We start from the raw sequence: 144,179 nt of genomic DNA on the forward strand, positions 1-144,179 counted from the left end.
AAATAATGCAATCATGGTCAAAATGAAACACATGTGTTTTTAATCTTATGTCCCCAACTGATGAATTGGGTCATCTATTGGACTTTTATGTCTTCAAGCGAAGGTAATTTGTTCTTCAAACCAGTCTTATAATATGGCATTTAGCAAATCATTCACTTTTTAAAATAAATTGCTTTGTGAGTTTTCTTGGAATGATGAATTTACCCACTATACTTAGAACCTGACAAATTGGGTGGAAAGTTGAAATAAACAGCCCCCAATGGGCAAGAGGCCCAGACATGAGCTGAATCAACATTACTTCAGGACACTGCTATCTTTGTGGATTTCGAGTAGAGCCGTCTCCCAGGATCCTAACCCCACATCCCCTCAGCCTGTTGAACCCCACCCACACTGGTTCCACCCTCGGGGTCAGTGACTAGATTCTCTGCCATGATGGCCCAGAGGTTAAGAGCATCATCCCAGAAATCAGACGGACACAGGTTGGTAGTGCTGGCCTCACCACCTCCCAGACACAGGATCTTGAGTAATGTAATGTCGCTGTGCCTCAGTTTTCTCACCTGGAAAATGGAAATTAAAGCTCACATCTTATGTGAACATGTGGATTACATAGCTATATAAAACACTTAACTGTTGTGCCTGGCACATGGCAAATGGTGGCCACTAGTCCTTTATTATTGAACCCATGTCTCCATACTGGTCCTTTTTTGCTACAATGAGTCCCCTTTAGTAACCAGGGTTCTTTCTTTCTTTAGCCTTGTGTCTCTGTCTCTTAGTGACTGCATTTTTCTCCCTACTGAATCAGATCCTAGAGACTGCCTCCCAGGAGACCCTCCTCCTTTGTGCCACTTTTTCTGAGCTCTCACCCCACTCTTAGGTTCAACAGACTCCCCAGCTCTTGGGCACAGTTTGACTCAGAGAGGCTCTAATATCTAGTGGTTAAAGGGCCCTGGAGATTGGCTGTCTGGATTCTGATCTCGGAACCTCTACTCACTAGCTGAGTGGCTCTGGGTAAATTATTCACCCTTTCTGTGCCTCAGTTTCCTAACCTATCAAGTGAATCGTACCTGTTTCCTGTGGTGGTTGTAAAAACTCAGGAGATTATTATACATAAGGAGTCTGGAATTATAAGTACAACACAGCATTACCCAAGCTTGGCATTTACCCACTTATCTCTTTTCATCCTAGGGTAACCTCCCATTTGTAGAGCTACTTTTAGGATTTGTAAACCGAATCTCAGGTCCCTAGGATATCTGGACACTACTTACGCTTCCGTGCCAAGACCCCTGCTTTCTCCACATCCTGCCACCAATTTCCTGGCAGACACTGACTATGACAGTGAGGAATGAATAATATTTTGTGTCAACCTTTATGTGTGTCTGTGAGGAACAGTGCACTGGGCCCAGCTTGGTGGCCTTTTACCTCAACTGGGGTGACACCAAGGGAGCCAAGCAAAGTAGTAGTCTGATTCTTCCTTAATTCCCTCCTCTTCCCTCTCCCCATTTCCACTGGTAAGCAAAGATCATCCGTCTGGAAAAAGGGACAGCCCAAGATGCCTCCCCAGCGAGGCTGGCCGTGTGCCACAAAGGCCTCCTTAGATAAAAAGGAAAGGGTCAGGAGTACAACTCAGAGGATGAACTTCTATTGTAGCGGTGGGATAATTTGCTTAGCTGAATTGTTACCGTTTGAGTTCCACGCTGAGGTTACACGGCGAAGCTAAAGGCAACCTGAGAGAAGCAAACCAAAAGAAGATTGAATTCTGATTGAGAACTTGAAATAAAGCATGCACCGCTGGTCTGTGAACTAATCGGCGCCCTCAGGGGCTTCCGCAGAAGTCAGGAGTGTCCGGATGTTACTTCCCAGCCCTCCGTGCCTCGAATAGTACTTGGCTTGTGGCAGCATACTGTTTCTGCTCCGCAGTCCTGGCTTCAAGACTCCCACAGGGAGATTCCTTCTGATGCTCCAAATCCCTTCCAGGGCCACTGTCAATATTTTCAAAAGCAAGATGACAATTATGAGCTTCTTTTTAGCGCAAAATGTTTTACAAGTATTTACGTGGTCATTATTTTTCCAGTCATTTGGGTGGAGCATTATTTTGTGTGATTAATCAAACCACCCAAGGTCTTTAGTATTTGATCTTTTATTCCAGTTTGTTCATTCAGTTATCCCCCAGGCAATTAAACCTCTATAGTGCTATTAATTAGATAATTTAACTGGCCCTAAAGAAATAGATGAGAAGTCAATATAGAAACATACATAACAAAACACAAAGGATCAGTAATAAATTAGTTAATACATAGACTTCATGCAGCCAACCCTATCTGATTCGGATTTATTTCCTAGAAGTGCAAAATATTTCCAAAGATAATATAATTAAAAGCTACCGTATCACCAACTACATTCAACAATCTTCTAATACGTTGCACTCGATGCTATTTAATCTCCCCTTGAAGGAAACAACCAGCTCACAGCAAAAACACCGTAGCAAAATATTCAGGACGTGACGACTACACATTGATACAAAGCAGACGGCAGTTTTAAGTCCTGACATCCTTCGGTAAGTATTGTTTTAGTTCATTGATTTGCACTGGATCGTCCTCCATATCCTAAAAGCATTTGTTTGGCTCTCGAGAGTCAATCAACAAGCTTTTGGTAAAAATCTACCATGCAGAAAACTGTGACCCAAGTCAAGTAAGGTTATTCGGGTTAGTGCCATGTGTTGTTTTTACCATTTCCGAAGCTGCAAATCTTAGTGCCAAGTATTCTCCACAGGTCCACGGCGGCCCACTGGTCTCCACGCTAACATTTGATTCCTCCCTAAAGGATTCGGTGCCATGTGGTGATCAGGGGCACGGTGTTTGGGTTCAGGGTGGGATCTGGGTTTCAGCCTTTGCTTCACCACCTAGCAGTTGTATGACTTTGGGCAAGTCATTTAACCCACGATGTCTCAGTCTCCCCAGCTTTGAAGTAGGGATGACACTTAGCTTGAAGAATTATTATAGGATTTGGATGAAATAAAGTGCTTTGTATTCAATAAATGGTAGCTACTAGTTTTACAGGGACAATAATCTTCCTATCCAAGCAGGGACTCGGATTCTATTTCCACAGGCACAATCCATGAGCTGACTCACCAAGCGGGTTGTCAGCGCTTGCCTCTCCCTCCCCACTCCTGAATGGAGTCGCTGAAGCCGGCAAGGTTAGATTTCCCCCCTCCCTCAAAGACCTTCGGTGAAGATTCCACAGTCTCCTTCTGTCAAGACCTTACAAAGTTTGAGCTGTTCCTATACCTAACCTAAATCTTTCCACACTGTTCCACCCAGTTTCCTCCTCTTCTATCCTATCTAGAGACAGAAAAGAGCTGCTCTCTAGCCTCTGGGTAATATGCTCTCAGATTTAGGAGTTCACAGATATTTATTAGATACCCCCTGTGTACAACATCTGGTAAGATACCAAGGAAATAGGGGCACCCTGGTGGCTCTGTCGGTTAGGCATGTGACTTTGGCTCAAGTCATGATCTCACAGCTCGTGGATTCGAGCCCTGCGTTGGGCTCTGTGCTGACAGCTCAGAGCCTGGAGCCTGCTTCGGATTCTGTGTCTCCCTCTCTCTCTGCCCCTCCCCCACTCACCCTCTGTCTCTCTTTCAAAAATAAACAAACATCGGGGCGCCTGGGTGGCGCAGTCGGTTAAGCGTCCGACTTCAGCCAGGTCACGATCTCGCGGTCCGGGAGTTCGAGCCCCGCGTCAGGCTCTGGGCTGATGGCTCAGAGCCTGGAGCCTGTTTCCGATTCTGTGTTTCCCTCTCTCTCTGCCCCTCCCCCATTCATGCTCTGTCTCTCTCTGTCCCAAAAATAAATAAACGTTGAAAAAAAAAACAAAAAACAAAAAACAAAAATAAACAAACATCAAAAAAAAATTTTTTTTTAAAAGAAACCAAGGGAATAGATTTCGTTTTGTTCCACATTGTGGGAAGTTCTGGCCAATGAAGAACCATTTGAAATCAGGAGGCAGAACCATGTAGAAAAACCACATTAAATTTGATAGAAAAATCATACTAATCTAATACTAAGCTTTCAAATGCAATCACAGGAATATCTGGAGGTTTACAACTTACGGGGGAATACACCTCAAATGTAAATGCAGATGTTCAGTAATGTGTGACAAAAAAATCAAAGCAAAATATAGTTATGTGTAAGGGTTTATTGTACTCAGGGAAAGAGGCTGCTGGGAAAAAAAAAAAACAGCACTGCTTTGATTTGACTTGATGTTTGGATGAAGAAGTTACAGATGGTGATATGTTCAACTGGAGAAAAGGAAGCCGAGAGGGGCACCTGGGTGGCTCAGTCGGTTAAGCGTCCGACTTCGGCTCAGGTCACGATCTCACAGTTTGTGGGTTCGAGCCCCGCGTCGGGCTGCGTGCTGACAGCTCGGAGCCTGGAGCCTGCTTCGGATTCTGGGTCTCCCTCTCTCTCTGCCCCTCCCCGGCTTGTGCTCTGTCTCTTTCTCTCTTTCTCTCAAAAATGAATAAGCATTTTTAAATTTTTTTTTTTTTAAAAAAAGCCTAGAAAGAAGCACAAGTGCCTTTTGAAGCAGCTTCTTGAAAGAGAAATCCAACTCCCTCAGTTCTGGGCATGTGCATTCCAAGAGGACGAAGAAAAGACACAGAGGGGAGGAGGGCCAGGGAGACCACAGGGCTGGCACACAACCTGGAAAGGAAAGGGCAGCTGAGAGGAAGCAATTCAATCCCTTCTGGAAGCTCAGAATCTTCAGGAGCGTCTTCTTCCCTCCTCCCTTCTCTGCCCCCAACCCCTTCTACTCAGAGACCTTTCTAGGTGTGTGTTTGTCCTGAATGTTAAGGTTACTAAACCATGACTTTATGCTAGAAATTTTAGCCAGGAGGACCTGGCCTGGTCTTTCAGGGAAGATAAGTTTGCCCTTCAAAAATATTTTCGTTCCCTTCAGCTGTCTCTGCTTATGAGTAATGAACATTGGAGCTTGAAAAGCCAGTTTAGCGCCATATCATATGGGATTCCTTTGTGTGAATATCGTCAAGAGATTTGACCGCAGGAAGAAAAATTTAAGCGATTTAAATTCATCTTTGGTGACTCCTAGGCTCTGTAATTACCTTAACGTGCCTCTAGTGTCTAGTAAATTCCTTTACATTGTAGGTACACAAAATATTTTTGTTGAATGAATTAATGAATAACAAACATATCCACACTTGCCGAGCGATGTTTTACATTTTCTAAATTGGTACTAAATGTAATAAATAAACAAAGCTGAAAATTAAGTTTTTATGCATTCTGGGACATATAGACACAAGTTAATGGATTTGGCAGGACACTTCGGAAAGTCATTGCAAAAGGTAATGTTGCGTAACAGAAAACTAGTAAGTGTTATTAATCGGGTTTTTCATGATTACTATAACCTCTGCAGGTTGTAGCCAGGAAAATATAAAAGCCCTTGCAACTTGAAAACATTAAATTAAAACATTAATGTATTTCCACAAAGTCCTCTGCAGAAGTTCTTAGAAATGTAGAAATATTTTTAAGATAAATGGTAAAATGATAAATGATAATACCTGTTTCACAAGCTTACCTCTTCATTTTAAAAAGTTGTAAGGAGGGGGGAAATCTTCAAGGAGTCACTAAGAATATGTGAATGATGATATAGGCTAATTCTTACCTATCCAGAACGTTCCGTAAGTTGGAACTTTCCCATGAGTTCCATTCTCTTTTTTTTTAATTTTTTTTTTTACAGTTTATTTATTTGTTTTGAGAAGAAAAGAGAGAGAGAGAGAGAGAGAGAGAGAAGGATGGGGAGAGAAAGACGGAGAGAGAGAATCCCAAGCAGGCTCCACGCTGTCAGTGCAGAGCCCAATGTGGGTCTTGATCCCACAAACCATGAGATCGTGACCTGAGCCGATAAACAAGAGTTGGACACTTCATTGGCTGAGCCACCCAGGTGCCCTCCCCCACCCCCCAAACTCCATTCTCATCTGACAGAAGATTTGAGCAGAAAACGGCATTTGTTTGTCAGGATGATGAGACTGTTTTCGAGTAGAGGCCAGACCCTGTCCTTATCTGGCAGGAATGTGTAAATCCTCGGACAACTGTTCTACCTCAAGTTTGAACCTAACTTGGAAAAGATTGTGACAGCTTTTCTTTTACTGAAGAGAATACTATCTGCTACCAATACAATTTCAATAATAATAAACTCAGAAAACATAATCTTGTGTTTAATATTTTTAAATTTTTTTAAACATTTATTCATTTTTTTGAGAGACAGAGAAAGACAGTGCGAGCAAGGGAGGGGCAGAAAGAGAGAGAGACACAGGCTCCAAGCTCTGAGCATTAGCACAGAGCCTAACGCAGGGCTCGAACTCGCAAACTGTGAGATCATGACCTGAGCCGAAGTCAGACGCTTAACCGACTGAGCCACCAGGTGCCCCAATAATCTTATGTTTTAAAAGAGACATTATGAGCCAATGGCTGAGAGCAAGGACATCAGCTTCTGAAAAGCCTATCGCACTGTGTGACAAAGGGTAAGTCACTGTACCTCCCTGAGCCTCAGCTTCCAGATCTGCAAAATGGGAATAATAAGAGTGCTGGGTCATTGCAAGGGTTGAAAGATGTAATTTATAAAAACCGCAAAAATATAATAGTAATACTATTAGTTACTAATAATACTTATTATGATTACCGCCACCATCACATATATGTAGACGCCCTGGACCCACACCTACCCCTTACCCCAGCCTCCAATGCTTCTCACTGAGCCCACCTATCTCTGTACAAGGAGCCAGGAAAGAATCAAAATCCCCGAGAAGAGAGGGCTAAGCAGCCTGGAAGCCCATGTTTCCTGTGGTCACTGATGTCCTTCCCCAGATCCAAGTAAGGGGTAACAACCACCTGGGATATCTCGCCCATGTCAACGTCGTCACAACTCTTTTTGTTGTTTGTTTTATTTTTGAGAGAGAGACAGAGTATGAGACGGGGAGGGGCAGAGAGAGAGGGAGACACAGAATCCGAAGCAGGCCCCAGGCTCTGAGCTGTCAGCACAGAGCCGGACGCAGGGCTCCAACCTCTGAACTTCGAGTTCCTGACCTGAGCAGGAGTCGGGCTCTTAAACGACTGCACCACCCAGGCCCCTCCGTCGTCGCAACTCTTAGTAACCGCTGCCACAACACGACCACATGAACAACTAGCTAGCTCATTTCGTTGAAGGCCCCAGAAGACAAACCTGAATCTCCTACTGCCACCCAAACAAAGTATCCCAAAATAAGGGCAATGTTTACTCCGTTACACGTCCATAAAACCTATGGGGCGCCTGGGAGGCTCAGTGGGTTAAGCGGCCGACTTCGGCTCAGGTCACGATCTCACAGACTGTGAGTTCGAGCCCCGCGTCGGGCTCTGTGCTGACAGCTCAGAGCCTGGAGCCTGTTTCAGATTCTGTGTCTCCCTCTTTCTGACCCTCCCTCGTTCATGCTGTCTCTCTCTGTCTCAAAAATAAACAAACGTTAAAAAAATTAAAAAAAAAAACCTAATTAATGCATCTTAGACTTCTTATTTACTTCCTTCAACCCAAGAAAAAGAAAATTTTGATCTTACACCGATCTCACTCAACCAGAGGAAAAGAGAAAAAACACAGAAATAACTAAGTCCACTGCTTCTGGGCACTTCCATAATGGTCATCATTAGTTCGGTCACAAACAAAACATGCTATGATTTAAGTTGCCTGACGTCAGGCCAACCCCCCTCTTGATAAATGGCCTAAGCTCTTTGGTAAGTTCACCCTTTGCCACGTGACCTGGCGTTTTGGTGCTTTGTCGACAGTTGAGGGAAACTCCAGCCTGGATGCTTACTGAAATCTCACTTCCCTCAATCCGACTGTGGTGGGAGGATGTGGAATTCAAACAAACCCAATTAATGCATCCCTTGCTACACAAATATGCTTGCATGCATGCATATATACCTTGCGGTCCCTAGAATTTAGATTTAGATATTTAGAATTCAGATATTTTTAGATTTTCTTTAATGTCTATTTTTTTTTGAGAGAGAGGGAGAGAGAGCTAGAGAGACAAAGTGAGAGCAGGGGAGGGGCAGATAGAGGGAGACACAGAATCCAAAGCAGGCTCCAGGCTCCAAGCTGTCAGCACAGAGCCCAAAGGGGGGCTCAAACTCACGAACCGCGAGATCATGACCTGAGCCGACGTTGGAGGCTTAACCGACTGAGACACCCAGGCGCCTCCCAGACTTGGGTATGTCTAAGAAATAGTATAGATTGTTTATCTATAGTCATAAATTCAAATATATATAATACATGTATATATTATATATATATATCTGTATATATGTGGATGTATGTATATACATATGTAGATATATATGTCTGTATATATATATGTATATATATAATGTATCTACTAGTTAGACGTTTTATTTAAAGCAGGCCAGAGGTAAGAAATAATTGGCTCTCCTACTCTTATTTTGTTCTACTTTTGTTGGAGGCATGGATACCAGAGAAACACATTTTTTCCCATTTCCACCATGAAAGGAGAAAGTCTGCAGTGGACGTGTGAACATAGCTTGTGAAATGCCCCACTTGACTGGGGAACTTCACACGCAAGGGGGAACAGAGTGGGCAGGCCAGCTAGGGTGGCCTAACCCAACTCCAGTCACCGCTGCCAGCTGTGAACGTCAACTTGGTTGTCACATCTCTCTTTCTCCTCCCTTGCCCCTCTTCACCCAACATAATCTAAACATCTAGATTTGTATGTAAAAAGTCCTGATTTTTAAAATGTTGACAGCTGGTTCATATATTCAAAAATTACAATGCAGAACAAATAAATATGTCTATCTGCTTGCAAGATGAACCTACCAGAGGAGTCAACAGTTAGGGATCCTGACCCAAACTAAGATACCCCCGACAGCCTCACTAGATGTGGGACGTGGTGATCTGGAGTGGGTATGGAGGGTGGCTCTCTGGTTTTGGACTTGGACATGAGGCCACGTCATGCATTGGGATAGGTGATATATAGGAAGGAATAAACCGAGGAGAAGCATGAGTTTTGTTTGGGACGTGCTGATGTTGGACATGGGACATCCACTAAGAGAAACTTAGCCTGGAGACACAGATTTCAGACACAGGCACATCATAATGACGTAGTGGTAGAAAGAGTGGGAATAGTGGTGATGATCCAGGGAAAGCCAATGGAACACGATTTAGAAAACTGTGGGTAACACCCTGATAAACACTAATATTCGATGACGAGGATGTGTGGGAGAAAGTTCTTAAAGGAGGATGAAAAGAAACATGCAGAGAAGTGAGAGAAGAATAAGGACATTTTAGTATCAAGGAGTGTGAGGAAGAAACAAGGTTTAAGGAGAGAACTCATCTATGAGTTGACATATCAACTATGTCTCGTGTTGCAGAAATCTCAAGCCAGTCAAGGGCAGAACAGTACCCATGGGACTTAGTCATAACATGGAAACACTATAGTGCATAAAAGCCAATGGGATTTGGGAGTCAGACCTGAATTTGGAATCTGGTTTTGCCACTTAAAGCATCACCTTGGACAGCAAAAACCTCTCAAAATCTCAGTTTTCTCATCCATAAGATGGGGATCATAATACCTACATCACATGGCTTTTATGAGGATTTGTAGTAAGCAAAATAAAGCCCCCATCCTCATGTAGCTTATGTGGGAGAGGTCGTCAATAAAGAAGTATACAAATAAATACTTAATTACAGGTAGTAATGTTTTAAAGAGCGGAAAGAAGAAAGTGGTATAGAACATTAGAGAGTAATTGGAGGAGTGGGTAGTCTCCATTTTAACCTGGTAGAGATGTCACCCCCAAGAAGGTGACATTTGAGCTGAAACTTGAAGGAAAAGGGAGAAAGACATTTGATGGTCTGGGCGAAGTGTAAAGGTTCTGAGGTGGGAAGGGGTTTGGCATGTTCCAGAACATCAGGAAAATCTGTGTGGCTACCGTGGGGTGGGGAAGCATAAGGGTTGACTACAGAAGTTGAGCAGACCACACAAGGGGACTGGGATTTCGACTAAGAATAATAAGGAGCCATCGGAGAGTTCTGAGTATGGAGGTGATGTGCGACGAGTTATGTTGTGAGAGCTCCCTCTGGGTTCTGTGTAGAGAACAGAATGGGGGGGACAGCAGTAGAAGCTGTAACAGGATGCTACTACTGGGCTTGGAAGACATGAAAGGGGCTTGGACGAGGTTGCAGTTGGGGAGATTTAGGATGTATTTCCAATGTAGACTTAACAGGATTAGCTAAGGGACTGGATAGGAAGTTTGAAGATTTGACTTTTTAGATATTGGGCCTAAGCAATGGAGTGGATGGTGATGTCATTTCCTGAGATGGGGAAGAGCTGTTGAAGGGTGGTGTAGAATAAGAGTCCTGTTCTGGACAAATTAAGTTTGAGAGGCCTAATGGACACCCAGGTGGGAAGTTAAGTTAAGCTTTGGGGATCTGAGGGGAAAAGAGGCCAGAGATACAAATTTTGGAGTCATGAGCGCAGCGGGGCTGGATGTGATCGCTCAAGAAATGAATGTGTAGGGACTGTGACTGAGCTCTCCAAAGTTTAGAGGTGAGGAGGAGGGACAGCCAGCAAAGGTGACAAAGAGTAGCACCAGCAAAACCAGGAGACTGGAGCATGGTGACCCGGAGTCTAAGTGGACAAAGTCTTTTCAAAGGGAAGGAGTCAACAATTCTGTCAGGTGCTACAGAGAAGTTGAGTGTGATGAGTTTGGGGGCTGTATTTGACTTTCAAGATCATCGGATTTGACCTTCAAGAGGAAGGTCACTCACCATCTGGAAACGAACAGTTTCCTTGGATTCACGGAAACAGAAGCCTATTTGCAACGGGCGAAGGAGTAAACAGTAAGGGCAGCAGTAGGAGCAACGGGTCTAGTGTGCTTACCGTTAACATGTAGGAATAGCTGCTACGGGCGCCGTACTAGCCCCTAAAAATTTTATGCAGAGGTCTGCGTGTATGGGACAAGCTGTGCTCTCCAGAAAGAGAAGTGATCGCTTTCATCATGTATTCAAAGGAGTCTGTCACTGTCACTGGAAACCCTGCAGTAGGAGGCTCAGTGGCTGGCCCAGAGCGACAACACTCAGACTAAGCACCCTCCCTGTGCCAGTTCCCTGTTGTGGCCAAGGACACAGGGCTGCCAGCCTTATTCATTTTTTTTTTTTTTTTTAAGAACAGAAAAAGAAAAAAAAAATCAGTAGTTCCTGTTTTCCATGAGCAAAGCCCCTTTAAAACTTAACCTTCCATCGCTTCTCGGGCTTTTGGCTCAGATCAAATGCAGTGTGTGTTCTGGTCAGTTAAAATACCTGGTAAGTCCTCTACCTGAGGACAATACGTTAAGTGGATTTGGAGAGCAGGGAGATGGAATAGGAGCTCTCTCCGTCCACACATCGAGCTGGTATCGCAGTATCTCCAGGGATGGTGGACCCAAAATAAATAAATAAACGAAGATAAAAATAGAAATATATAAAACTTTAATCTTCCAGAGTCTGTTCTCAGTCTGGACTACAAGACCCCCCCCCGTGCGACCTCTGGTGGCTGTTTCAAAAAATGCAGCCCAAGCATTTCTATTTTATAGGAAGGATATTTGCAAAGATTGCTTAGAAAAATGAATTTTTTGTAAATCATATCATATTTCCTAATCACGTATATTGTCAAAAAAATCAATTGTAACCAATAACAATAATACAATACCTAGCTAGTATATACATTATAGAGTTATAAGCGCGTATATGAAATAACCCCAAAATAAAACAGTGTAAGACTTAAAAATTTTGTTAACCACTAGGGAAATTGTACATATAGGCAGAGTTCCAGAGAAGCAGTTTAGTAGAAGCATTCTGCATCCAGACTTTATATTTTCCTTCCAGACACAGTATCAGTAAAACTGGCCATTTTTTGCTGGTCTCTTCTTTAGTAAGAATGGGCAATAGAGGAGGCCTAAAATCTGTTTGTATGACTGGTTCTGTGATGGAAAGTGGGAAAAAAAAATGGAGAGTCTGAAAAAATGCACTTGTGGGCCTGCAGCATCAGCTCTTGGGAATCCTTAGAGAATTTGGGCCCCGCTGGGGATTCAACAATCCTCCTCAGAAAATGTCAAGTTCTCTGAGTATAGGAGTCACATCTTACAGTTCTTTTCTTTCCTCTAGGAATGCTGGCACCCAAGAGATTTGCAATAAAAACCTGATTGTTCGAAAAGCATGAAATGTGCACCCAGTAGTCACTGAGAAGGAATCACGAAAACGAGGGGCTCCAGTGGTTCCAAAATAACATCTGTGAGGGATTCTGGGCTTCTAGAGCTTATCTTTTCCCAAACCATCAATGAGAACTATCAATACCCAGACCATATAACCCATAAACTATGTGTATATACAATAAAATTCTTGGATGGTTTTTTGACCTGTTTATTTAAAAAATTTTTTTTAATGTTTATTTATCCTTGAGAGAGAGAGAGCATGTGCATGAGTAGGGGGGGGGCAGGGGGAGGGAGACACAGAATCTGAAGCAGGCTCCAGGCTCCCAGCTGTCAGCACAGAGCCTGACACGGGGCTTGAACTCATGAACCGCAGGATCATGACCCTAGCCAAAGTCAGACACTCAACCGACTGAGTCACCAGGCACCCCGATTTTTTGACCTGTTTAAATGACTTCGATTCTTCTGGGTCAGCGATTTTTCAAATTGGTCCCTGCGCCATCAGCCTCAACATCAACCGTGAACTCGGTAGAAATGCAAATTGTGCCCATTCCCCACCCACCCCCCAACTACTGAGCCAGTTACTGTAGGAATGAGTCCCAGCATTCTGCTTTTAACATGCTCTCCCAGGTAATTCTGATGAAATCGAAACTCTGGGAACCACTGTTATTGGTCATACCTATATTGATAAAGATTGAAGATGTTATTGTGCTTTTCTTGGCAAAAATTCTACTTCTCATTAAATTAAATAACTCCACCAAAAATGTGGGGCAGCAATGTAGATGCTGACGCCCAGCTCATTTTTTTCCTAGATACAAGCTTATTTGCACAGAGGTGAACTAATTGTAAAATTAGCTCAAGAATTTCCCAAGGATCCATTTTTCTTCTGATAGTCATGGTTTTGTAATCAATAAAATAATCACTCTCCCATCAAATAGGTAATTTCAGTTTCATTTCAGAACTACACTTCGTTTGTCACTGAGATTACCTGCAGGTGGGTTTTTAATGTGGCATTCATCTCTTTTAATATAAAGTTCTTCTTCCAGTACTTCCTTAATTCGCTTATGTGGTTCTGAATACAAGAATTTCTTCCCTATAAAGACATTAATCAAATTAGTTACTTATCATAAATTACGCCCAACTTGCTGGCCATTATACCCACTGAATAACTATTTTCTAAAAGGACACATCCTTCCATACAGAGAGCAGATGATTTCCCCCTGAGACTCTATTTTGGAAAAATCCCTTTCATTGTAATTTTTGGTTCTTTTGGGACTTTTTGCCGTCACATAATTCCTGAACTTTTGTGGTGAGTTTCAGATACCTCTTTTCAGGTATTATGAAGAAACAGATGGAGTTTCCTTCGTTAGCTTCAAGATAACTCATTTATTCAATAAATCCCTTTTTTTTTTTTAGTTTATTTTTTGAGAGAGAGAGAGCAGGGGAGAGGCAGAGAGAGAGGAAAGGAGAGAGAGCATCCTAAGCAGACTCCACACTGTCAGCACTGAGCCCGATGCAAGACTCAGGCTCATGAACCGTGAGATCATGATCCGAGCCGAAATCAGGAGTCAGACACTTAACCAACTGAGCCACCGAGAAGCCCCTATTCAATAAACCCTTAGTACAGACCTAGTCTGTGCCAGGCATTTGGCTAGGGGCAGAGGACCTAGCAATGAATAAGACACATGTGTGCATGAAGTTTATAATCCAGATACATGACACAGAACAGCCCCAGCATTATTTAATCATTACTTTTAGAGATCAACCTGAATTGTAGTAATGAACCACAGATGGACATATGACTTTTTCCTGGCCTCTAAGCCTGGCCCTGTAGGATATCACTGCTATTGTGGAGGACTGGATTATTTGTTCTAAGCACTTTAGCAATATTTCTTCTGCTCACCCCCCGCCCCGAGCTCTGTGCTGACACTGTCTTCCCCAGTCTCTCCTGTCAGCCCCACACTCTTGGTCTCTGAGCTTCATCATGGCCCTTCTGCCCATTCCCACCTCAAAGCCTTTGTACATTCTATTTTCGGCCTGAACTGCCTTTCTCCTAATATTTTCGCCTGGGTAACTTCGACTCAAATTTCAAGTGCAGGCTAAAACGTCAGTTCTTTGGGGAAACTTTCCCTGACTCTACAATCTTGAAATGTCCCTGGTTACTTTTTCTCATAATACTCTCTTTTCTTTTATTTCATTTATTACAATTTGTATATGGCTTCATTTGCTTTATTTGCCATTATCTATGTAACTACTAGTTGAATATATGCCTTCCTTACCAGACCATACATACTGTAGGGCAGGAACGTTGTCTGTTCAGTCCATCCGAGTCCTAGAACACAATCTGGCACAATAATAGACCAAATATGTGTTCAAGCAGAACTCAGCATGGTTAAATTAGATAGAGTTCAAAGACTATTCTTGTGCATGAATTCCAATGCAGCCTTGTCAATGTAAGGGAACAAGTAGTTCTAATCTTAATACTCAAAAGCTCAATCCAAGGAACCATGGAAAACCTAAACAACCAAATACTTTAGCTATTTTAAGATGTGACTTTAACTCACAATAGTATGTGCCTCATCTTTTCCAGACTAACCGATACACTGGTGAATAGATTTGACTTGTGTACAGACGGGTCCAAATGGGGTAATAGACCAGTTGCCTCTGGCTATGCGGGTCATTCCTGGTCATGAAAACTCAAACATGCCCTCAAACATGAACAAGGTAAAATTAGACACTTTCTGGGTCTCACACTTGTTTCCCAAAAGTTAGGAGTCCTATGAATGGGAGGTGGCAGTTAGCATTACTCAATCTTAACTTTGGTTTAAATGTTTTTGGCTAAATTAGGAGCTGAAGGAAGGAAAGGGTGTAGGAACCATGGCTAAGAAGGAAGAAAATCCTGTAACCGGTCAGTAGTACAGAAGAGATCACCTGCTCTAAGTTCAAGTCTCTTGACGAATTTCAGCTGTGCTGCTACAAGAGTTTCTGGAGGAAATCATTAAAGGTTTTGAGGAACTGTTAAAAATTATAGTGGGAAAGAGCTTAGTCTAGGCAAATATTCCCTGCTCCAAGAAGGAAGGAGGAAGGGAAGAAAGGAAGGAGGGAAGGAAGGAAAAGAAAGAAGGAAGGAAAAAAGGAAAAAGGAAAAAATTCTACAAACTCTGACATAGCAACTGGATGTTGATCTTCAACATTTTGAGTGGGTTAGTCAACAGATGGCTTGTGAGTCACAGACTTTGAAGAACAGTGATCACCAAGTTTTAAGGACCTACTTAAAACAATGTTATCCCAGACTAAATGGCTTTCTTTTGTTAAGAGCTAATTAACAATTGTTATAATTTATTGAATGCTACCATACATATACTATTAGCATCTTACATATATTATCTCTCTTTCTCAAAATCACTCTATGGGCAGGGATAATTATTCCTAATTTGATAGTTGAGAAAGCAACTCTCAGAAGTCACAAAACTAGTCATAAAAATTAAAAGCCAAGCCTACCTGATTCCCAAACCCCAGTTACTACACTAGCTAGATTAGGGGGATGTTGTAGCCATAATGTATCTGCATTTCAACAAAGGCATTTGATAAAGTGTATTTGTAGGAGGCAGAGCACTCATGGCAAAGATCAGGGTCTTCTAGAGGCTCTACTCGGAACTCTTGGAACCACCTCCTAATTTGGATATAGGAATTGCCAATAAATTCACCAATGTGAGAATGGCACAGACTTGCTGAATGGCAAACTCAGGACTCAAAGGGCTGCTTGCATACCAGGAACGAAATGCTAAATTTCATAAAATGGTATTGATGGAGATAAATACACTAACTTGTTTTTAGGACGAGACAATTAACTGCATAAATATAAGGTAGGAAAAGTTTCCAAATGTTTTCAATTGGACGAAAGAGGAAAGAAAAACTAAGGATGTCATAGACTGCATTTGTTATGTATATTAATAATACAATGTGCCGGCCAAAACAGCTAATGTGATCCTGGATCCGTTTAATAGAAGTATAAGGTTCGGCTCAAGGGAGGTTATCGTCCACCACACTAGCCTAATCTGATCACATCTGGAATACTGGATTCAGTGATTTAATAAACTGGAGAATGTTGGAAGAGGTTAGCCAGCATGGTGAGAGAGCTCCAAAGAATTTTAAAGATGACACTGAAGTCTATGAAAGATTTGGTGGCTGCTCAAATATCCACCTTCATACAATTTAAGGGTGTTTCATTGGAAAAGGACCTCATTTCATCTCTGTCTATTTCAGATCAGATCTGTGATGAGGGAGTAGAAGCTACAGAGAGATTGAAGACCTTTCCAAAAAACATTTGAAAATTGAATGGGTACTTCATGTGGGTGTGAATAGCCTGGCTCTACTTAGGCTGAGGCCCTCAGAGAAGATTCTCCGGAAGGCTGAAGCAAGAACTCCACATGCCCCACCCCCGACTTTGTGAGTTCCTGAAAGTTTGGACACATGCCTTAATTCGTTACTCACTTCTCTGCAGCTTGCCCAATGCCTGGCATGCAGTAAGGAAAATTCCCAGATGGAATTTTAGTCAGAATAAGGATGTACTTAAATATACTGTATATTTAAACATACTAGATTTCATTGCTCTAAGTAAGACCCCTGCATGCTGTTGATAATAATCCAAGGAATGTGGGGCTGATGCTGAGGGAAGAGGCCCTTTCATTAGGAGACACAGGTTCTGCGGATCCTTAATGAGATGTCCTGGGAGCAGAGTGTGTGGCCCCCTGAGACAGGGGAGCTGAGCCCACCCCTCCCTCCTGGGGTCTGCCTGGGCACCGAAGGAACTGCTAGAGCCTGAGGCCGGTCCCTAGAGAGGCAATCAAGGAGACAATGCAGAAGGGCTAGAAACTGCTGGTGTTCCTCTTTTGGCCTATGATATTCACCATCATCATTCCTCAGCACTCACTGAAAACCTGTAGAGCACAAGTGGGCTGTGAAACATCTGTAAATTCGTGAAACAACATGGATGAGTGCTGAGGTCTGGAGCAGACTCAGGTTTCAGCCAGGTTGGTTGTGACTGGACCAGAACTACCTTTACTCACTTGAATATTGTTTGTGTGTTCGGCAGGGCAAAGGAGGAAACCGTGTGTTGAAATGTGGCCCATAATTGTAAGATTCTAAAAGCCTCAGGTAGTAACAATTGATGAACTGAGAGTCCAACAGATGTGAGTTTAAGTGTTTTAAGTATTTCTCCAGCATTGACTGAACGACTGTAGGAAAGTCACTTCATTTCCTCTAATCTAGACCTCAGTTTCCTGGTCTGTAAAATGAAGGAATTGGCAAAAATGATCTATGTATTTCTGTGTGTGTGTGTGTGTGTGTGTGTGTGTATAATTTTTATATATACAGATTATAAATGTCTATACATTTTATTATATAGAAATTAATATATATTATTTAGATATAAATAATAATTCATATACAATATATAATACATAATTGTACATAACATATAGAATTATATAGCAATATATTAATATATAATATGTATTTTATATATAAATATATTTATATTATTTACATATACTTAGTATATAAAATAATTTGCATTATTTATATATATTTATTATATATAAATATATTCTTATATACTTATTATATACAATTTTAAATTTATATTATATATTACAGATTTTTATAATTATAATTTTATAATATTTTCTATGCAGATTTTATATTTACAATTTTATAATTTATACACACGTATATACACACACACACACACACACACACACACTTTTTTTTTCAATACTTTTCAGGCCAATGCCACTACCTATAGGTTGGAGGCTACTTGGGCTCAGGGAGCCTTTTGTGAAACAGGCTTTGGGGAAAGGGACCTGATCCTCTCGACCACAGTGCCATCAGCTCCCCTACCTTTGCCGAAACGGCAGCTCTGCCCCCTCCAAAACCCTCCTGGCCCCAGCCAGTCTCACTGGCGTTTCCCCCCAGTCCCCATTTCACGCGTTCTGCACGCCACACGTCCCTCCGGGCCGGGTGCGCGACTGGAGGGGAACTCACGCTGTTTGCAAGACTCCTGGGGTCCGCCGCCGCCGGGTTCCCCTCGCGCCCCGCACCCCAGTCCCGCCGGCGGCCGAGGCTGCTCCCCGTCGCGGCCCGGCTCCGGCGCCGCCACCGAGGTCACCGCCACCGCTTCCTCCCGCCTCATGCCGCGGGGATCTTCGCCGGCTGCCCCCGGCCTTCTCCGCTCCTCCGCGCGCTACCTAGGGAACGCCGGGCGTCTCCGGTTGCCATAGTGACTGCGGATCCTCGCGGCTGCAGAAGTTCTCAGCGTGCTTCTCCAAGGCCCTAGGTGTCCCGCGCGCCCAGGGCGGCCCTGAAGTTAGGGAGCATCGATTACCTACCCACCAAAACAAAGGACTTTCCATTAGGCTTTCGTTTGTTTCTCACTCCCACTTCGCAGGAGTAGCTTTACTATTCCCAGGTAGGGAAACTGAGATTCAGGAAAGCTAAGGAAATTGTCCGAGGTCACAGGCCCAAAGAATAGGTCACCCCCTGGAGCGGGTAGGAGTAGGAGCAGGTACTAGACAGGTGAGTTCAGGGTAAGGTCGCTAGTTTCACGTGCGTTGAGCTCATCCTGTCTCGCTCCCTGCTACACACGTGATCAAATAAATGCATGTGGAGGATCCCAAACATTTGGATTCTAAGTTGTTTTTAAACAACTCTTGTAGTTTTCAAGCACTTTTGTATTCACAGTCTATTTCAATCTATACATAGTAACTATTTTTACAGATGAGAATATCAAATTCAGAGACATTTGATTTGAGTAGCAAACGGGAAAACCTAGAGCTTTATTTGGAGCATGAGGTTGCTTTTGTTTTGCTTTTGCAGTCATTGAAAAATAAAATTACGATGTGGTGTTAATTTTATGAGGAGTAAATGTGCATTATTTTACAGAGTCGAATAGTTCTACACACTTATAACCAAATGCAGGGGACCCCACCTGCCTCCATTTCATCCCCAAAGCAACCACTTTCACGTCTCTTGGCTGACACTTTAGTATTTACAACCATGTAACCAAGTGTTTATTTTGATGCTTTTAGGTTTTTCAGTTTTAGGTATCATATGCTGATCTCCTACTTTGAAAGAATAAGGCTTTATCTTTCTTTCCTTTTCCTCACCTCCCATATATTCACTGCCCCCTCAAACCCCTAGTAAAGATAAATCAAAATCTTGGCCAGAGCATTTGTATTACTATGACTATGTTAACTCTAGTCACAGCTGATCTACATAATAATACTATGGTGACTTTTCCCTTCTGAATAGCGTTTTAACTTCCTGGAGTTGGTAACTGCCTTTGTTTTTAATTTTCTTGCTTTTTAATGTCCTTATCACTGATGGGTTCCTAAACTCTCTCTCTTAATATGTTCCAACTCATGAGCAATTTTGTCAATTTTATCTTTTTTAAAAAGGGTTGGACTGGTTGCTCTCTAGACCTCTAGTTGCACAGCTGCCGCCTAAGGATTTCCCTTTGGCTGTCTCTTGCATTCGATCCCTTGTTTTGTGTATCCCATCTTTTCTCATTCTTGTTTTACTCACTTATTTGGCGAAGTCTGGCCCCAATAGCATTTTGAGAAATGGTATATGGAAGATAAAATGTCCAAGTCCTATTAGTTTGAAAGTGTCTTTATTTTACTCTCTACTAACGTGGAAGTTTGGCTGGGTAAAGAACTTTAGATTGGAAATCATTTTTCCTCAGAATTTTAAAGTCATTGTCTTCCGGTATCTAATATTGCCATAGAGAATTCTGCTGCCATTCTATATCTTACCGCTGGTACAGGCCCAATTTTTTGTTTTTGTTTTTGTTTTTTTGTGTTTTCCTTCTAGAAACTTGGAGTATCTTCTCTTTGTTCTCATTATTCTCAAATTTCATGAGGATACATCTTGATATGGATAAATTTTCCACCCATTTTGCTGGGCACTCAACAGATCAATCTAGAAATTCATGTCCTTCATTTTAGGGAATTTTTGTTGAATTATTTTTTGCAATTTCTTTGTTTTCTCTGTTCTTCTGGAAGTCCTGTCATTTGTATGTTAGAGCTCCTGATTTGTCATCTACTATTCTGACCTATTTTTTCCTGTCTCTATGTCTATTTTTACACTATTTTCTAGGACAGTTCCTCAATATTATTTTCTAAATTCTATTTTTCACTTCTGCTGTCATGTTTTTAATTTCTCAGAGCCCTCTGAATGTTTGTTTTTACAAAACATCTTGGCCTTGTATCATGGTACAATATCTTATGTCTCTGAGGATATTAACGATATACTTCAGTTCCCATGTTAGTTTCTTCTTGTATAATTGCTGCTTCCTCCAAGATACCTATTCCTGTTTATTTTGGTTTCTGTCTTAGTAGGTGATCATCATCAATATTCAAGTGGTATTTGACTGTCTTGCCTTATCTAGCAGTGGAAAATATGAACGTGTGCATATAGTGGGACTTATTAACTAGGGGCTTTAGTGATAGGTGACTGCCTGGGATGTTCAGTTATGGAATAGTGTGATGTCAGTATTTTAAGTTCTTATCTCTTGAACTGCTCTGACTCTCCGTGGAGTGATTCCTCCAATCTCCCTGCTGGAGGGTGTCTGTCTGGTGTTGGTGCCCTGGGAAGTGAGTGGGAAAAGACAACCGAGGGCTCAACATGAAGTATGAAAATATTCACAAAATTTCCCTGTTTGGTATGGTGGTCCTGCCCTCAATTGTGTTTTGTACCTTCCAGTCCAGAAGGCCTCTCTTTAGCTTCCTCCACAGATTTACCTCCAGTCTTCTGCTCAGGTGGGAAGTCACTCATTTAGCTTCTCAGAATTGGGAAATCGGGGGTCTAACTGCTTTATTTTTATTGTGGTGAAATACACATAAAATTTAACCAATTTTAAGCATATAATTCAATGGAATTAAGTATATTCACAATGTTGTACAGCCGATACCACTCTCAAACAGAAACTGTGTCCCAAACAGAAACTCTGTACCCATTAAATGATAATTCCCAATTTCCCCCTCTCCTAGCCCCTGGGAACCTCTATTCTAGTTTCTGTCTCTATGAATTTGTCTTTAGGTACCTCATATAAGTGGAATCATACAATATTTTTCCTTTTGTTTCTGGCTGATTTCACTTAGCATAATGTTTTCAAAGTTCATGTATGTCATAGCATGTATAAGAACTGCATTCTCTTTTAAAGTTGAATAGTATTCCAATGTATGGATATACTACATTTTCTTATTCATCTGTTGATGGACGTTTGGGTTGTTTCCACCTTTGCTGGTTTCCAATAATGTTGCAATGAACACTGATACACAAGTTAGCTATTTGAGTTCTTTCAATTCTTTTGAGTACATATCTAACAATGGAATTGCTGGATCATATGGTAATTCCAAGTTTAACTTTTTAAGGAACCATCAAACTTTTTCAAGTGGCTGTACTATTTTACATTCCCAACCGCAACGTACAAGGGTTCCAGTTTCTCTACATCCTGACCAACGCTTCTTACTTTCCTTTTTAAAAGAAATAATAATAGTCTGCTGTCCTAATGAGTGTGAAGTGGTTATCTCTTTGTGGTTTTGATTTGCATTTCTCCAATGATTAGTGATGTTGAGCATCTTTTCATGTGCTTATAGCCTATCTGTATATCTTCTTTCTATTTATTTATTTTTTTTGAAAGAGAAGGAGTGTGCAAGGAGGGGAGAGGGGAGTGGGAGAGAGAAAGAGAGAGAGAGAATCTTAAGCAGGCTCCACACTCAGCCTGGAACCCGATGCAGGGCTCAAACCCACGAGCCTGAGATCATGACCTGAGCTGAAATGAAGGTTTGGACGTTCAACCGACTGAGCCACCCAGGCGCCCCTCTATATATCTTCCTTGAAGAGATAGCTATTCAAGTATTTTGCTTGTGGGATTCTTTGTTGTTGTTGAGTTGTAGGAGTTCTTTATATATTTTGAATATTAATATCTTATAGGATATATGATTTGTAAATATTTCCTCCTATTCCATGAGCTGCTTTCTCATTTTGTTGATAGTGTCCTTTGATTTTAAAAAGTTTTTATTTGGGGCACCTGGGTGGCTCAGTCAGCTAAGCGTTAGACTTCAGCTCAGGTCATGATCTCACGGTTCACGGGTTAGAGCCCCACGTTGGGCTCTGTGCTGATAGCTCAGAGCCTGGAGCCTGCTTCGGATTCTGGGTCTCCCTCTCTCTCTGCCCCTTCCTCCCTCCCTCTCTGCCCCTCCCCCGATCGCACTCTGTCTTTCTCTCTCTCTTTCTATCTTAAAAATAAATATTTTAAAAAGTTTTAGGGGCACCTGGGTGGCTCAGTCAGTTAGGCATCCGACTTCAGCTCAGGTCATGATCTCACAGTTTGTGGGTTCGAGGCCTGCATGGGCCTCTGTGCCCACAGCTCAGAGGCTGGAGCCCACTTCACATTCTGTGTCTCCCTCTCTCTCTGCCCCTCCCCTGCTTGTGCTATGCCTCTCTCTGTCTCTCAAAAATGAAAAAGTATTTTTTTAAGTTTTAATTTTGATGTAGTCACATTTATCTGTTTTTCCATTTGATGCCTTTGCTTTTGATGTCACATCCAAGAAACCACTGCCAAATTCAATATCGTGAAGACTTTTTCCCCTACATGCTTTCTCCTAAGAGTTTTATAGTTTTAGCTCTTACATTTAAGTCTTTGACCATTTTGAGTTAATTTTTTTATTAACATTACAGTGTGATGTAGGAGTCTTTTTTTTTTTACATTTATTTATTTTTGAGAAACAGTGAGACAAAGCATGAGCGGGGGAGGGGCAGAGAGAGAAGGAGACACAGAATCCGAAGCAGGCTCCAGGCTCTGAGCTGTCAGCACAGCTTGTGGGTTCAAGCCCCACAAACTGTGAGATCATGACCTGAGCTGAAGTTGGATGCTCAACAGACTGAGCCAGCCAGGTGCCCCAAGAGTCTAACTTTATTCTTTTGCATGTGGATATCCAGTTTTCCCAGCACCATTTGCTGAAAAGACTGCTTCTTCCACTACTGAATTGTCTTGACACCCTCTCAAAAGTCCATAAATGTGAGGGTTTATTTCTGGATTCTCAATTCTATTCCATTGATCTATGTATCTATCCTTATTCCAGTACCACATGTGTTGATGAAGATAATTTTCTAGTAAGTTTTGAAATCGAAAGCGTGCGGCCTCCCACTTTGTTCTTTTTCAAGATTGCTTCAGCTCGTCTGGGTTCCTTGCATTTCTATATGAATTTTAGGTTGAGCATGTCATTTTTTATAAAGGAGTTACCCAAAATTTTGAAAGAGATTGCACTAAATCCATAGATCAATGTGGAGAGTGTTGCCATCTCAACAATAAGTGTTTTGATTCATGAACACACGATGTCCATTTATTTAGTGCTTCTTTAATTTCTTTCAATAATTTTTGTAGTCACAGAGCAAAAGTTTTACATTTTTGTTTATTCCAAAGTATCTTATTGGTTTTGATGGTTTTGTACATAAAATTCAGTATTTTTTTAAATTTTAAAAAATTTTTAAATTTATTTTTGAGAGAGAGAGAGAGAGCATGAGTGGGGTAGGGGCAGAGAGAGAGAGGGAGACACAGAATCTGAAGCAGTCTCCAGGGTCTGAGCTGTCAGCACAGAGCCCGATGTGGGGCTTGAACTCATGAACCGCGAGATCATGACCTGAGCTGAAGTCAGACGCTTAACCAACTGAGCCACCCAGGAGTCCCTAAAATTCAGTATTTTAACTGAATTTTCAGTTTGCTCACTGATACCTTTTAGAAATACAGTCAATTTTTGTATTTTGATCTTGTATCCTGGATTGTTGCTGAACTCAATGAGATATAATAGTTTTTTCAGTGGATTCCTTATGATTTTCTCTATATAAGATCATATCGGAAAATATAGATAGATACTTTTACTTATTTTCCAATATGGATGCCCTTTATTTTATTTTCTTGCCTAACTACCCTGGCTAGAACCGCTGGTATAATGTTTAATAGAATTGGTGAGAGCAGACATCCTTGTCTTGTTCTTGATCTTACATGGAAAGTATTCAGTCTTTCACTACTATGTTAGTTTGGGGTTTTTATAGATGTCATTTTTATAGATGTCATTCAATCTTTATCCTGACTCCAATCTCACATCCCTAACTGCTCATTGAACATCACAGTCATAAAACTTTGGAGCAGGGAGAAGCTTATCGATAATCTAGTTCAATAGACTGCACACTGGAGGTGCCTGGGTGACTCAGTCGGTTAAGCATCCGACTTCGGCTCAGGTCATGATCTCGGGGTCTGTGAGTTTGAGCCCCGCATTGGGCTCTGCGCTGACAGATCAGAGCCTGGAGCCTGCTTCAGATTCTGTGTGTGTGTGTGTGTGTGTGCGCGCGTGTGTGTCTGCCCTTCCCTTGCTCACTCTCTGTCTCTCTCTCAAAAATAAATAAGCGTTAAAAGTTAAAAAAAAAATAGGCTTCAGACTGTTCCACAGTACCCAAGGGGTTTCCTGGAGACAGAGGAGGCCCTCCTTCACCTCAGGCAACTCTACTTTCTGCACTGTTTGCTCATTTCATACATTTATTGAATGATTCCCTAATGTCTTCCCAAAAGATAATAAGATATTATGAATAATTTCACGCTAGTAAATTTGACAACTTAGATGAAGCAGGCAAGTTACTTAAAATACACAACTTTCCAAAATGGACACAAGAAGAAATATGGCAGTTATAGATGCAGAATTATCAAAGATATTGAGTTCCAATTAAAACCTGTGCCACAAAGACAACCTAAAGTCTCACTACTGAATTCTTCCAACCATTTAAGAATGATATAATGTCAATTCTATCCAACTCTTCCAGGAACTAGAAAAAAATCTTTGCCCTTATCAACTCACCTTTATACCAAAATCTGAAAAAAAAAAACAAAGAAGTAAAAGTATAGGTCAACCTCCCTCATGAAGATTGATTAAAATATAAAAATATTAAATAAAGTAGTAGGGGGCATTTGGGTGGCTCAGTTGGGTAAGCAGCCGACTCTTGATTTTGGCTCAGGTCATGATCTCACAGTTGGTGAGTTCAAGCCCCATGTCAGACTCTGTGCTGACACTGCAGAGCCTGCTTGGGATTCTCTCTTTCTCCCTCTCTCTCTGCCCTTCTCCCCATCTCTCTCTCTCTCTCTCTCTCTCTCTATATATATATATATATATATATTAGCAAATAACACTCAGCATGTTAACAAAACAACAACAACAAAAAAGTTTAGCACATCATAATAAAGTTGTGATTGTTCCAGAAATGCAAGGTTGGGTTCACATTTGAAAATTAAGCAACATAATTTACTGCATTAAGAGAATAAAAGAAAAAGGAAGAAATTAAACTGCCATTATCTGTCAACATGGTTTACATACAGACAATTCAAATGAATGTACAGATAAACTGTTAGAATTAATAATTCTATTAAGGTCACTGGACACACAGTCAATAAAGAAAAATAAATTTACAAACGATATTTATATACAGCAACAAATAAATAAAAGGGATGTAAAAAACAATGCCACTTACAAGACCATCAAAAGCTACCAAATACCTAAGAATAAATCTAAGACAAAAACAAAAGAACTCTACCAGAATACTCTAAAACGTTTTTGAGAAAATCTAATGAATGCCTACATAAATGAAGGAAAACATTACATCGTTATATTCAAGAATCATATGGGGGGAATGGATGAAATAGGTGATGCGGATTAAAGAGTACATTTACTATGATAAGCACTGAGTAATGTATAGAATTGTTGACTCACTATATTGTACACTTGAAACGAATAGAACACTACATGTTAACCATACCAGAATTAAAATAAAAAACTTGACAAAAAATAAATTAAAAAAAAGAATTGTAATACCACATTATAATCACATTAATTCTCCTCAAACTGATGTACAATGTAACTCCAATGTAAATCTCAATTGTTTTAAAGATAGAAATCCACAAAGAGATTCTAAAATTGAAAAGTAGGTGCAAAGGGCCGAGAATGGCAAAACAACCGTGAAGAATAAAAACAAAGCTGGAACATTTACACTATCAGACAGCAAGACTTACTATCAAGCTACTGTATTAAAACTGTGGTGCTGAAGGAAAACTAGATCAATAGAACAAAATAGAGTCTAGAAATGGACCCAGTCATATATGGTCATCAGATATATGACAGGTGTGTGTGTGTGTGTGTGTGTGTGTGTGTGTGTGTGTGTTTGGGTGTGTGTTGAGGGAGGTGGGATCTTAAGTGGTATTGGATAAATTGGATATTCCTATGGGAAAAAATGAACCTTGACTCGTACCACACATCAAACACAAGTATCAACTCAAAATGGATTATAGCACGACAAGTAAAATATTAAATTATCTAGAGGATAACAAGGAAAAATTGGTTCATTATTTTGGGGGTAGACACATATTTCTTAAACAGGAAACAAAACAGAAGTAACCTAAAGAAAAACAATTGACAAATTAGAAGTTGTTAAAATGAAATGATTCTCTTCACTTAAAATCACCATTAAGAGAGTGAAAAGTGAAGCCACAAACTGAGAGAACATTTTTGCAATCTATATATACAAAAAAATGACTAGTATCCAGCATATATAAAGAACTCCTACATATCAATAAGAAAAGGACACACAACCCAGTAAGAAAACGGAGAAATATAAACAAGCACTTCACAAAAGGAGATGCAAATGGCCAATCAGCATATAAAACATTGCCCCAAATCAATAGTCATCAGGGTAATGCAAAGTAAAAGTACAATGAGGTATTACATTGACTATAATGTAATACACATTGACTAGAATGTCAATGTAATACACATTGACTAGAATGGCTATTTAAGCAACAATAAGAAACAAGGTGACAATAACAAGGGTTGGGAGGATACAGAGCAACTGGGACTCTAATTCCTTGTTGCTAAGAGTGTAAATTGGTGCGACCACTTTGGAAAGCTGTTTAGGCAATTTTTACGAAAGCTGAATATCAGTATACCCTAATGTCCAGCAGACCTAACACTAATACACAAGTATACAAAAGTGTGTAATGTGTACACCCAAACCATGTACTAGAATGTTTATGCCAGCACCATTCATAAAATCTCCAAACTGGAAACAATTCAAAGCCTCTTCAAAAGTCAACAATAAAATGTATATATACATTATATGTGTGTGCATATAAAGAACACTCTACGGCAGTGAAAAGAGACAAACCCCTGCTACATGCAAAAATATGAACGAATCTCACAGATGTTAAGGTTGGGTCCATGAAGCAAACACAAAGATATGCACAATAAATGATTCCATTTATGCAGGCAAAATGAAATGATGGTGATGGAGTGGCGGCTGCCTTTGAGGGAGCACTGACAGGGAGCACAAAGTAGGCTTTTGGGTGCTGATTATGTTCCATATCTTGATATGGGTCGTGCTTACATGGGTATGTTCACTTCGTAGAATTCACCAAGATTTCTGGACCTTATTCTGTTTTCTATACCTCTACAAGATTGTACAAATATTAAGCTTATTTTAGTTAGAAAAAATCAGGCTGGAAATATTTTTACTCTAAAAAAAGCAATGTTGATCACTTTGATCAAATAATAAAGATATGCGCAATTATTGTTTTTTTTTTCTTTTCAATATCAAAAATCTTGGGGGATAATTGTCAATTGCAGTAGCCATATTAATTAGTTTCTCTCCTTCCTTCAAAAAGGCTTTTGATTTTCTATTTCACATTATTATTTGTGTGTTTTCAATTACATACCACCTCAAATCTTCTTGGGAATAAATTATTGATGAAAATAAGTATAATTCATACCATTTTATCTGTGAATTGTGGTTACCATTTTTCTTCACTTTTTTTTATTCCAAAAAACTAAAAATGAACAATACCAGGACGGCTTATGCTTAATGCAATTAAATGTAAAAGACAAGTATGTCCACTAGATGGAGGCAAAACCCAAGACTAAACTTTTCTTGTAAAAAAATTAGAAACTATATTTAATGTAAAAACATAAAATCTTCAGCAAGGAAATAAAAATATATTACCAGAGTTAATATATTGCTTTGATTACTTGACGGTATTTTAGTAAAAACTAGATGGATTAAGTTCCACATTCTGTGTTTCATTTTACAGATTAAACATGTCCAGAAGTCACCACAGTCTTCTCCTTAGTAAACAGGGCAATTGAATAAAGCAATGGAGGTTTAATACTATTGCTTTTTCTCTAGACAAGTAGATGCTAAAACCATTTTGGTTTCCTATTCTAGATTCTAACAGTCCTGATCTAAATTATTTAAAAAGCCAACAAAGTCCTTCTTTGGTACTAAGACTTTTTTTTTTTCAAATTTGTTGAATGCTATCAAATGGACTAATAATTTAAGGGAATTATTTTGTTTCCTACTCTAACATTTAATGGAGGAAACTTTCCTTCCTGTTATAAAGGGCTTTTTGCTCGGGATTTTAAAATTCCAGTGAATTGGTGAAATCTTTTTTTTTTAATAACTCACAGGACTCTGCAGCCCCCAGAAAGATGTACCCCTAGAATTCAGTGAAGAGGTCCTAATAGGTCCCTGCTTGCTATGGAAAATAATGAAGGGATGAAACTAGTCATCTCCAGATACCTACTTTTAAAAATCAACATTATTGAAGTATAACCCCTACCTATGAAAACCTACAATCCATTTAAAGAATACGACTTAATACAACGTGGGCAGTTGTATACATCTGCAAGACTACCACACAACTAAGTCATAGAATATTTCTATCTCCTGCAAAAGATTCTTCCTGCCCTTTTGCAGTCCAACTTCTGTCTCTGTTGCCAGGCAACCACTGTTCTGCTGTCCCTAAATGTGTTAATTTTTTCCCCAAATAGATATTCAATTGGAACACAGCACTATTTCTTTTCTTTTCCTTTTTCTCTTTCTTCTTCTTCTTTTTTTTTTTTTTAACTTTAAGTAATCTCTACACACAACATGGGGCTCGAACTCACAACCTGGAGATCAAGAGTCTCATGCTTTTCCAACTGAGCTAGCAGGTGCTCCACAAAGCACTTTCTCTCTCTCTTTCTTTCTCTTTCTTTCTTTCTTTCTTATTGTTTTCTAATGTTTATTTTTGAGAGAGAGAAACGGAGACAGAGACAGAGAGAGCGTGAGCAGGGGAGGGGCAGAGAGAGAGGGAGACACAGAATTTGAAGCAGGCTCCAGGCTCTGAGCTGTCTGCACAGAGCCCAATGCAGGGCTCGAGCCCACGAACCGTGAGATCATGACCTGAACCAAAGTTGGATGCTTAACCAACTGAGCCACCTAGGCACTCCAGCACTATTTCTTTAAGAGAATTTTCCACTGGAATCCTTGACACCTTTGTAAAAAATCAATTGACCATTTATATCTGGATCTGTTTCTAGATTCTCTTTTGTTCTATTGATTTACATGTCTATTCAATATCACAGTCTTGATGTTGCCATTTCATAGATTGTATTAATCTGTTGTTCTTTTAAAAAATTGCTTTGGGGGCGCCTGGGTGGCTCGGTCGGTTAAGCGTCCGACTTCGGCTCAGGTCATGATCTCACGGTCCGTGAGTTCGAGCCCCACGTCGGGCTCTGTGCTGACCGCTCAGAGCCTGGAGCCTGTTTCAGATTCTGTGTCTCCCTCTCTCTCTGCCCCTCCCCTGTTCATGCTCTGTCTCTCTCTGTCTCAAAAATAAATAAACGTTAAAAAAAATTAAAAAAATTGCTTTGGCTCTTATGATTTAGGAACATTTGTTTATTTATGTTCTATGACATAAAATGCCATTTGCTCCTAATAAGGGTAATTTTTGTGTCCCCAAACGCTACCATAAATAAGCTCGTGAAATAATTTTAAATAAAATGGAATTTTTGTTATGATTATTTGATAGACAAATTGGTGGTACATGGATATTAACGTTCAAGGACCACATTAAAACTGTATTTGAACGTGAGCTTTGTGAAAATGTAGTTCATGACAATGGCTGATTTACTTAACCTCCATAAGCCCAATTTCTTCTCTTGTACAATGGCATCTATCTCAAAAGGTTATCATGGAACTTATGACATAAAGTTAATGAACATCTACATACAGCATATTAGCTATTAATATTATCACAATGGTCTAGTGTATCACATCTTGGACATTTAAGAACTTTTATAAACAAGACCAGATGAGACCATTTCACTTGTGCATTACATAAAAGATGATTGGGGAAGGATGATGATCAGATGTGGGGTTTCTTTTACATTGATTTTTTTTTTAATTTTTTTTTCAACGTTTATTTATTTTTGGGACAGAGAGAGACAGAGCATGAACGGGGGAGGGGCAGAGAGAGAGAGGGAGACACAGAATCGGAAACAGGCTCCAGGCTCCGAGCCATCAGCCCAGAGCCTGACGCGGGGCTCGAACTCACGGACCGCGAGATCGTGACCTGGCTGAAGTCGGACGCTTAACCGACTGCGCCACCCAGGCGCCCCTCTTTTACATTGATTTTGATATATTTCATCTTGGAATTAATTTTTAAGATGACAGGAATTGCCAAAAACTATACCATATTATTTTTAAATTTAAGTAACAAACACAATTTTTATTTTATTTAAAATTTTTTTTTTCAATGTTTATTTTTGAGAGAGAGAGAGAGAGACAGAGCATGAGCAGATGAGGGGCAGAGAGAGAGGGAGACACAGAATCCAAAACAGGCTGTAGGCTATGAGCTGTCAGCCCAGAGTCTGATGCGAGACTCAAACCCATGAACACTGAGATCATGACCCGATGTGAAGTCAGACATTGAACTGACTGAGCCACGCAGGTGCCCTAAACAAAAATTTTAGATCTCTAATGACATTAAGAGATTATCTGCTATTTCTCCAGTTGTTTACACTTGGAAGCTGGTAGCTCCCTCCTCATATTCTGACAGAGAGTGTCGACTTCTCTTATCCCTTCTAGAAGTGAAAAGCCTGTGTATCAACCAATAGCATTTTGTTCGGCAATGCAATAAAAAATTTACAGTTGTAATGGTGCAACCTATCAAAAATCAGGATTTGATTATTATATTCATTAATACCCAGAAGTTAGAATTTCCTTAAAATAGACTCATCTGAACTATGGAGTGTTTCTTAGAAGCCAAAGCTGGGAGTTGGATGTGGGCCGTTCTTACAAATGATACTCAGTATCGAAGAGTGTGTTCTGTATCTTACTGTATGTTTTATCCCAATATTTGAATGTGTTCAAATAATCTCATTGATAAAATACTAAAAATTTAAAATAGAATCAATGAGTATCTAATTTCTGAATGTATACTGATGAATGTTTACAGTATAAAGAAAACATGTACACCAAAGTAAAATTCAATTGTGTGCTAATAAAACAATTTTGAGGTGAGCCAAATTATGAAATCTTCTGCCTTAGAGATTTTTGATGACATACAGCAAGGAACATTTGGCAATGTCTGGACACGTTTCCAGTGGTCACAACTGGGAGGAGGGAGAGGGAGGTACCACTGAAATCTACTAAGTCAAGGCCAAGAATACTGCCTAACATCCTACAGTTCACAGGATGCCCCCCCCAAACAAAGAATTATTTGGGCCCAATGTCAATAGTGTGAGGAACACTGACATATAGTTACCTTTCTAGATGGACCCCCAAGCCCCCTCATTGTCCAAGGGTGCAGAATAAAATCAAAAGAATGGATGAAGACCCTAATACCTTTTCTCCCTTTTGATTTGTTTGATAAGCTTTGCCTATTTTCAAATTAAAAATATGCCAAAGCACATGAAAGCAAATCTGAACCCTAGTGCTTTTATTTGGTATGTGCCCTGAAGGATCTGATTTTTGTATCGGGTCTCAATACAATATCTTGGTCTTAGAGTTGGTCCCTTCAATCAGGATACGTTTATCTTCATGAGTTACTAAATTGAGATTTGAGAAAACCTTATAGGCACCTGCTTTTTAAAAGGAGGACAGGTTCATTTTCTTGGTTTCTTTATGTTTTGTTGATTCCTAAGAACTGCCTCCGTTTAAGGCAGCTGTGTCTAAAACCAGAACTCCAGTGACTGCTCAGGAGACAGTGCTCCTTATCAACTCACATTAACTCTCCAATGATGTCTTCCTCATTTTTAAACACCGTACGTCTAGTAGAAATGAGAGGCTGAACATATGGTAGAAAAAGAAGGGGGAAAAAAGCAAACTAGGTAGTCGTTTGCATGTAGATTTTCTATTTATTTAATTAAGCAGATTTTCTATCCTACAAATCCTGCTACTCTGAGACCCACTGGCAGACGGCACCATGTCATTAAATTAATAATGGCGAGTATTAGATGTACCCGAGTGCTGATTGGATAACTGATTACGAACCAAATATGGGTGTTTTTGTGTTTTTATTCCATTTGCTCAACATGAACAAGACCCATCCTGAAACGGGGGGGGGGGGGGAAACTAGGTTTGAATTTAAAGATTGACTCATTTGACAGGCATCAAGAAGCTGCGCGCAGAATGAAAAAAAAGTCACTCTAAACTTCTTAGCCCTTGGATACACTCTGGTAACACATTTTCTCTCAGAATCTCATTTCCTTTCAGTCTTTGCTCAAATCTGTTGTTTCTTTTCTTTTCTTATTCCTTGTGTTTTTTTTCTTTTGTTGGAGACCTCTCACGTCTGAAAGGAACCTTTGAAAACGGGGGTTTTTCAGGAAATGGAGGTGTTTTGATTTTTGTTATAATAGATGCCAACGAATAGAAATAACTGAATGCTTTTACATCCATAGTGTAAAGACTCTAAATCCCCTCACTGTGGCAGGTTGTGGGTCAGAAAGCTCCCTGGAGAAGCATATTTAAGATTTATAAAAGCAAAGCCAACAAATTTCACTGTGAGCACTGTGAAACCTCAGTGAATATATAACTGTGGCCCCATTGGTTTAGATTCCTTCCCATAGCGTGCCAGTTCTGGTGTTAAGTGAAGAGAAAACCCTTTGGGAACAGTCACAGAGGGGCTAGGTAGCCAACGAGAAGCTCCAGCTGGAAAGACTGAGAGAATAGTTATTAAATAAATGTATGCTGGGTGAATAAATATTTTATGGATCCAAGCCAAGAGATACACTGGTTAAAAAAAAAAAAAAGAAAAGAAATGGTGCCATTTTTGTTGCTCAAAATTTTTATTTTTTTTCTGAATATTTATATTTATGCTTTTGTCGCTATCCATGCTGTGGCTTTTTAAACCCTTAGCCACTTTGTGGTTCTAGCCCCAATATAATCATCATCCCTTCACTCTTAGAATTCTTCGTCCCTTGTCTCTTTGCCTTTGTAGGGCTTGTATAAAAGGAGGGCCTTGGAAAATCAATACTTCCTGTGAACTGGAGAGACCATCTGAGCAGTGCCCCAAACAGCAGGATTAGGCAGGTAAAACCAGTTGGAGAGCAGATATATTATGATCTCTTGGACCAAGGTAGAGTTGTGTGCATGTCTGAAAGGTCATGCTGACTCACCAATGGAATAAGGATCGTGTAGGTTGACCAGGGTGAGGTAGGACTGTCCACAGGATTGTGTGAGCTGTGGTAGCGGAGGCAGTATATATAACATTCATGGACTAAACACTTAGCTAACTATTTTCCTGAAAATGGTCTATGCTCTAAAAGACGAAGATCTAAGCTTTTCTCCTGCTTTGTTTGTTTTTTTTTTTTAAACTTCTGACGATTCAAGTCACTGCTAAGTCAGTTCTTATGATTTAAAATGAAAGCAAATGGCTATGGTGATGTCGAGAAGACAGCTGACCTGCACCAGTATATTTCAGATTTTTAAATTCTGAGTTAGCTCACCTTATAAAAATACATGTCAATATACTAAATACTCAACAAAGATCCGGGAGGGGGGGGTATTTAAAAATACACTTCTCTTGGATCAGCACCAAAAATATCATTAGTTTTCTGTACAACCCGTTACAAGTTTTTAAGTAGAAGTTAAAATTATTTCTGATAAAAATTACAAACTCCACATAAATCAGTAAAGATACATCCAAACAACTTTCAAACACATTTTGACATCAACGGTAGGCATTTTCACTCGGAAGGGCGTTCGAATGTGTACCACTGAATGTCTGCAGTGAAACTTTTTGATGTCAATTCTGTATCATGGGGATATTTCATATCTCACACAAAGGAGGCACTGGTACTTGGAAAATTATTAGAACCGTTATGACTGAGGTGAAGAATTTGTGCAGCCTTCCACAATTTCAAAGAGGTAGTGATAGACGCTTGTCCTCCGGGCGATATCAAATGCAGTCTCTTCCAAGTTGTTTTTCAGACCTGGTTTGATGTAGCGGTTCATCAGGAGGAGTTCTAGGGTATCTTTGCTGTCTCTGTTCCCGGCAGCAAGATGTAAGGGGGTCAAGAGGCCTTTTGTTTGGGCGTTAATATCTGCGTCATGCTGGAGTAAGAAAGAAGCTACTCTGGTGTTATTCCACTTACAAGCACTGTGCAGGGGTGTCCAGCCATCCACAGTCACCGCGTGGACATCTGCCCCTTGTGCAATCAGCTCACGCACAACATCTAAGTGTCCACTGTAGGCTGCTCGATGAAGAGGGGTATACTCATCTTCATCTCTAGTGTTCACGTGAGTGGACTTTTCAGAAAGTAGTCTCCGCACCGTGGTAAGCTGAGGAGGAAAAGACAACTTAAAAAACCCAGAACAGTCAATGGAGAAAATTAAGCTATCTCGTGGTGTTAGATTTGATGAAGTTCAACATAAACTTCCTTGTCAGCAGATGACTTTAAAATAAAAATGATTTAACATTTCTTTCAGGGGCAACAGATTTTTAAGAATGAACAGTTAGTGTTAGCCAGGCTCTTGCGTCTAAGAATGTGATTCTCTGAATATCAAAACATACATTTACTCCTGGTCCAATTAAGGCTCATTGCGTAAAAGCTTTAGTCCTAGATGAATAATACAGGCTATTGGGTTTAATCCTTTATATTTCATTAGTTAAGAAAACATAATAATTGATTGATTCTTTGACAGGATTACCACACCAATATACACAGTGCGTAAACTTTAAAAAATAAACTTCTTTATCAGAAGACAATGCTACAAGAAATCTAGAGATTAAAGAGCTCAAACTAAAACAACCTTAGAAATGTATTTTCAGGAAGCGATTTTCAGCTTGGTCTTTGGATCTCTGGTGGGATGCAGTGTGCTCTTGGGTTAAAAAGTTATCCAAAAATACAAGACCTTTTTGGTTAGTTTACTAACAGACATGGAGGAACTTAGTGAAATGTGGTAGAAGTGGATGAGTGGGAAGAATAGATTGGATAATATTGGGCAAATGAGTATTCCTGAAACTCATTTTCTTAAACTGTAAAAGGGAATATTATTATCTTGCAGAGATATAGGAGGATTAAATCAAATAATGTAGTAAAAGCACATGGTATATTTAGTATTCAAAACATGTTAATTCCCATCCTCCCTTTTCTAAACCATAGTTGTCTCCAGGATGATCTTAATGACTTAATAGAAATGATTTAAAAATATAGGTGACTTCTTGCCATCTTTATAATTACCCCTTAAACTTCCAAATAATACTGAATAGGATGCTTTCTGGCTTACTATGTACTTTCATGTACATTTCCTCATATGCTCCTCAAAATCCTATATAAAAGATACAGGTATTATGATGGCCACTTTTACAGGTAAGAAAATAGAGGTTCAGAAATGGTGGGATTTGCCCAAAGTTACAAACCAAATAGAGGTTCAGGGATAGGTCTTCTGGCTCCAAATCCAATACTTTTCCTACCATATTATGATTTCCTCTTTAACTGTTTTTTGTTTTGGTTTTTTTACCCGATTTCTTTCAGCAGCCCAAAGAAGCAATTTGCTTGGATCTTTTTCCATTTTTTTTTCTTGCAATTGATACCACTCTTCAGTTTTTTCATCTTGTTCCTCATCTTCGTCAGAATTCCCTACCCAGAGACTTTGGGTACCAGTGGGAATAAGGTGTCCATGCGTTTCCAACAATTCAAGTTGGTTAAAGTGTTCAGAAAAGTCCAAGGAATTTTCTGTATCTGGTTTTCCATCAACATTTACTTTCCCTTTTTCCATTTTTACTGTTATTCTAAATACAAAGCATTTCAAATGCCAGCGTATAATTAATCTTTCTAGTGATGAATTATGTCTGCTTTATTTTATCCATCAAGATCTGGAAACACAAACATAAAAATTATTAGAAAATAGCATAGATAAGTTTTGCAAACACATACCAATAAACTGTCTGAACTTTTTGGATTTATTGGTACTTTACATTCTCTAAATGCTGGAAATGAGATTTCAGTTATCTGTATCTTCAATGGTCTAAAACTTCTTATTTTTTAAGTCCATGGTTATATTTTTCTGAATCTATTGGTTTAGATACTATTGCACTATACTGAGTGATAAATGCTTAAAGCTTCTACATTATAATTTAAAAGAAAGGCACGTTCATGATTTTTATAGACTAGACAAATGATGCAAAGCAGAAACAAAAAAATTTAATTTCTAATAAACTACTTCAAAGACTTAGGCATTCTTAGAGATGGAATAGCCTCAAGGGCATCTGTTCAAATCTCTCATCAATGCAGGTATCTTTATCGTAACGTCTATAATAATTATCCTGTTTCTACTTTGGTAATTTCAGGCTTGGGAAAATTCACTGCTTTAAAAAGGAGTCCCATTCATTGATAGACAACTATAGTTCTCAGTTGGCTTCTTGTTTTGAACTGAATTTTGGCTGTCACTCAACAAATATGAATAGAATGCCTGGTATGTGCCAGTCTCTGGATATTGGGATTCACCAATGAACAAGACCCATGTCTTAACCTCATGAAGCTTATTGTCTAGTGGGGATGACCAGTAATAACAGCATGATCTGTGTTATAACAGGACCTTGTCCAAATACAATGAGTATACAAGAGGGTTATAATTAACCCAGTCCTACAGGATTAGAGAAGGCTTCTTGAAGGAAGTAACATTTATTCAGCTAGGCTGCCATATTAACTTATAAACCAGTATCAGCTTAAAGAGTTACACAGCTTATTAAATCTTAGCCAATTTTTAAAAATGTGACTAATAAATATCTTAAAAATACCATGTCTCTGCCTCCCAATTATATTTGCTGAAATCAGTCTATCAAGGCTCTTCTCAGATGTTATCTCTTTCATTAAATCTTTCCTGAACCTCAAAATGAGATCTCTCTCTGGTAGTTTTTTCTGTGCTACATATTGCTTTGTTTCAGCACTAATCTGTTCTTGTTTTAGTCCCTTAGAAGTTAATAAGCTTAAGGATAGGGTCTGTATTTAACTTATCTCTATGCCCTACTTATACAGAGGGCATTAAGAAGTATTTGTAGTATTAAATTTAATTAAAGCCCTATCACTTGATTTTGTGTGGAATGCAGAAGGGATTGACAGAAGTTCCCGAGTTAGTCATACCCTTAAGATACTAATTTCTTTCTAATTTCACCAGTTAAATAGTATTCAATCCTAATGTGGCATTGGATTTTATTACTAGGGCCAAGAGTACTAAATTCAAGTTTCAATCTATCACTCATAACTAATAACTTCTCTTGTCCTGTTACTTCATTGTAAAATGTAATGACTGTACTAAAGGATTTCCAAGTCCTGCCCAGCTTTTCAGTCTATTGAGAGGCCCCATCAGAACTGCTTTGTGTTTTACAAGTTCTTTTGGAATTTTCACTTTTTATTATTGACCTATTGTTGATACACAATGCTATATTAGCTTCAGGTATACGACACAGTGATTCGACAACTCTATACATTATTCAATGCTCACCACAGTATCCTTTATTACTGACTATATTCACTTATTGATTATACTCCTCACTATATTCCTTGACTATATTCTCTATGCTGTACTTTTCATTTCTGACTTATTTTTTCTATAACTGGTAGTTTGTACCTCCCAAACCTTTCACCTATTTTGTCTATCTGCCTTCCCCTCTCCCCTCTGGCAACCACCAGCTTGTTCTGTATTTATGAACTTTGTATTTAGGAACTCCCATCGGAGTTCTCATCTTTTTCTTTCCTCTCAAACTATTCTCTGAACCTTGCAACACAAAAATGATCATACATCAATTCATTAAACACTTAATAGATACCGAGAAATAATACAAAGTTCATTTAATTATAGCAAATATAGAAACAATAAAGCACATATTTTATCCTCCCCTTTCCTTTCTATAAAAATTCCCTCTCCCCTTTTTAAAGTAAATTCTGAATTTACTGCTTCAGACAGAATAAGTTACGTGTAAAATTTATTTTTAAATTTTAGGTAGATTAAGAGTCAAACCTAGAGTCAAAAAATCGATTAAGATTCTTACTTGACGACATTCCACCAGGAAGAAACATACCCCATGTTTCTTAACAGAACACATTTCGACAGAGATCTAAACCATGTCAACTCCTTACAAAAAACTCAGTGACAGATGGTATCATAAACCCCATTTTACAGGTGAAGGCGCTGAGTTTCGGGTAGATTAAAACAACCTGCCCTAGACTAAGGACCCTTTAATGGCACTGAAAGGTCAGATTTTCTAATTCAAAAGTTTCACTTTATATATATATATATATATAATATATACATATATTATATATATATATATATATATATATACACACACACACACATATACACACTATATTTTACTGCTACGAGCACAAAGTAGTACAGATGTGCTGAACCCAGGGTCCAGAGGCGAAAATAAAGGATGCGGGGAATAAATACAAGGGCCCGAATGCTCTAACTCTGGGGAGTGGGAGTGAGGGAGAAGCCCTCTGGCACCGATTGGTCATTTCACAGGCCCGGAGTCGCGCCTGCGGCCTTCCAAACAGCGAAGAGTGGAGAAGCCGCTCCAGCCCTATCCAGGACCCACGACGCAGCCCGTTCAGCAGGGCTCAGCAGGGGTCGACAGGTGACCCGCCCCTAAGGGCCCACTAGTTTTTAGGTGGCGCGAGGGGACCAAGGAGCGCGGGCCGGGACAAGCAAGAGCTACCCACCTTAAAGAAGGGAAAAATCTCCGCCGCGAACCTCGCTTCCGGGGTCGTCCCTCAGCTTCTCTGGATTGGCTCTCGCATGAGGGCGGGGCTTCGCCGCTACTTTCCCGGCTCCTCACGGCATTTGGTAGCCAATGAGAGCCGGAGAAGACCTGAGTGTCACGTCATCAGTGAGGTATCGCGAGAGAAAGAGCTGCTTTTTCTCTCCCGCCTAATTCAGGTAAGTGGCCCCGCGGGTTCTGAGACCGACGCTCGTGAGTTGCTGTTGCATTTCTCTTCGGGAAGCTCGCTCCTTCTTCCCGGGTAAAAGACACCCTGGGGGCCCGTTGAGGCTTTGGGAGAGTGAGGGTGTGGGATAATTTGGGAAACGTACTGCCTATTTCTGTGGGATCCGGGGAGGAAGCCCTGAGTGGATTGACTCTGGAAAAGAATGGGACGGGTCGGCTAAGTCCTGGAAGGTTCTGGTTCTGGTTTCAGAGTCCGGTGGTGTGTGTGTGTTGAGGCTTGGGATCTCGACCGAACCAGGAGGCCGGTCGTGGGAGGGGTGGTTTCACGGTGGCATACACTCTTGCCCGAATATTTTGGCCATTTCCACTTGCTTTGCAGGCGCCGGGCGTTTTTCTGCGGAGCACGTGTTTCTTTTTATTTACAGTCGTTTTAAAGGTGGGCCCTTCTCTTTTCATAAATTAGACCTTTTCTTTAAACAGCCTTGTGTTTCAGCAGAAAGTATGGGGTCACCTCCATGCTCCAGGGTAGGCTGCACATGTCGTTTAAACATTTCTGCACACCCAGAATTGTTTGTGTGCTAAACCAAAACTGCTGTATGTGACCCTTTTTGCCCATTCATTTGATAGACATTAGTTTCCCATAGTTTAATCATAATGGTGCAATTAGAATGGCACTGGGGATGTGCCATTTTCTATTGTTGGTTTCTTAAGTAAAAATGTAGTAGGTCCTTAGATGAAAATGAGATTCCAAAAATTGGTAGTTTGTTTTTAAAAGAATGTGCGTTTTATAATAATGTAATTTTGCTTTTAGTATTGGGATTTGAAATCGAGTGAGTTCTCTGACTTATTTGAGCACACGACCCAGGAGTACTTGGAGAAAAAACTGGTTCCAGAGGACCTAGACTGACGGTAGAAATGAGTCCTGCAGATGCCCTGTAAGCACTTGTCTTCTGGAATCTTTTTTGTTGCTTTGGATTTCTAAAGCCCGTCAACTAAGATCGCCGTAAAAGAAAACTTATTTAATAAATTGGCAGTAAATAAAGAGCTTACCTATGAACAGAAATGTTAGTGATCAAAAAACATTTAGAATGTTAAAAAAAAATTACTATTGTATGTTTACTAACTTAAAGATAATATTCACCTATAGGTTGAAGCCTTGCAGTAACTTGGTGTATTACTTTAGTATATAAGTTTATATTCTTAGGTTTTGTCTTAAAATAGTGAAGCTATAAATATTTTTGAGCTTTTGTGAGGAAGTCTTAACTAGTCAGTGCAAGCCTATTTAAACAGTAAATTGCTCTAGCATTGAATCAATTGGAAATGAATCTGAGTAAAATGAAAATCAATAAAAGAATCAGAAGTTGTGTGGGAAAAGCATTAGATTTGGTGTCTAATTTCAGTTCCTTGGTTAATACTGTGTGACCTGGGGCAAATTAGCAGTTCTCTGAACCTTGCCTCAATTTCCTTATCTTATATATATAATTGGAACAAAATTGCCTTTCTCAGATTAATTTAAATGTTTAAATGAGAGAATTCATTTGAAAATACTTCATAAAACGCTATGTATTTTGTAACATAAATTGCTAGGGTAATGTGATCTTGAAAATATTCTGATCAGCCTGTGTGTGTGGCAATTAAAACTGTGTGCGTATATATCACCTTTGAAGTTTCTGAAGAGAAACCTTTTTCTGGAAAAATCTTATATATAAAGATTTCAATTTTGGAGATATATGTGAAAGTTTTTTTAAGTTCCTTGTGGTTTAATGAAAATAGCCTGAGTGGTTAAATCCTGTTTCTTCCACTTAGTTGTGCAATAAATCATTTAATTTCTCTGTTTTGTGTTCTCATTTTTCAGAGACAGTAAATACCTACCTCTTTACATGTGGAAGTTGAGATGAGATCATAAATCCCTAAGTACTTTTTTAAAAAGAGTTAAAAGTTACGTTAAATTTAGGAAAGCCGTAATAACTACTACGTTGCTGCTTCACATGAAAGTACCTTTGAATACCACCAAATTCAAATGGACTTGTAAATAATTCTGTTTTGTTACTTGGCCAAATTTGTTAATGAAACACTAACTTTGTATAGAGAGTAGAGTCAAGCAAGTGTCTTCTGGGACTGCAGTGTAAGCTTATTAGCTTATGAGGATAAAAGAAGGGCTTTTTAAATGAACCGGTCAAGTATGATTTTCCTGGATGAGTACAAAATAGATAAACAGCGGGTTTAGATATGGGGTCAAATCCTCTTGGTTTTTTTGCTCTGGAATAGAATTCGAAAACAACCAGGCTCCCAGGTCCAAGGTAAAAAGGAGTATATAAAACTGATTGTAACAAGGTTATACTTTTTTGAAGGAGTCACAGAACCTTTTTAAAATTCATATGTTCTGTTTTGAATTAGTGGTAGGCAAACTATGTAATGTTAAAGATCTATTGGATGCTTTACATTTTCAGACCTATTTTGAGGCTAGAAAAGCGATTTTACTACATAACTGTTCTTATTTCACAAATTTAGGTTTTAATTGGTTTGAGCATACTCTTATTGTATTGAAATGTTTCTTTTTTAATACAGTGACGATGAAAATACATTTAAAATCTTAGTTGCAACAGATATTCATCTGGGATTTATGGAGAAAGATGCAGTCAGAGGAAATGACACATTTGTAACCTTTGATGAGATTTTAAGACTTGCCCAGGAAAATGAAGTGAGTTGGGTTTACATTTTTCAGTTTCTGCTATGTTCTTTTAGTCAATAGGCTCATTGCTTTCTTAAAGTTGGAGGTTGGTTTTACAGGCTCATGTGCCTACGTTGCTTGCTTAAATGTCAATATACGAAAAGCCTAAAGCAGATTTTGAGTGCCTTGTCACCTTAATTCAGGTAGGAGCTACTTTTGTCAGAGGTTTGTAAAAGTTTACAAATATTTATGGGGTGTTTACAGAGTGCTGGATCCTGTGGCAGTTTCTATTTGAAATGGAAAGATGACTGTCGTAGTTTCTGCTTTCTAAGAACATAAAGCGTAACAGGATGTAAGATTTAGACAAATGTCCATAATGCTCAGGTGCAAGGTCTTAATGTGGTAGGAACCGTAAGAAAATTATCAGCAGCCTTTCCTGGGAGTTTAGACATAGAAAAGATCACATAGAGGATAGCAAGATCAGTTTAATGAACGAGATGGCATTTAACTTGGGCTTTGAAGGATGGGTAGGCTTTTGATGGGTGAAGAGCATAGAGAATGTACATTTCCCAGGAAGAAGGGCACCGAGGTGAGACAATATGAGAGGTATGTTAAGGGCACAACAAGTCAGTTTTGCTCATTTGTAGGCCATTTATTAGAAAATATGCTGAAAGACTAAGACATGAGTTGAGCTGCGTCAAAGAAGGCTTCAAATGCCAGATTGAGGAGTTTGTGCCCAATTCATTGGAAAATCTTTGGGCAACCGGGTATAGCATGAATTGAATACCGGTTTGAGGCTTTTTTAAAGTAGTGGCATGGGATGGAAAAAAAGGAAGTGAATGCCAGAGGTATTTCAAAGATTGGATTTGAATACTTTGGGGGTGGGTTGTGGGAAAGGGAAGGGACAGTGACTGGAGTATGTTAAGTTTGGGCAGATGGTGGTACCAGTAATAGAAATAGGTTCTAAATAAGGATGAGGTACTTCTTTATGTGGGAAGGTAATGAATTCTGATTTAGATCGAGTTGGGAGATTCCAATAAGACATTCAGGTCAATATTCCAGTAGACAGTTGAGATGTCCTGCTGGACATTTCGGAAGAGAGCTGGGGAGAACATAAATGCTTATGATTTACAAATTAGTATCTCTAACCTTGACTTTTCTTCAGTGTTCAGTTTATCTGCAAGTCTTTTGGTTCTTCCTCCCGAATGTATATGGAAACTGTTGTTTTTGTGCCTATATATTTAGCCCCAAACTTCTATCATATTTTGCTGTAGTAGCTCCCCATGGGTCTTTCTGTTTGCATTCTTTTTCCCTACATCTGTTCAGCATAGCAGCCAAAATGAACTTTGAAAATCATAAATTAGATCGTACCACTCTGCTGCTTAAAATCTTCCAAGTGGCCTTCTAGTGAATCTAAAATAAAATTCAAATTACAAGGCTCAAGTTGGTCTGGCCTCTGCCGGGAGACTTCTACAACTGTCTGCCTTGTTCAGTGTGTTCCATCCACATTGGCATTTCTGCTCTGGGACCTTTGCACGTCAGGTCTCTCTGCTTGGAGCACATTTTACCTTTGGGAGAGGTCTTCCCGGATATCTCCAAACACTCTTATCAATTATTCTGTTTATTTTTTTCATCACACCATCTGAAATAATATATTGAATTGTTTACTTGTTGACTATTGACCTTCCTCCACTAGAAGGTAAACTCCATGAGAGGGAAAAATCTTTTCTGCTTATTCATGCTGTATCTTAATATCTAGGAAGGATCTAGCAAGCAGTAGGTAGCTTTTAACAAATTTGTTAATGAGGGGCACCTCAGTTGGTTAAGCATCCGACTTCAGCTCAGGTCATGATCTCACGGTTTGTGAGTTCAAGCCCCACGTCAGGCTCTGCTGACAGCTCAGACCCTGGAGCCTGCTTCAGATTCTGTGTCTCCCTCTGTCTCTTTCCCTCCCCCACTCATGCTCTCTCCGTCTCTCTCTCAGAAATAAACATAAAAAAAAGTAATAAATTTGTTAATGAATGAAAGAATGTCTAGTAATATCTCTTTTTTTTTTTTTTAATTTTTTTAACGTTTATTTATTTCTGAGACAGAGAGACAGAGCATGAGCAGGGGAGGGGCAGAGAGAGACACACACACAGAATCTGAAACAGGCTTCAGGCTCTGAGCTGTCTGCACAGAGCCCGACACGGGGCTCGAACTCATGGACTGCAAGATCATGACCTGAGCCGAAGTCGGACATTTAACCGACTGAGCCACCCAGGTGCCCCAGTGATATCTCCTTTTAAGATGACTTCCTCTTTCCCTGAGGTCAGGGAAACTTATAGCCAAAGGATGTCTGTTTCCTGCCAGAAAAGCTTGTGTTTTTTCTTTTAGTACTAAAATACTTCTTTTCCTGGGCATAAGCTTCTTTCTTCTACTTTGTCTTTTGCTTCCCTTCTATTTTCTCAGTTCCCTTCCTGCATCCCTTAAGTTTAACACTCCCCTCCCACAGCCCCATGCTAGTATTTTATTTACTTTTTCCCTTAGTTTGTATTTAACAAAGTATTTACTATTGAAATCTAAATTTTTCCTAACTTTAAGTGCCCTACTTTGTGTGTCTGTGCCATCAAATTTGCCTTATTTCTACTCCTTAATTCCTTGGAGCCCTTTTTTTTTTTTTTTTTTTTTAACTTCTAACAGTATCAGTCTCAGAAATATTGCAAGCATAATACAAAGAATTCCTTACCTTTCACCCAGAATTTCCTACATCTTACCCCATTTGCTTTATTCTGTCTCTTTACACACACACACACACGCACACACACTTTTTCTGAACCATTTGAGAGTCATTGCATATGTAACCACAGTGCACTTATCAAAACCAGGAAATTAATACCGATTCGATACTTAGATAACTTCAAGATGTTGCTGATTGTCTCAGTAATGTCTGTTACAGCAATCTGGGGGCAGGGTGGCAGAGTCCAGGTCCTACCCAGGGTTACATTTTGCATTTAGTTGTCATGTCTCCTTAGTTTCTTGTAATCTGGTACATTTCCTCAGTCAGACTGTGTTTTTCATGACCCAGACATTTTTGAAAAGTACAGGCTAGTTACTTTGTAGAATGTTCCTCAGTTGGATTCGTCTGATATTGCCTCATGACTGGATTCACTTTGTGGCAGGAAGACCATAGAAACAAGGTGTGTCCTTTTTCAGTGTTGCCTGGAGTCACCAGCTTTTAAAAATATTAAAATTTTTTTTTTATTTGTGGTAAAATACACCTAACAAAATTTACCATCTTCAGTGTCTTTAAGTGTAGACTTTAACAGCATTAGGCACATTGACGTTGCTGTGTAACCAATCTCCAGAACTCTTCCTCTTGCAAAAGTGAAACTGTACCATTTAAACAACCACTCCACCTCCTGCCTGAAATGTTTTCTGTGTTCCTTTTGTTTTTCTCTATGCTGTTGATTGTGATGATTTTCTTCCTTTATTCAAATCGTGTTCATTTTTGAAGACCTAGCTTAAGTCCCACATTTTTATTGAAGCTCCTCTGACTACTCTAAGATGGAAAACTTTTCCCTTCTTTCCTTTTAGATTCTTTGGCCGGGCTAATAATTAAATTGACCTAAGACACATTAACAGGAGAAAACCAAATTTTGTATGTATAGGAGTCTCATAAAAATATGAGACTCCCCAGCAGTCAGGTAATCGAGCCTTATATACCAATCCTGAGCTAAAGAGAAAGGAGGTAGAGGTCTGGGGTTTCAAGGGAGGGAGATGATTCATGGGAAGATGGGAAGAGCAAATGTTGGTCATGCCACGTATAGAAGTCTTGTGTGTGGGTGCCTGGGTGGCCCAGTCTGTTGAGCATCTGGCTCTGGATTTTGGCCCAGGTCATGATCTCACAGTGACGTCCAGCCCCGCGCGTCAGGCTCTGCACTGAGCATGGAGCCTGCTTAAGATTCTCTCTCTGTCCCTTGGCCCCTCCCCACCGCTCAGGCTCTCTCTCTCTAAAATTAAAAAAAAAGAGAGAGAAGTCTTTCTGATATAAAAAGTTCTCTCTGATAATAGCTCTCTTCCTGGTATAGGCCCCAGTCAGTTCTTTGAGGTAGTTAGGGGAAGTTTAAAAAAAGCTATTCCTGAGTCTACTAAGTCATAATTGCCTTTAGCTCCAGTCCATGTGCCAAAGTGACACTTTCGGGAGTGGTGTATTCTCCCCCTCACTACTGTAGCCTAAGTGATCTGGGTTCTTTTGTATAATTAAGAACTTAATCAAGTTTCTTTAGGTAGATTATATACTTCTTGAAAGCATGCATGTTGGGCTTTTTTCTGTATAATTTCTTTATTCTCTTGTTTCTAGAATGCTCTTCCTTAAAGTCTCATTTATTCTTAATAGGGTAACCTAAATGCTACCATGTTGGCACTTTTTAAAAAAATTTTTTTAATGTTTTTTTACTTTTAAGAGAGAGAGAGAGAGACAGAAGCATGAGCAGGGGAAGGGCAGAGAGACACAGAATCTGAAGTGGGCTCCAGGCTCTGAGCTGTCAGCACAGAGCCCGATGTGGGGCTCGAACTCACAGACCATGAGATCGTGACCTGAGCTGAAGTCGGACACTTAACTGACTGAACCACCTAGGGGCCCCTTGGCACATTTCCTTCTGCACGCATTGTCCTCAGATGACTTCTTCCCTTCAGTTAGAATTAACTGTAGTGTCATTGCTGCTCCTGGTTTGTTTATATACTCCTTCTAGTGCGTGTCTGAGTCTGACTTACGTTCAGATGCATAGCCGTTTGTCTCTTCCACTAGATTCTGAACATACTTAGGAAAGGAATTGTATTTTATTCGTCATTGTATCCTCAGGGCCCAGTACAGGGAATTGTACATTGTCAGTCCTGGACATCATCTGTTCTGTAGATTGCAGTTTCCTTAGGTGGCAGTGCCTGTGTGAGCCCTAAATAATTGTTGAATGAATTGAATGAGTAATCTAAATTGAATTGGCTATCTTGTCCGTAGGTTCCATTAAAGTTCTAAATTTATGTTTAATTTGAATAACAAAAGATAGTGATTACTCTGGGTAGCATGAGTTAGAGGTTTGGTGTAATAATTTGAAGATGGCTTTTTTTTTTTAATGTTTATTTACTTTGATAGAGCCCATGTGCATGTGGGGGGGTGGGGGAGGTAAGGAGGGGCAGAGAGGGAGAGTAAGAATCCCAAGCAGGTTCCATGCTGTCAGTGCAGAGCTCCATGTGGAGTTCAGTCTCAGAAAACTGTGAGATCATGACCTGAGCCAAGATCAAGAGTTGGATGACCAACTGAGCTACCCAGGCACCCCAAAGATGGTTTTTTTTGAAGGTGGCCTAGGAACCTAAGTTGGAGTCAAAGTAATCAACAGACTGCAAGCTCTTTAAATAAATAAAATATAAAATTTTGAATCTCCATACACATCAGTATCTTTTATGAGATTTTTTTCTACTTCTTTAATCTATAGTTTTAACATCTTCCCCTATAAAACATACTAATTTTCACACTATTTTCTGTTGATTAGGTGGATTTTATTTTGTTAGGTGGTGATCTTTTTCATGAAAATAAGCCCTCAAGAAAAACATTACATACCTGCCTCGAGTTACTGAGAAAATATTGCATGGGTGATCGTCCTGTACAGTTTGAAATTCTCAGTGATCAGTCAGTCAACTTTGGTTTTAGTAAGTAAGTATATTTAAATGCTTAAGTGAATGTTTTCTTTTGTGTAATATTTTCTGTGAAAGACAAACACGTTAACAATTAGCTATTTGACCTTCACTATGAGCTATTTTCATAGTAAGTGTAATTCTTTGAATTTTCTGTATGTCATTGTGTTAATTTGTATTTCCCTAATTAATAGTGGGACTGAGAATTTTCTTAAATTTCTGTTGTACATTTTGGTATCCTGCTCTGTGCATACCCTTTGCCCATTTTAAAAATTGGGATTTTTGTCTTTTCCTATTCAATTTGCAGAAGTTATTCATATATTCTAGAGGCTAAGCCTTTGTTAAGCATGAATTTTTTTCTATCCAATCCGTGAATTGTCTTTTGACTTTTTTTATGGAGACTTTTGTTGACAAATACAGTACTTAATTTCGATGTAGTATCATTCTTTTTCCTTAATATTCATACTTTGGGGACTGACTGATGATAGTCACCTAGAACCCCATGTTGTAAAGATAGTCTCGTGGTTTTTCTTAAGCATTGCACAGGATACCGTACTATATGTGGTTGAAATGTTCTCTCAGTTTCCTCACACTGTGCCAGCTTTTCCGTCTTTTCTTACCTTTCATTTCCATGGTACTTCTGAAGTATACTGGTCAGTCATTTTGTAGATTGTCCCTCAATTTGGGTTTTTCTTGTGATTAGACCAGGATTAAGGGTTTTCAGGAAAGAATATTCCACAGAGGTGAAGTGCTCTCTCATAGCATATCTGGAGTACATGCTATCAAGTTGGCTAATTACTGGTGAGGATAACCTTAATCTCTTGGTTAAGGTGGTGCCTGCCAGGTTTCTCTGCTGTCAAGTTAGGATTTTTCCCTTTTCATCCACTCTTCATTAGAAGTGAGTTGCTAAGTCTAGCCCACACTCAGAGGGATTTAAGTGTCACTTCCTGTAGAGAGGAAAGAGTATCAAAGGAGATGGGCATATTAAAACTACTGTAGTCATTAGTAAGTATTTTGGGGGAGATATTTGAAGCTGTGTACCTATTTATTCTGTGTCGCCTTAAAGTTTGTCCACTAATTTTAACATTCGTCAGTGGCTCTTGCCTATAGCAATTTTAACTGTGGTGTTCTAATGCTGATTTTCCATTTCCCACATTTTTCTGCATTTATTAATTAAAATTCTTCTGTAAGGAAGATTTGTCCCTTGTCCCCCACTTGTTAATTTATTGACTCAGCTATCAGAAGGAACTTCTTCAATTGTCTATATCAATATGAACTCATTTTTTCCCTTTGTGTTGTAATTTAATGCAATTGTAATCTGTTTTGTTGCTCAGATGATTTGTATGAAGGTTAGCCATTGGGTACTTTTTCAGATTGGCTCCTCTCTCCTTTTGACTTACCCTCGTTTCCCCCTCCATTTCCTATTTTTTGGCATTAGAAGATGCTCCAGATGAATTGTTTTCCCTTCCCTAGCTTTAGACTCATCCATTTCTTCAAGGAGTCCTGGTTCCTTTGGAAAAGGTATTTGAAAGCCCAAACCTAGATGCTAGGCTTGCACATTGCTGTCACCTTGTCACTGCTTCTAGGGTCTCTCAGTGCCCAGAGCTAAGAAACAGATGCATGTATACTAATCTATTAAAATGGACCTATCTGGGTTTGTTTTTTATCTATTTAACTATCTGTATTTTTTCTTTCTCTTTTTATCATGTTTGTTTATTTTGAGAGAGTGTGTGTGTGTGCAAGCAAGTGGGGGAGGGGCAGAGAGAGAGGGAAACAGAATCCGAAGAAGGCTCCAGGCTCTGAGTTATCAGCGCGGAACCCGACACGGGGCTTGAACTTACGAGTCTGAAATCATGACCTGAGCCGAAGTTGGACGCTCAACCGACTGAGCCACCCAGGCACCCCTAACTATCTATAATTTTTTCAAATGAGTTCATGTTGGGAGGTAAATTTTTAGAGATTTTTGTATGTGAGAAAATGGCTGTATTTAACTTTGCTCTGGGTTGATAGTTTAGCAGAGTGTAGAATTGGATTTTAAAAGTACCTATGGTTTTTAACAACATATGTCGTTGTTTTTAAGAAATCTGTTCAGTATCTTTACCTGTCTCCTATTCAGATCCAGAACGTTAGCGTTTTCTTCTTTCTCTCATCTTATTTTTAAACTGCTCCCCTCACCTTTGCAGACCTGTTTACCTGTTTCTTTGCTCACTGTTGTTGCTTCTTGCATTTCATTTTTTCCCTCTGGATTCCGTTTTCTTCTTTCTAAAGTACTGTTTTCAGTAGTTTTTTCATTGAGTGCAGTGAGTAGTAAACTCTTATTTTTTGGTTGCTGTTGAGAAGTCTGCTATCACTGTAGTTGCTGGAAAAACAGTGTAATATAGTGATTAAAAGCATGGATTCTGGTACCAAACCATGTGAATTCATGTCTTGGCTCTACTTTACCTTACTTTTATATAGTGATGATGTTACAGAGTTGTTGTGAGGAGTAGTGGAGTTAATAAGAAAATTGCTTAGAATAGCAACTGGCAGAAAGAAAATTCTCAGGTAACTATTAAATTTTCTCATTGTCCTTAGCATTTCACAGTCTTACTAGGACATATTTAGTTGTGGATTTAGTTCTAATTGTTCTGCTTGGGTATCCTCATGCATTTCAATCTAAGGATTATTTTTTTCAGTAATTTTAGGAAGTTCTTAACCATTACATTTTCAAACATTGTTGCCTATTCTTTCTCTTTCTGAATATTATTTATATCTCTTACTGTTTTTGTTATATTGCGTATTACTTTATCTCTTCGTGCTGCATTCTGAATAATTTCCCCTTTTAGTTTACTAGTTCACATAGAAAAATAGACAAAAGAAAAGGTAGGAGAAGTCTGAAAGAGAAAACCGCTAAATAATGACTAGCCCTATTACATATTAAAGTATATTAAGCCACATTAACAAAATGAGGGATGAAAATTATATTATCATCTGAATAGATGCAGAAAAAGCATTTGACAAAATTTAGCATCCTTTTATGATTAAAAACTCCCCCAACAAAGTGGGCATAGAGGGAACATACCTCAATGTAATAAAAGCCGTATATGACCCAACCCACAGCTAACATCATACCCAGTGGTGAAAAGCTGAAAACTTTTCTTGTAAGATTCGGAATAAGGCAAAGATTCCCACTCTCACCATTCCTATTCAACATCATATTAGAAGTCTTAGCTTGAGCAGCTGGGCAAGAAAAAGAAATAAAAGATATCCAAATCAGAAAGAAGGAAGTGAAGTTGTCTCCAATTGCAGATGATAATGTTATATGTAGAAAATGTGAAAGACTCCCCCCAAAAACTATTAGAACTCATAAATGAATTCAATAAAGGCCCAGGATACAAAATCGGTAGACAGAAATCAATTGCATTTCTATATACTAACAATAAGCTATCAGAAAGAGAAACTAAGAAAAGAATAGGAAAAGAAAAAGTAAAATACTTAGGAATAAATTTAATCAAGGAGGCAGAAGAGCTATACACTGAACTATAAGACATTGGTGAAGGAAACTCAAGACACAAAAAATGGAGAGATATTCTGTGCTGGTGGATAAGAAGAATGAATATTGTTAAGCTGTCCCTATTACCCAAAGTGATCTATAGATTCAGTGTAACTCCTACCAAAATTCTAACGGTTTTTTTTCATAGAAATAGAAAAAACAATCCTAAAATTTGTATGGAACCACAAGACCCAAAATATCCAAAGCAGTCTTAAGAAGAAAGACAAAGGTGGAAGCATCACCCTTGCTGATTTCAAACTATGTTACAAAACTATAGTAATCAAAACAATGTGGTTTGGGCATAAAAATAAGACATCTAGGTTAGTAGAACAGAATAGAGAGTACAGAAATAAACCCATGCATGTTTGGTCAATTAATTTATGACAGAGGAGCCAAGAATATACAATGGGGGAAAGAAGAGTCTCTTCAATAAATGGTACTGGGAAAACTGGACAGCCACATACAAAAGAATGAAGCTGTCCCCTTTATACCATACACAAAAATCAACTCAAAATGGATTAAAGACTTGAATGTGAGACCTGAAATTGTATAACTTCTAGAAGAAAGCATGGGGAGTAAGCTCCTTGACATCATTCTTGGCAGTGATTTTTTTTTTTTTTTTGGATTTGAAAACAAAAGGAAAAATAAACAAGTGGAACTATGTCAAATTAAGCTGCTGCATAGTGAAGGCAACCATCAACAGAATAAAAAGGGAACCTGCGGGATGGGAGAAAATATTTCTAAGTCATAAATCTGATGAGATGTTAACATCTAAAATATGTAAAGAACTTCTATAACTCAATCGCAAAAACAAAAACAAAAGAAGACCAAAAATCCAATCCAATTAAAAATAAGCAAAGAAACCAAAGACATTTTTCTGAAGACATACAAATGACCCAACAGGTATATGAAAAGGTGCTCAAAGTCACTAGTCATCAGGGAAATGCAAATTAAAACCACAATGAGATATCACCTCACACATGGCTATCATCAAAAAATAAGAACAAAAAAATAAGAACAAATGTTGAGGAGGATGTGGAGAAAAGGGAACCCTTGTATACACTGCTGGTGGGAATGTAAATTGACTTAGCCACTATAGAAAGCAGTATAGAGGAGCCTCAAAAAGTTAAAAAAAAATAGAACTACCATCGATTAAGCAATCCTTCTGGATATGCATCGAAACGAAATGAAGAACAGGCTCTCAAAGAGGTAATCTGCATTCCCGAGTTCGTTGTAGCATTATTCACAACAGCCAAGATACAGAAACAACCTAAGTGCCTCTCCATGGATGAATGGGTAAAGATGGATTAAGATGATGTGGCGTGTAATATGAATATGAAATACTATTCAACCATGAACATCTTACCATTTGCAGCATGGATGGAGCTTGAGGGCATTACGCTATTAAATAAGTCAGACAAAGAAAAATACTGTGTAACATCACTTAGCATGTAGAATCTAACAAAACTGAACTTGGGAACAGTGTAAAATGGTAGTTATCCAGGGCCAGGACTTGAGGGAAGGGTAGATGTTGATCAGAGTATTAAGTTGTAGTTACAAGATGAGTAAGTTCTAAGGATCTGATGTACAGCATAGTGCTTATAGTTGGTAATATTTTATTTTATACTTGAAAGTTTCTGTGAGTACATTTCAAATAATCTTGTCACACACAAAAAAAATGGGTGTGATGCAAGTGTTAGCCAAGTTGTAGCGGTTATTTTGCAATATATGTCTTCAAATAATACATTGTATAGCTTAAAGTTCTACAATGCTCTATGTCAATTATTTCATAATAAAGTTAGAAAAAATATAATGCCTCAATAACTAAAAATGTAATATGACTTATGAATTGGTAAGCAGGTAAGTGAAAGAGTAAAGAGATCCAGAAATAGACTCCGTACATGTAGGAATTTAATATTTGGAGAAGGTGGTGTCATATCTCTAGGGAAAGTATGGATTATTCAATAAGTGTACTAGAAGAAACTATTAGACATTTTTTAAAAATGTAGATATGGGAAAGGCTTTTCTGTGTATGATACAAGCTGAGAAGCCATAAAAGTAAAATTGATGTTAGTCTTTGTAAAAGTAAATTTCTGCAGGGCAAATACCGCCTAGAACAGAGTCAAAAGTCAGAGTTAAGGTAGGGAGAATATTTGCAATGGATTGCAAATTAAGGTCTAATTTCCCCAATAGATAAATAGTTCTTTTGAGCCCATTAAAAAATCCAAGAGTTAATAAAAACATACATGAAAAATACATAGTTCACAGAAAAAGTGACACTTGGACATATTAAAAGAATATGAAAAATACAAAATGGAGTCCATAAGAAAGATACTAAGTTAAGCTCTACTGAGATATTTTTCTGTTGTCAGATTGGCATAGATCAGTGATTCTCAATTCCAGGGGCACATTGTAGTTACCTAGAAATCTTTCAAAAAAAAAAAAAAATGATGACAATCTGTAGGCCAGTTACTCTCTGTGTCATGGGCATTGATAGATCTTAAAAGATTCCTAGATAATTCTAACATACCGCTAGGGTTTAGAACCCTTGGCATAGGTTTATTTTCTTTTTAAGTTTATTTTAATTTTTGAGAGAGAGAGAGAGAGTGAGCAGCACAAGAAGGGGGGCGGGGGCAGAGAGAGAGGGAGACAAAATCCAAAGCCAGGCTCCAGGCTCTCAGTGTCCTCACAGAGCCCGATGCGGGCTCATACCCATGAGCCGCAAGATCATGACCTGAGCCAAAGTCGGACACAACCGACTGAGCCACCCAGGCACCCCAACTGCTGGCATAGATTTAAAAGCTTCATAGCTTATGTTGATGGAATAAAGGGAAAAGTTGTCTCTCATGCATTGCTGTTGTATTGTGTGTAAATTTGTCCAACTTCTTTAGACAGAAATTGGAAGTATTTCCAAATTTACAAATTCATTCTTGTCCTTTTTTTAAAAAAATTTTTTTTTTAATGTTTATTTATTTTTGAGACAGAGAGAGACAGAGCATGAATGGGGGAGGGGCAGAGAGAGAGGAAGACACAGAATCGGAAGCAGGCTCCAGGCTCTGAGCCATCAGCCCAGAGCCTGACGCGGGGCTCAAACTCATGAACCGTGAGATCGTGACCTGAGCTGAAGTCGGACGCTCAACCGACTGAGCCACCCAGGCGCCCCATATATATTCTTGTCCTTTAACTAAATACCCTTGTGGATATTTTCTTATATTTGCACAAGGGCAACTTGGTACAAGAGTACTCACTGTAGCATTATTTGTAAAGCAAAAACACTGGAAATGGTCTAAATGTCCATTGGTAGGTAACTACTTAAACACATTCTGATAGCCCATTCGATGGTGTACTGTCCCACCAGAGAATGCACAAGGAAGCTCTTTATGTACTGATGTAGAATGATTTCTAAAACATTAAATGAAAAAGCAGAGTGCAGAAATCTGTATTACACTACTATTTGTATAAGAAGGGAGAAGATGCCATTTATTTGCTATGAAGGTATAAGATATTTTTGCAGAGATACACTATGAAGTTTCTAATGGCATCTGCCTCTGAGAGGAGGAGCTGGCTGACTCCAGGGGCAGGAGTGGGTGGGAGACTTTGTTTTTTGGTTTTTGTTTTTTGAGAGCAGGGGAGGGGCAGAGAGAGAGAGAGAATCACAAATGGGCTCCACACTGTCAGAGCAGAGCCTGATGCGGGCTCAAAATCACAAACAGAGAGATCATGACCTGAGCCAAAACCAAGAGTCAGACACTCAACCAGCTGAGCCATCCAGGAGCCCCGTGGGTGGGAGACTTAAATTGCACAAGTAGTAAGTGATAGAGCTGGAATTTTGAATCTTGGATTCCAAAATGGATGTGTTTCCTCCCCTCTCTCTTCTTATACAAAGGCCTTTAAAAATTTGAAAGCCTCTTTACTTGCCATTAGTCAGATATCCTTCTCTTTCGTACAATTCACAAGCACCATATACTACAGTGTTTTCTTTAAAGTGTAGTACTTTGAAGCACTTCAAACTTGGAATGAATTGTTGCCTGTCATTGTATTTCTTTAAAGCTCCAAACTAGTGGTCTTCTGCCAACTTATCCAGTTTGCCCATAAATTGTATTAATTTTTTAAAGGAGGGTATTGTGGAAAATAGCTTTTGTCTTTTATGGAAACATTAACTTTGTGTTTTTGTTGTTGTTTTTTTTAAGGTTTCCGTGGGTGAACTACCAAGATGACAATCTCAACATTTCGATTCCAGTGTTCAGTATTCATGGCAATCATGATGATCCCACAGGGGTACTTACTGGGTTCTTCCAGTTTGTTGTCACTTTAGTTTGTGGAAGGCATTCTTGTCCTTTCCAGAAATTTTTCGTCAGTTGGCTCAGAAAGTCAAGTTGACTTTGTATCATTCACATAGTCTTTTATATTGCTTTTTAGATAATTTTTAAAAGTCTGTAATAATAGTTGGTGTATGAGGTGTGCTTTTATTTCATTAGTGCTGAGGTTGACAATAAGTAACTCGAAGTAAGGATAAATACCTAACATTTGTATGAAGCTTTACAGTTTACCTGGTGCTTTTGTGTCTCTCATTTCAAAATTTCACCTGTAGAAAACGATTTTTCATGGACAGTTCGAAATCTAAATTAGATCGTCTTATTACCTGTTTGATATGGAAGGACCTTATAAAGGTCCTACACTTGAAATATCTTTTTGTTTTATCTGATCATGAACACCATAAATCACTACTTACCTAGTTTTCTTCCCCCCATGGCTTAAGAGGTCAGCTTAATATTACAAAGCACTCATTTCATGGCTGGTTTTTATTTTTTGGTGGCCGGGACATCCTAAGTTTTGATGAAATGTTAACATGGCATTTAGCATGTGGTTCCAGGTGCAGTAGGTCATTTGTAATTGAAGAAACATAGCAAATACTTTCACTATTGTAATTTTATTTTGAGAAGACACTGTCCTGATCTATGTTTTAGTAAGTGGTATATGGAATATACTTTTAATAGGTAATATGATGGAGATTACTTATTTTTAGATATATACATTAATATTCTTTGAAAACATTCTACGTAGGCAGATGCCCTGTGTGCCCTGGACATACTAAGCTGTGCTGGATTTGTAAATCACTTTGGACGTTCAGTGTCTGTGGAGAAGATAGACATTAGTCCAGTTTTGCTCCAAAAAGGAAGCTCCAAAATTGCTTTATATGGCTTAGGTAAGATGGTTTTATTTTACTGTTTATGACAATACATAATTGTTTAAGCAACTGGGAAATCACATTCTGGAATGAACTTTCTTGCTGTTTGGGAAAGAGTGAGGCAAATCTAATTATTCCTTATGTGTGACCATAAAAAATGATAGAAGGTTTTAGTAGAATTTTTTAGTGTTTAGTAAGACCATTAGCCCATGATACTTCTTTCATTGGAGGTTTTGATTTAAAAAAATGTTTTCTTTTACTATCTATTGTTTATTTTTTCTTTCTTTTAGACTCAGATATAGAATCCTGAATGTTAGAATTGTAGAGTAATTAGAAAAACTGCATTTTAGGGGTGCCTGGGTAGCTCATTTGTTTAAGTGGCCGACTCTTGATTTTGGCTCAGGTCATGATCTCACAGTTCATGAATTCGAGCCCCACCAAAGCTGTGAGTGCAGAGCCTGCTTTGATCCTCGGTCTCCTTCTCTCTGCCTCTCTCCCCTCACGCTCATTCTCTGTCTCTCAAAAATAAACAAACATTAAGAAAAAGAAAAACTGCATTTTGGTATCTTGGAAGTCTTTGAAATGTCTGAAGCTTCGCTGTCTAGTACAGTAAGTACCAGCCTCAGGTAGATATGGAGCACTTGAAATGGGGCTGGTCTGCGTTGAGGTATGCTATAAATACAAAAATCACATCAGATTTCAAAGACTTAGAAAAAAAAGTAAAGTACCTTATTAATATACTAGGTTAAATAAAATACATTAAAATTAATTTTACCTGTCTCTTTTTACTTGTTTTAATGTGGTTACTAGAAAATTTTAAATTCTGTATTTGGCCTGCTTTAGTGGCTCACATTATGTTTTTGTTAGTGCTAGTTCAGATCTGTCATCTATAATGCTCAGAAAATTTGCTTTATCAACTTGACTGTCCTCAATTTATTTAGTGTCCAGTAGGTAAAAAAAAAAAAAAAAAAGCCTTTTTGCTAGGCTTGTAGCCATATGAACAAAAGATCAAAGAATATTTTTAGACTGCATTCAAAGTCTATTTGTTGAGTCTTCCTTGGATTAAGTTCAGGTTGATATTTTGTTTTATGAATGCAATAGCTTTAGTAGTTTTATTGTGTATAGAGTTATAAAAATTATATTCTATGTTAAATCAACCTTAAAGTAGTACCCTGAGAGAAATGAGAAATTTCACACTGTAACCTTTGCATAGTTTTTATTATTTTTTGAGTGATTTTAGTATAATAGAAGCCTTAGAAGACCTTATTTACTTAATTCTCTTCGAATATGTTTTAAAAAGTATAATTATGATGGATGGTTTATTTAAATACTTTCTCTAGGGCGCTTACAGTCTTTGTCCAGTTTTCATAATTTCTAAAAAGTAGAAAAGCATCATGGTTATCTGTAGAGAGATGGAAAATGAGATCAAAGTGTTATGTCTGATTTCCCAGGTGATAGAGCAGGAAGTGAAATACACTTTTTAAAAAGCTACTAACAGGTATTTTAATCACTGCAGTGTTAGGGGTCATATCTGCAGAAAATCATTGATCCTCCTACTTTCAGACTAAGATCCTGTTATGCCTCAGGCACCCCCTGGAATATCCCTCAGTCTCCATTTTCTCCCAGAGTCTCATTCCATCCTGTTCTCTTCTTAACTGGACTACACACACACACACACACACACACACACACCCACCCACCCACCCACCCACATTCTTCTCTCTACACACTAGAACTCTATAGTTAGCAAATTCCCTCCTATCATCAGTTTCTTCTCTGCATGTTACCTCCACTCCGACTTACAGGAAACTAGTCCCTAAGGCTCTGCTTCCCACTCACTTCTCACAGGCTTCTTACAGGTCTTAGGGTGGAGTGTGAGGGATCACTGTTCTCCCTTCTCCCTGCTTGCCATTTCTTTCCTATCTGCGGACACCCTGCCCCCTTGAAGCTAATTGCCAGCTGGCTAGACTGCCCTGTCCTTTCCCTCAAATTTTTCACCTACTTACCTTCAAATTGTGTCTGTGTTCTCAGAGCTTCACCACCTAAGTAGATCAGTCAACCTTCTGATGCCTTGGGCTTTCTATGCCTTGACTATTTTGTTTCCAGTTTATATGTTCTACATTGCACCATCTGTTCCATTGGTCACACTCTAGAAATTCTCTTTAAGAAGCTAGACTTCTAGTTCTTACATTTCTGCATTGTTGGATTTTCTTCCAAGGCCTTCCCTAATGACTGCATAAAGCAGCAACTTGTCCCCTCACTGATACTCGCCACTTAGCATCTTTTGTCCCTTTTACAGTATTTAAAAGTGTAATTTTGTGTGTTTACTTGGTTTTTTTTTGGCTGCTTCCATTAGACTAAGGTGATCCTTTAGGGTACAAGAAGAATTATTTAAAAGTCATTATATTATTAAAAAGCATAATATCTTTATTTAAAAACCATTTATAAGGGGGCTGGGTAAGGACTAGGCATCGGTGGCTCAGTCTGTTAAACGTCTAATTCTTGATTTTGGTTCAGATCATGATCTCACAGTTCATGAGTTTGAGCCCCGCATCAGGCTCTGCACCGACAGTGTGGATTCTGTCCCTGTTTTTCTCTGCCCCTCCCCTGCTCACTCTCTATCTCTCTGTCTCAAAACTAAACATTTTTTTTTTAAGGTTTAAAAAAACCCAATATATAAGATTATTTTTAAATACATTTATTTTTTTATTTCATCCTTTTTAATGTCTGTATTTTATAATGTGTATGTTAGGTCAAAAGTATGTATAATAAAGGGATAGTGGAAAACAATATTATTAGAAATTTTAATAAGAATTTAAGCATAGAAAACTCAAATTTTTATTCTGTATTTTCCAGATTTTGAAGGTATGTATGCCTGACATGGAAAAAAAAATTTTTTTTTCTCCAAAATGTTTGTTTATTGTTGAGAGAGAGAGAGAGCATGGGAGAAAGCGGGCTCTGTGCTGACAGCAGAGAGCCCGATGCGGGGCTGGAACTCATGAACCATGACCTGAGCCGAAACCAAGAGTCAGATGCCCCACTGACTGAGCCACCCAAGCGCCCTGGGAAACATGTTTTTAATACATGTATCTTCTTTTTTTATTTTTTTTTTTAAAAAAAATTTTTTTTTTCAACGTTTATTTTTTTTGGGACAGAGAGAGACAGAGCATGAATGGGGGAGGGGCAGAGAGAGAGGGAGACACAGAATCGGAAACAGGCTCCAGGCTCTGAGCCATCAGCCCAGAGCCTGACGCGGGGCTCGAACTCACGGACCGCGAGATCGTGACCTGGCTGAAGTCGGACGCTTAACCGACTGCGCCACCCAGGCGCCGCAATACATGTATCTTCTTAGCAGCTGTCATGTGAGAACCTGGAACATACTCATTTGTAAATAATGATACATTTCAAATGTATCTCTAATAAGAACATGAAATACTTAGAGAAGCACAAAATTTAGAAGTGAAACATTCTTTTTTGAAAACTAAGTAAGAAACCAGTTATTAAAATAACGTCTGTTTCAGGGTCCATTCCAGATGAAAGGCTCTATCGAATGTTTGTCAATAAAAAGGTAACAATGTTGAGACCAAAAGAAGATGAGAACTCTTGGTTTAACTTATTTGTGATTCATCAGAACAGGTAAACGAATTTTTTGAAAAAAACTTCTTTTTAAAATTTTGAGTCAAGTATGGAGGTCCCTTAAATCTCTGTTTCCAAGCTTCCCAGTTTCCATAAAATGTTCCTTATTCTTTGAAAGTTGTCATTAAAGGATCATGCAGAACTTAACTGTGCTTCGTATGACTGCATTGTGAAATCGGTTCCAATATATATTATCTGTAAAGAATATGACATGTGCAAGAACAACCATAAAATCAAATAATCTTAAATTCAAGTAGAACACTACCAGTGCATTATCCCATGCCCTTCTCTGACCCCGTATCTTTCCACATACTCCAAAAGGAAGCACTATTTTTAATTTGTATTTAATCAAATCCATTGCTTTTCCTTATTGTTTAATTGTGTGTATCTGTCCACAATGAGTATTTTATTTGGTTTGGTGTAACTGGAGCCCTGCTGTATATTTTGCAGCTGGCTTAGTGTGTTACACATTACATTACTAAGATTCATCCATTTTGATGCTTAAAAGTGTAATTAATTTTCACTGGTATGTACACTTCTACTTTTTCACGTGTTAGTGAATATTCTGTGTTACTTCCAGAGTCTTGCTTTCTTAAACCTTTTTGTTATGACTACTCTTACATGCATCTCCTGGTGCATGTATGCAAGTGTTTTTCTGGAATATATTAAATATAGCTAGATCAGTTTTCTTTTGCTAGTATTTTGAAGAAGTTTAATCTGTTGGTAGGGTGCAGGATTGATGGAAAGGAAGGAAGACTTGATGCAAGGCTTATTATGTGACCACAGATCAAATAGTGTAAAATGATGGTAGTGATGGGCGTGAAGACGATGTGGAAGGGACAGACCTGAGAAGTTATCAAGGAAGAATCCAAAGGGATTTGGGCCTGATTGTGTAATTTATTACTTACTGAACAGGTATTTATTGAGTGCAGGATCCCTGGCACTTGAACCCACTAAGTTCTCAGTGAAAGGAGGGCTTTAGGAGGCAGCCTTGCGTTGCCTTATGTACATTCTGAAAGAAACAGCTTTGAAGGAGGAGCAGGCCAGAGCTGTAGTAAGTGTGGTCTCCGTAGAACTTTGCACCACTTGGGAGTGTGCTCCTTCTCTTGCTTAGGGTTTCCCAGTTCTGCTACACTTTCTACTTTCCCAAAGTAGGGAAAAATCGGAAGGAGAAATCATAAGTGATTGATTCCAAGAGCTGCAATCAGAATGTGAGATGGAATGGCAGCGTTGGGATTGGTAATGGCCAGTTGCTGGTGATGTTCACAGTGATCATTTGATGAAGGTGGTCTGCTCCAGGTTTCACCATTGTCAAGGTCCCATTTTCCATTCTGTAATTAATAGTTTGGTAAAAATACTTTGAGGCTGTGTGAATATCCTGTTTTGCCTTAAAATTTTGCCCGCTAATTCTAGCATCCATTGGTGAATCTTGTTTCTAGCAATGCATACTATGATGTGTTATTTTTTAATTCCCCTCATTCTGTCTGCATTTATTCATTGTAAGTCTTCTGTAAGGAAAATTTGTTGCTTCTCGTTTATTCGTTTTTTTATTTATGTTGTTATGGACTCAAGGGTATTTATTTTATCCTTTGAGTTATAATCCAGTACTATCCAGTTTTTTTGTTGTTGCTCAAATTCTTCCAGCTTTGACCATTGGGAGTTTTTTTATATTAGCTTCTGTGTCCTTTCAGCATGCCTTCTTCTTTCTTTATGCATTTATGTATTATTTAATCTTCCTTAACTTCCTTAACTTTAAACTTCCTTAACTAATAAGTACATTTACTTATTTTTTACTACCACAAGATGCTTCTGCCTCATCTTGTGTTTTTCTGCCCTAGCCCTGGAATCAACCACTTCTCCAAGGAGCCCTGATTGCTTTTATTGGAGAAGAGTATTTAGAAACCCAGATATGGCCACTAGGTGTGCTTACTGCTACTGGGGCTGTCTTAGCCCTCAGTAATCAGAGTTAAGGAAATATGTGTATATGTCCTAACCCATGCATACACATCTATATTTGTGTATTGACATATGTGTTACACACACACACACACACACACACACACACAAACACAAGCATGAATTCATACTTACTCTAATCCAGCCCTATAGGGTTCATTTTTGTCTTCTCCCTTTTCTTTTTTTTTTCTTTTTCTTTTAGAGAGAGAGAGAGAGTTTGAACAGGGGAGAGGGGTAGAGGGAGAGAGAGAATCTTAAGCAGACTCCATGCCCAGCACAGACACCGAAATGGGGCTCAGTTCCACAACCCTGGGATCAAGACCTGAGCTGAAATCAAGAGTCAGATGATCAACTGACTGAGCCACCCAGGTGCCCCATTTTTTTAATTTTTCTTTTCTTTTCTTTTTTATTTTAGAGAGAGAGTGGGAGCAGGGCAGAGGGGCAGAGGGAGTGTCTTCTCCCTTTTCTTATTTGGGAGTTCTTTCTCTAACAGAAACCTGGATCATTTTATCTATAGTATATTTACTTATTTTTTCAATCTTGGTTGACATATAAGGTAATTTTTTAAAATTGCTGACCTGTACCCCTGTGAGAAACAAATTTACCAACTAGTATACAGTGTTTATGTAAGTGATTTTTGTTTTTAGCCTCACTATATCTAGTCAAAACACCACCTCTAGGGGCAACTGGGAGGCTTAGTCAGTTAAGTGTCTGACTTTGGCTCAGGTCACGATCTCCTGGTTTGTAAGTTTAAGCTCCACATCAGGCTCTCTGCTGACAGCACACAGCCCTCTTCGGATCCTCTGTCCCTCCCTTGCTAGTGTTCTTTCTCTCTGTCTCTCTTTCAAAATAAACTTTAGGGACACAAACAAAGAAAACACCACCTCCAAGGTTACTTAGGCCAGCTCCTTTTTCTCCCTCTCACTTTAACATAACTGTGCAATTCTTTTGTAGTACTGTTAGATGCATTTGTCACCCTCTGCATTCTTAAGTACTTCATTGTTTTCTAGAGAGCACTAGTCCACGTGCAAGCCAGGGAGGAATTGAGAGAGTATCTTAAGCAGGCTCCAAGCCCAGCATGAGGCCAGACGCAGGGCTTAATCTCACAACTGTGAGATCATGACTTTATTTCCCATTTGTTTCTATACTTGGGCCTGTTGGTTTTTCTGGCTGTGAAAGAAGGAAAGCAGAAGAGCACTTTGTCATGTAATATATTTCCACAAGGCTGTTTTGATCGACTTCTAAGTCAAAAGTCAGATGGAAGTCACAGAGTCAGCCCACAGGCATAATCTTCCCTCTGTATGCAAGAGTTGGTGCTCTGTGAAGGCACGATTGTATCATACAATATTTGAGTTATGCTTTGTTTCTTCAGTAACTGATAATGTTCCCTAGATGTGTGTTTTTTACACAAAAACATTCTTAGATATACAAGCCTGCTGCTGCTCTGATTTCCCTTCCTGCTTTTCATTCTGCTCAGCCACTCCCCCCTCCCTGCAGTCCTTAAACTCACTGAACACATTCCCACCTCGATACCTCTGTCATGTGCTCTGTGACTCTCTGCCCAGGACTCAGCCCTCTCCCGAGGGCTTTCTTCCCTCGCTTACAGTTTTGTTTTGTTTTTTTTTCGTTCCTCTTACACTTGATCCCTCATCACAGTTCTCTGCCCTTGTGTCACCTGGCTAAGTGGCCTGTCCTGACCACCTTGCACATAGTAGCATTCCTGTTGTGTGTCACTTTTCCCTTTTTCTTTACAGCACTTAGCACTACCTGACAAATTATACGTGCGTACGTAAGCACATACACATACATACTATGTTATTGCTTGTTTCACTAGCGCAAGGACTTTGTTCACTGCTGTTGTCTTCGGTATCTAGAAGAGATCTGGAACACTAGGCACGTAGTAGGCACACAGTAAATACTTGTTGAATGAGTGAGTTTTCGATTTGCCTTAAGCGAATGCTGGGTTGAAGTATTTGAACACTTTTACTTAAATTCCCAATGATGAAGTCAGTATTTGGGAAAACTTTCTTCTGGTCTTTCCTCTCTTTGGGTGTTTACATATCTCTTAATAAAGGCAACTAATCTAGGTATAAAACCAGAGTCTGCAAAAATCTTCATACAATATCATTTAATAATATTTATTATGAAATTTATTTATAAATTCATCTCTTAAGTAAGACAAACTTTCTTACATCCATTATTATGAGTGAACAAAACATGCTAAAAAATGACTGGACATTTTTAGAGATTTGTTTTTTATTTTACAAAGTTTAGATTTAATTCACTTTATTTTCTGATTACATATGTACATAATCAAACCAACTTACCGTTTTCATTATTGAGAGAGCTCATGCTTTTCTGACTTTCCCTCTGTAAAGCCTTTCGTGATCTGCCTCTCAGTGTGGAACTGACCCTCTCTCTTTTGTGGCGCCTACTTGTCTGTGCCCTGCAAGTTTGTAAACCTTTTGAGGGCAGGAATTAGGTATTATGTTTGCATCCCTAATCTCTTGAGTAGTTTTTGGCACATAGAAGAGACATAACAAGGCTTTGATGAATGGAGAAAGAAAGATCTGTGTAGATTTACTTAATGTGAAGTGTCTCTGTATCTCTGGACATTTATTTATTTTTAAAAATCTTGGTATAGGAGTAAACACGGAAATACTAACTTCATTCCAGAACAATTTTTGGATGACTTCATTGATCTTGTTATCTGGGGCCATGAACATGAGTGTAAAATAGCTCCAACCAAAAATGAACAACAGCTCTTTTATGTATCACAACCTGGAAGTTCAGTGGTTACTTCTCTTTCCCCAGGAGAGGCTGTAAAGAAGTAAGTAATGGTTATATTTTCCAAATCAATTCAAATAAAAAAAATACCTGCTATAATACTATCATCATTTAATAGTTCAAGATAGTGATGGTTATCTATATGATAGATTTCTTCACAAAGATTCACCATTCAGTGTAGTCTTACTGTTTTCCCAGCTCTTAAGCTGTGTTCAACAAGAGAGCCTCCCAATGGTGTTAATGATTTTGCAGCTTATTAGGCATATTCAGGGCTAATAGTTTTACTAATTAAATTTCAAGTTAAAGTGCTATGATGATGATTACTAATTTCCCAAAGTCCATTTATAAACAAATTTACCTAACACCATTTAATTAAGATTTTTTTGGTTATAAGTGGAATATTATAGCACATCTCATTTCTTTTAGTTCTTTAGTTATATGCTAAAGTAGTTAACACTGATTAAGCCCAATTTTTATGATGGATTCCACCACTTGAATCCACTCAGATTTTGATTGTTAAGATGGTAATAGTAGGTTTAAAGAATATGGTGGTAGGATATATGGGTTTTTTTCTTCATACTTCTGCTAGTTCATTTTATGTATGTATGTGTACTTATATACACAGATGTAATACATATATATACCACTATCATAATCCTGGTAACATTTTGTTTGATCTACTGTCTGTCTGTCTTCCCTCACTAAACTATATTTGTTCAGACAGGAGGGATGACTGGATTTTATTCTGGGGAAGAAGGATGTTTAGCATTTGTCCTGTGATAACAGCATTAAGTTGCTAAAAAAAATTTTTTTAAAAGTATGATTTTATAAAGAAATATTTTGGAGAAACTTAGAAATATGGTAGTTTTAATGTGCACATTTTCCTGAGAAAATTTACAGCGTGACAAGGCTTTCGATTCCCTCCTCATTTCAGGCATGTTGGTTTGCTGCGCGTTAAGGGAAGGAAGATGAATATGCAGAAAATTCCTCTCCACACGGTGCGGCAGTTTTTTATGGAAGATATTGTTCTGGCCGATCATCCAGACATTTTTAACCCAGATAATCCCAAAGTAACCCAGGCCATACAAAGCTTCTGTTTGGAGAAGGTAATTTCCCTGGATAAAGGTCAATGAGATGTGCTTTGGTTGAAGGTTATTGACAATTAATTAAATGCTTCAGTGGAGATGGGGAAGTCGCCATATTGGTAACATTCTCAGGAAGCCTGCAAGAGACGACTGTTGTTCCATGAATGAGTTTAGTTGTATCAAGGACTTTTTTTTTCTAGGCTCTGAGATGGAAGACTGTTACATGTAGGACAAACTCTGTTTAATTAAACCCCCTCCCAGTTCCATTCCTCCTTCTCAAAAACAAACACTTAATTTTTTCTTTTAATTCTGACTGGATAACTTGTGCATTTCATTTATGACAGGAGGCAGTGGCTTTGATTGGGGAATTGGGGGGGTGGGGCGGGGACCATGGAGGATGAAGAGAGCCTTAGCATCTCATCTCATCTCATTCTACCCTGAAAGCTACCCCAAATGAAATCTTGAAGTGTGTTTGCTCTGTGTCTTGTAGCTTCAGCAGAAGTACCATACCTCACCTACCAAGCAGATTGCCACCCCTGGACCTCTGAGACATTCTAGAGCCACTGCAGAAGTGGTTGGAATGCATTTAATAATCTGTAAATTGACAGCTTAATGACATTAATTGTGGGTACGAAGTTCTTACAATTATCACTGGTATCCATTGGCTGCTTATATATTCTGGGCACTGGTGACAGCATTTTCCGTTTAATCCACTCAACAATGCTGTAGGTGGGTAGATTGTGCCATCCGCATTTTATAGAAAGAGGAACTGAACTTTAGGTGGAATAACTTGCCCAGTGGCACAGCATTCCTGGCAGCATGTAACTGCCATAGCTGAAAAACTGCAGAGTATGCTGGATTCGGGAGGATTCAGTCTAAAAACTCCCATCAGGACTGCAGTTTCTGTCTGCTTCCGTGTTTGGTCCCACGACACCCCCTCTGTAGGTAGCTGTCTTACGCTTCACTCTGAAGAGGTGGGCGTGTCCATGCGGTGGCCCACAGACTCACAGTGTCCCTACAGCCGAAAGAGCCTGGTTTTCCCAGTGGTTCTGTTGGACTCGGGTCGTGGATGTGTCCCTGGGAGGTGGAAGACAGATTGATTGGTCAGGCCTACGTCAGGTCTGTCAGCCGAGACATCTTAGACTGAGTAATTCTCTGTTGTGGGAGGTTGCACTGTAGGGATTTCAGCAATATCTCTGACCTCGACCTGCTAGATGCCAGTAGTCCCTTTGCCCCAAGTCATGACTGTATTTTTATTTTGAGATTAAAGAAATGCTTGAAAATGCTGAGCGAGAACGTCTGGGAAACTCTCGACAGCCAGAGAAGCCTCTCATACGACTTCGAGTAAGTCCTACTTAGATAAATTAAACTTTATTTTAATTAGTAAGAAGGATATGTATAATAATAGCAATCACCAGCTTGCACCAGAAATAATAAAGGTACCAGGATTTGATTTAATCATAGTTTGATTCTGATAGGTTTGATACTTGTTTCCTTTTCTAAATAATCTGTTCTATTTAATAGGTTGGCTGAGATCTCTGCCTTTATCTTCTACTATCTCCCTCTTTATCCTCCATCCCAGACACCGCGGCCTCCCTGCTGTCCCCTACTCTAACATACTACCCTTCTCTACGTCTGCTCAGTGAGGCCCCCCCAAATGAGATGGCACCCCCATACCTTCTCACCAGCACTCCTGATTTCCCTTACTCTGGTCTCCTTGTCCTTTGTTTACCACAATACATCCTCCTAACCTACTGTATACAGTGTAATTATTTTGATTATTAACGTGTCCTCAGCCCTCAGCTACAAAGCTGTAAGCTCCATGAAAGCGTGCAACTTTGTGGATTTTGTTACCTCATGTGTCCAAAGATCTCCAAACAGTTCTGGCATACAGCAAGTGCTTGATAAATACGATGAAAGAATAAGTATTTGAAAGGATTAAACAATTCTAAGAAATTGAAATGCTTCCTATGCCTGTAAAGCTACTGCCGTTTTCTATCATATAAACAAAGTAACAACTCTTTTTTTTTTTTCTGTCCCTGTGCCTTTCCCTTCAGCTAGCTCTGCCTGTCTTTATTTTCTTCCAAACCCCTCCAAATACATAGCTCTTACTGTGCATCTAACATTCTGTTCCCCAGTCCACTGTAAGCAAGGCTCTCACCCCACCATCTCAGGTGGGAAAGATGACCTTCAGTTGTCAAAGCCAGTAGATTGTTTTCATCTGACTGAATCACTGTGGCATTCTCTCCGAGTTATGTTTGACCCATCCTCTCTCTGAGCTTCCATTTCAGCCTAGGCATGTGGCTTTAATGACCACCTATGGAGTGATGATTCCCAAATCTTTACCTCTAGCTTAAACCTCCTTGTTGAGGTCCGTGAGCCCCCCTAAACCCAGGTACTCAAGGAATAATCACAACAGCAGCACTACATCACCTGGGAAATTCTTAAAAATGCAGAATCTCAAGCCTTACATCAGACCCACTGAATTGCATTTTTTTTTTTAATTTTTTTTTTTTCAACGTTTATTTATTTTTGCGACAGAGAGAGACAGAGCATGAATGGGGGAGGGGCAGAGAGAGAGGGAGACACAGAATCGGAAACAGGCTCCAGGCTCTGAGCCATCAGCCCAGAGCCTGATGCGGGGCTCGAACTCACGGACCGCGAGATCGTGACCTGGCTGAAGTCGGACGCTTAACCGACTGCGCCACCCAGGCGCCCCCTGAATTGCATTTTTTAAAGATTTTATTTTTTTATGTGAATCTCTACCCCCAGTGTGGGGCTCGAACTCATGACCCCAAGATCAAGGGTCGCATGTTTTGCCAACTGATCCAGCCAGGTGCCGCTGAATTGCGTTTTAATAAGATCACCAAGAGATTTGTATGCACGTTAAAATTTGAGAAACTCTGGGATGTAGAGTGTGAAGGTAAAGAGAGAACAGTCGAAGCCAGAATGCCTGGGTTCAGGCATGTATGGGTTCAAACCAGTATATGACCTAGGTTTGTACCTCATAGATTCGCAAAATTTAAATGAATTACATATTGACCTTTGCACAGGAAGTAATCTGGTGCCTTCTATTCCATTGTCATTGCTGAGATCGAGCCTTCATCCTCTCTTATCTGGCCTGTAACTGCAGCCTCCTACCTGACTCTGCCATTAGTTTTCCCCCTCTCTCCACCTCTAGTCTATTCACACTAATGCCAAAATCATCCTTGTAAAACACAGTCTTGCATGTCTTTCCTGCTGAAAGGGACTTAATGGTCCCCTAGTGCTAACAGGAAGAAGTCTACACTCTTGCATGGCATTGAAGGGTTTATATGACCTGGTCAAAACCAGACTCTTTGGCTTCTTCCTCCCTTTTCTGCCAGAACCTTCTAAGCTCCAGCCATATTAGGTTAAAAGTTGCCGTTCCCTGGGTCCAGTAGAGTTTATTTTCCTCTTTCATACGTTTGTCCCTGCTGATCCTGCTGTGTGGAGTGTGCTGCTCTCCTTCCATAGCATTTCTTTCAACATCCACTTAAAGTTTCCCCTCTTCTAGGAGCCTTTCTTGACCTCCCTTCAGAAGCAATGCTTCTTCCTTTGTGTCTTCGGTCTGCTTTGTACGTACTTGTTCTAGTACCGTTCACATTCTGCTGGCAGTTATCTACATGTTTGTCTTGCCAGTCAGCTTGTGAATTTCTTGACAACCAAGATTATGCTTTTTTATGGTGATATAAAAATAGGCCCTTAGCAGAGTACCTAGCACACTGTGGACCCCTCAATAAAGTTTGCTTAGTGAACAAGTTTTGTGGCTCTTCAGAGCAGAAGATTACAAATCAGGTTAAGCTGGAGTATAATTGAGAAAGTGTGTGAAGAATTTTGGGGCGACCCTGTAGCATGAGCATTTAGCATTTTCTGCTATATAACATGGACGTGGTAGTGATATAATACATAGTTGCTTTGGGAGAACCACATCGTTCTCTTCGTCAGGTCAGAAGATCGCATGTTTCTCATCTATGTTTGCTGATACCATTAGAACCAGCCAGACTTAAATAGAAAGTTGGCATTCCTTTTCCTAAACGCAGTAAATTCATGAAACAAAATAACAAATATTTTTATGTATGTAATATTCCAAAGTATGTTATATCAACTAGGGGACCCATGTTAATTTTATGACTAAGTGAACAAACACTGGAAGTACATTCTGTTCTGCATGCTGAAGGACACAGTGATGGTAAAATAGAAGAGGTTTTTAATTTATGGGGCTTATGGGAGATGGAGGTATGAGGAGAGACATAAAAAATAGGTAGCAAATAAATGAACAGAATGCCAGCTAGTGCTAAGAGTGATGAAGAGTATAAATTGGGTGGAGGTTAGGGAATAGTTTGGATAGGCCAGCCTTGCAGCACAATGTTGGTTCCCAGAGCCTATTTTTAGAACAGCTAGTTTAGGGAAATGATTATTTCTCTTGGAAAAAGATGTATGTATTTCTCTTTGTGAAAGTATGACCATAAACTTGTTAACTTAGAGCCTGCCTGGAGAGTGACTGTTGTAAACAGATACTGTGTTTTAAAGGTAATCATTTCTCAAAGCTAACACATTTGATTCTGTTTCTGCATGGATCTTCCCGGCATTTATTCCTCAGTGTGAGAGTATATCCCTGAGATGATAGCAATTCACTAATGCATCTAGGGCCAGCCTTTTATTTCAGTGGAGAATTTTCTTTCTGTTTTGAAAGTTTAAATACTCCTGTTTAGGGGCGCCTGGGTGGCTCAGTCGGTTAAGCAGCCGACTTCGGCTCAGTTCATGATCTCGCAGTCCGTGAGTTTGAGCTCTGTGTCAGGCTCTGTGCTGATAGGTCAGAGCCTGGAGCCTGTTTCAGATTCTGTGTCCCTCTCTCTGCCCCTCCCCCGTTCATGCTCTGTCTCTCTCTGTCTCAAAAATAAATAAACGTTAAAAAAAAAAAAATTAAATATTCCTGTTTAGAAACTTCCCCTTCTTTCCAGATGGTACTCCTGGTGCCCAGGCTCTCAGTGTTATCCTGGGGAGAGTAACTCCTTCAGATCTTGTGGGAATTCTTGCTGTATCTTGATTCCGTCAAGCAAAGTGTCTTGTGTAAGCTTAGAAACCTTTGAAGCTTTATTTCCTCAGTAGAATAAAAGGTGTAACACCATCATGATCTTTTAACATGAATTATAGAACGTTAACTTACTATCTTAAAAGCAGCAACATAAATAATGGAATTGGTAAACTGTTTCCAGGCCTTCATAGCTTGCTTTGTATTTCCAGGTGGACTATAGTGGAGGTTTTGAACCTTTCAGTGTTCTTCGCTTTAGCCAGAAATTTGTGGATCGGGTAGCTAACCCAAAAGATGTTATCCATTTTTTCAGGCACAGAGAACAAAAGGAAAACACAGGTAAGCCAGTTACCTTTACAGATTAAAAAAATGCTTTTTATAGGATGTGTAAAAATCAGGTTTTAGTAAAAGAAATATAAACTAATGGAAATGTTTTTGTGATTATTTCTCATATCTTGGGCAAGCTGATACTGGAATAATTAAATCTCGTCTTCTAAACATTAGATAGCCATCATTTTTAAACCTGTGGATATTAATAAAGAAAGGGACATTTTCTCTGCAGACATAGTTTGTGAATATAGTGCTAACAGTACACACAGACTTTAGAGATTTATTGCTCAAAGTATACATTATTGACTATACATTGTTAATGTTTAGAGAATATACTCATTTTACGCAAGTATTTCAACTTTTGAGTATACAGGATTTAGGACAACTCGAGTCTTGGAATAAGAGGTGTTTGATGTCTCTGATGACCACATAATTAAGTTCCAATTAAATTTCATAAAAACTAATTGCATTTTTTTAAACGTTTTATTTATTTTGAGAGAGAGCGAGCACATGTGCGAACATGGGAGGGGTGGCGGGGGGGGGGGGGGGGGGGGGGGCGGGGCGGGGGAGAATCCCAAGCAGGCTCCATGCTGCCTGTCTTGAGGCTTGATCTCACGAACCCTGTGAGATCATGACCTGAGCCAAAACCAAGAGTCGGATGCTTAACTAACAAAGCTACCCAGGTGCCCCTAATTGTTCTTATTTTAAATGTATTTATAAAAAAGGCCATCCAACTGAAATAGTGCTTCTTCATTAGAAACACTGATCATGTTAAATATAGAGGTTCTTCTTAAAGCTATTGAGTCAGAGAATTTTTATAGAAAAATATGATCTTTTTTTTTATAGGTAAGCTGTTTAGGTTTTTATTAACCGAGCTTTAATGGAGCTTCTGTTTTCAATGTCAAATTGTGACCAAATTTTCCATGCTATTAATTCAACCTGAAACATTGGTTCAGATATTTATTTATTTTGAGAGAGAGGGGGAGAGAGAGAGTCCACACACACAAGCGGAGGAAGGGGCAGAGAGAGAGAATCCCAAGCAGGCTCTGTGCTGTTAGCACATAGCCCCACAATGTAGCCAGACTTTGGGCTCAAACTCATGAACCATGAGATCATGACCTGAGCCAAAATCGAGAGTTAGATGTTTAACCGAATAAGCCAGCCAAGTACCCCTCGTTCAGGTATTTAAGTGGAACTCATAAAACACTGTTTTAGGGAAAAATCTGTGTCAGATAATTACTTTCTTATGCTATGAATTTTAACTAGTTGTTTATTGATCATGGTTTTCTTTAATTGTCCATCCTCATCAGTCCCTTGAGATCATAATAATACAGAATATAGAAATAGTATGTTGTTACTTGAGTTTCATCCATAGTCAGTTTTATTCTAATGATTCCTTTTTGGTTTAAACATAAATTGCAAAACAGAAGGGGCACTTTGGTGCCTCAGTCAGTTAAGCATCCAGCTCTCGATTTCGGCTCAGGTCATGTTCTGTCGATTCGTGAGTTCGAGCCCTGCATGGTGGTCTATGCTGACAGTGTAGAGCCTGCTTGGCATTCTTCTCTCTCTCTCTCTCTCTCTCTCTCTGTCTCTCTCTCCCCCTGTCTCTCTCTCCCCCCCCCAAAATAAATAATAAACTTAAAAAAACAATAACGTTTTTGTTTTATTGAAAGCATTTCTTGTTATTTTGGTCAGCTCTGCTTCTTAACTACGTGTGTGACATTGTACAAAAGTACATAACCTATCTGATGGTTGATTTTCTTGTTTGTGAAATCAGGATAGTACGTGAGCCTGCCTCACAGAACTGTGGTTAAGGATTAGAAGACACACTGCATGTAAACGGTCTTAACACAGTGTCTGGCATGACTTCATACTTAGGAAGTCATGATGTTAATTCTGTCTTGAAATTTAGAAACGATTTCTGTTTACTTGTCTCCAGTACTTTGCAAGAGGCACACTGAACTTTGTGCCTCTTTACCCTCTGGGCCATTGCACGTATTTTTCCCTCTGCATCAAATTTTTTTCTTTTTCCTGTTTTGCCTTGTGAATCTTACTCATTCTGGAGGTCTTGATTCAAATGATATAGCTGCATTTGATATTTGCACGTTATTTTCAACCTTCTCTGAGAAGATTAATTCATTTCTTTCCTGTGTGTCGTATTCTCTGTTCTTCCCTCATGTGGCACTTCCCACCTTAATTTTAATCATTTGTTCTCACAGGCAGGGATCCTGTCTTATCATTGGGTTTTCATGGCCAGGGCCAGTATGTCAGACAGCTAATATTTGTTTCCCTGACAAGAGTTACCAGCAGAGTAGATACTGGACCCTATGCTTCTTGGCTTCCTACCCAATACTCTTTTTATTCTTCACCTGCTGTTTTTGCGACAACTATCCTGCTTCAGACAGCAGCAAAAGTGCTGTAAGCATACATCCCATTTGTCTCACAGACTATTAAAAAGGCACATATACCTCAGGGCTGAGATTTAATTAAATCAGTAATTTTTATAGTTTCATCTAAGACATTCATGAGTGAAACTGGCTGTCTTTTTGTTTTGTTTTGAGCTGTGCGTATGTGGTGGTGACTGTTGCAGAGTTCCAAGCCGCTGCCTTGGTTTGTAATGAGGAACTGGCGATTTTATCCAAAATTGCTTTTGTAATTGTCAGTATAGTGGGAAAGGTAAATAACATCTCGGTGTTATGAAAGTAGTTTTGTCCCTGAACATCCCTTGAAGTCGTTTTGGAGATCTCCAGAGGTCTGAAGACCACCCTGTGCTGTAGGAGACGTAGTACTTGGAGATGTGGAAAAATACAAGCTTTGAGGAGGAGACTACAGCTGTCAGTAGAAATGCCATGTTTTTGCCTCAGAATGCCCGAGCTGATTGTTGATACGGTTTGGCCATTCCGCCTCCACTGAGCCAGACTTGCCATAAGTTTGGGTACTTTAACACTGTAATGGAAGCTACTGTTTTTCCACGGACTTCTTTTTTCTAGGAGAAGAAATCAACTTTGGGAAGTTAATCACAAAACCTTCAGAAGGCACAACTCTAAGAGTAGAAGACCTTGTAAAACAGTATTTTCAAACTGCAGAAAAGGTAATTTCTTAATTACAGTCTACATTTTGAATAATGGCTGTCTTATGATAGCAGACTTGAATTTGGGTCATGTATAGTTGATACTTGAAACGAGGGGCGCCTGGTTGGCTCATTCGGTTAAGCATCCAACTACTGATTTCGGCTCAGGTCATGATCTCACGGTGGTTTGTGAGTTCGAGCCCTGCATTGGGCTCTGTGCTGCCAGCAGAGATACTGCTTGATACTCTGTCTCCCTCTCTGTCTGCCCCTCCCTTGCACACGCTCTCTCTCACTCTCCCTAAACAATAAACACTCAAAAATAAATAAATAAGTAAACGTAGAGGATCCTCACAAGGTCTCTATGAAGTAAGTAGGGTAAGAATGAATTATACTCATTTATAGTTACTCTACATTAAGAAAAATCAGTGCTTGATGGTATTATTATTGTGGCTATTGTTGTTGATGTTGTTCTGTTCTTCCTTCTTTTCTCTACCGAATGTTTCTGAATCCAGGATTTACTTTTCTCGCATCTGGATGTAGTTTCAGAACTCGAGGAATATAGCCACGGGACGGTGCAGCTACTTTTTGGTTGGCATGAGTATATGTCACTTTAAGATCTGGCTGTATTCGTTTCCTATTGCTGTTGAAACAAGTCTCCACAAACTTAATAATTTAAATTAACACAGATTTATTGTCTTAGAGTTCTGTAGGTCAAAAATCTGACACCAGTCTCACTGGCCTAAAACCGAGGTATTAGTGGGGTTGTGTGTTCCTTTTTGGAGACTCTAGGGGAGACTCCATTTCCTTATCTTCTCCAACTTCTAAAGGTGTCCACATTTGTTGGTTCACATCCTGCTTCTTCCACCTCCAAAGCCAGCAATGTTCTATTTCCCTGGCCATTTCCTGCCAGTTCGATCTCCCTCTCACCCCCTGTTGTGATTACACTGGGCCCACTTGCATAGTCCCTGTAACCTCCCAATTGTACGGCCAGCTGATTAGTAATCTGTAAGCTCAATTATCCTTTGCCTTATAATGTACTCACAGGTCCCAGAGATTAGGATGTGGACATGTGTAGGGGCCATCATTCTGCCTGCTGCACTGGTTAACCTAGTCTCTTAGTCATTGGCTACCATTTCAGGACCATTTATCCCAACCACTAGGGCCTCTGCATTTCTTCCTGTCTTTTACACTACTCCTGTATCTGGTTTTTACTTGGCTTTTTCTAGCCCTGAATATTTGTTAGTAGGCTTAATTACTGCCCATTGTTTTGTTTTGTTTTCCCTTCAATAACTAGATAACTTTTTTGTCTTTTTCCCCTGGTAACATTAGACTATAATTTTTCTTGCTCGTATAGAATTATTTGGTAAGGAATAGATCCTGATTTCTGCATCCAGTGGCAGTGGTTTGTACCTCTTTTATAGAATGTGCAGCTCTCACTTCTAACCGAAAGGGGAATGGGCGAAGCAGTACAAGAATTTGTGGACAAGGAAGAAAAAGATGCCATAGAGGAATTAGTGAAATACCAATTGGAAAAAACACAGCGATTTCTTAAAGAACGTCATATTGATGCCTTAGAAGATAAAATCGACGAAGAGGTAACTCATTTGGGGTGGATAAGTCTAATTGGATACTCTCTCCTTAAAAGTACCTCTGACTTCCTTTCTGATAGACCAGTGTTTAACCTCTCTGATGTGTTTAGTTTCCTCATCTGTAAAATTGAGATTGCAAAATGAGAATTAAAAGTAGAGAAGGCCTAGAACAGAATCTGAAACATGATTGCTACCCATTAAATGTTAGCTTTGTTCCCCATGGATGGCATCTTCTCTCAAAGATCATGAAAATGCTTTAAGACAAACCGTATAGGGTGAAAATTTCTGTTCTGATTTTCAGTTTTTTAGTAAGCTTTGAGATTTTGAATTTCATCTAGAAAATGCTTTCTCTGTAAGCAGAAAAACAGTGGAAGAATCAAAGGAAAAGCTCTAAGTTTGCATAGAAATTGTTAATTTTTGCATGTCTCAAAGTATCAAAAAATCAAAATATACTGACGTGGAGAAAATATTTGTACGTGGGCAGAAAAAAGGTTGATACTCAATGTTATTGTAGTACCTTTATAATAGTCTTAAGGAAAGTAGTAAACATTTCATAGAATAATGAACAAAGACATGAATAAGTGGTTCACAAAAGAAATACAAACAGGTAATAAGCGTATGAAAGTGGTGTTTAGCCGAGGATAATCAAAGAAACTCATGTATTTTGGGGGCGCCTGGGTGGTTCAGTTAAGTGTCCATCCAACTCTTGATCTCACCTTGGGTTTTGATCTCAGGGTCATGAGTTCAGGCTCCATGTTGGGCTCTGCACCAGGTGTGAAGCCTACTTAAAAAAAAAAAAGAAAGGAAAGAAAAATGAAACTCAAATGTAGTTTTTATTTGTCCAAGTGACAGCAATTTGAGGAAGGTGTTTCCTATGCTGCTGGTAGGGGTATCAAGATTGAGCTACTGCACCGAAAGGCATTTTGTCAGCGTGCATCAAGAGGCTTAAGATTTGACCTTTAACTCAGCCCTGGGAAATTTTCCCAAGACGACAGTGAGATAGAGATTTGCATATGGAGTAATTTAAGTGTTGTCTGCAGTGGGAAAATTTGGAAAATGTTTTGAAGTAAATGTTGGCACATACATACTAGATACTATGCAGGCATTAAAAATTACACTTTTGAAGAGGATGGAAAAATATTTTCAGTGTTATGTGTGGAAAGAATTCCGAAGATTTAAAACTACATACAGAATGGTGCCAGTGAGTTTTTATTTTATATATGAGTGTGTGTGTGCATGGAAAGAATGAAAGAAAATATTGCAAATGTTATCGTTTGTTATATTCAGGTAATGGGACTATAGGGGATCATTTTCTGTATCTTCCAGATTCCCTCTAAGCAGAAGAACAAAACATTATTTTTAAAACTCATTCCCTTTCACTTTGATTTTGGTGCTTTTAGTCAGTCAGCATGGTTCTTATGATGTCAGTATGCAACTTGTAATGTTCCATGCCAAGCACTTCAACAGTCAGCATAAGTATTCCACATTCTAAAATCACTCACACTGTGACACTGGGTGTATGGGGTTCATAAATTTTTGGCAGGAATGCATTTCTCAATTAATTGCCAAAAATTAAACATGACATCCGGCCCAAATGTAATTGTAAAACTGTGAAACTCCTAGGAGATAATGTATGAGAAAACCCAGATGATCTTGGGTGTGGCAATGACTTTTTAAATACAACACCAAAGGTGTGATCCATGAAAGAAAGGATTAATAAGCTGGACTTTATAAAAATGAGAACCTGCTCAGTGAAAGACAGTGTCAAAGGAATGAGAAGACAAGCAACAGATTTGAGGAGAAAATATTTATAAAAGATAACATCTGGTAAAGGACTATTATTCAAAAAATATAAATAACTGTTACAAGTCAACAGTAAGAAAATAGGTAACCTGATATAAAGATGGACCAAAGACCTAACAGACATCTCACCAAATATGTACAAACGTCAAGTAAGTTTACAATGAAAACATGTTCTAGGGGCGCCTGGGTGGCTCAGTCGGTTAAGTCTCCGACTCTTGATAGGCTCAGGTCATGGTGTCACAGTTCTCACGATCTCACGGTTCTGACCACGTAGAGCCTGCTTAGGATTCTCTCTGCCTCTCCCCCCGGTCACGGGCACATGTGCTCTCTCTCTCCCAAGAATAAATAAGTAAATTAAAGAAAAAAAATAGGGACTCCTGGGTGGCTCAGTCGTTTGAGCGTCCAACTTCGTCTCAGGTCATGATCTCACGGTTCATGAGTTTGATCCCCGTGTCGGGCTCTGTGCTGACAGCTCAGAGCCTGGAGCCTGCTTCAGATTCTGTGTCTCCCTCTTTCTCTACTCTCCCCCACTCGCACTCTGTCTCTCAAAAATGAATAAACATTAAAAAAGTTTTTTTTAAAGAAAACATGTTATATATCCTATGTCATCAGGGAAATGCAAATTAACAGTGAAGTATACCACTGCGCACCTATTAAAATGGCCAAAATCCAGAACCCTGACAACACCAAATGCTGGTGAGGATGTGGACAAAAGGAATGCTCACTCGTTGCCAGTGGAAATACAAAGTGGTACAGTCACTTTGGAAGACAGTTTGGCAGTTTCTTAAACAACTTAATATTCTCTTACCATATGATCCAGCGGTCATGCTCCTTGCTATCTACCCAGAGATGTTGAAAGTGGTACGTTCACATAAAAAGCTGCCCAGAGATGTAGATAGCAGCTTTATTCATAATTGCTGTAACTTGAGAGCAACCAAGATGTTCCTCAGTAGGTGAATGGGTGAGTAAATTGTGAAACATTCAGACAAGGGACTGTTGTTTAGGACTAGGAAGAAACAAGCTGTCAATCTGTGAAAGGACATGGAGGAAATTTAAATGCGTATTACTAAATGAAAAAAACCAGTCTGAAAAGGCTATAAACTGTACGATTTCAACCATACAACATTCTGAAGAAGGTAAAACCATAGAGACGGCAAGAAGATCAGAGGTTGCAGGGGCTGAGTGAGGGGCAAGAAGAGGGATGAATAAATGCACAGAGGATTTTTAGGGCAATGAAACTGTTCTATATGATACTATACTGGTAGATACATGTCATTACACACTTTTCCAGACTCATAGAATATATGTCACCAAGAGTGAACTGTAAACTATGGATTTCGGGGACCGCCTGACTGAGCCTGCCAGGCTCTTGATCTCTCTGGGGTTGTAAGTTCAAGCCCCACGTTGGATGTAGAGGTTACTTAAAAAGAAAATCTTGAAAAAAAACAAAACTACCGATGGACTTGGGTGATTATGATGTGTCAGTGTAGGCTCATCTGTTAAAACAATTGTCCCAATTCCTGGTAGGGGGAACATTGATAATAGGGGAGTCTGCATGTGTGAGTCAGGAGGGTATGTGGGAAATCTCTGTACCTTCCTCTCAATGTTTCTGTGAACCTAAAACTACTCTTAAAACAAAACAAAAACAGAAAAGCAAAAAACCATCCCCAACCCGGAGAGGTGTCATGACTCCTGAGAGGGTGCATGAGGGATGGGCTATGTATTAGCTAAGAGTGTGGACTCTGGACCAAGTGACCTGTGTGCAAAATCAAAACCCTTAGTACCTGTGTAACCATCAGTAAGTTTTTTAACCACTCTCCACCTCAGTTTTCTCATACGTAAAATGAGGATAATGACAGAGCCTCCGTCAAGGTTGTTGTGAGGATGAAAACAATATGTGTTAAGTCCTGGAGCACTGCGGGCACACAGTGCCTACGCAGTATTTTTACTGACTCATTTCTCTTGCATGAGTGACTTAGCACTTTTGGTAAGGCACATGCCACCTAGAGCACTATTACATACTGTGCCATTTTCAAAAACAATTTTATCCCCTCTCCTGAATCATGACAGACACTGTCATTTCTTTCAGCTTAAACAGCAAATAAACCTCTTCAGTCCCATTTCCCTTTAGCAACTACTCTACTTCATTGGTTCCCTCTTACAGCAGAATTGCTTCAGGGTTTTCTGTATTTGCTGCCCCGATTTTTCTCCCTCCCTTTTCCCTTACGCCCATTGTCCAGGTGGGTTGATCCCATCATTCCAGTGAAGGTGCTCATTGAGAGTCGCCAGTGACTTCTCTTGCTAAATCCACTTGTCAGTTCATCTTAAATCTCAGTTGAACTCTTCTTGAAGCCATTTTTTTCTTTGGCTTTTGGACCCCACAGTCTTCTGGTCCTCTTCTCTGCTTCTGTTGTTTTTGTCATCTCTCCACCTCTTTTGTTGGAGTCCCTAGAACTCAGTCCTTGGAGCTCTCCTTCATCTGCATACTCCCTTTATAATCTCATCTAGCTGCCTGGATTTAAATTCCATCCATTTGGTGGTGACTTTCAAAAGTCTAGCCCAGACCTCTCCTCTCAGCTTAAGATTTCTGTGGCCAGCAGCCTGCTAGACATTTCTACTTGGATGCTTAGTAGACCTCTCCAACCGCTAACACTCCCCAGTCTGAATTGCTCTGTTCTCAGCCTTTACTCTGTGTCGTGTCCTAGTGGAAACACCATTCTTTCCGTTGCTCAGGCCAAAAACCTCGAAGTGATCCTTGACTCTTCCCGTTATGTCACTTGTGTCCTGACTCTGTAAATGTCCTGTGGCATTACTGCAGAATACATAAAGAATCTGCTTCTCACGCCTTCGTCACTACCGGTGGTCCAACCTGCATTGCCGTTTCTTGATTAGATTCTTTCAGTACCCTCCAAACTCCTCTCTCTTTTTCTACCTGTGCTCTTCCTCCACCCCCCATTCTCAATTCACCTGTCAGTGATCCTAACATATTTCAGATCCAGTCACTCCCGCCTGAAGAAAAAACCCCTGTAGTTTTTCACGAGGCCCTGTTCAGTCTGGCTTTCCCTTATGTTTTTCCCATCCAGTCTGCTTGAGCCACAGCAACCTCCTTGCTATTTATTACACACACCATGCGTACTTCTGCCCCAGTGCCTTTACAAAACACATTGTTTGCTTTGATTAGAGTGTTCTTCCTTAATCATTTGCAAGATTCATTTCCTTCTACAATCTTTGTTCATAAATTACCTTCTCAGGCCTTCCATGGTCATCCTATTCAGATGTGACCTCTCAGCATTGCTCATCCTCTTCCTGCTTTATTTTTCTCTGCATACTTACTGTCTTTTGCCAGGATTTCACAGATTCAGACATTTGAAGAACTCCAGACTTCACTGAGCATTCTTCATCTAAGGTTTGTTTTTTGTTTTTTGTTTTTTTTTTTAAAGTTTATTTTGAGAGAGAGACTGGGGGAAGGGCAGAGAGAGGGACAGAATCCCAAGCAGGGTCAGTGCTGTCAGCACAGAGCCCCACAAGGGGCTCAAACCCACAAACTGTGAGATCATGACCTGAGCTGAGATCAAGAGTCAAACGCTTACCCCACTGAGCCACCCAGGCACCCCTAAGGTTTTTCTTTAAAGGCAAAGGATCTAGTGCATCAAGAAAAAGTATGGGCAGACATTAGGGACCTGGGAGACCCCAGGCATATATAAGCTCCCCATGTCGTCATATCCACACAGTGGTCCCTGGATTGAACACCAACATCTGTGCAAAAGGTCCCAGGAGATCTTTTATACCCCTCTGGTCACATAGTCAAGCCACGCTTCAAACCTGGTTGTGCAGGTTGAAAACCATCAGTAAATAAACGGCCCCAGCTAAAGGCTCCCCAGAGAAGAGCCTAGAGTTTTCTGTCTAGTTGTAAATTAACTCAATCCAATCCACCTTCTAAAATGCAATAGAACTTCTTATTTTGTTTTCATTTATTGGCTACACACACACACGCACACACACACACTTGTGCACACACACAATTGTACTCCTGGGGGACAGAGTTTGTAGCTATTTTGTTCACTGGTGTATTCTCAGTTCCTATAGTGCTGGACACATAATGGGTGCTCAGTAACTAGATGGCAAATAAATTATTAAACAAATAGAGCTTTTCTCTAATTATGTAACTGTACTATAAGAGCCTTGTTGAGCAACAATTAAAAAAAAAATCTCTAGTATCCCTCTTGGTTCCAGGACCATTATCAGTCAGTGGTAAACATTCAGTAGTAAAGTGATCTTTAGAGGCCCACCCACTTCGTATTACCATTTCAGAGAGCCTCCTGAATCTCTTACACCCAAGTGCCTAAGAATGATTTGAGCCATATAATAAATATTTCAAGTCTCTGAAAGAAGAGATTTTTGTTTTTAACTATTTTACTGAAGTATAGCACCCATAGGTGTTAAAGGACTTTTTCTTCTGCAGTTTGATAGACTTTTTCAGTGATCTGGAACATTTTTGTAATACAGTTTTGCTTAGGGCCTATATAGTACAATTCTGAAATTTTAATGTAAATCACTAGAAAAATGTGATTTTTTTAGTCAGTGTTTTGTGAGACAAAACTGTACTTCTGTTTCCAAGTTTTTTGTTGTAATAGAAAGCATTTCTTTTTTTTTTTTTTTTAACGTTTATTATTTTTGACAGAGAGAGAGCAAGCAGGGGAGTGGCAGAGAGAGGGAGACAGAATCTGAAGCAGGCTCCAGACTCTGAGCTGTCAGCACAGAGCCCGATATGGGGCTCGAACTCACAGACTGCAAGATCATGACTTTCAGCTGAAGTCAGCCACTTAACTGAGCCACCCAGGCACCCCTAGAAAGCATTTCTTAATTGTAGCACATTTATATTTACATGATAGGAATAAGCAACATGTTTGTGATTTACTCTGTTTTAATACAGGTACGCCGTTTCAGAGAAAGCAGGCAAAAAAACACTAATGAAGAAGATGATGAAGTTCGAGAGGTAATTTCTGCTGTAAATTCTTGTGCTTATATGTCAATTTAAGTTAGAATGACTAGTAGGTTTGTTTATAGAGGAGTCAGTCCACAGGACCGAGGTTTGATTGATAGGACTGAGCAGGGATTGGCCTAGAATAGCTGCCTTTGATTTACACCAGCTCACCCTACCAGTATTCTGCTTGCTGCCGTTCCCTTTTTTCCCTTTTGCTCTCCTCTAAAACTGATTTAATTGTGTGGGAGCAGGGGACATATGCAACAAGAGCCCTTATTAATCAAAATAATACATAATTGTGATCAGAACATCTTAACCAGTGTAAGATGAAATCTAACCCTACCGAGCTGGTATTATTTTGGGTAAAAAGGAAGAAACATAGGGTCTTGCTAGCAGTATTACCATAGGTAAATACACAGTGTCCTCTGGGCTTTCTAAAATGTTGAAATGGGCTTGATCACCATCAATGCTGTCTTTCTCAATCTGCAGTTTAGAACTTCTGGTTAACGACCATTTACTTAAACTTTGGGCCTCTATGTGGTACTTGGTGAATTCACTATTGAAACATGTTTTTCTATTTTCCCATTTGTCCCTCTTGTTTTATGGTTGCTATGTAGTATTTAAAAGTTATCTTATAACTGATTTACTATTGGGACTTTGTCTTGATTGCTTTCATCCGTATCTGTTACAACCTCGCCATCCTACTGGCATTAGCAATACAGATGTGGAAAGCATGTGGTTCGTGTCCACCAGAGACTCACTTTAATAGGTGAGGCAGATGTATGTAGAAAGAAAATTGTTAAATATTATCATGACCGGAAGTGTCATCCTCACTGAATTAATACAACTATCCTGCTAGTCCATTGTCATTTTCCTAATCAGAACTGCCCCTGACAGGTGGTGAGTTGGAAGGTGCAGAAGCACTTGACACATCCCTCATATTAACTTTTACAAACTCCACTGTTTTCTCAGGTACAAGCAAAAAGGAATTAATGGAAACCCCACCCCCCCCCGCCCCCATCACCACCACCCTTTACATATTTTTTGCCTTGTTTTAAGCACACTCCTTAGGTAAAAGTCAATACCTGGGATACTAAAAAGGAAAAGAACCCTGCCTAAGGAGATGGGGACTCTGAATTTCCTTTTTTTGTCCTCTGAAAAGGAGTCCATTTAGTGGTTGATCTAGTGATGACTACTAGGTAATATGACACAGCCTTTAATGTGAAGCAATTTTAGATCCTGACATAGGAAAGATTAGTTATCAGATAATTCTTCATTACCATCTCTAAAGGCCGTTAGATAGAATTTTTTCTTTTTTAAATACAGTTTCTAAGTCTACATCTGATTTACTTCAATATCTGTCATACCATACTGGCTACTTTACATTTTAAGCTGATCCAGTAATGCATCTTACGTGGAATATTAAGGAGTAGGAAAGTAACATTTTTGGTGTTATTGTGGTTTTTTTCTGTCTTCCTATAAAAGTTTGATGACCTGAGCTTATGGTGGGGGGAGTTGCCCCCCCCCCCAATTATATCCCAGTTCATTAGAATATGTAGTAATGTGAAGTGTAATAACTCAGTAAACTTTCTTTAGATATGCAAAGATAATCTTCTAAATGCCTAGTTTTGTGAGTTTCACTGGCTTCTTCGCGTTGTAAAAGTTAGCACTATCTCCGTCGTGTAATACAGGAGATTTTACAACATAAACTAACGTTACTAGCAGTAGGGCCAATACTGACTACAGGTTTTTCCTACCTCCTGCCTTTCATTAATAGCCTACAGTAAATGATCAGAGAACTAAAAGCTACCACCATCCACTAAATTTCACATTCAACACTCCCGATGTCAGAGTCACTTCTACATGAATGTAGGAAAAAACAGAACACATGGCCTACTTTGTTTTATTCATTGCTGCTTTCAAGGAGAAAGGGCAAATGGTATTTGTGAAATTTTTATTTATTGAGTTTTCTCTAGGTGTATCACACTATTTCAGTTTCCATTTCACAAATGAGACTGAGACCACAGTAAAGGTTACCTGGTGGGGTGAAATTTTACCTTCAAGTCTAGACTTTTCCACCATACCACGTCCTATCACAACTCTGTATCATCATGACATTAATACAACTCATGGCAAGTGAATGGCTAAAAATATAAAATTTCTGAAAGTTTTTGATGTGCAGCACATGAAAATCACTGTTCCTAAAAAGCACAGGTATAACTGCTTTACCGTTTACAAGATGGTTTTGGGGAGCTAAGAAGAGGAAGCTATAGATTAGGGATCCCTTACCACATTTATGCTTGTATTCATCTACAGAGTTCCGTTCAAGTAGAGAAGAGTTTGCTAAGTAGCAAGAGTGAATGCTACAGGAAAGAAATGACTCCTGATTCTTGGATCGTGTAAACTTAACTAACCGTTTCAATTTAACAGATTACGGAAGTATTTCTGGGCACGTCCTTTGTGTTTGGAGCCACTAAATTCAGTTTTTCATTAACCTTTTAAAGAATAAGAGTGAATATTTTATACAAGGAAGGTAATGGTGGACATGACAGATGGCATTTGGGAATTTTTCAGAAGAAAGCGCTTTTAAGTTTTGATTTTTCAGCTATATTTTAAGACATTAGCAGGTAATCAGGGTTTCCTAAGTAATTTGTTAGCATTGCCATAGGATGTTATAAATGGTCTTCATTCAGGATTACTGCTTAGATTTTGTAATGGAGTTTGAGACTTTCCCAAGCTATAACCTCCAGCCATGGGGGTTAGCTTAAATTATTTAAACAAACAGACAAAAGTATTAGTCCTTCCAAGAGGCTTTAAAGGCTCTTGTGCACATTGGAAAGCTCTCAAGTATTTTCTTTAAATATAAGTTCACAGTTAAATAAAAGGCCAAACAGTGGATATTTGAGGCTTTGCAGGCCATCTATGCTCTTTGCCACATATTCTTCTCTGTGTAGGTGGTGGCTGTTTTTTTTTTTTAACAATCCTTTAAAAATGTAAAATCTATTCTTAGTCTAACATGTAGTCCATAGTTTTCCCAGCCTCTAGTTTCCTGTGCTTTACCTGAATCGGAGGCAGAGTTGATCCCCTTCTAAACTATAGTGCCAAGCACTGTCAACAAAGTGAAGAGGCGCCCCATACGATGAGAGAAGTTATCTGCACATAATGTGTTTGGTAAATGATTAATATCCATAACATGTAAAGAACTCCTAAAACTTGATCACAACAACAAAACGCAACTTAAAAAGTGGATGAAGGACTTAGACATTTCTCCAAAGAAGATAAACGGGTGACCAATAAGCACAAGAAACGTTGCTCAACATCACTAATCATTAGGGAAATGTAAGTCAAAACCACAAAGAGATCTCACTTCACATCTATTAAGATGACCGTTAAAAAAAAGAACAGAACTAGAAAATAGTGTTGCAAAGAATATGGAAAAATTGCAACCCTGTGCATTGCTGGTGGGAATATAAAAGCTTCTGTGGAGAATAGTATGATAATTCCTCGAAAAATTTAAAATAGAATAACGTGATCTAGCAGTTGCATTTCTAGGTATTTACTCCCAAGAACTGAAAGCAAGGACTCAGGTATTTGTACACCCATGCTCATAGCATTATTCACAATAATCAAAAGGTAGTAACAGTTGATGGACAGATAAAATGTGGTATGTATGTACAGCAGACTATTCATTTAACCTTAAAAGGAGTGAAATTGTGGGGCACCTGGATGGGTCAGTTGGTTAAGCGTCCAACTCTTAATTTCAGCTCAGGTCATAGTCTCATTGTTCATGAGTTCAAGTCCCGTGTCTCTGCACAGACAGTGCAGGGCCTACTTGGAATTCTCTCTGTCTCTCTGTGTCTCTCTCTCGCTCTCTCTGAGTAAATAAAAATAAAATTTTTTAAAAAAGGAGTGAAGTTCTGATACTACAACATGGACGAAACTCAAAAATATCTTAAGTGAAGTAAGACGTAAAAGGATGATTGCTTGTATAATTCCACTTACGTGAGATACCTAGAGTAGTCAAATTCATACAGACAAAAAGTAGAATAGTGATAACTAGGGGATGGGGTAGGGAATGGGGAGTTACTTTTGTATATTTTGCCACAATTTTTTTTTTAAAAGGTGTAATACCAGGATAGGATGTTTTCAAATCTCATCAAAAAAGCACCTGAAAACATTGTCCTACCAGTGGATCTGCACTTAACAATGGTTCTGGGCCTACACTCATGAGGTAAATTAGAATTCCCCAACTAATTCTTAGAAGTAATGTACTTCAAATATATTTGTAAATTCCAAAGTCTATTGCACAGAAAAGTAGAGTTAAACTATTTTAATGTAATGTTTGAGATGATAAAATGAAGGTCTAGTATTTAGACAAAGGCAAAGTACAAAATTTGGAAATGGATGGTGGGTAATTTGTTCCAAGGAATAATCATAAAAGAGCATATGCATTTTAGATTTTTGCTGGATACCTCTCCATCACTTCAGAGATGTCACCCCAGTTTACATTCTGACCAGTATTTGGGAGTGTTTATTTCCCCACATCTTTGTCATCATGATGTATTACTACGTCTTTTGGGGTTTTTTTTTTCAATTTTTTAAAAATATTTTTGAGAGAGAGAGAGTGTGTGAGCAGGGGAGGGGCAGAGAGAGAGGGAGACACAGAATCTGAAGCAGGTTCCAGACTCTGAGCTGTCAGCACAGGGCCCCACACGGGGCTCGAACTCATGAACCGTGAGATCATGACCTGAGCCGAAGTCCATCATTTAACCTACTGAGCACCCAGGTGCCCCACTACACCTTTTGATCTTTACAAATCTGAAGGGTGAGAAATTGTCTCTTGCTGTTGTTTTTAATCCGTACTGCCTTGTTTTGTGTTTATAAGTTATTTATATGAGACACCTGGTCATGTTCTTGGCCCCAAAATTTTTGCTTTGTTTTTGTGCCAAGGGCGTTGGTCTCTCTCACATGAAAGTGTGCACACACTCTTTGTGTGGTGAAGGGATAGCATATTTAGGGTATTTGTCATGCAAAAGAAGGGTTTTGGGGTTTGTTCAAATCCAGAATGGGTGATGAATTAAGTGTTTTTGACCCATGTATAGATAAACATGTGGGACTTTTCCTCCTTTGTTCTCTTTATTGATTTAATAAATTATATTAAAATATATAAAATATATTTGCCACTATTATTGCCCCATCCTTGTTATCACTTTATGAGCCCCCTGATAATGGGTATACCTGGTACGGTTTTTCCATATGTTCCTGGATTCTCTTTGTTCACTTTAATATTCATAAGTCAGATCCTGTAATTTTCTTTTGTGCATGCAGTCCTTTGTCACTTCTTCAGTACCAATGTTATGCTGCTTTACAAAAATAAATTGGAAGCTTTCTTTATGCTCTCGTACTATGGGAACAGCAGTGGAACGGTCTGTTCTTTGAAGATTTGATAGACTTTACCTGTGAAACTTTCTGGCTGTGGTCCTTTTCAGAGGTGTTGTTCCTTTAATAGTTTTCTCAGATTTTTCTTTGATGTTAGTCTGCTGAGACTGTGTACCTGTTCTTGGATCCATTTAGGTCATTTATTTTTCCAATTACTTAGGATTGAAGAATATTTGTCAGGATTCTTGAATTTTCTGTCAATCTTTTTTCCCTCCACTTTCATTTCTAATGGTGTATATTTGTCTTTTCTTCCTTTTTGTTAAATTAGTGATTTTTATCAATATGGTTTTGCCCCAGAGGATCAGTTTTTAAATTTGCTAATTTGAATGATTTTTGCTTAAAATGTGTTTATGATTGTACCGTCGATTTTTTTTATACAAACAAATTAAAATATTTTTTTTAAATTTTTTTAATATGTATTTATTTTTGAGAGAGTGAGACAGAGCGTGAGCAGGGGAGGGCTAGAGAGAGGGAGACACAGAATAAGAAGCAGGCTCCAGGCTCTGAGCTGTCAGCACAGACAGCTCAAACCACAAACCACAAACTTAGGGCTCAAACCAAAAACTGTGAGAACCTGACCTGAGCCGAAGTCAGACAGACACCCAACCGGCTGAGCCACGCAGGTGCCTTCCCCCTGCAAATTTTTTTAACGATCATTTATTTTGAGAGAGAGGGACAGAAAGAGACAGAGCACAAGTGGAGGGGTAGGGTAGAGAGAGAGGGAGACACAGAATCCAAAGCAGGCTCTGAGCTGTCAGGACAGAGCCCGTCATGGGGCTTGAAGTCACTAGCCCTGAGATCATGATCTGAGCTGAAATGGGGTACTCAACCAACTGAGCCATCCAGGCCGCCCCTCGTTATTGATTTCTAATAGTTTCCTGTGGATGGGTTTTATTTGTCTAAACTTTTTGAATGCCAGATCTCCTTATTTGCATTTATTCTTTTTTAATAGGTTGCAGGCTTTCTTTGCAAACACAGCTTTATTTGTTTCATATGTTTTGTACGTAGTATTTTTATTATTTTCTAGATTTCTACAATTTTAGTTTTGAGGTTTTGAGGCAAGTGTTTTTGTTTTTTTGTAAGTAATTCCTAATTGTATTCATGGTGATTAGGCAATATAATAATACTGTTAATTATTTAGAACTTACTGATATTTTTCTTAACACCCTATGATATATTAGCTAAACATTTCAGGAGGTCTTGCAAAGAAGTATATTACTTATTTTCAGAGTATAGAGTTCAACATGTATCAATTAGATCTGTCTTATTAATTATGTAATTTAGATCTCCTTTTTCCTTTTAAGTCTACTTTAAAAAAAAGTACAAGTTCTATGTTCTATGTCACCACAAATACTAAATTAGCAAATACTGAACCATATTGCTGCTAGGAGAAAATACAGGATTAGGTTCCTGCCAACTACCGGTTCCATTTTTGTCAGCTGATCAGTACATAACCTTTTTATCTGTGTTTCTGTTTAAAGACACATTAATTAATGTATATATTGTAATTCACTAACATTGAACTTAGAACCAGCGGCCCCGTAACTCATACCTGAATGCAGCTTATCTAACGACATGTATGTCATCTGTAAGGCACGCCGCAGCCTGCTTGCACTTGGGAGCACTAGACAGCACTTGAGCAGTACACCGAATCACCAACCAAAAGCACAAAAGTGTGGGAAAACATGGCACTAAATATGCCACCAAAAGGACACCTGTTTAAAGTGTGAGAGCAGAAACAAGCAGGCAGGGTGTCCCGTTGTTCATCTTCATTGGGGAACGTGTGCGTCAGGAGACTCAGCATTTTTGCCACTCTGCGCAGGTCCACAGATGACTGCAGAAGTGTCAGGAGGATCGTTCTGGGGGTTGCAAATACAGAATCCGGGAATAAGGAGGATTCGCCATACTTCGTCTATGACAAGAAAAATGAGTTGGAATCTTTTTCTGTTATTTTTTCTTTATATTTTTTGTTGTGTTCCCTGAAGGTTTTGTTTTGTTTTGTTTTGTTTTTTACATAGTATTCAGTGTCGAGTCCTTCGTGTAGTGAATTAGCTGTTATCTCCCTTAAGCTAAGATCATCCACCATCATCCTGAAGGTGGATGATCTCCCACAGCCCACTTTACTCCTGCTTCTGCCCTACCTGCTTTGTTCTCATCTCCTCATTTAGCCCCCTCTCCGCTTACTTTATGGTATCATAGAGCACTTAGAAATGTTCTAGCCACCTGTTCTTAGACTGAGAATTTTCTATTCCAAGCAAGAGAGACTACAGTCATGGTCCCTTGAGACGTATAGATCCATTTTAGAGAGCTCTATGTTCCCTGACACTCTTCTCAGCCTTGTTCCTCAAACAGGTCAGATCTTTGTTATATCTGTTAACTCTTCTTCAGAGAGTTTGTGTTTTGAAGTTGGAGCTATTTCTTATTTCATTGAAAGTGTGTTGTGTCTTGTTTCTGTTCTCCTTGTTACCTTTCGATTGGTTTAAGGGAAGAGTTCAGGACAGCATTGCTTTTATTTTACCCTATTTTTAATCAGAAAATCTGTTCATTTCAGAGTTAAAATATTTCACTAAACCTCACACCTGTCTTTTTAGACAGTTTCTTCCCAACTTAAAATTTGCATCTTCTTGGTCTTAAGCTTTTTATTCTTCTCCTGCTTGACATTTTTATAGCATGATTAGTGAAACAGAATGGTGTAGGCAGTTTGACAATATTAAATGTTATCTCAATGACCAAACTCATGACTTAGGATGCTTCATTGTCTGTTAATGTGTACTTTCCCTTCTCTCCCTCTCAGGCTATGACTAGGGCCAGAGCCCTCCGATCGCAGTCCGAGGACTCTGCTTCCGCCTTTAGTGCTGAGGACCTTATGAGTATAGATCTGGCAGAACAGATGGCTGATGACTCTGATGATGACATCACAGCAGCAGCCAACAGAGGAAGAGGCCGAGGAAGAGGCCGACGGGGAAGAGGGCAGAGTTCAGCCTCGAGAGGAGGGTCTCAGAGAGGAAGAGGTTAGCCCCGAGTACTGTCTTTCACACACATTCAGACTTGGCAGTTAGATGGCAAACACAAGATTGTATTCCTATCGTCAGAATTTAAGTGATGCAGTCCTTTAAAACTTTGCTTTTGTAATGCATAAAGTCCATCTTTTATGTAGTTCTGATATGTGTGTTTTACATAAATATAAATGGCCATGTGCACATAAGGTTTTAATTTCTCTTCACTTTTTTTTTTTTAAGAACTTCACTATGTTTCTCACACAGTACCTTTTGGATACATTTAATGTCTTGTTTACTCTCACATGTATAAAGTAATGGGCAAATACGAGCTGCTAAGGAAAATGGCTACCTAATGGCCATTGGCAGCAGAAACAAACTCCAGGTCATAAAGATTATTATTTCTGTTACTATCGTAAGATACAAATGCCCGCATTTTTATAAAGTAGCTTCATAAAGTGTGTGCAGAAAGAAAACTACCCTAAAACAATTTGAGGTTTTTTTTTTAATTAAAAAAAATTTTTTTTAATGTTTATTTTTGAGAGAGAGAGACAAAGCGTAAACCGGGGACGGGAAGAGAGAGAAGGAGACACAGAATCTGGAGCAGGTTCCAGGCTGTCAGCACAGAGCCCAACGTGGCGCTTGAACTCACAAACTGTGAGATCATGACCTGAGCCAAAGTCAGACGCTTAAACAACCGAGCCACCCAGGCGCCCAAAACAACTTGATCTCTTAAAGCAGTCATTGACATTAATTGCCATCAGTGTAGTAATGTGTCACTGTTTCCCTTAAATAATCCAAATAATGGAAAATTGGCTTCCTGTTGCATTATATAAATCATTTCTAGGAATATTTTTGAATTGTTTTTATTAAATATTTATCTGGTAAAATAGTATTTTAGTTAAAAATTTCCAGGGAGAGAAATCCTCATCCTCTAATGATAATTTATTTTCATTATCCTTAAATTTACAAAGTATTTCCTTAAATTTTAATTGGAACAGTATAAACCAAATGTGATAGAAGTATATAGTCTTTGAAAATTGATTAGCCTAGGTGTTTCTTGCTATATATGTCTTTGACTTTTTGTACATAAACTATGTTTTGACATAACTATTTACATTTCATTTTGGCATTGTTTTAAAAAAACCTTGGCTATTGACGGTATTATATACTGACTGCTCACTATTCTAACAGGAAGCAGTAGTCTGGATACTTCTACTCGAAGCAGAAGTTCAAAGGCTGCTGTGTCAACATCTAGAAATATGTCTATTATAGATGGTGAGTATGGACTTGAAATGATCATCTAGCAGTTATTTATCAATGTCAACATAGGAAGACCTAGGAATTCGCCATTAGTAAACCTCATCGGTCTGTGTTGCCATCACTGGGGGGAGTCAAAAGGATTATTAGGATTACAGGATGAATTATTCTTTTAAAGGTCTTTGCCGTTCATCAGAGCTCTTGAAAAGGGTGAGCCTTAAAAATTATTTTTTATAATCCCTTATTTTTGACAAATTTATTTCCTGTTTATAGAGGGATCATGAAGACCTAGAAAAGTGAGTCAGTTGGTCAGTGTATCAGCAGTGATCAAAAGAGAAAGAGCTGCTGCTTAATATATTGTTTACTTTCTTATGCTGCTTTGGTCTGACTCTACTGTTAGCACAGGGAAGTCATGTAATCTGTATTTAAGAGAAATTATGGTTAGGATTCTTTAAACTAATTTTGTGTGTGTGTTATGGTCTAAAATTTGACCTCAACCTAAGGGGACCTATTTTGAATAATAGTATAAAAATATAATAAGCTGTTTTTAAATTTTGAGATCACTCTAAGTTGTTAGTTTTATAAAAGTAACATTGTTTGGGGTTTTTTTCTTAATGTTTGTTTGTTTGTTTGTTTATTTATTTATTTATTTAGAGAGAGAGAGAGAGAGAGAGAGAGAGAGAGAGAGAGAACCCGCAAGTAGGAGAGGGCCAGAGAGAAGGAAAGAGAGAGAATCCCTAGCAGACCGCATGCTGGCAGTTCAAGAGCCTGACATGGGGCTCAAACCCATGAACCATGAGATCATGACCTGAGCCAAAATTAACAGACTGAGTCACCCAGGGGCTCCTAAAAGTAACATTGTTAAAACATGTGGTTATATGTTTTTGTTTACCTAGCATTCATAAAATGCATACATAGCCATATGCATTTTATTTATGTTATCTATTATTGAGGTTAATTATTGTCTCATTCATAGCTAGGATTAATTTTAGACAGATTGGAGAGTTGGACTAAATCTTACACAATGAAATTTTATCAAGTGTAAATGTAAACTGCATATATGTTCAAAAGGACGGCTGTATAAAGAGTTGTGAGAGGTATGTGAGTTTAACCACATACTTAAATAAAAAAGACTAAGGTCAGTAAGAATGTGCAGGTCCTCCTAACTGTCCATGTTTACCAGTATTTTAACAATATTAATAGAAGTAGTGCCTCTTTGTAGCAAGGATGTTTTCCCTCTGTACTTACTTTTGGAACTGTGTTTCAAGAAGGATATCAGCTACATATGATCATTCAGAAGAGAAACCATATAATAGGAAAAATGGTAGAAGGAACTTGAGATATCTAACCTGGGAAGAATTTAGGTCTTTATATAAATTCAACTCTGTCCTTTGAAAGATAGAATGCGTTTGATCTGTATAGTCCCAAAGGCAGTGGTATTAAATATTTTTGAGTTCTGGATTCTTAAGAATCTGATGAGAGCTGTGTCTCTTCTCCTTAAGTAGGTGCTCAAGTGCAGGTGCACTCATTTTGAAAGGATTCTGGGACTTCCATGAAGTTCATCCATGAGCTCCAATAAGGATAGATTGGAAAGACTAGAAGCTTACAGATTTAAGTTTAACTGATAAAATGGATCCAGAAGACTTAAGAATATGCTTCACCTACTCCCTCATCTTATAGGTGGGGGAGCTCAGCTAAGCAATTTGTACTAGGTTGATAAAACCACTAACAATAGTCCTCATAATAGCTGATATTTATGAGAGAGTTACTGCATGCTTCTCAACAGCTCTCTGGTTAGATACTTACATTATCTCTCTTTTAGAGAAAAGGGAACTGAGGCTTTGAAAAGATAGGCAACTTACCCACAGTCTCACAACTGGGAAATTTTAGAACTTGGATTAATCCCACATTCCCTAGACTCTAGACTCCAGAACCAGGAGTTAGTCACTACTTGACCTTTGAACCACACCAGTTTAAGCTGTGTAGGTCCACTTATATGTGTGTGTGTGTGTGTGTATGTGTTTTTTTTTTTCTTCGATAAATACAGTGCTATAAATGTATTTTCCCTTCCACGTGATATTCTTAATAACATTATCTTTTCTCTAGTTTACTTTGTTGTAAGAATACAGTATATAATACAATGTGAAAAATAAGTGTTAATCAACTGTTTATGTTGTCAGTAAGGCTTCCAATAAATAGTAGGCCATTAGTAGTTAAGTTTTGGGGGAGTCAGAAGTTACATGGGGATTTTGGATTGTTCAGGAGTCAGTGCCCCTAACCCCTGAGTTGTTCAAAAGTCAGTTGTACTACTGGTTTCCAGAACAAGGTAAGATTAGATACCTACCTACTAGTTCTCAATAGAACAGTCTTTGCATTATACAGAGTAACTTATCTAATTAATGTGAAGATAGAGTCAACTGCCCCAGAAGGAAGTGAATTATGACGCTGTCAGAGGAAGTTTTCCACATTATTGGATGGCAACTGACATTGGAGGAAGGATAGAAACATTAGATCAAGTAAATGACTCTTAACCTTCTTATCGAAAGTTCTTTTGCTATGTTTTTCCTCGGTGATTATTCAGTACTTGAGGAGAGCCAGCTGAGATCCTTGTCTTTACTCCAAAAGCATGCTGTCTTTGTTGCCGTTTAGGAAATGGCATCCAAAAAGGTGCTCTTGCATTCTTGGCAGGACTAAGATAAAGCCGAGAAGGAGAAAAATCAAAATGAGCAGCATAGAAAGGATGTAGGCTGAGTTCAACAAGTCAGTCATACTTCTATGTTTGTTTACGTAGTAGTCTCTACATAGTGGGGTTATTTTACAAAATGTTCATTATAAAAACAAAAGCAGAGAGAGATAGGAAAACAAAGTGAATAAAATCTGTACACTTTCATGTTAAGCCACCACAAATTGGTTAGCCTGTGACACAGAGGCATAGATGTTATAAATTACCCACCTGTCCCTCAGCCCAAACTGCCTTTTTTTTTTTTTTGTCCTGGCTTAATTGTTTTATGCGAAGCTTTCCTTGGCACCAATGGGCAGAATTAATCACTTAAAAATGAGTCTTTTGTTGTTAGGAAATGAACTATATCAGTTAAGCTTGTTGCTTGCTCCCCCCCCCCCCCCCCCCCCCCCCCGCCCCAAGTAGTCTGTTTTTCCTCCCACCAGCTGTATTTGGTGTTCTGCAGTTTCTCTACATTGAATCTAGATAGGGGATTCTCTTTTATCCTGCTTAGCATTTATTGGGCTCTATGAAACTGAATTGGTGTCTTTCATCACTCCTACGAGTTCTCTCCCTTCAGATACTACCCCTGTGCTCTTCTTTTTCTCCTCCCTTCTGGGTCTTCACTTACATCAATGCAAGAATCACTCTGTCCCCAAGTGACTATTAATCTCTCTTGTATCTTCCATTGTTTTATCTTCCTGTGCTGTGTGATCTTCCGATTGACCCATCTTTTTTTTTTTTTTTTTTTTTTAAAGTAAACTCTAACCCCACTGTGGGGTTCGAACTTACAGCCCCAAGGTAAGAGACACATGTTCTGCCCACAGAGTCAGGCAGGCTCCCCACACCCACCTATTCTTAAAAGTGTCCTTTAAATGTTTAATTTTCATTGTTTTTTTTGTGGAGGTAGAAATTCACATAGTTCTTTTGAAATATGCTGTGTGATTTTAAAAATTCCTTGCAGGTATTTTTAAGCCTGTCTGTAATTTTGTGTGTGTGCATAGTAAGGATACTTGTTTTGTATTTTGTGTCTAAGAACCTAGTGTCTGAATGTCTTTGGCTTCTTTTTATTGTCTATTTCTGATTTCTGTGTCTGTTGTTTCTCATGTATGGTGACATGTTTCCTTGCATGTTTTGTTATCTGTTGTCCCTAAAAAAATCTCAGCAGAAATAATTTGAGGTCAAGGATGAAGGTAAGGCCCTCCAGACATGATTCCTATTTGTTTCTCCAGGCCTCTGGGGGCACCACAAGTCTTAGACCACATTAAACTATGTTTAAATTTATGACTTGAGGTTCAGCCAGCTGATATGTACTTGCAAAATCCTGTTTACATCTGCTTCCTTCTTAACTGTTGGGGTCCCAGCTTAAGGTAGGGAGGAAATGCATTAGCCACCCCCACCTTGTCTTGAGCAGGCCTTGACCTATTGTAGATAGCTCTTCCTTTCTCTATACAGAGCTGTCAAGACCAGTGTGAACATTTGTCCAGATCAACAGGTCTCCAGGAAAAAGGATTCTGCTTGATTCTCTGAGTTCGAGCTTTTTTTCCATTTTTGCCTGTTACTTCTTTATGTGATCAGCAATTAAATACCATTCAGAATTTTTTTTTTTTTTTAATGTTTGATGGAGCATTTTGGGTTGCTTTGAGCAGCAGTGTTTGTCTCAACAACCTAGCCGCCAGTAAACAAGTAGCAGAGGTTTTATCCGTGTTTTCTTTCTTTAAAACTTACATGTGACTGCCTCCTTTGCATCTAAAACTTTCTATCTCATACGGTTTTTTGTGAGCAATTTTTCACATTCTGCCATCAGCTCCTTTCAGAACTACTGCGCTTGTGAGGCTTTCCAAAGACCTTCTTTCCTGAGTCCAGCTGTTACCCATTGATAATGTGGAGTAAAGCTTCTGTTTGCATAGAGAAGACAAGAGACCAGTTATAGTGCCTTAAAATGTTCACCGATGTTCATTTTTTTTAAAGTAATAATAGTCATTTGTAAAAAGCAGCTATAGATAAAAGACAAATTAATGTGAAACTTAAGATTTCCTGAATTATGTTTAGGAGAAAATCTAAATGTGGTGTCTTTTGCAGCAGATGGTGAGGTTAAGAACCTGGGGTTTGGAGTCTGACATGGTATGGTCGGCCAGCTCTTCACTGGCTGCCTCCGTGCCCTTGCCCCGGCAAACACCGGCAGAACAGGGACTGAGTCATTCTTTTTCATCACCGTATCCATAGTGCCTGGCATAGAGCAGATGCCCATTAAATACTGGAGAACAGGGGCGCCTGGGTGGCGCAGTCGGTTAAGCCTCCGACTTCAGCCAGGTCATGATCTCGCGGTCTGTGAGTTCGAGCCCCGCGTCAGGCTCTGGGCTGATGGCTCAGAGCCTGGAGCCTGTTTCCGATTCTGTGTCTCCCTCTCTCTCTGCCCCTCCCCCGTTCATGCTCTGTCTCTCTCTGTCCCAAAAATAAATAAACGTTGAAAAAAAAAATTAAAAAAAAAAAAAAATACTGGAGAACGACTGAATAAAAACCCCTTAGAGATTGTACAGCATAAAGGTTAAAAGCATGGTTCTAAAGTCAGAGCTATTGGTTTGAATTCTGACTCCTTGATTTACTACCTATGTGTCTTTCAGCACATTAATTAGGCTTTCCATCTTCAGTGTCCTCATCTGTAAGATGGGGTGATGATTGCATTGATCTCATTGGGTTATTTTGCAGATTAATGAGAAAATACATGTGGAATATTTGGTGTAGTATATATACATATTAAGCCCCCAGTAAGAGTAGACGGTTTCTATTCTATAAGCTTCGAATCCCTTAGCTATAAAATTGACAGTATAAAATTGACTCCACAGAGAAGTTCGAAGTATCAAAAAAACTTACACATGTACATTACTTCGCACAGGATTTAGTAAGAATCCAAGGGAATGATTGCTGCTATTAGTATTAGTGGCAATGTTTACAATAAACTTAAGAAAATGGATGTTTTATAAATGTTAGTCTAAATTTGTCTTTTATGTAAATTCATTTGGTCTAATGGATTTACAATTGAACTGTCTCCAACATTGAGACTTTTTTTGAAAAGTGAAATAGACTTGTTAACACACATGTGTAAAACATTTTCATTAGGTTAGATTTGGTGGTAAGTCTCTGACAAAATAACCATGGGGTACTAACTATCTACTATAACTTCAGGACAAAAGCATCTTTAAAACTGTAGCTTCCAGTTCCCTACTGTAAGTGGAGGTATGAAGAGATACATAAAGGTAAAATTCTATTATAACAAGCCCCATGGAGTGTAGAGATTTATTATTGTACCGGAATTGTATTGGGAAAGGTAGATATTACACTTACAGCCAGCAACAGTTATAAGTAAGAGTTGACAGCCCAGAGTTTTCCATTGAAGGTTTTCTGTAGAGGATGGTGACTGAGTGAGTGGTACCTCTAAAGACTCTGTGTTCGGATTTAATTTACCATCCTGGCTACCACTACTCCATCTACTACCACTGTTGCTAGCCACATTATTTGAATGCCTGCTACATCTAGGCACTTGCCCAAACGATTTACATGAACTGCCTCTCTTCATCTTCTCAACCATTTTCTGCACGAATTATTAACACTATTGTATAGGTGGGGAAACTGAGACTTAAGGAAGCCAGGGGGCCTTGGCTATAGTTACCCAGCTAGTAAGTCAAATGAGTTTAACTCTACAACCACCATACTGTATTGCATCCTGACAGAACTCAGTGCACATTTTTCTGATGATTTAATTTACCTCACTGATACTTGTTGGGGATAAAAAGATAGGGCTCCTGTTTTCAAGGATCTGGGAGTTTGAGGAGTCAATTAGTGAATAATTATTGAGCAGAAATATGCTTTAAGAGTCATGATGGCCGGCTTTTTTTATTCAGTTGCCCTTATTTAAAGGTCTTTTGAATAGAGTTAGAATGTGAGGCTCCAGTAATTGAGAGTAGAGTAGATAAGAGCTTTGCTTCTGCTCTTGATCTCTGTTCTCAAATAGACATCACAAGACTGGGAATAGAGCTTGGAATAGGAAAAATGAGCAGGTCATAAATTTAGGCTAGGTAGAAAGATTCCTGAGTTTTCAGACAATGGTAATTTTTAGCTTTGTGGGATTCTTTGAGTGTTTGACTTTTTCAAGGCCTTGTATATTTTTTTTCCTCCTCTTCCCTTGTTGTTTAGTTTGGGGGTTGTCTTGGGGGGAAACATTATTTTGTATTAGGAAACTGGTAAAGCTTGGGAGAAAATAAACCTCTAATTGGCATTTTGAAGTTTCTTCTGGGTTTTAAATGTTATGCACCCAATTCTGGGCTTTTTGGAGGAGAGGGGTTAGTTCCCCACACCACAAGCAATTCTTGGACATCAGCTGGGTTTCCTACAATTCAATTCCATTCTGACACTGCCTACCCAGAGGTAGCATCGCATTCCATGGGTTAAGGGCTGAGTCCCACACGGCTGCTTCCATTTCACATGCTAATCATAGGTCTGCGTGGTTAAACTTGTGCTTCTGACTGGCTCTCAATCAGTTTTTCCCGTAATTCCCTCTTTGGGTTTAGTTAATTTGCCAGGGTGGTTCACAGAACCCAGGAAACTAATTTATTCACTAAATTACTGGTTTATTACAAAGGATATTAAAGGATACAGATCAGCAACCAGATAAAGAGATATGAAAGGGAAGGTCCTTGTATCCTCAGGGAGTTCAGGGGCTGGCACCCTGGCATGTGGAAGCTTTCTGATTCACTACCTTTAAACTCGCCAGATCCCTCCTTTGGGTTTTTAAAGCAGCCTCCTTACCACTGATTGATTAAATCATGGACCATCGGTGATTGATTGCATCTCTGGCTCCAGGCTCCTTTCTTGGAAATCATGGGGTGGGATTGAGTTCCAACCTTTGATTTCCAGTTGGTTCCCTAGGTTAGCAGCCCTCAGCTGTAGGTGCGGTCCTAATGTCACTTCATTAACATAGCAAAAGACAACTTTATGGCGCTCATTACTTAGGAAATTCCTAGGGTTTTAGGAGCTCTGCCACAAATGGGGACAAAGACCAAATATGTATTTCTTGGACACAGAATCCTAAGCAGGCTCCAGGCTCTGAGCTGTCAGCACAGAGCCCGACGCGACGCGGGGCTTGAACTCACAAACCGTGAGATCATGACCTGAGCCGAAGTCAGACGCTTAACCGACTGAGCCACCCAGGTGCCCTTGTATTTCTTATTATAAAATCTGAAAATCATGGTTTTGGTCTTTGGAACAATGAAGGGTTAGCTAAACTTCATGATTCTAACTAATTTTATAAAGCTAAAATGTAAGGATTTAAAGGGAAGTTTTATACTAGCATAGAAGATACACCGTTTTCTAGAATTTTCCTCTGGACTGTTCCTTAGGTACAGAATATGGCTAACAAAGTAGAGGAGAATAAGAAAGTTCTTACTGGAACCACATGGCTCCTAATATAGCCCCAGGGAAAGGTATTGCCAATTATAAGAGAAAGAAGGCACCTTCTGCCTTTTATAAGAGAAAGAAGGGTCACCTTCAATGTACGTGGAGTTAAATCCATTAGGTGATCAGATTTTAGCCTTCATGTATTTTTCTATAAAATGTTTTTAGTGTAGGTATGTTTATGAACACTGCTTGTTACTATATTTGAATAAGCCAGGAAATCGTGATACTGGCAGCTAGGCATTGATTTATTTGAACATATAATTTGATGTCCCTTTAGATTTTACACAATAGGAAATGGTTTTATAATTGGTCATCATGGATATTTGTAGATAGAGCTTACAAAATCTTCAGCTAAAGATGTGACAAATTTTCCTAAGTTATTTCAAGAGTAACATAATGGATGTTTCTTCTTTTGTATCATAGCCTTTAAATCTACAAGACAGCAGCCTTCCCGAAATGTTGCTACTAAGAATTATACAGAGGTAAGAAAAAAGTTTTTATAATTGGTTTTTAATAATTTATGCTCCTGCATTCTGAATTGTCAATTCTTTGATCAACAAAGTAAACAAGAGAAGGATAAGTGTGGAGTGTTAAAGCTAGAGAGAACTTTATGAATTATCAGGACAGGGCTTCTGGGATTTTTTTTTTTTTTTTTAATAATGGATCTCATGATTAGAAAGCCATAAATGTATGTATCCAGGAATATTTTTAAGGATAACAGTGTTGAGCCAGAAAGGTCCGTGCGTGGAATATTAGTATCGCACATAGGAGTTCAGTGCATATAGAGGTCTTAGTAAATCTGGCTATCTTTTGTTATTTATACTCTCGTAATACTATGGCTTGTGCCTTGATGGCTTGGAGCTAGACTCAAGACAAACCAAGCGGTCAGAATCTGAGGACCTCTGTGTTCAGATTTAAACATAGGCCCTCTGCACCTCCTTTGGATTCCAAGAATTTGTATGGGCTTGACTCCCCTATTTCCTTACTTTCAAAACCCACTCACTCCTAAGCCAGTGTTCTTCCTTCTGTGTCAGGGTTTCTCAGTAGCAGCACTACTGACCAGATAAGTTTTGGACCAGGTGAGTTTTACTGTGAGGGACTGTTCTGTGCATTGTAGGGTTTTTAGCAACATCTTGGCCTATACCCTCTAGATGCCAGTAGCAAGCCCCCCTAATTGTGTCAATCAAAAATGTCTCCAGACGTAAGTTTCCAGAATAGGAGTGGGGGTTAAAAATCCCCTCCAGTTGAGAATCTGTGGTCTGTATAATACCTGCCCCAGCAGCATTTTCTCAAATTTCTTTTAATCTTTTGAGTATGTGACACAATTGATCACCCCAACTCTCCAGGAAACTTCTGTCCTGATTTTCATTTTGTTCTTTTGTCTCTCTTCATCTTCCCCCCCCCTTCTTCCTGTTGTCACTGATACTTGAGTGTACCAGTGCTAGCTTTTGTCCTGAGCTCCATTTTATTATTTACATTCAACTGTTGTCTGCTGTCACTTCAAGATCATCATATCTAAAAAAATTATCATCACATCCACACAGTAGCTTCTTTCCTAGAGTTTTCTAATATAAGGCAGGAACATGAGTTCAAAAGGAACAGGTGGTGCTAAACTAACTTTTTTTTCACTTTTTTTTTTTTATTTATTTATTTTTTTTCAACGTTTATTTATTTTTGGGACAGAGAGAGACAGAGCATGAACGGGGGAGGGGCAGAGAGAGAGGGAGACACAGAATCGGAAACAGGCTCCAGGCTCTGAGCCGTCAGCCCAGAGCCTGACGCGGGGCTCGAACTCACGGACTGTGAGATCGTGACCTGGCTGAAGTCGGACGCTTAACCGACTGCGCCACCCAGGCGCCTTTTTTCACTTTTTAACTGTGGTTACACATTGGTAGATTAGAGGAGTATTGAATACATTTGATTCCTTCAAGGCACAGAAGACAATCTTCTGATAGTTTTATGACAATGCAGAAATATTGGCTGGATTCATAGCTTCTTAGACAACTGCATTTAATGATTTTTTATTAATAGTTCAGTGTCAGCCTGGAGGGGGAGATCTCAGGTGCTGTCTTTTCACTGTTTTGTCCTCAGCTTCATTAGTTAGTTGACAACATAGCAACTAAGTGTATTAAATGTCAAGATAACACTAAATGTAGAGGAAGAAGTAGTATTTTGGATGTTAGTGTCAAGAATCACAAATATCTTTACTGGGGCCTAAAACTACCAAATGGTGTTTAACAGGGATGAATGTCATAGAAAGCTAGATATACAGTACTTTCCACATGGTCTTATACCAAATTTTAAACTGGAAATGGTCTCCTCACTAGAACCCAAGAAAATCACAGGCACTGTCTGCACGTGACCCTTTGTGAATCATTCACCTTAGGTGCCCTGGCTGCCGTGGTGTCCAGGAGAAAGACGAGCTCAAACACGTTGTATAGAAAGAATACCATTTATGATTGAAGACATTGGAGGGAGGTCAGGCTAAGCTTCAGTTTTAACAATTGCTCTTCATGGGGTTTCTGCCCCCTTTTTTTTGTGACTTTTTTGGTATATTTAAAAAAGATTTTTCTTGTGATTCAATTATTCTTTTTTTTTTTAATTTTTTTTTAAACATTTATTTTTCACCACCTTACACCTGTCAGAATGGCTAACATTAACAACTCAGGCAACAACAGATGTTGGTGAGGATGCAGAAGAAGAGGATCCCTTTTGCATTGTTGGTGGGAATGCAAGCTGGTGCACCCACTCTGGAAAACAGTATGGAAGTTCCTCAAAAAACTAAAAATAGAACTACCCTATGACCCAGCAATTGTACTACTAGGCATTTATCCATGGGATACAGGTGTGCTGTTTGGAAGGGACACATGCACCCCCACGTTTATAGCAGCACTATCAACAATAGCCAAATTATGGAAAGAGCCCAAATGTCCATCGATGGATAAAGAAGATGTGTGTATGTGTGTATGTGTGTATATATATATACACGTACATACATACATATAATGGACTATTATTTGGCAATCAAAAAGAATGAAATCTTGCCATTTGCAACTATGTGGATGGAACTGGAGGGTATTATGCTAAGTGAAATTAGTCAGAGAAAGATAAAAATCATATGACTTCATTCATATGAGGACTTTAAGAGACAAAACAGATGAACATAAGAGAAGGGAAACAAAATAGTATAAAAACAGGGAGGGGGACAAAACAGAAGAGACTCATAAATATGGAGAACAAACTGAGGGTTGCTGGAGGGGTTGTGGGAGGGGGGATGGCCTAAATGGGTAAGGGGCATTAAGGAATCTACTCCTGAAATCATTGTTGCACTATATACTAACTAATTTGGATGTAAATATAGAAAAATAAAAAATGAAATTTAAAAAAAAAAAAAAAGATTTTTCTTAAGATTCAATTCTTCTTTTTTTTTTTTTTTTTTTTAATTTTTTTTTAAACATGTATTTTTTTAAAGAGAGAGAGACAAAGCCCAAGCCAGGGAGGGGCAGAGAGAGAGGAAGACATAGAATCCGAAGCAGGTTCCAGGCTCTGAGCTGTCAGCACAGAGCTTGATGCAGAGCTCGAACCCACGAACTGTGAGATCATGACCTGAGCCAAAGTCAGACACTCATCTGACTGAGCCACCCAGGCGCCCCTCAGTGATTTATTCTTATTCAGGTGTTCCATTCCCATAAAAACTACTCCCTGTTTTGTTTTTCCCTTAGATGATTGAGGTGGATGAGACAGATGAAGAAGAAGACATGTTTCCTACCACTTCAAAAACAGAGCAGAGGTAGGTATGGTGACTTTGTGCAGAAAGAAACATCTGAAGAAATTTAAAATTATTCAGAGCTCTACTTACACATTTTTCTGTGCCATAGAAGTTTTAACAGATTTATTTTCCAACTGGTCAAGTAAATAGAGAAGTGAAAAAATAGATGGTAGGCTGGTTCACAGAGTTGGTGCAGCATCATTACAAGTGTTTTTCAACGGAACTTACCCTGTAATCTGTTTCCTTTTGTCTGTATTACCCAAAGATTTTCCCGATGGAGTTCTGTATTCTCTCTAATTAACAGAAAATAATTTTGTATATTTCTTTATAGTTGATTTCAGCTTCTCTTCTTTGTTATCACATTTTTATATACTGAGTTACACAGGGTGCTGTGTTAAATAAACACTGAAAAGAGGATCATGTTGGCTTTTTCTGCCCTTGAAGCACTTGTGTGCTTTTCCCTGTCCTTTTGGTTTTTGCCATTTTTGCTGTTACTGTAAGGGTTGACTTAATTCACTATTGCCATGTTCTCTGTGTTCATGTTTCAGGTGAACACTGCTTAACTTAAGCTCAGTTAATGAAAATTTCTACTTAAGAAAATAATCAAGAGCTTCTCTTAACACAAATTTTCTGTGTGAACATTAAATTAGGTCTGATGGGGGACATAATAAATGTTTTAGCATGGTTATTGCCTTTAGGCAGCATAAATTATAGTGGAAAAGAGAGATGAACACATTTCAGTCCATTAAAGGATGATGAGTCAGTACATAATCGTGTGCGAAATTTTATGATACAGACTAGGTGTGAGTGCTTATAGGCCCTGAGAAAACGGAGCAAGAATTGTGGGCTATGAAAAAAGTAAAGGCTTTATAGAATGAGTAAAATCTACCTGAGATTTTGAAGATAGGAATCATCTGGAGCAAAGAGGTGGAAAAGGACAGCTGAGAGTGATGGCCTGAGCAGGAGCTGTGGCACTAAGGGGGAGAATGAGAAAAAACTCTGCCTCCGTGTTTCTCACACTGTTTTTCATGATCTCAGCCTTTTTTCGTTACCTAAGGATAAAAATTAAATTCGACTTAAATTAATTAAAATAACCTAAATTTAATTTCTCCCTAACAAGAGAAATTAAATACTAAAGAATGAAATTTTGCTGGGTAGGATTGAGTTTGGGAAGGGTCAAAACCATTGTAGTATCTCAGTATTTTTCACCCACCCCATCTCCTGGGACCAGTTTTCATTCCTTGGGTGTAATGTTGACCCCACCGAGAATATATGCTTTATGTGAATTACGGGTCTGTGTTGGAAAAATTGGTAGGTATAGTTCCCTATCCACTTATTTCTAGGGTTAAACAGTATGCTAGGAGCTGGGGCTAGAAATACAAAAGAAATGTTTCCTTCCTTCAAGGAATTTCCACGTTAGCAGTACACTAATTATAAGGCACTAATAATCCAACAAGTTGAATGTTTTATTCCAGTGCATTGAAATCTGAGGGAAGTGGGGCGCCTGGGTGGCGCAGTCAGTTAACCGTCCGACTTCAGCCAGGTCACGATCTCACGGTCCGTGAGTTCGAGCCCCGCGTCAGGCTCTGGGCTGATGGCTCGGAGCCTGGAGCCTGTTTCCGATTCTGTGTCTCCCTCTCTCTCTGCCCCTCCCCCGTTCATGCTCTGTCTCTGTCTGTCCCCAAAATAAATAAAAACGTTGAAGAAAAAAAAAATTAAAAAAAAAAAAAAAGAAATCTGAGGGAAGTGACAGTGTCCTCCTAGAATAGGTCATTGAAGGCTTCACAAAGAAGGTAGGTCACATCTGGGCCAATGATCAACAGATGTGTAGAAATGCTTAAAGGAAATTGTAAAGAATTTCTTCTGCCGTTGAAGGTCTTTCTAGCTGGGCTGAGAACCAAATTGACGTGAGACAGATTAACAGGAGAAAATCAAATTTAATTTTGTACATAGGGGGTAATCCACACAAACATGGCAATTCCAAATATATATGTCATTCTGAACTAAGGAGAAGGGGATGGGGGTCTGGGATGGCAAAGGGAAGGAAAGCAGTTCACAAGAAGATTATAAAGTGTAAATGCTTAGTAAATAAATGTTTGCCAGGACATTCAGAATCAGTAGGACAAAGAGGACTTTGATCAAACAGGCCTTGCTAGGTTTCTCCTGTCATACCTTAATATATGTCATAATGTAATTATCTATGGTGATAGCTTTCTTTCTGGAACAGGTCCTCTACTAAACTCTTTGTAAGCATTTGAGGGAGAGGTAAAGAGCTTTTCCTGAATCTGCTGGGGTTTGATTGCTTCTTAACTCAAAATAATCTTCATGCCAGAGTGGCCCATCTTGGTGTGGCCTGCTCTTGGCCCCTACAAAGTTATCAGGATGCAGCAGTAAACAGTAATGTCATAGGCCACAGACATCTGCTCTGAAAGGCTGATCCGGAAAGGCCTCTGAGGAGGATACGTTTAGGCTGAAATCTTACTGAAAGAGACGTGGCCTTGCCTAAAGCACAGGGAAAGGCACATGTAGAAGTCTCTTGAAGAAGAAACAAGCTTACTGTAGACTAAAACATGGGAAAGAAGGGAGTTGGTATAAGAATAGGAGAGGCAGGAGTATATCATGAAGCAGGAACAGTTGAGCAAGGTAAGGAATTCGGACTTTATTATAAATGCAGGGGGAACACGGAAGGATTTGGGGAGAGTAGTGGCTCCGTGGGATTTACATTTCTAAAGGCTCCCTGTGGTGCAGGAGGCAGGGCACCAGCTGGCTGACCTGAAAGGCCGGTGCTGCTGTGGGGAGTCCCTGGACTCCCTGGAAGAGAGATGATGGAGACTTGCACCAGAGTGGTAGCAGGGGAAAGGGAGAGAATAGATGGTTTCAGGTTATGTTGTGAGATAGACATGACAGCAGTTGGGGATGGATTGAACATTTGGAGTGAGGAAGAATGGCGTACCAGGGTTGATTTCCAGGTTTCCTATTTGAACACTTACTGCCAATACACTGAGAAAGGCATAAAAGAAGAGAAACAGATTCTCGTAAAGGATGATTGGCAGATAATCAAAAATTCAGCTTGAGACATGGAAAGTTTGAGATGCCTGCGAAATTGACTTGAAGGGAGTTGGTTATAGGCAATTGGAGATCTGAGTCCAGAGCTGAGATCAGAGGTTAGGATGATCACAAAATTTACTTCTAAGCAGCATATAACTGATACACTGATACTTAATGAAGCCATTGGAATGGATTGATCACCTCGAAAGAGAAGGTAGAGACAAAAGAGGGCTTGTGTTCCAGTACCTGGGTTTCAACCTTTCGAATTTAGGAAAAGTAGAAAAGGCAACAAGAAGGACCTGAGAAAGACCCAGGAGAGTATAGAGTTGCCAAGGCCAATGCCAGCCTTTGTAGAAGGAGTACACAATACTGTGATGGGCTCAGACGCAAGTTAGATTGTATATTTGCAGTCTGTAGTTGAGGGTCATTGAGGTAGTTGGCTCATAGAAAGATTTACTTGAATTTCTCAGTCTTGAGTTACTGTCTTCAGCTTGAGTCCAGTATCAATCAGGACTCCTTTGGTTCCAGTCGATAGAAACGTAACTCAAATTTGCTTAAGGAGAAGGAGATTCATTGAAAGAATATCCATACTTGTTCGGTCATTCTTGTCTTTGTGAATTAAAACACACAAAAACAGGTGTAGCCTTTGGAGGTTTTTTCAGTGGCGCCTCAGTAGTTCAGAGGAAAAAGAAGTTTAGCTTGCATGAAGTCTTTATTTTTCATTATTGGAATGGTGAAAATGCAACTTCAGTATGTTTGACATATATTTTCAGGGTATTAACACTCGTGATGTTGTTGCCATTTTGGGTGGTCTACTTTTCAGGAGAATAAATGTTGACTTCTTATTTACCTATGAGGTAATAATAGTAACTGAATTGCTCAGTCAGGCACTCTTCCAAGTCTTTACATGTGAATTAGCCTGTTTGGTGCTCACAGCCATGCCAGGTATTCATGGTTAGAGCTACATTATCCTGGGGTGCCTGGGTGGCCCAGTCGGTTAAGCACCCATCTCTTGATTTCGGCCCAGTTCATGATCTCAAGGCTCATGCGTTCTATCCCCACAGCGGGCTATGTGCTGACAGCACAGAACCTACTTGGGATTCTGTCTCTCCCTCTCTCTGCCCCTCACCTGCTCGCCCCTGCACATGGGCTCGCTCTTACTCAAAAAATAAGTAAATATTAAAAAAAAAAAAAAAAAAAAACCTCTGTTATCTCCATTGTACCTTTGAAGAAGGCGAGGCACAGTAGGTTAAGTGGCTTACCTAAGATGACCCAGCTAGTCACACAGCCAAGACATTCTGCTCCAGAACTGTCTCTGTTGTCACTTCTGAACTTAATAGATTAACCTCTCAAACCGTTGTACAGGCAGCAAGAATCATTTAAATGATGAGAGGCAATTTAGAAATTAACATTTTGGCAGTAGATCTAAAATCAGCCATGGCAGATTGGTATTTCTGAATGACAGCAACTGAATGACATGATTTAGGCTGGTTTTGAAGAATTATATTACTAATGGCAGGGTTTGTATGGTTACCCTGATTATAATTTACAGCAGTTAAGCTCTGCTACTTCCTAGGTATGGACCTTGTGCAAGTTTTTTTTTTTTTTTTTTTTACTTTTCTGTGCCTGAGTGTCTTCATTCATAAAATGAATATACTAATATTTACTTCATAGGGTTATGAAGCTTAAGTGAGTTCACGTTTATCAAGGACTAAGTACAGTGCCTGGCACACAATAACAGCCCTGTAAGTGCTTATTAAATAAATTAAGTAACACGGCTAGAGAAAACCAGCATAACAGGAGGAAGGGTAAGCAGTGAAAGCACTAATATGCTTGCAGTTAACTTGAAAACAGAAATAGCTTCCAGTTGTAAGATTCCTTTCTGCCAAATAGGCAATGGAAAGCCTGCTTTTCCCTGGAAAAAGTCGTTCCAAACTCTGTCCTTGTACTGAGAATAAGAGGGCCCTTCAGGTTTGATAGAGCTGGCGGATAATAACGACCCTCCCTTTAAAGCAGCAAGTACAAGAAGACCCAGCCCCACTGGGCCAGGGGGAGGAGCAGAGGTTGAGAGGATTCTATTGAACGTTGCAGTGGCAGGGAACTAAGGTTTTTGTGGCACCTTTTATGTACCAGGCACAATATAAGGCCAATTTAACATGTTGCCCTGTGTTTATAACACTGCTACAACTGACTTACTGGCTGAACATCTCTAGGCGAGGAACTCTAATTTATGGCCCCAAATGCTAGCTGAACAAAAATGGAGAAAACTTACACAACTCCTGGCACTCGATTTGATACACCGTCTCCCTTTATTTCTTTCTCTCCCCTCTGCTGATTTCTAAGGATAGGGGATCCTTCACAGATGAGATCTGTAGGTCTGTGGGATCTCTGAACTAGGATTCTTGTTATGATAAGATGAGCCACCATCCATCATAGATGACTGGCCTGTCTCTGGGTTCCATTGGTTATTGGGGAGACATCAGAGGCAGAGTCACATCTCAGTGGGTGTTTCCATAAACCCCACCCCTTTCTCCAGGCCCCCAACAAGAACTTACTAACCTAACTTTGCCACCTGGGCACTATGACTTTATGCTCTTGATCTGCTTCCTGTCACAGATAGAAGCAAGTCAACAACTGATCAGGTAGTTCCTGCTTGGGTCAAGTATAGATAGAGATGGGCACTCCCCAAATGGATCATTTGATAAATGTCCTCGATCTGTACTTCTAAAACCATGTTGTTCTTCAAGTTTGCTTGACAAATCCTCGTGTCCTTTACTTTTATGCATAAGAACCTGTGGATTTTTCGCTTTCCTTCTAACACAAGACCTCGTGATTCTCAACCTGTTTTCCAGACAAGACCTTCAGACATACTTCCTTTGCTGTAATAACATCCCAAAGCATAATAATAAATTATTAACTAAGAATTGACAAATGCTGCTTTCATTTAAGAGAGAAGTCAGCAAACTTTCTTAAAGAGCCCGATAATAAATATTTTAGGCTTTTCAGACCAAGAGGCAAAACTGAGGATATTCTGTAGGTATTTATATAACCATCTAAATGTACCCCATTTCAAAATGTGAAACCATTCTTAGCTCACAGGCAGTAAAAAACCAGGCAGGCTGGATAGGCTGCATGTGCTAGTGATCTAAGAAGACAGAATTCTTATGGATAAAAAGACATACGAATATAAGTTTCATTAATTAGCACGAGTTAAGCTTCATAAGGATGGGAATCTTGATCTTGTACGCTGATATTTCCCAAGACCTATCAGAGTACCTGGAAAAGAGCAAACACTCAGTTTATATTTGCTATTTGTTTGGATTGAACACAAATCATATAATGACGCAACCCTAGAAAGCAGTGAGCCTTTCCTTAAAATCGTTTTAGCCTGTTGAAGAGACATAACTGATATTTGAATAAAAAGTATTTCAGTGTTGCCACAGTTTTTAGGAGTGGGGGCTGGTAGTAGACGCATGTTAGTAACATGCTGAGCCCTATACTAACAAGCAAGTATCAGTGTAGTGTTTAATGTATGTCAGGCACTGATCTGAGTAAGTATAGTAACACAATTAATCTCTAAAAATTATTATCCTCATTTTATGGATGAGGAAATTGAGGCAGAGAGGCTAAGTAACTTGCCTAAAGCCACATAGCTAGTAAACAACAAAACTGGAATTCAAACCCTGGCCCCAGAGTCCTTTTTCTCACCATTAAGTTTTTATGCTGCTAATGTACATTAAAGGGAAGGTATTAGCTAATTTTATTCGTGGCTGCTACTAGAATGAAACATTTAGCTAAAAAGGCACTTCTGATGAATTCTGATTCATTTTCCTTTTTTCCATGTTTCTTCCTCAGGTGTCCGAGCACATCATCATCATCGAGCAAGCGCATGTCCCAAAGCCAAATAGCTAAAGGGGTCGATTTTGAATCAGATGAGGTAATCAAGTAATATTATTCAATCTTCATTAATTTTTAGCAATTCATAAAATTTAAATAAGGACTGGGGCACCTGGGTGGCAGTCGATTGAGTGTCTGACTGTGGCTCAGGTCGTGATCTCACAGTTTGTGAGTTTGAGCCCCGCTTCAGGCTCTGTGCTTTCAACACAGAGCCCGCTTCAGATCCTCTGCCTCCCCCCTGCCCCTCCCTGCTCGCGCTTGCTCTGACACTCTCTTCTCTCTCTCTCTGTCTCTCTCTGTCTCTCAAAAATAAATAAACATTTTTTAAAAATGTAAATAGGGACTGCTAAGCTAGTTGCTGGAAATTATTTTTTAAAATAGTTTCATTGATAACCTTCCTTTGAACTGCACTAAAGATGTTAAGAGTCCGTAAGTAGCATCTTTTGAGTACCTGTAAGTGTAAATACTCGGACGTAAAAGGCCTGCCAATTTTTGAAATAAGATAATTTGCCCTGTTAATGGATCAGAATAGTTGTTTTCAGCATCTGTCATTTATATTTGGAGAAGTGATGATAATATTCTTGAAGTTTTTAATGTTACTTTAATAAAATATTTGTTAAGTACCCACTGTATGCTTTACACATTTCCTATATAAAATGGTATGTGGTGGTGATTTTCATTCACAAAGGTGTTCAGATATGCACTGAAATATTAAATGGCAGGATATGTGAAAGAAACCAAGTCAAGACAAGTCGAGTCTGGGCCAGAAAAGGAGCAAAGAAGGAATAGGACAAGGCAGACTCAGGACTTGCCTCTTGGCTTTATTTGTTTGTTGGTTCAGCTACCTTGAATAAATAAAGTCTAGCCTTTCCCGTTCCTCCATGGAGGCCATTTGAAAGGACTTTGCTAGTTTTTGTTGAATTGTTTTAAGGCGTTTTTCTTAAGTCTATAACCTCTTTTGTTTATTTTTACTTAAAAAGTTTCTCAATTGTGACAAAAACACGTGGCGTAAAACTTGCCATCTTAACCATTGTTCGGTGTGCAGTGCCCTCATGTTCAGTATGTTCACTTGTTACGCAGTGGATCTCCAGAGTCTTTTCCTCTTTCGGAGTTAAAAATCTTCACCCGTGGAACAACTCTTCATTTCCCCTTCCTCCCGGCCCCTGGTAACCACTGTTCTTTTTGTTTCTGTGAATTGGACTGCTTTAGATACCTGCTCTGAATGGAGTCATAAGTCTTTGTCTTTTTGTGACTGGCTCATTCTACTTAGCACAGTGTCTTCCAGGTCCACCCCTGCTGTAGCGTGTGACTCACACCTTTCATTTTGAGCTTCACCTGTTGCTATCATGTCCCTGTATCCCAGCTGAGGTTCTGAACCAGCTTGAGGAGAAGACTCACCAACAGTTCAGGCTGCAGAGAAAAATGGCACCGTGAGCTCAATCTACCTATGGAAAAAACTAATATGTTTTTTCCAAGAGGGGGGTGAGCAGTTAACGTTAATTTGTTAATTCCCAAGCATCTAGATAGACATGTGGTTATATGTTACAGTTGAAGATTTGTATATAGTTCATGTTAACTGCAAAGAAAAACTGTTGACTAATTATTATGCTCCAATTTGGATTTACCTCTGGTTTATTAATAAGTTCTGCCTTTGATAATAGCAGAAAATAAATCAAAGAATGTGAATGAGTTTGTATTTTTCAAGGCATCCATTTCTTACCAGATAGCCAACTTAGCTAACATTTGAATGTGTTAATACCAACAACAAAGCCTAACACCAAATAATTACCCCTTTTTATCAGTGTCTTAAAAGAAACATAAATTAAAATTTTACATGCAATTTTGCTTTCTCTTCTGAATATTTAAAAGTTTTTAAATAACTTTTTAAATAAAAATAAATAAAAGTTATTGCCTTAAAGCAATTCAACAAATTATCCTCATCAAATTTTATATTTTGGGCTTCTCGAAGGTTTTAGTTTTCCTACTCTTTAACTAAATTCTTCTGATATTCCTGTCAGCTCTTAGTATGCCTATAATCTGCAGCTTAGTTCCAGCCAGGGACCTCTTTCATACTGCTTCTTTTCCCAAAAAGACATTTGAAAGATTGATTTGCTAGATGTTTTTTTGCAGCAGTCTGAGAATAGCTAGCTATCTCCAGCATAAAATAGGTAATGGGAGATAAGAATTACAGCTATTTCTCAGTTAGGCCATGTAGCTTCATTATTTGGGGGGTGGGGGGTGAGTTTCCAGAACATTAGGTAACACCAGTAATAATATGTAATTGGAAAAAAACCTATTCAAAAACCAAATAGAAATAATTTGAAGAGTATTAATTTTCTTGGCTTCCCCACATCTTTTTTGCCTTTTCGGTTAATAGAAATGTGTATGGTATGTATTATAGGTGTATACACACACACACACACACACACACACACACACACACATCAGGATCAATTATTTTGAGTGCTTCTTAGCAAGCTACTAGGGAAGGGAAAAGTTCATATTTATAAGGGAAATATAAAACTGAGTGCCTTCCTCATGTGAAAGGAGGAAATGGCCCTTACTGGTGGTGGTGTTTACCCAGAAGCACTTCTTTTTTTTTTTATAAAAATTTTTTTTTTTTCAACATTTATTTATTTTTGGGACAGAGAGAGACAAAGCATGAACGGGGGAGGGGCAGAAAGAGAGGGAGACACAGACTCGGAAACAGGCTCCAGGCTCTGAGCCATCAGCCCAGAGACTGACGCGGGGCTCGAACTCACGGACCGTGAGATCGTGACCTGGCTGAAGTCGGACGCTTAACCGACTGCGCCACCCAGGCGCCCCTACCCAGAAGCACTTCTGTCTTGCCTCAGTGAAGCATGGAACAACCACTCATGTAACATTTGTGTCATTGCAGGATGACGACGATGATCCTTTTATGAACACTAGCTCTTTAAGAGGAAACAGAAGATAATACATTTAATGGCAGTTTGAAGCATTCAAGGTTCAGGAAAAATCAAAACACTGCAAGCAAACAGTTTACAGTTGAAGATTTTTTTTAAGTATTGCTGTTAATTAAAGAATTTGAAAGAGACTTACTTAACAGAGAAACTTAACGTATAAGAATTTGTGTTTTGACGTATCATTTCGTGAACATGACTCCTTTAATTGAGAAACATCCCAATTTGAGGACATCCAGAATGGCACTGGTTCTCCATACTTTTTAATCTAGTTCTTAACATTACCTGGGGATGCTCTACAAGATCAGAATGTTTTCTTTACATATATTAGCGTACATCTAACTGAATGAGGGCTTTGCTTAAATACCATTCTTGAGTAAGGATTAACAGAAATCTGTCACTCTATGTTTCCGCTTCATTATCAAAGACTGTCAGTATTTTAATGTAGTTACATGTAACCAAAGTTGAGGAAAAGAGCTTATAAAACTTAACCTCCTTGTAATTTTAATAATTTCTAAAGATTCTGGATTTCCTGAAGGTAAAACAATCTGTAAAACCGTGCCTAAGCTCATTGTTTGTTACTAAGTGTTGTTCTTTTTCTATTGTTTGTGATCGTGTCAGCCACTGAGACTTTGAATGTTAGATGTATCTTATACTTTGAATAATTAGATATATTTGTATTAAAAAATAGAGCAATCTCTGAATTACTAAGTTTTTGATTTCAGTTGTAGCAAAGATTTTAAAAAATTGTGTTCCCATTCAGCTTATTTTCTCTATTCTCCATTATTCGTGGTTCTCTCTTTCTCCTGTGCTATATCGGTCTCCTCTATTTCTAGGAGGAAAAGCGTTAAGAAAGATTTATACTTAACTATATCTTTCTTAGAAGATAATTGAAGAACGTTTTTTAGATAGAGTGGTCAGTTGGTCATTATGATTATATTAGATTAAAATATTAAAATACAACCTCTGTGGAATATCAGTGCCAAAATTTCATATTAGTAATATTTTATCTTAACATCAGACATAGTTCCAGAAATCTTAGTGAAGCAGCCCGTGTTAAGTTCATATTTTCTCCCATCCAAGTACTAACCAGGCCCGACGCTGCTTAGCTTCCAGGATCAGGCACATTCAGGGTGGTATGGCCGTGGGCAAGTTTGTTATTTCCTTACTGTGTTCAAGGGGGGTATAAGAATTGGACGTCTTCAGATTTAAGTTCAGTAATTCCGTTCTCTGTCTTAAGACTGTTAAAACACCCTTAGAGTATTCCTTCCTATCGTCTATGAGGTACCTATATTTAAAGACTCCTTAGGGAATTTGTAGATATGGGCAGTACAACAAGCACACATTTCTTCATTTGTAGAGTTATACACTTGACTGAGCAGTAGTCATGATTATTGGCATGGTCACACCTGGACTGTGTCAAATTATAAAAGAACATTTGCCTGGTGGCTGTCTCCATATTATAGCCCTGTGAAATGGCCTAGGCCTGGGATATAACCTTCTATTGGGATAAAGTGTGAATCCGTTTTAAATATTTAAAAATATATATTTTCTGTACCTAGCTTGAGCGTAAGGATTAGTTTAGCAGGTAGTATTAATCAGTGAAGGCGTTGTCCTGCGAAATATTCTCAGGTCCATGGGCCCACATCTTTAATATTCCCAGCAGAAATAAAATCAGGAGTGAGAGTTGCTTTCCCTGCAGAATGGAAGCTGGTTTGGGCGGTGGTGTGTGGACAGCGTAGTGCCGCCACTGCACAGCGGGCATCTGCTAATGGCCCTTCTCACCTGCCGCCAAGATGTGCTCGGGTGAGGGGCATAGTGAAGGAGACAGTCACAAAAGCATCCTGACCAAGTCCTACGAAAAAAGAATAAGACTTTCTCTTTTTCTGAAAATTGCTCCATGGTATAAAAAAAAAAAAAAAAAGGTACTAAGTGTAACGCAGTTAGCTCCTAGGAAAAGGGATCCCAGGGCAGTGAGAGGTGAAACCCTGTTCACTTAATCCGAATCATTTTGTTAACGGTGCGTGTCACGTCCTGGAAACAGGAAAGAAAATCCTTTCTGATTGGATATTGTCGCATAGTTTAAGTATGCCCTCGATACTTACTGTTGATGCAGTAAAATCTAGGGGTTTGGTGGGAAGTTTCCAGACATGTTAGTGCAGGTGTATAGAGGTGATTCCAGATGATTGCAGAGTACCTCCACTTGCTCTTGGAGGCCAAGAAAGCAGCGATGAAAACATTCTGAGGAAAAGAGCCTTCCATCATTTACCATCCTTCCATCATTTACCAAAGAATATACCTCTTTTCGGTGTTTTGTTCCTATCATAAAAATACAGCAGTGCATTTATAAGGCTAAGAATGTATTGTAATTCCAGGAAATTCTATAATTATATGACTGGCCAGGTGCTTAGGAATTTTAAGCATTTAGGCATAAGACTTAATTCAGGTACATAGAAACCTTTCTTTTCCCCAAAATAAGCCTTTAAAATTACAAGGTACAAGAACAGGAAAGTCATGTGGTTTAATAAATAATTGTAAAGTCAGCACTCATGACATCTCTATGCAGGTCAAGAAATAGAATACCACTCGCGCCCTGGAAGCCCCACCCAGTGGCTCTCCCCTACCCTCTGACTAACCAGTCTTTTGACTTCTGTCATTGAGAAGCTTTTTTATTATTATTATGAAATTTATGGTCAAATTGGTTTCCATAAAACACCCAGTGCTCATCCCAACAGGTGCCCTCCTCAATGTCCATCACCCACTTTCCCCTCCCTCCCACCCCCATCAACCCTCAGTTTATTCTCAGTTTTTAAGAGTCTCTTATGGTTTTGCCTCCCTCCCTCTTTTTTTTCCCTTCCCCTCCCCCATGGTCTTCTGTTAAGTTTCTCAGGATCCACATAAGAGTGAAAACATGGTGTCTGCCTTTCTCTGTATGACTTATTTCACTTAACGCTCTCCAGTTCCATCCACGTTGTTACAAAAGGCCATATTTCATTCTTTCTCATTGCCACATAGTATTCCATTGTGTATATAAACCACAATTTCTTTATCCATTTGTCAGTCGATGGACATTTAGGCTCCTTCCATAATTTGGCTATTGTTGAAAGTGCTGCTATAAACATTGGGGTACAAGTGCCCCTCTGCATCAGCACTCCTGTATCCTTTGGGTAAATTCCTAGCAGTGCTATTGCTGGGCCATAGGGTAGGTCTAGTTTTAATTTTTTGAGAAGCTTTTTTTTTTTTACCACAAGGTGGTGCCTCCACCATTCGATGGCAAATAGGATGATGCAACAGCAAATCTGAACCGAAGAAGTTAGTATAGTTTTGCAATAAATTTGCAGCCTATGCAATAATACTAAACCTATGCAGTAGTACCAAAATTAGCCTTCTAATCTTAGATGGAAATTGTTTTCCGTATATCACCTGGCTCAGCCTGTTACTAAGGAAATTGCCAGTTTGATAAATTTTATAAAAGTTCAAGAAGAAACTATTTTATGTTTTTAATAAACCGAGAAAAACCCTTTATTAGAAAAATTGAATTAAAAGGTCTCCCATTGTAAAATTTGTCTGTTGAAATGTACCATATTTAAAAATAACTTTCCCCCAATGTTGCCTGATTTTTTGTGTGTCATACATTGAATTCTTAGTATTCTGTGGCTTTTTAGAGCTAACTACTAAGGATTATTATAAAACTTTTATAGAATAAAGGTTTGTGTTTTTGAGTCCAAAGAGCTTCCATATTCTTGAATAAAAAAAAATGTCTGTATTTTGTCCTTTGTTTATCCCTTTTGCTACTTTTTACCTTAATGTTTATTAGCTAGGTCTGAAAATATTAGCATTTTAGTTTGATCTTTGTAAAGCCAGCTCACACAGATTGCTGTCTCCATTCATGTTTGTATCTTTCCCATGACTGATCACTAGAACTGATTTTAGCTGTTTTTAAATTGTAAAGTCAGGGTGTCTGCTTTAAAATTCAAACAGTGAGGGGTGCCTGGGTGGCTCAGTTGGTTAAGTGTCCAACTTTGGCTCAGGTTGTGATCTCACTGTTCGTGGGTTCGAGCCCCACCTCGGGTTCTGTGCTGACAGCTCAGAGCCTGGAGCCCGCTTCCGATTCTGTGTCTCCCTTTCTCTCTCTGTTCCTCCCCCGGTTGTACTCTGTCTCTCTCTCAAAAATAAATAAAGATTTTAAAAAATGTTTTAATTCAAACATTGAAAAACATATTAAAATGTGTATATGTCCCTGTAATCCTCTCCCCAGACTTAACCTCCCAGCCATTAGGTACTTGTTTCTCCATTACTTTGGCATGATTACTGACAAAAATTGTTGAATTAGAACCCCAAATTATATAGTCAAATATTTTAGTCCCCGTATCAAGGTGTATGTTTACCATGGTACTTGATTGACATCCTGATTTTTCCACATCTGCTTTGTCAACCTCTTTTAATTAAACCACCATTGTCTGTTTTGAGGGATAACGGCACTGCTTTCCAATGCATCATTTAAATGTCACCGCTCAGTTTGGGTCAAATAAAAGCATGTTTAATCTGTGTGACCTGCCATCCAGAGTGGTAAAGTGATTTCCAAAGGGCTCTCGGCCAGTGACGGTATATCCTAGTTGACTAGCCAAAAGAAGCGCAGCGGGTTAACCCAGACCACACTCTTCGGCTTCTTAGAGCCACTGTTTCAGTTCTCATGATTCATGTGGAGATACCAACACTAGTGGGCTTTATTTTTTTTTTTAATTTTTTTTAACGTTTATTTATTTTTGAGACAGAGAGAGAGCATGAACGGGGGAGGGGCAGAGAGAGAGGGAGACACAGAATCGGAAGCAGGCTCCAGGCTCTGAGCCGACAGCCCAGAGCCGGACGCGGGGCTCGAACTCACGGACCGTGAGATGGTGACCTGAGCTGAAGTCAGACGCTCAACCGACTGAGCCACCCAGGCGCCCCTAGTGGGCTTTAAAAGTACAAAATTTGCTTGACTAGGAGCGTATAAATGTAACTCCAATCTATCTGTTCGTGCATTTGAACTGATTAGGTGGAGGGGTAGGTATATCCGGACTTTGAGCAAATTGCCGAGGCAAATTGTTTAATAAGGTGAGAGGCACGGCTGCATTTCTGTTGGTCCTTTGACAATCTGGAAATAGAGCGCATGAAATGGAGGCATCCATTTTACATTTATTAAAATGTCTTTCTATAAATCCTGAAATCAGTCAATTAGTCTACCCATCCGTCACAGACAAAAGCCCCCAATGGCTTATCATCCCAATCTTGATAGTAGAGTCTTTTAGTAATGATTTAAAATTTGCAAGAAGAATAGAGAATTTTTACCTTTTACCCAGATTCACTAATTTTTAACATTTTGGCATTTAAAAAATTTATGTGTGTATGTTACATACTTTCTTCATATGCAAATGTGAATATGCACACATATGTAATTTTTTTTCAGGCTTTTGAGAGCAGGGTTTAAGCAGTAATGCTCCTTTACCCCTTAATACTTCAATGTATATTTCCCAGGAATAAGGATATTGTCTTACATGACACCAGTACAGTCACCACTTCCAGAAATTTTAACATGCATTTAATACTTTATATTCCAATTTTCTCAGTTGTCCCAATAATTCCCTTACAAAGCACGTTTTTTCCCTCTAGTCCGGGATTTAATTGTATTTTTTAATGTGTAGAACATTAACATATGTTCAGAAGTCTAACCATTCAGCATATGTACTCAAATCTTACACCCTTCCCCATCCCTTTCACTCCTTTCTGCTCCGACTGTAGGTAAACAATCCCATTCTCATTCATCCTGTCCGCATTTCTTTTTGCTAAAGTAAGCAAATATGGTTTTTTTTTTCTAATTTTCCCTTCTTTATTACACAATGAATTGTGTGTGTGCATGCTCTTCCCCTGCCCCCCGAATAATCTGTGCTGGAAATCACTCCATATAACTTTTCAAAGATCATCTTTTTCATAGCTATATAGTATTCCATTGAGTTTAAATTCCATTGTTTATGCTATATTCTCCCATATTTGGGTATTTAAGTAGTTCTCACATTTACAACTCTACAAGTAATGCAGCAATACTTAACCTCGTGTTAGCATTTTCTTATTTTTGGAAGTATATATTCAAGAGTAAATTCCTAGAAGTTGGAGTTACTAGGTAAAAGAGCAAATGTATATGTAGTTTTATTAAATATTGCCAAATTCCCTTCCATAGATATTGCACCGTTTCATGTTTCTGCCAGCAATGTGTTACTCTCCATGGCCTCACCATCAGAATTTAATTGTCAAGCTTTTAATTTTTTGCCCATCTGGTGGAAAAGTATCTCACTGTAGTTTTAGTTTGCATTTTTGTTATTATGAATGAAGAAGTTGTAAAAACATGATTAAGGGCCATTTTTGTATCCACTTTTGGTGAATTGCCTATTCATGTATTATGTCCACTTTTCTAAGGTTTTGGTTCCTTTTTCGATTAAATTTTATATTAAGGATATAGGATATTAGGATATTAGCCCTTTGTCTAATAACATATTGCTAATGTAGTTTACAATGTTATTTGTATTTTGATTTTGCTCATGATATTTTTTTGCAATGCACTAGTTTATTTTTATTTATTTTTATACTTTTTAATGTTTATTTGTCTTTGACAGAGACAAAGACAGAGCGCGAGTGGGGGAGGGGTGGAGAGAGAAAGGGACACAATCCAAAACAGGCTCCAGGCTCTCAGCCATCAGCACAGAGCCAGAAGCGGGGCTTGAACCCACAAACTGCAAGATCATGACATCAGCCAAAGTTGGATGCTCAACTGACTGAGCCACCAAGGCACCCCAATGCGCTAGTTTATTTTTAATGTCCTATTTTTCCTCCTTTTCTCTTTTTTTTTTTTTTTTTTTTTCTTTTCCATCTGGACTTAGAAAATCTTCCTCTACACCCAGGTTATAGAGGAATTTACTCATACTCCCTTTTTGCAAACTTACAGTTTCAAGTCATTTACATTTAGATCTCTGATTACTTAGAGTTTACTGTTGTGTAAAATTGTGAGGAATAGACCTACTTTTATCTTTTACAAATGGCTCTTCAGTTGAATGTACATCATTTACTACAGGTGCCTCTTTGCTCCAGTGATTGGTTATGTGCTAAGTTTTCGTATGTGGTGGGGTCTCTTTCTGGATTTCTATTCCATTGTTAATGTCCATTTGCACGCTTAACTATGGAGGCTGTGTAGAGTGTTTTAATGTCTGATAAGGTTCATCACTCCTCCTAGCTTTTTTTGTTTTCAGTGTTTTCCTATTCTTTTATGTTTGTTTTCCCAAATAAACTTAAGTATCAATTTCCTGGCTGCAGCAACCAAAAAAAAAAAGGGTTTTGGTATTTTAATTGGCATTGCCTAATTTGTAAATTAGGAAGAACTGACATCCTGTGAGGATGTCCTATCCAATTGATGTCTTCACATTTGTTCAAGTTTATTTTGTGTGTTTCAGAAATAGGTTTTTAACACTTTGAAAATTTAGTCTCAAGTGTTTGCCTTTTGTGTTACTATTGTGATGACAGTTTTTTTCTTCCATCATGTATTTTTCCCGGTTATTATGTTTATATATGAAAGCTATTTATTTTTGCACATTAATTTTGTATCTTGCTAACTTGCTAAATTGTATCATTTAATTTTTTTTTATCTTTGATACTGTAGGATTTTCCAGGTATAATTTCATGTGATCCGCCAATAGAGATATTTTTCCTTCCTCTTTTCCATTTTTATCCCTTTAACTTTTTCTTGCATCTAAGCGCATTGGCCTCCACTACCATGTTAATTAAAACAAAAAACTGCCAAAGTGGAGACAAGGAACATAATTTTTTTTTTCTACATAATTTGGGATAATGTTACAGCAGTTAAAAAATTGTTACTGAAAGTTGCTCTGAAAATTCTGCATCTGTAGGTAGGCTTTATAAATTAACCAGTAGTAACTACATTTAAATGGAATCATACAATATATACCCTGTTTGTGTACGACTTCTTTCACAGAACATTGTGTCTGAGATACATCCATGTTCCAGCATGTTCCTACACTTTGTACTTTTTCATTGATTATAGCAGTTTATACTCTTACCAGCCATGTAAGAGGATCCTAGCTGCTCTGTATCCTCGCAATATATATATTTTATACAGTTGCTTTGCTGGATATGTGTATTACAAAATCTCCAGTCTGTGGCTTGCCTTTTTGTTCTTGAATGGTGTCTTATTGAGCAAAAGTTCTTAACAAAGTCTAGCTCATCAGTGATTAATGATTACTGTGTGTGTGTCCCATTTAAGAAAAACATCCCCTATACTGAGATCATAATGAGATTCTTCTGTGTTACCTTCCAGAGAATTATCTGATTGACTTTCACATTTAACTCTCCAGTCCAGCTGGGAATTGATTCTTCATGTGTGGTGTGAGCTAGGAATCATGTTTCATTCTGTTCCATATGGGGATGCACTTGCCCCAGTACCATTTGTTGAAATGACTGTTCTTTCTCCTGCCCTGCAGAACTATTGAGTCATTTATTGAGACTACTGTCTTGGCAATTCTTGGCCCTACAACTTTTCAGGTAAATTTTATATTTATGTATATTGCTTGTGACCTAATACAAGGTTTTGGGTTGTTTTTTTTTTTTAACTTTTTTAAGGTTTATTTGTATTTGAGAGAGACAGAGCATGAGCGGGGAAAGGGCAGAAAGAGAGGGAGACACAGAATCTGAAGTAGGGTGCAGGCTCTGGGCTGTCAGCACCAGAGCCCAATATGGGGCTCAAACTCACAAACTGGGAGATCATGACCTGAGCTGAAGTCGGATGTTTAGCCGACTAAGCCATGCAGGTGCCCCCCTAATACAAGGTTTTAACAAAAATAACTGCCTAGTTTCAGGTTGGTTATAATTTTCAGCTGTTCGTTGCATTGGATTTAATTTAAATATTGATTGCATTCTCAGGCTTCACTGGACATTTCCTTTGGCAGTCAAAGATAGTGATTCTGGTTGCCAGAGCTAAAGCTTGCTATTTGAGATTAGGAAGATATCCTGTCCTTGCTAGGATCTTTCTGTTTGTTTGTTTGTTTTATCTGAAATGTTATCAACTTCATTTACCTGGCTTAATGTTCCTTTGCCGTCTGTGACATTACTGAATCAATAGAGGGTAATAGTGTCTGTTAGACCCCTACTTCACACCCACCTTCCCTTCCTCCAACCTGTGTAAAGCATGTACTGTCTTTCCCTCCTGTCTTGAGCCCCTGCCTATGTTTATAAAGCAGGCAATCCAGGCTTTCCTCCAGCTCTGGTCCTCACTGTCCAATCCCCTCTGTGTCTTTACCCACTAGTTCCTTCCAACTGCACTTTAGCTCCCTATCATGGCCATCTCCTTGTATCTGCAGGGGTCCCTTCTCATCAAATGCAGCAGATGCTATGAAGAGACAGAGGAAAGGAGGAACGCGAAAGTGAGAACTGTGTATTAAATTCCTTTCCAAGCCAGGCCCAGGTTTCGTGCATATTATTAATTTCTCATAACAACGCTATAAAGCAGGCATTATTACCCTTTCATTATAGGTAAGAATAAAGGCTTAAGCATAAGGTCACACTTCTAATAAATGGTAGAGCTGAGATTTAAAGCTAATTCTATCTGAATCCAAATCTCATTCTTTCTACATGACCACACTGCCTCCCATAACTTATGAGGCATGTCCTGACTTAAAACTAAAATCATTAGCCTCAAACCCTGATGCATCTTTGGGCGTGGACTATACAAAAAAAAGAAGGGCGAAGTCCAGAGGAGAAACTGAGTTGGGTCTAAAGTTGGTGACTGTCCCAGGCAGGGTGAATAGCAGGAAGAGATCTTTCCCTTGGAAAGAAACATTTCAGATGGCTACAGGGATTCATACTAAACAGGGAATAGTAAATACGAATGACCTGTTGACCAAGTTCTTGTGAATATTCAAAGTATCAATAGCTCCCAGTTGGTTTAGGCTGTAATAGATGACAGACTCAGAAGCAGCTTCCCCTGGGATTCTCAGGATTGTTTTAATTTTTTTTTTTAACGTTTATTTTTGAGACAGGGAGAGACAGAGCATGAATGGGGGAGGGTCAGAGAGAGAGGCAGACACAGAATCTGAAACAGGCTCCAGGCTCTGAGCTGTCAGCACAGAGCCCGACGCGGGGCTCGAACTCACGGACCGCGAGATCATGACCTGAGCCGAAGTCAGACGCTTAACCGACTGAGCCACCCAGGCGCCCCTAATTTCTTAATTTTTTTTTAACGTTTATCAGGATTGTTTTAGTAAGTTTCATGTATCTATCAGCTAAAAACCTGTTTAATAGTGATTTCCCACAGCAAGTGTTTCTATTTTTTGGTTTTTCCCCCAAATCATATTTATCAGTTCTTTCTTTTTTCTGATTATAAAAATACTCTGGGAAACCCAAAAAGTATTAAACAGCGTAAAGAAAAAAACCCCAAATATGTATATATGTGTTAATATAGCTGTTTTTTTCTTTAAATAAATTCTTAATGTTAACTGGACATAGAGTGTGGTCATATTTAAAGATTTGGAAAGAACTGACAAATTGTATTTTTTAATGGCCGAAGGACATGAATTTAAAAAAATGACAGACTAGGAATGCAAATAGGACTTTATTAAATTTTAAACGGCAGGTCATTTTTAACTGTCAAATAGAACTTTGTGCATTCATTCAAGTGCTGGCCATGTATCAGACACCAAGCAACTGCCCCTCACCCCCCGCCCCCCAAACAATGAAAGAAAAAACACAATAGATATGGCCTCATGGAACTTTTAGTCTGAAGAAAATACACCATTTATTGAACCCTTCTTGTGTGCCGGGAGTACACGAAGCACTTACAAACACTATTGCATCTATTCTCAAAACTCTATGAGGTGGGTATTTTTACCTACTGAATGAGGAAGCAGATGTTCAGAGACTGACTTGTATGAGTCACATGGCTATATAGGCTGTGGGTGGAAGTCCAACTCTGACTACCTCCAAAGATCTCACCATTAGCTTCTGGGTGAAGGAATATTGGAAAGCCTAAAATCAATGGAGGAAACTTTTTTCAATATATTTCAAAAAATTAAATAAATGAGTCTGTATGGTTAGGGTGTAGTGAAAGAGGTGCCCTCGTGTTGCTAGAGTATAAACGGATACATCCTTTCTGCAAAGCAATCTGGTAAAATATTAGAAGCCTTAAAGTATTTTCATCCCCTTTACCTGGAATTCTATTGTTTTAACTCTACCCTAAGGAGAGAATCAGAAATGTGATTAAAGATTTATGTACAATTGGTGGAATATTTGATAAAAAATTGTGTGTGTGTGTGTGTGTGTGTGTGTGTGTGTGTGTGTTGCAGATTAAGTGGCAAAATCGTGGAATGTCTGGAATTTGCCTCATCATAAACTAGGAGAGGAAAAATCGATTGAAGCTGGATGATGGATACATGTAAGTTTATTCACCATACTTCCATTTAAAAAGGTCTTAAAATATGTAAAAAGATGATTCCATCAAGCAGTATTTATTATAGTGAAAAATCTGGTATTCCATGAGCTAAAATATGCCGCCATTAAAAGGATGTTTTTGAGAAAAATTTAGAACATGGAAACTGTTCTCAGAGTAATGTAAGCAGGATATAAAACTAGTAACACTTAATTACTATTATGTAGAAAGAGTTAAAGGGGACACACCAAAATGTTCATAGCAGGATTGTGGTGGTTTTTATTTTCTTGTTTATGTTCTTTATCATTTTTTTTTTTGGCAGATACCATTTATACTCAGAAAAAAAATGTACGGAAGACAACAGCCCCCCATCTATGACAGGTCCCTTATTATTGTCACTGTCAGAGGTGGGTCACTGGTCTGATCAGCCAACGGAACCAATGTGAGCCAGTAACAGTTTGGAGTCATATATTAGGACATCACTGGCAGAGAGGAAATCAAACTGTTAGCTTGGTAATTTATACCCTATACTTCTGCAGGGCACAACCAGTTGTGTTTTTGTGAGACACTTCCATTATCCAGTGATGGAAGTATGTGAAAACATGTATCCATCCGTCATCCAGCTTCAATCCATTTTTCCTCTTCTAGTCTACTTTATTTTGGGGCAAATTCCAGACATGGCATGATTTTATCACTTAATCTGGAAGACACACACACACACACACACACACACACAATTTTTTATCAAATTAACAGCTCTGCCTTAACTCTTCGGGTGTTTTGGAATTTTTTGTCTTTAAAAAACATTCTATTTTTGTTCTCACATATTCATGCATTTAGTAAGACCTGCTCTGTGCCAGGTACCATGCTAGGCTTGCTTTAAAAGATGAAAAGAACAGAATGCCTGCACTCAAAGCAGCTCAGTTTAACGAGAGAGGCCAACATAGATAGTTGTTATGTTGTATACGAAGACTGTGGGTAGAGGTAAGCTCAGGATGGACCACCAAGCTCAAGCTGGGGGCCCACAGTCTTTCTGGAAGTCACCTGCTGCTAAGGTCCTTTACTTAGCAGTTCACTTTCTAGGTATAGTATAAATGGTGTGGTCATCTTCCCCACACAATGTAAAGTAGATTTTATTATTCTGCCCTTAATTCCAGGCTTTTATGGTATCCTTAATGAGATTTTTTTAAAGTTAATTTGAGAGAGAATGTGTGCATGCTCACACATGAGTGGGGGAGGGGCAAAGACAGAGGGAGAGAGAGAGAGAATCCCAAGCAGGCTCTTTCCTGTCAGCACAGAGCCGGATGGGAGGCTCTAACCCCTAATACCAAGATCATGACCTGGGCCGAAATCAAGTCAGATGATCAACAAACTGAGCCACCCAGGCGCCCCATGATTTTTTTAATAGTTTTACTGGTTGGCCAAGATCTGACTTTTACATTCAGATCCTACTTGTTTACTTCACTGTGTACAGCTTTTCCTCAGAGAAATGTGATCATCATATTTCAAATACCACAGACTTCCTTGGTTCCATTGCCTGCAAGCTGAACTTTCAACTGTAATTGCTAGAATTTGTCTTTATCGTAGTACTAACTTTCTAAAATAGAAATCAGCAGAAAATTAATATGAGAAAAAGACAACTTTTTTTTCTGGAGCTCAAAACTAATGGCCTCAAGGGGCAATTAAAAAAAAAAAGTATTAGAGCACTTTTCAAGAGTGTAAGATCAATGATAGCTATTGCTTATATCTCGTGAAAATGAGTTGCAGATCCGGTGATGCCTTCTAGAAATATAATTTTTACTTGGTACTGTTTATAAAAACAGGAAACATCATTCCTCCCCCTATAAGATGCAATATTAACCAAATGGCTTAAGTACCATGCTTAATTATCTTCTTCCACTTTCTGAGGATCTGATTTGAAACAAAGCACACAGCAGAAATAAAAGAGTAGAAAAAATAGCTCAGTAGCAATTAAGAGCATTGAATTAGAGCTGGTGCTAGGAAATATGACTCAACCTGTAGGATTACAGAAAATCTTCAAACATTAATTCCATGGCTCCATCTACTAGAGGAATCCTATCCTCTCTTTGCCCCTTCTGAGATCTGATGAAGAAATATTCATTTCTTCACTGAAATCAAGTGGTTCATTAGCAACAGAGCCAGGAAATATTTTCACAGAAGGTAGGTTTTACGTCGAGTTTGGAAGGTGGAGGTTCAGGGGTGCCTGGGTGGCTCAGTCGGTTGAGCATCTGACTCGATTTCAGCTCAGGTCATGATCCCAGGGGCATGCGATCAAGCCCCACGATGGCCTCCGTGCTGAGCATGGAGTCTGCTTGCGATTCTCTCTCTCTCCCTCTGCTCCTCCCCTGAAAAAGAGGAATTCGGGGAAAGGAGTACTCAGAAAAATTAAGACTTGCTTCCTGGGTTGTCTGAATCCAAGTCCAATGTCTACCACTGTATATATATATATGTGTGTATATATATATGTATATATACACACATATATATATGCGTGTGTGTGTATATATATATACACATATATATATAGTGTGTGTGTACTACTATATATATATATATGTGCGATATAGATACAGATATAGATATAGATATAGATATAGATATAGATATAGATATAGATATATCTACTACCATTTCCCCTGTCTGGGCACTGTGCAAGGTTCTAGAGGTAACGTTAGGAATAACATCATCCTGGCCTTGAAGAGCTGACAGTTTAGTGGGAAAGACAGATAAGTCACACATAGTGGGGTACAACAAGGGAAGCACACGTCATTGGCATGGGTTCCATGTTACAGGAGCACCTTTAAATGAGTCGATAGGGCAACGCTGCTTGTTCTGAGGTTGTGGCAGTCAGGGGGGGTCAGTGAGTCTTCACAGGAGAGAGAACACTTCAACTAGGTCTTCAAGAATGAAGAGGAGTTTCTCTGGCTCTGGGATTCAGAGAGAGGATGACTGTAGACAGAAATAGCATCTTCGAATGCATAGCATCCTAAACGGGGTGGGCCGTGAGATGACCCCAAGATTCTGACTGTGGTGAACAAGTGAACAAGAAAAGGAGCAAGTGTAAGAGAGTGAGGGAAGGACAGGATATAATGAGTTTAGTTTGGAGCTTGTTGAATTTTAAGTGTGTGTGGGTATTCCAAGTAGAAACGTCCAGGCAGCAGTCGAATGTATAATTTCAATCTGGAGCTTTCAAGAGTGTTGGTAAGTAGAAATACAGATCTTGGAGTCACTTGTGAGTGATGGTGCAACCAGTGGAGATGGTTGAGGTCGCCCAGGGGGACATTTAATTCAAGAGGAGCAGATAATGGAAGATGGCACTCTGGAGCACCAACAGAGGCTAGCAGTTCTGTGGTGATACAACTAATGCAACCACTTATCTGCCTTATGGATTAAATGGGCTATTACAAGTTGGCCCAATACCCGCTCCACCATTTATAAAACTTCCCACGTAAAAGTGCAGAGTAAGTTCAAACAACTTACAGAAGTATTTGGGGCCACAAACTGTAAGTTAGACTTCCTTTCACTTATCCTAAATGTATCATTTTAGCCTGTGGCTCCAAGGTACCGGAACTTGGAAACTGATTCCAAGTGTAACATGCCCACACACTGCGTTTCTATTGCATTGAGAATATCTTAAGCCATATTTTATATGTCAAGTCTACTTGATTCATTTCTTTTATATTTTAGAGAGAGAAAGAGAGCAGGATAGAGGGGCAGAGACAGAGAGAGGGAATCTTAAGCAAGCTCCACACTTAGTGTGGAGACCAGCTCGGGGCTCCATCCCACGACCCTGGGATCACGACCGGAGCTGAAATCAAGAGTTGGACGCTCAACCAACTGAGCCACCCAGGAGCCCTTATTTGATTCATTTGTAACTAAAGTATGATGACATCCAACCTTTGCCATTAAAATAGATCAACTATGAGTGACTGTCGTTGCCTGGCAGGATGCTAATTGTTCTTTCTTCCCCTCTGCCACGATGATTGGCACCAGAGAAGATTTGTGGGTGTGGTGAGTTTTGAACTCAAGTAGGACCTTTTCAGGAACTAATATTGGTGTCAAAGGAGCAATTGCTTGCAGATGGAGTGAGGCTCTGAATTCTATATTATTATTCTATAATTATATTATTATTCTATAATTCTTGGTCTTGTGAATACTTGTGAGGTGACTTCCTATTTTCCTTTTGTTTCAAGTCCACTCGAAAGAGTTAAACTCTCCTCTGTTCCTCAGTATGTTTAATGCATGTGACTATAATTAGAGACAAAAATATAATTACTATTTGGCACATCCTGACTATGCATGGTATCCTTGGTTTTATTCAGAATGCACACAAGGAAGGAGCTGCCTTGTTCTGGAGGAGCAGCTTTGTGTCCTCCCAAATCTTCTTTGTAATAGCAATGGTAATGTTACAGGACCTTTAAGCCCTCTGAGGAAAGAACTTTAAAAAAAAATTTTCTAAACATCTATTTATTTTTGAGAGACAGAGCGAGACAGAGCATGAGTGGGGGAGGTGCAGAGAGACAGGGAGACACAGAATCCAAAGCTGACTCCAGGGTCTGACCTGTCAGAACAGAGCCCGACGTGGGGCTAGAACTCACAGACCGCGAGATCATGACCTGAGCCGAAGTTGGACGCTTGACTGACTGGGCCACCCAGGCACCCCTGAGGAAAGAACTTTTTTAAAACCTTAGTTTTGGTCTTGCTGTGGGGTGGATGGAGGGAGGTACTTATTTCATTAAGCACTGGCCTGTTCCTGTGCTTGACAGGGGTTGGTGGGTAGATATCCAGCTCTCGTCCATTGGTTTGGATAGCTGACGTGTCTTCCTGACGCTGGCTTTCCTGGCAGGATTACGTTCCCATCACTCGCTGGTAGCTGGCCTGACAATACTCTATTGGCCACCTTCCCGTGCTCGTCTCACTTTTCCACCCCACTCGTGGTGTTTGCCTTCACTTTCCAAATAAACCCTTGCACTGGAATCTATGTCTCAGGATGTGCTTCTGTGGAAAGCTAAGAACTAACATAGGTCACCTTGTCTTTCAGGGACAGGTTTCAGGCACCTGGCACAAATGCCCTTACGTCTCCAAGGCAGGCATCGGGAACAAGGAATCAAAGTGAAGGCATTAGTCAGGTGCTCCAGATTGGCGTGCCTGTCACAGAGCACCAAGCAGGGGACTTGAAAGACTGTGCTTCGAAGAGCACTGCCTACCTTTGATTTCTTCCTCTGTGTCTGATGCTGCCTAGCCTTGTTCTGTTCTCTAAATTGCCGTCACGTTCCAGCCTTGCCTCCCTGAGATGGTGCCACATCATCTTAGTAGAACATCAAGTCCACCCAAGCTCTTGAGTTAATGCTTACAGACAGCCCCTTGGTTTCTTTTCTAGAGCTAACCACCTATTACTTCATCTGCCCGGCATCCCTGTCCCTTCTCCTAGGACCAGTCACATAATCCCCTATTCCAACCACCTACCTCCGTGGGACCTGCCAGGTATCACTCTTCCCGAAGTCTTCCCAGACTCCCTCCCACCTCAGGAAGAGCACCTGTGTTTTACTATGGTGACACTTAAGCCATCTTCTAGCTGCTTATTAGTGGGAGAGCTTGAGCTGTGTCCCTGGAGTTTGAAGGGGTAAAGAAGCTGACATCTAAGTTTCCTGGAAAATTCCAGAGTGAGAGGTAGCTGGTGGGAGGGGCCCATTCCCCAGGGTTTGGGTGGGACAGAGGAGCAGGCTTTCCCCTGGGCCAAGTGGACTTCTCAGAGGGTTATTTGATGGGAGTCCCCTTTGATGGAGTCCTTTGATGGGAGTCCCAGCCCAAAGGCACTGCTCACTCAGCTGGGGGAAATGACAGAATAAAGAGTCTACCGTTTACCATTTGAATGGGGGGGGGGAGGGGGAGGTCAGTTACAAGTAGTCAACCAATTACTGCATATCTAGCGCCGAGAGCAAGGTGGTGGGACATCCATACAGGGGTCTCCGAAAACCCCACGCGCGGGAAAAGGAAACCCTTTCACCGAGGCCAGAAAAGTTACGTAACTCGCCCGGGATTCCATAGCTAGGAAGTGACACAGCTGTGCTATGATCCCGATTCCACGGGATGGGGGTTAATGGGTGACCCGTCTGGGGTGACTAGGAGAGATTTCACAGTAGGAATGAAAACGGGTGAGCGAGAGATCAAGATTTCCTGTAAAGTAGGCAGAGAACAAAACGCGTGGATAATCTCCCTTACGACAGCTTCAAAACCTACTTATTATTCCTTTGATTCTCTGATCCTGGCAGAAGAGTGTCCTGCTTTGAAGGTTTTCTTTGGAAAACCAAGCCCCCCCCCCCCCCCGCCCCACACTGTTTTAAGAACCGTAAGGAAACAAAACGTCCAGCAAGTCCGAAGTGGGGTCAGTGAGGGGGCTTGGAGAAACCCTAATGACATCTATGGCATCGCTCGCCTGTGTCCCCAGCACTGCCGGACTGGGATCCACCGCAGGGCTGACGCTCTGACGGAAACAGGTGGAAGGCACCCGAGTCTCTGCACGGGGAGCAGCCTGGGGCCGGCAGACCCAGCTTGACCCCCCTGCCGCGCCCCCCGCCGCGGGCGTCTTCCGCCCGCCCGCCTGCTCCCTTGGCCGTAGCTAGGCTGAGGCGGGATGGAGGGGCGAGTGTGACTTAGGAAAAGCCCTGCGAACCGGGCGGAGTTTCGCTCCCGGCGTGGGAGCGGGCGGAGTGCGCGCGGCGGGGAAAGAGGCTCGGAAGCCGGGCGGAGTTGCATTCCCGGCGTGGGAGCGGGCGCGGTGGGGGGGGGGGGGGCGCCGGCAAGCCAGCGGGCGAACGCGCGCCGGGGAGAGCGCCGTGGAAGCCCCGCGGAGTTGCGTTCCCGCAGAGGCGGCCGGCCGGGCGGAGCGGGCGCGCGTCACCGCAGCCGGAGCCGGAGCGGAAGCCCGAGCCCGAGCCCGAGCCGCCCGAGAGGCGGAGGCGCCCGCGCGCTCGCGGCCGGGTGGGCGCAGCGCCGGCGAAGTGCGGCCGGCGGCCCCGCGCGCTCCCCTCCGGGCGGGCGCGGGCGCGGCGCTGGGGCTGCTGCGGGATGGGCCCGCGCGGGGTGCTGCTCTGCCTGCTCCCCCTGGTGCGAGCCGCCGAGCGCCCCGAGGGCCGGGCCGACGAGCCGGGCCTGGAGGCGGCCCTGGCCGTGCCCAACGCCTCGCACTTCTTCTGGAGCAACTACACCTTCTCCGACTGGCAGAACTTTGTGGGCCGGAGGCGCTACGGGGCCGAGTCCCAGAACCCCACGGTGAAAGCCCTGCTCATCGTGGCTTACTCCTTCATCATCGTCTTCTCGCTCTTCGGCAACGTGCTGGTCTGTCATGTCATCTTCAAGAACCAGCGGATGCACTCGGCCACCAGCCTCTTCATCGTCAACCTGGCGGTCGCCGACATCATGATCACGCTGCTCAACACGCCCTTCACCTTGGTGAGGCCCCGGCTCCCGCCCGCCCGCCCGCCCGCCGTGGCGGGCTCGGCTCTCCTTCCCCCAAGCCCTCCGCTCCCCTCCCGCCCCGCTGCCCCAGCCCCTCTCTTCCTCCGCGCTGCCTGGGTCCCGCTGGCTGGCTGCGCCTTTCCAGCTCCTTCCCCCTCTGCCCTCTCAGCTCCCCTCTCAACTCTCTCCACTTCGTAGACTTTCTGTCCCTCTCCGTTTTCTTTGTGTCTTCATCTTTTTCCCTCCCTGTGACTGTCGTTCTGTCTGTTCCTCCATCTGGGTCTCTACCCTCCCTTTTCCCTCCCTTGCTTCCGTCCTTCTTCCTTTTCTCGTTCTCTTCCCCTCTCGGGTCTCTGTCTCATCACCTTCTGCAGCTGGGGGCCATGGGGTCAATGATTGGAGTGTCTGCGCTCAGCCGGGAGCAAATGACCATTTCCTACTTAATGGCAGTGCACGTGGGCCTATTTGATCGTCAAGCAGTAAATCGAAGCTTCTGGAAACGTTGGCAGAGATTGTTAGGTCACCCCCCACCCCCGAAATCCAGTGCATTAAATGCTCTCCCACACCCCCACCCTAGGAGACTGCTTTGTGCCACAGCCGATATGTCAGTTGCTAATTGTTAATGGAAACTTCAGTGCGTTTTCCTAGACCACTTATTTAAATTGTGTTTCTCTTTTGTGGTTTGACAGTGAGGCTGTGTAGGCAGTGTGTGTTGGGGAAGACATGGGAATGAGGTGGGCTTGGGGCCCAGGAATAGGCCGGGGGCACGTGCCCATCGTGGCAGATGTGGCTCCCGTCCCCAAGCCTTGGCTGCTCAGCGTTAGTGGTGTCATTTCTGCCCCTCTGTGACTTGGGAGCCTGGTGCTCATGGGTGGTTTGGGACCGTGAGGGCGATGACTGAGCAATCTACTGACAGTTACCCCTTATGTTTCTGCAGCATGAGTGTTACATTTTTTCACCTTATGGAATAACCTTACCGTTATTTGAGTTACTACCAAAACAGCGTCTGTTCGTACCTTGCTCTCTGTCTCTCTCTCTCTCTCACACATATACACACACGCAACCAGAAATAATAGACAAGCCAGAAGAGGGTGAACTCCCACAAATCCATCCACCTGCATGCACGTCCTTCTAAACCTCACATTTTAAAACTACGTTCTACCTTTGTCCTCACAAGAATATTACGTTTTGCAGATGAGGAAACTAAGGCACACAGAGGTTCAATGCCTTGTCCAGGGTCACTTAGCTAGTAATTGGCCGAGCCACAATGAGAATTACTTTCCTGACTCAAGTCAGAGGTCTGTCACTAAGCCACCTAGCGCTGGGGGTGGTGGGTGAGGAGGGCTTCTTGGACCATGCTAAGCTTCCACTATTCTGAAACATGGATTTTTCCTGCTCTCCTGCCAGTTTATATTCTCTAGCCAAGGACAAAAGGGCTTTCAAATACCAGGCCCCACCCTGCCAAGGTAACTGCCTCTTACCTTGAAGCATGAGATTGTGTATCTCTGGCTCTCCTTGGTTGCCCCTGCCCCCTTGGTTTCTATCCTGACCATCTGCAATGCTAGGGTTGGGCTGGGACACCCAGGATGAGAAGTGGCCCCGGGTCATGGCCCCTGTGCTACTGCTCAGAGCAGTATGCACAGAAGAGGCTGGGGGATGGGAGAGAGAAACCATGAACCCCACGCTAGGCTGTGGCTGGGGCCTGACAAGTCCAGCCTTGGATGATCTCCTGCAAGAGAGGAGGATCAGGGTCCTGAGAACCCAGCACTCCTCTAAGATAATCCAAAGCAGCCTGGCCTTGAACCTGACCCGTGTAACTGCCCCAATCTGAATTCCTGTCAGAGCTTACAAGGTGCTGGCAAGCAGGGAGAATGAAAGGGTTGAGGGGGAGGATCTCCTAAGCCCTACTCACATTCCTACTTAATGGCAGTGCACGTGGGCCTATTTGATAGTCAAGCAGTAAATCGAAGCTTCTGGAAATGTTAGCAGAAATCATTAGGTCACCCCCCCACCCACGAAATCCAGTCCATTCAATGCCCCCCCCCCCACCCTAGGACGCTGCTTTGTGCCACAGCTGGTGTATCAATTGCTAATTGACTAGGTAAGGCATCCTGCCTTCCAGCTAGTTGGTGACAGTATTCTTGCAACCTGGTTTCCTTTTCTGTTCACTTTACACACGACAGCGAGCATGAAGCCCAGCCCTGGTCATTGAGAGAAGAGCAAACAGGTACTTATAATTCCCATGGCAGAGGCACGCCTGGAGTGCTGTGGAGCCTGGAGGAGAGAATCATTTATTCTGTCCTGCCAGGGTCAAATGAGAGAGTCAAAGGAGACTGTGCAAAGAACGTGACATTTCAAAGGGCCTGGAAGAGCAGGAATTTCCCAGGTCAAGATGAACGCTCAATGCAGACAGAGGGACCTGGAGAACAAAGGGCTTCAGAGTTCATGGTGTGTTGAGGGAATGTTGAGAGGCTTGATGTAGCTGCAGCAACGAGGCAGGAAGCATGGTGGGAGGAACGGAGAGGAACAGGGGGTGGGGGGTGGGGACAAGTGCAGGTGGACCAGAGAGGAAGGCTGGGGCCAGCTTGTGAATGGGCCTGGAGACTCCTAAGGCATCTGGCTCTGTCCTGAGGGCCAGGATGATTCTAAGCAGGAGGGTGACAGTCATCTGATTTTTGGTTAAGAAAAATCCCATCAGCAGAGTGAAGGCTGAATGACAAGTGGACAAGACCGGAGGGCAAGGGTAGCAGCTGGGAGGCTGTAAAGGTCCAGGTGAGAGACGAGGGCCACGACTTTGGGATGAGAGGGGCACCGGTTGACTTTGCAACGTACTGGATGTGGGAGGAACTAAGGATTTCTAGCTCTGTAATGTTCCCGGACTGCTCAGAAGCCCCGTGTGGCTGCCACCTGCCAGCCTCACAGAGAATGAAGCTGCTGTCCTAGCGACACGATCCGTGTCTCTCAACTCTCACCCTCCAGCCAAACCATCCCACTCCTCTTTCCTCAAATAGGTCCTGGGATTTCTGACTCAGTGCCAAGCCCTTTGTTCTTACTGCCACAAGTACAAATGCCACGTATTCTTAAAGCTCGTCTCCGATGCCTCATGTGTCATAACGAGGGTAGTGGAGGGCGTATTTACTAGTGTTCTAGGCCCTGCCGCACCTACTTTACACGCGTCATCTCTCCTCTGATTTTCCTAGCAACCATGTGAAGACCATTAGCCGCATTTTACAGATGGGGGCAGTGGTGCTTGTGGAGCCCAAGGGCCTTGCCCCGGGTGACTCTGCTGGCCACCACTACATGATCTTTCTGTCGGACTGACTTGCTCTAGATCTTTCTCTATCATTTTTCCCCTCTACCTCAGCCCGCTCCGTTCCCACCCTGCGGCCCCGAAGCCCTCTGTCTGGGCCTTCTGTGGGCACTGAATACTATCTTTCTTGCATCCGGAGGTGCCTGGGTCCTCTACCCAGACCGGGAAGCTCCTTGTTCAGAATCGGTGCTTGATGTTTCTTGGGCGTGGGCATCACTCACAGGAGCTGCCCAGGCACTGATTGAGTGGGCAAGTAGCCATGGATGATGTGGGCCTGCTCCGAGGGCCTCACGCTGTCCTGCAGCTTGCCATTCTCCCGCTCTGCCCCACCCCCACCCCTCTAGGCCCCTCAGTCCCCTTCCCAGATGACGTTGTAAGGCCTGCTTAGTCAACATTAGAGAGCACAGCCTACACGCTATGTTGTGATTTTTCACGTGGGTCTCCCCCATTAGTCTGAACTCATGTGGACTGAGAATGGATTTTATTATTACCATAAAAATAGCTACTATTTATTTCTAAGAATATCTCTCTACCAATCTGCCAGACGTTGTGTTCCACCCTTTATAGATTTTTAAAACCTTAATCCATGTAATAAGCCTACAAGGTAGAAGTTTTTAAGCCCCCCCCCCTTTTTTTTTTTTTACAAATGAGGAAACTGAGGTTCAGAGAGATTATACACACCTTGCCCAAGGTCATATAGCTTCAAACTGTTAGAGGTGGGAAGTCCAACTGCAAGGCCCACGTATTCCCACGCCCTCCTGGCACCTAACAAGGCTTGGCCCCGGCGGTATGATCAGGTTTTGTTGAATCGAATGATTGGAAATGAGTCATGCTGGAGAAAGTCACGTGTGATGCACAATTTAGTAGTGTAGAATGGAAGAAGAGAGGAGCCGGAAGATGCCTCTCAAGGGATGCTCCTCAGAGGCCACGGATGGGGGTAGGGGTGTCAGGGTCAAGGCCCTGTTTGTCTTCTGACCTCTGTGGGCTGGTTTCCAGGTCCGCTTTGTGAACAGCACATGGGTGTTCGGGAAAGGCATGTGCCACGTCAGCCGCTTTGCCCAGTACTGCTCTCTGCATGTCTCAGCACTGACGTTGACGGCCATTGCTGTGGACCGCCACCAGGTGAGGGCACCTACCCCCAACACCCGGTCCTTCCCCCTCTGGCTTTGCTTTCCAGGGAGCTGCAGGGGCCCTCGAGACAGTATTTTAGCACAGTTTTCAATAAGTGTATCTGTCTTCTTACTGACTAATATGAGCACTTAGATGAGGCGCTTTAAAACGTTTGTGCTAAGTGCCACAAAAAGTTATTCCCAGTTTGTTGGTCTAACAAAGGCTCATCGCTTATATTTTGTGTCTCAGAAATTAACGAGCTTGTTTGGGGGTGGGGGAGAAAAGCCAACCCGAAAATCACAGTTGAAAAGAGATTGGCACATCGTTGCAGGTCAGAGACGAGGGGGATGGAGCCCCCGGGGCCCAAGTTGTTGAGGAAGAAAACAAGCTAGGGTGCCATGTGGCAGGAGCAGGCAGCCACTGCCCTGCCCCACCAGAGGCACATGGTGGGTATGGTAAAGGAAATCAAAGAGGACTCTGTCCTGGAAGAGGATGGCTCCCTGCCAAGCACCTTGCATGTGCTAACTCAGTAAATCCATGGTGTATACGAGGTCTATGCCGAATCAAGGAATGGAAGCTCAGAAGAGTGCATGGGTAGCCCTCCTGAGATCACATGCCTGGTGAATGATGAGGCCAGGATTAGCACTGAGGTCTGTCTGGCTTCATACCTCTGCCCTGATCATGAGGCCGCCCTACTCTGAGAAGGCTCAAGGTGGCCAATATCATAAGGGCCAGCAGGACAGAGAGAGGAAGAATTTATTCTGAGTAGCTGCAAGAGGTGCAAAGGAGAGGAGGCCTCAAAGATGCAGACTCAAAGATGCCGCTCAGTAGGAGAAAGAATTTTCTAGCAGAAGGAAGCTGCCGGGGTGGGGGTGGGGGAGGGCGGGTAGTGAGTTTCATTTCCCCAGCCATTTTTAAGCAAGGTCTGGATGACACTTGATAGGGATGTTTTAGAGGGCGTTCGTTATCTGGTAGGGAATTGGATTTGGCAAACTTTGAGATCTCTTTAGCCCCGAAATTTCCTCATTTTGGCATTTATATTGCAGATACTCTGGGCAAAGTCTGAAAAGGCTGCATGCTAATGTTTTCTGCCTTTTCTTAACCTTCTCCCCTAATTCAACAAGAGGACTCTGGATTACTTCCACCTGGCCGATGCTTACCCCCACTTAACACAGCCTCACCGACAGTTGCCCCTTGGGCCAAAGGTGGGTCTGAGGAACAAGGGGGTTAAGTCTTGCCAACACTGATCACGTTGCTGTGACATAAACCCCAACATGGGGCCTTTTCCCAAAGCAGTGAAATCTTTGAGCGATGTCTGGGGCCTCTGACCCAGGCTTTCACTGTCTTCAGCAACCCGAACAACAAGGGAGTCTGAGGGGCAAATATGGCAAAATCCAGAAGGGGGCTGTGCTGAGCAGCTTCTAAAGCCTAGTCACTTCCTCTCATCAAATCTTGAAAGAACCTGGAGACAAAATTAGGGAGGACACAGCCAGAATGTCCACTGTGTCCTGGGATGACATCCTTAGGTGATGGCAGCTCTTGAGGACCTCTCTCCTTGACCCTGGATTCACCTGTCTCAGAATGCCTTTTTCAAGAAATAATGATCCTAATCTTAACATGAGGATGCCGTTGAGTTCCCAAATCTTTATTTAAACCTTTCAGCAGAATGGATTGTCCAACTGTAGTAATTCCAAAATGCCTTTCAGCTCAAAGCCTGTAACACAGGCTTTACTATAAGCGGTGGGAAAGCTGGACCCCACAATTTAGAAATAGCTTTTGTAAACAGTGTTGCGAACCCCCACATAAATGTCAGTGCAACTTCCCATGACAAATAGAGACTCCTCTCCAGGCTTGTCACCCCAGATCCTCTCAGAGCCCTCCATAACCCAAGGGGTCTAGAATCATGGCGGAATGAGATCGGATCCCAAGGTGGAGGTTGATTGTGGCTTGTTCCTCTGCTGGCCTTGTGGGTGTCATGCGAGCAGACCTCCTGCTTCACCCCTTCCCCATCCCCTCACTGCACTCTGGTTCTGCTACATATCACCTGTAAGAGGCATCTGAGCCACCTGGAGTCTCTGAGTCCAGACGATACCTTCTTTTTGCTTCTGGGGGTGGACCGTGGGGTGGTGCAGCTCAGGGGCTTAACACTGAATGAAGGGGTGCTTGTTTATAAATAGGACCTACCTGCCTTAGTGTGGCACGTGAGCTCCGTCATTGAGATTTGATCTGCTTCCAGTCTTCTTCAGCCAGTGATGCACAGTTTGCTTGTTTTCCAGGTCATTATGCATCCATTAAAACCCCGGATCTCGATCACAAAAGGTGTCATCTACGTCACGGTCATCTGGACCATGGCTACGTTCTTTTCACTCCCACACGCCATCTGCCAGAAATTATTTACCTTCAAGTACAGGTGAGTTGGCTAGTCGGGAGCAGCTTGGGGACTCAGAGGGCCCTGGCAGAGGGAAGTCTGAGCCCCCTCTGAGTCTGAGTGACCGGTATCTGCTGCACCCAGCACTTCTGCCTCCCATTCTCTTGCTTCCAAGTCTGGGTCCTATCTGTGGCATTTGTTCTGCTTTTCCTCACCTTTTCTTCTCAGCAACTTTAGCTCCCTCCTTATTCTCCACCCAGCCTGTCTGCGAGGTCAGGGCAGGAGCCAACAGCTTCTTTCGCTGGGGACAGGTACTCACACAGACTGAGAATCAAAGTCACCCAGGCCTTGTTTAAAATGGCAACGTTTACATTCTCTCGCACAACGTATAAATAAAGCACGCATGTGTCTGTGTGTCTGAGGCAGGATGTTCTATCTCCTACCTCCCATTCAGGTTTCTTTGTCCTGTGCTGTCGCAGAACAAGAATTTCCTGGTGTCCCTAGCACCTGACCTACTGTCTCCATATAACAGCCCCTCAATACATAATTACTGAATGGATGAACGAATGAGCAAGCTAGAGTGATTTTCATCAGTTCGTACTTGTTTTAGAGGAGGTTCCTTAGAAATAGACCGTGAGATACAGATCGTGCTTAGGATTTTTTAAGGAAGTGCTCCCGGGAGTGATGGATAAGGGAGTGAGCAGGCAGGATAGCAAGAGACCAAGGGAGGGTGCAATGTTGGCATTGGAGGGATGTCAGGAGGAGCTACAGGCCGCAGCACAGGGGGCTCTAAGAGCAAAGATAACACAGAGTTTGTTCAGCCTCGAGGCCAGGATGCTGGGCTGTCATATTCTGGGCTCCCTGCAGAAATGGAAAACTCCCAGGCACCTCTGGGTCTTCCCTGCAGAAATCGAAAACTCCCAGCCACCTCTGGGTCTTAGTGGATCTGTAGGAAATGACTTTAGTGGTCCTACGGTAGTGCTAGGTCCCTACAATATCACAGGTGCCAGCTGCTTCTTGTGGCTTGCCCGGGAGCTAGCATCCTGGCGCTCCAGACCAGTAGCCACGTGTGTCCTGCAATAACTGTGCTGCTCCGCCTGAAACATACACTTCAAAACACACATTCCTATGACATAAGCAGGGTCAGGAGAACAAGCTCTGAAGGCTGATTACAACTACATTTGACCCCGAGCGACGCTAGTTTGGACTGTGTGGGTCCACTTCTGTGTGGATTTTTTTCTTTTTCTTTTTTTTTTTTTTTCAACGTTTATTTATTTTTGGGACAGAGAGAGACAGAGCATGAACAGGGGAGGGGCAGAGAGAGAGGGAGACACAGAATCGGAAGCAAGCTCCAGGCTCTGAGCCATCAGCCCAGAGCCCGATGCGGGGCTCGAACTCACGGACCGTGAGATCGTGACCTGGCTGAATTCGGACGCTTAACCGACTGCGCCACCCAGGCGCCCCAGTGTGGATTTTTTTCGATTAATATGGTACAGTACCATAAGTGTATTTTCTCTTCCTTATGATTTTAATAGCATTTTCTTTTCCTTAGCTTACTTTCTTGTAAGAACACAGTGTATCATACACCAACAGAATGTGTATTAATCAACTGTTCATGTTATCGATATGACTTCCAGTCAATAGTAGGCTATTAGTAGTTAGATTTGGGGGTAGTCAAAAGTCATGCATGGGTTTTCAACGGCGCAGGGGTCGGTGCCCCTAACCTCCATGTTGCTCAAGGGTCGACTGTAATTTACAAAGGCTTCTCCCTCCCCAAATTCTACGGTATCGGAACGAATCGCATACCCAAATCTCCTAGCACTCAGACCCCCATCTGCCTTCACATATGGGGAGCTATTTTTTTTTTCTGCTAACGAAAGCAAAGAGAATTCTGTTTCTTTCAGTAGTGATGGCCATCAGCACATATAACAAGTGCACAAGCGACATAATGCGCTGAAGAAACAGCCATTTTGAGTTGCTGCCTAAACATTTTAACAGTATGACAACCCTGTTCACACGCACAGTCTGGGCATTTAGATTGGGACTCAAGGTTAGGATTCCATCACAAGTTCCTGCCTTGCTTTTCCTGGTCACCATTTTGTTTTTTTTAACATGTATTTTTGAGAGAGCACAAGCGGGGGAGGGGCAGAGAGAGAGAGTGAGACACAGAATCGGAAGCGGGCTCCAGGCTCCAAGCTGTCAGCACAGAGCCCGACTTGGTGTTTGAACTCACAGAGATCATGACCTGAGCCAAAGTCGGACACCTAACTGACTGAGCCACCCAGGTGCCCCCAGGTCACGTTTTAAAATGACCACTCAGGGGCACCTGGGTGGCGCAGTCGGTTAAGCGTCCGACTTCAGCCAGGTCACGATCTCGCGGTCCGTGAGTTCGAGCCCCGCGTCAGGCTCTGGGCTGATGGCTCAGAGCCTGGAGCCTGTTTCCGATTCTGTGTCTCCCTCTCTCTTTGCCTCTCCCCCGTTCATGCTCTGTCTCTCTCTGTCCCAAATAAATAAATAAATAAATAAATAAATAAATAAATAAATAAAATGACCACTCAGAGGGGCACCTGGGTGGCTCAGTCAGTTGAGCATCCAACTCTTGATTTTGGCTCGGGTCATGATCCCAGTTCTGCGTCGGGCTCTGCACTGAGTGTGGCGCCTGCTTAAGATTCTCTCTCTCTCCCTCTGCCCCTCTCCCCTGCTCACACTTTCTCTCTCTCTCTCAAAAAATAAACTAACCACTCCGGGTTGAGGCTGTGAAAAATTGGTGACTGTGCCTCAACCACCCTATAAGTAATGGGCGCTTATAACCCTGCTCTCTATCTCCTGCTTGCTCATGACCTGGGACAGAGGACTGCCCTTCCCCTCAGCTCCTGGCATCTCCATGCTGGGATTTGTAAGTAATATATCTGGTGACTTTACTTCCTTTGGGTGAGTGTATTCAAACTGCGCCTTCAATCAAAATGGCCCTAAGGTTTTCACTTCCCCAAAGTGGGAGCTTGGACACCAAGGGTGGTACTGGCCAGCCCTGTGTGGGTGATTTGTGCCCCCTCTTTCAGGGGGTCATAGTCTGCCTAGTCTCAACACATCAGCTCTAGGGTTTCTTCAAGGAGGACTGGGTACATTCCATGGAAAATAGATACTTGTTACACGTATGGCTGAAGGTGTGTTCGTTCGGGCTTTGCCGCTCACATTCCGAAGATCCATCATTTCTTTGCCCCATTCCTTAGTTCCCCTCTGGAATGGAGGAATTCCAACGTTTCCTGAGCACATTGTGCTCTCAGTTCTAAGACTAGGAATGCCAGTGTTGTATTCATTCGTTGAATAGATATTTACTGGGTCTCTGTTACAGGCTAGGAATTATATAAGTTTAAGACAACACAGAGAGAGCAGGTGTTTTCCTTGTCTCTATAAAACCCCCAATCTAGTGGGAGAGCCAGAATCTTGGGACGAGGCCTTTCCACACTAATGGCACACCCTTCCTCTCTCTTCCCCTCTCTCTGCCTCCCTCTGTCTCTATCTCTGTTTCTCTGTCGCCCTCTCTCCCCTGTCACCAGCGAGGACGTTGTCCGCTCCCTGTGCCTGCCAGACTTCCCTGAGCCAGCTGACCTCTTCTGGAAGTATCTGGACTTGGCCACCTTCATCCTGCTTTATATCCTACCCCTCCTCATCATCTCCGTGGCCTATGCCCGCGTGGCCAAGAAGCTGTGGATGTGCAACACGATCGGCGATGTGACCACGGAGCAGTACCTGGCCCTGCGGCGGAAGAAGAAGAAGACCATGAAGATGCTGATGTTGGTGGTGGTCCTCTTTGCCCTCTGCTGGTTCCCCCTCAACTGCTATGTCCTCCTCCTGTCCAGCAAGGTCATCCACACCAACAACGCCCTCTACTTCGCCTTCCACTGGTTTGCCATGAGCAGCACTTGCTACAACCCCTTCATCTACTGCTGGCTCAACGAGAACTTCAGGGTCGAGCTGAAGGCATTACTGAGCATGTGCCAAAGGCTGCCCAAGC

The 144,179-nt window shown here is 40.4% G+C and overlaps 4 protein-coding genes and 1 non-coding gene across 9 annotated transcripts in view; 3 read left to right on the forward strand and 2 right to left on the reverse strand.

The window, feature by feature from the left end:
- Positions 1–1,800: 1,800 nt before the first annotated feature.
- CUNH11orf97 (chromosome unknown C11orf97 homolog) lies at positions 1,801–18,435 on the reverse strand. The gene is made up of 3 exons (XM_047070716.1): positions 18,288–18,435; positions 13,231–13,335; positions 1,801–1,979 (listed from the first exon to the last, which is right to left on the reverse strand). The coding sequence occupies exons 1-3, from the start codon at positions 18,433–18,435 to the stop codon at positions 1,801–1,803; spliced, it is 432 nt and encodes a 143-aa protein (XP_046926672.1).
- Positions 11,295–11,481, forward strand: LOC124506604 (U2 spliceosomal RNA). Its single transcript, XR_006960851.1, has one exon. It is a non-coding gene; the product is annotated as a U2 spliceosomal RNA (small nuclear RNA).
- A 14,994-nt stretch (positions 18,436–33,429) lies between the features above and the next one.
- ANKRD49 (ankyrin repeat domain 49) lies at positions 33,430–39,397 on the reverse strand. Its single transcript, XM_047071641.1, has 3 exons — positions 39,332–39,397; positions 36,126–36,480; positions 33,430–34,943 (listed from the first exon to the last, which is right to left on the reverse strand). The coding sequence occupies exons 2-3, from the start codon at positions 36,381–36,383 to the stop codon at positions 34,482–34,484; spliced, it is 720 nt and encodes a 239-aa protein (XP_046927597.1). The 5' UTR covers positions 36,384–36,480; positions 39,332–39,397; the 3' UTR covers positions 33,430–34,481.
- A 177-nt stretch (positions 39,398–39,574) lies between these two features.
- Positions 39,575–115,137, forward strand: MRE11 (MRE11 homolog, double strand break repair nuclease). 4 transcript variants are annotated; one of them, XM_047071016.1, is made up of 21 exons: positions 39,575–39,631; positions 39,935–39,991; positions 40,367–40,490; positions 42,124–42,256; positions 47,755–47,915; positions 55,619–55,706; positions 56,493–56,634; positions 60,138–60,252; positions 64,853–65,038; positions 65,930–66,101; positions 67,344–67,424; positions 71,346–71,472; positions 74,454–74,554; positions 75,955–76,128; positions 82,859–82,921; positions 91,143–91,359; positions 92,539–92,622; positions 101,201–101,259; positions 104,500–104,567; positions 111,450–111,531; positions 114,391–115,137. In XM_047071016.1, the coding sequence occupies exons 3-21, from the start codon at positions 40,471–40,473 to the stop codon at positions 114,445–114,447; spliced, it is 2,130 nt and encodes a 709-aa protein (XP_046926972.1). In that variant the 5' UTR covers positions 39,575–39,631; positions 39,935–39,991; positions 40,367–40,470; the 3' UTR covers positions 114,448–115,137. The 4 variants fall into 4 exon arrangements, with proteins under 4 accessions (XP_046926972.1, XP_046926973.1, XP_046926971.1 ...); XM_047071015.1 differs by having other exon boundaries at positions 39,597–39,991; XM_047071017.1 differs by lacking the exon at positions 75,955–76,128 and having other exon boundaries at positions 39,596–39,991.
- A 17,849-nt stretch (positions 115,138–132,986) lies between these two features.
- The window catches only part of GPR83 (G protein-coupled receptor 83), an 11,360-nt gene continuing 167 nt past the window's right edge, over positions 132,987–144,179 (forward strand). The window contains exons 1-4 of one of the 2 annotated variants that reach the window (XM_047072544.1): positions 132,987–133,370; positions 137,683–137,808; positions 140,073–140,206; positions 143,722–144,179. The exon at positions 143,722–144,179 is cut by the window's right edge and continues 167 nt beyond it. In XM_047072544.1, coding sequence (XP_046928500.1) covers positions 132,987–133,370; positions 137,683–137,808; positions 140,073–140,206; positions 143,722–144,179 — 1,102 coding nt within the window. The remainder of the gene's footprint in view (positions 133,371–137,682; positions 137,809–140,072; positions 140,207–143,721) is intronic. The other variant, XM_047072545.1, reaches the window with a different exon arrangement.

Source organism: Lynx rufus, unplaced genomic scaffold (genome assembly GCF_022079265.1).
Source record: "Lynx rufus isolate CCGP_SWC_20201006 ecotype Redwood Valley unplaced genomic scaffold, mLynRuf1.p SCAF_9, whole genome shotgun sequence".
In the NCBI taxonomy this organism is placed as follows: domain Eukaryota; kingdom Metazoa; phylum Chordata; class Mammalia; order Carnivora; family Felidae; genus Lynx; species Lynx rufus.

Coding starts and splice junctions, on each gene's coding strand:
- MRE11 (XM_047071016.1), top strand. CDS start 40,471: ATGAGTCCTGCAGATGCCCT. Junction 65,039..65,929: donor CCAGGAGAGGCTGTAAAGAA/GTAAGTAATGGT, acceptor TCCTCATTTCAG/GCATGTTGGTTTGCTGCGCG. Junction 92,623..101,200: donor AAATATGTCTATTATAGATG/GTGAGTATGGAC, acceptor TTTGTATCATAG/CCTTTAAATCTACAAGACAG.
- CUNH11orf97 (XM_047070716.1), bottom strand. CDS start 18,435: ATGAGGCGGGAGGAAGCGGTGGCGGTGACCTCGGTGGCGGCGCCGGAG. Junction 13,336..18,287: donor CCAGGAGTCTTGCAAACAGC/GTGAGTTCCCCT, acceptor ATGTCTTTATAG/GGAAGAAATTCTTGTATTCA. Junction 1,980..13,230: donor CATTAAAAACCCACCTGCAG/GTAATCTCAGTG, acceptor AAATATTGACAG/TGGCCCTGGAAGGGATTTGG.
- ANKRD49 (XM_047071641.1), bottom strand. CDS start 36,383: ATGGAAAAAGGGAAAGTAAATGTTGATGGAAAACCAGATACAGAAAAT. Junction 34,944..36,125: donor GGGCTGCTGAAAGAAATCGG/GTAAAAAAACCA, acceptor TTTCCTCCTCAG/CTTACCACGGTGCGGAGACT.